Genomic DNA, 144,179 nt, shown 5'->3' on the forward strand with positions numbered 1-144,179 from the left:
TTAAAAGCAGTTTGAAATTGCTACCCCTTTCAGAAATACTAGAAAAGTATCAGATACAGGAATTGTGTGGATCCCATTTTTGAGGGGAGAGGATATTCCATTACATCAGCATCACTGCTGAAAATGCCCTGTCTTGCTCACCATTCTATGTTTTCATACAAGGACAGGACATAAGGTTGGGCCTTTGAAGATGAATGTAAGTGGTGGACTGTTTCATGTGGAAGGGCAGGGTTCCTGAGGTAAGTATGGTCATGTATTTTTTTTCTGAATAGATGCCACCTCCTTCCATATGTGTTGAAAGCTGCAATATTGGGCACAGCAAGGTAATTCAAGAAGGGAAATCAACCTGTTGCTATGACTGCTCTCCGTGCCCAGAATACATGATTTCTAATGAGAAAGGTATGTGGCAGTACACAAATATGTACAGGGAAATTTTCAAAAGAGTTCCATGTTTTATATCTTGTCAAGACCAAAGTGCAGTAGGAAAACTTCTCTTTGTGTGGTGTATTTCGTGTCAAGACCCCAAAGCCACTCCCTCGTTGAGAAATAACACACACAAGGACACGGATATTAGGTTAATGTTATTGGGCAAATTTGGCCAAAACTTTATTGATTACAGCATGTCAGCGGTATTGGCTTAGGCATTGTGTGGCCCCGACTCTATCTGATTTCTGCCCAATGTGCAGGAAGTCCGGTAAGGGTAAACCACCGGAAGGGGGAGCCCTGTTGATGCATACCAACTCAAGCTCCCCCTGGTGTTCCCATCGGGGTTGTGTCATGGCCCTAGCCCCCAACCCGGGCTTCGGACAAGATCAACACCCCCAGATTCCTTTAACGGAATACCCTTAAGCTTGGAGGGGCAGGTGATGTCCACCGTTGCCGCCGGAAGGACCCCAAGGCAAGGGAAAAACAAACACAGCACATGGTTGCTGGAAAGCCTTGTGCATTCAATGCAAAGCTGGCTGAGCTGAGCAGGAGGACTCCAGGTAGGTGCCGCTAACAAAACAGAGCCGACTGGGGCTCCGCGGGCAAGACATTCCCAACCCAATTAGCAAGGCAAAGAAGAAACAATCCGCCCCCCTGGACCTAGTCCGACTTACCCAATCACCAACTTGGGCACTGGAGCACAGGCAGGCGGCAGGGAGCCCAAAAAACCAATCCGCACCCCTCTGCGCTGCTCCTGAGTAATTTGGCAGCCGGCTGTTGATCTGTAGAGGTGAAGCAGCACACATGGCTCAGCAGCAGCAGGCAAGCAGCAAAAATCCCAAAGCACTCTCAGCGGGCAGCCAAAGCCCAAGAGAAAAATGGAGGAGTGGAGACAGCGACATCCGACTGGATTGAGGAAGCAAGCCAAAGAGGAAGCCCTCTGGCTCGCGCCTCTGCTTAAACAGACCCGGCCACGCCCCCCTGGCCAACAGATTGGCTGGCCGGGCTCTGACGTGGCTGGGATCCCCCGGGCAACAGGGGACAAAGTCCCATGCTCCCGGTGGGGAGTGGGTGGCCACGCGGTCCATTGCAACTCCTCCCCACTAGGAAGTGGAGCAGATTTCTTAATCCTAATCAGGTCCTCAAGAAACTGCGGTATGCAGTTTTTTTCCAAGTCAGCGTTTATGTATTTTATGTAGTCATGCAGAGAACTGCAGATTTCCCAATATAGTGAAAATATTCTTAATATAGATCTATAGTATGTAAGGCTACCCAGTGGCAGCAAAACTAGGGTTCCAATTCAGGGCAATCCACCCTGGACCAATATGGGGACCACCAAACCCATCCTTCATTCAGTTACTCAAAGGTTCAGGGAGAGTTATGTTTAATTAACATGCAGCTGGGAGGATTTTTTCTTTATTAATAAATTTATTTTTTACTGACCATTGCTTTGGGTCACCCTGAGGTACTTTGCTGAATATAGCCCTCCTGCAAAGAGTAGTAGTAGTAATAATAATAATAATAATAATAAATAATTCTATCCCAGGTTTGAAGAGAAGAGAATTTCATTAAACATTGTTTTATATTCAATATATATCCAAAATATCTCCATTGAAATAAGTGGATTGAGATGTTTTCATTACCATTAATTATGTATTACAATATTTCAACACTTTCACATAAACAAGAAGTGTATTTCATATGATATATCTTCTTTATCACTTTCAGATGCAGTTCATTGTATCATGTGCCCAGAATATCACTATCCAAATGAGAACCATGACCAGTGTATTCCTAAGGTTATATCTTTCCTATCCTATCAAGAGCCCTTGGGGATTGTTTTGGTTAGTGTTGCTCTTTCCTTTGCTGTGATCACTTGTTTTGTGTTACAAACCTTCGTAAAGAATTGGAACACGCCCATTGTCAAAGCCAACAACCAGAACCTCAGCTGTGTTCTTCTCATTGCCATCCTGTTATGCTATCTTTCTTGTTTGCTCTTCATTGGCAAACCTGGGAAGGTGTCCTGCCTTCTTCGACAAATGACCTTTGGCATCATTTTCTCTGTGGCAGTTTCTTCCGTGTTGGCAAAAACAATCCTTGTGATCCTGGCCTTCTTGGCCACAAAGCCAGGCAACAGGATGAGGACATGGCTGGGCCAAAAAGTGGCTATTTCCATTGTTCTTTCCTGCTCCCTCCAACAAGTGTGTATTTGTATTGCATGGTTGTTGTCCTCTCCACCATTCCCAGATGTTGACATGTACTCACAGGCTGGGAAGATCATACTGGAATGCAATGAAGGTTCCATCACCATGTTCTATTGTGTCTTGGGCTACATTGGCTTCCTGGCCCTCTTCAGCTTCATTGTAGCTTTTTTAGCCAGAAGCTTGCCTGACACCTTCAATGAAGCCAAGTTTATCACCTTCAGCATGTTGGTGTTTTGCAGTGTTTGGATCTCCTTTATTCCTGGTTATCTGAGCACCAAGGGGAAACACATTGTGGCTGTGGAGCTTTTTGCTATCTTGGCCTCCAATACCGGGCTGTTGGCTTGCATTTTCTTCCCCAAGTGTTACGTCATTGTTTTCAGGGCTGATCTCAATACCAAGAAGCTGCTAACCAAGAAAAGGAATAATTGAACATGGGGTGTTTCTTTATTCTATTTTGTTACATGTACATTTCATATACCTTTATACTATTGTTTACTGCAGGAAATTAACTTTGTGGCTTAATATTGGCTACTAATTTTAAGTTTAAGCCAGTTGGACCAGTAAACCATGTCAGAACTGGCTTTTGGCTGTTAGATTTACTGATCACATTATTCTGGAATCAGATCAAGACTCCACTACCATGTTCTGTCCATTCTCAATGTACCAAGTTGTACTTTTACAGCAGCTGTCATAGTTAGATGGCTAGATTCTGGTGTTTTATAGTGTTTGTATGTCTTTTCTAACCAAATTCATGATCACCAAAAAAGGGAATATACTGAGATAGTGGAAGTGTTGGCCATTTTTGCTTCTGACACTGGCCAGTTTTCTTATACCATTCTCATCAAAAATTACATTAGTCTTCTGTGAAGTAAACTGAATTCCAAATAACCAATGTATAAGAGAGAGAGAAAAGCTTTATTCTATAAGGTTAGGAGGGCTTGTGCATACAAATAAATGTAGATCAGTCACAAGAGGCCTGAAACTCTAAAGGGAGAAACTCTGCTGGGTGATTGAAGATCATAATTGTTGGAGAAAATAAATTAAGTAATTGACATTCAACTGTGTGAGAGTCTTCTTCTTACTACCATCTTCTCAGGTATGTTTGACACTGCTTGTAATATTCCAAATGATGGAAGAAAATGTTGAGGATCATTAGGATGAACTTAAATTGAACTGTGAACTGAACTAGTGGGTAAATATAGGTAAATATGTCCGGACAGTAGTTTTGACATACACCACCTCCCTTCATCCAAGTAGGAAGGAACTATTATCCCAGTCCAAAGGCATATTCCAAGCTTGCAAATGTACTAGAGAAGGGTGTGGACCAGGGCTCTCTCTCTGCCCTCATTTTGAAATTATACAAAGGTTCATTATGGATTTATCTCTTATATGCCTCTTCTTACCCTTCTTCCCAGCATCCTTTGTGTTAGGTACTTGGAAAGAGAAAGGCATTTACAGTAAATTGGATGTAAAAGATGTTGACATTCCATCTTTTTAATTGATTGGCTGAAGCCAAAGAAGTAGAAGGATTACTAACATGACCGTGCAGTGGCAGTGTGCCTGAAAAGTTGTGCTAATTAAATGAAGGAAGCAAACTGAACTGGGAAGTTAGGAATATAAGAGTTCCAAAAGGTGCACCAAGAAATTCATTTTTTTTAAAAAAATAATTTTTATTAACCGGCCAATCACATCAAATCAAACCACATCACATAAATTCCGAATTACAAAGCCGAATTTTAAATTTTGTTGAGGGAACCCATATTTCAAGGTCCGAAGGAGGATTCTGATCATCTTCTTGCTACTGTGTTAATGTCCAAATCAGTCCAAACAAAGTTCATAATTCTATCCAGACTTATCTTGCTGTTTCCACATCACATCTTGTTCATATATTTTCTATTTTTTCTTTATAATCTCTTCTGATAGTCCCCTTAAGCCGATAAACACCAATAATAATCCTGTGTGGGTTTTTCCGTTCTTCCAGTCCTCAAATCGAGATGGTTTCCATATATCATCACCTTCATAGATAACAGCGCTCTTTCCATCATTAATTACAGAACTGTCGTTCTTAAGTCCCACTGAGGAGTTTCATCCACAATATAAAAACAGCTCTATTTCTCTATTTCTCCTCTCAGACTTAAGTCCTCCGACAGAACTTCCCAATATGGCGACAGTATTTTTAACTGCGTCATTCCAAAGCCCTTATACATTCCACGCTCTATTTAAAACATGCTCTGGTTCAAAAGTTTATCTCCACACAGCCTTAAATCCACAGCTTAAGTCCTTAAAATGACATTTCTGACTTGTGGGTGGGGGGGGGATTCTTGTTTAATCACATAAAGGAAAGAAAGGATTTTTTCCCCTCCCCCATCAGTCCCTTTGCCATACTGAGTCTTGGCATATCTTCTCATGATCTATACTTGTTCCTCCGACTCGTCTTGTTTTATCAGAGATCTCTTCTGTTAGCAGTCTTTACTCCCCCTTCTTCCTTGAAATATGTGCATTAGCTTCATCCAAATTATTTCTTTTGAAGTTCTTGCAGCTAGTGGCGCGGATCAGAGATGGAGTCCAGGAGTGCCGAAATCCCACTGGAGGGCATTGTGCCTAGTGCCCCCATCCCCACAAATTCGGGGGCGGTATAGGGCACAGCAGGCAAGGGCAGTCCCCCACCATAATCCTGGGGGGGGGGGTAGGGAGGCTATTTACTCCCATCACAGCCTCCAATTTACCTCGTGTGGGTCGGAGAGATGTTATTGTCAGCCATCTTCTGATGCGCCCCTAGTGGTCCCTCAGTGCACCAAGACATTCAATACAATTCACGCTAATTGAATTATCAAGGACTATTAAAGAAATGACCGCTCTGTTGGGTATGATTTACCCATTGGTGACATATTAGTTATAATTGGCCACATCTCTCCTTCATATCCTGCAGTCTTTTTCTTGACCTCTTTTAGAATTTCTATATTGAGAAATCTAGATAAAGATAACAACAAATAAAACATCAAGAGAACAGAACAAAAATAAATAAATAAATAAATAAATAAATAAATAAATAAATAAGTGACCTTTGGTACTTTCCCCCAATCCTAGAAAGCCAAGGTGAAATCTCAAGGTGGCTATGATTTTAATGAGATAAATATTCATTATTCACCTATCTAGATCTCAGATCCCATGGCGTTGTCATGGCCCTCTGTTTTATTCTCTGTAGTGAAGGATCTGTGGGAGCCTAGCAATATAAATCCATAGGGATAATAGAATACAAAAAGTTTTAAGTGACTTCAGGCATTCCCCCCCCCCTTCCTGGTTTAGTTGTGTAAGAACTGTTAGAACACATTTTCATAATTGAGAAGAAATCTCAAAGGAATCTTGTTGGTTTTTTTTAATATCAATTTTAATTATTCAGCTACCTGCATTTCAGTTATAAGCATGTGTTTAAGAGGACACACCTATCCAAGTTTTCCACTGTGTAAGTAGAATGAATAAGAGAAGAAATCCATATATATACCTGTATATAGTAATTGAAAAAGGTAAGTGGTAAAAGTGGGAGAAGAGTATATTTGGATGGGTAGATGGAAATCTTTGTGTATTCAAAGTGGTACTTTGGGCATATTGATACAAACAAATGAAATGGCAAATAGTAAATAACTCTACTTTTTAAACAGTTGTTTTAAATACTGTTTAAATGGCTTAAATTGGTTCTTTTATTGTTGATTTATTGCTCTTTTAATATGAATACTGGAAGTCCCCATGCGATCTTGGAAAGATGAAATGTGGTTTAGAGGAGGAAATGTAAATAAGTAACAAACAAACAAATAAATCAGTAAGGGTGTTGGGCAAGTATCCTATTAGCACCACAACCAAGAAGAGCCTTTTCACAGCAGCAACCCACTTTACTTTAGATGATAAGATCATCCAGATGAGGGCTTCTGCATCTGACCAAAGTGTAGGAAGAGACATATATTGCAATAGGTGATCCTTCAGAAGGTCTCAAGTCATGTAGATCTTTTCTGTCTGCATACTCCTCATCACATCCTTGGTGAATTATCAATGTGTTAATTGGGTGATTTCCCCCCTCCCCAGCAGTTAAACTTATGGAAGAGAAGAATAAAGAAAGAAATGGAACGAATGTGATGGAATTCATTCTTCTTGGCTTCCCGGGATCTCAGTATTTACAGATGTCCATCTTCATGCTCTTTCTTATCATGTATGTGATGGCACTGCTGGGAAATATGGCCATCATCATTCTGGTAATAGCAAATCGTCGTCTCCATACTCCCATGTACTTCTTTCTATGTAATCTCTCCTTCCTAGAAATATGGTATACAACAGCTTCTATCCCTAAGAGTCTTGCCATCTTTCTGGGGAGGGGCAGAAGCATCTCTTTCACAAACTGCATCATTCAGTTTTACTTTGTGTTTGCCTTAGGGTCCACAGAATACTTCCTCTTGTCTGTCATGGCTTATGACCGATATTTGGCCATATGTTACCCTTTGCGTTACAGCAGTATCATGGATAGCCAGCTTTCTTTGCAGCTGGCAGCTGGCTCTTGGCTGTGTGCATTCCTCATTATTCTTATACCAGCCATCTTGATCACAAGGTTGACTTTCTGTGGTCCCAATGTGATCAATCACTTCTATTGCAACATTGATTCATGGATAGCTATTTCATGCACCAGCACCTTTGAGGTTGAGATAGTAGCTTTTGTTATATCCATTGTTGTCATTGTGTGTCCCTGTGTGATCACCTTTCTTTCCTATATATTCATTATCAATACCATCCTGCACATTCCTTCTGCACAAAGAAAGCAAAAGGCTTTCTCCACCTGTTCCTCCCATCTTGCTGTAGTGCTCATTTGGTATGGATCCACTATCTTTCTTTATGTCAAACTATCTAATATGTCTTCAGATATGAACAAAATAGTCAACATCTTGAACACAGTTGTGACTCCATTGCTGAATCCTTTCATCTATACACTAAGAAATAAAGAGGTGAAGGACACAATTAGAAGTTCATTGCACTGGGGTTGAACCCCACCCCACATGAGTCGTGCAATTCAAAAAGGGCATAAAAAGTATATCACAAACCTGTGTAGACCAGTGGTGAGGATCTTTCAAGGGCCACATTAGAACAATGGTACCTTCCAATCTGGCCCATGGTCTCCAAACCTCTGCCCCACCCCACATGAAAATTTGGCTGTAAAATGTGAGTGATTTTCTTAAGTGTTGCAGCTGGGAAGTAAAGGGCTAACTAGGGTGCACTGATATTAGGGGAGATAGTCCAATTCATGTAAATGAGACTTTATTATAAGTTTACTTGCTGAAAAGGGGGGTACCCCTCACCTCAACAAATACCACCATATACAGCAAATGGGCTTTGGAAATTGTCTGATTCATGATGCTGCTGTGGAGGGAAGTTTGGGGTGGGGAAGGTTATTAACGTTTTGCTTTTCAACAGTGCCACTTTCCTGAAAATGATCCTATGGCTATTAGGCTTGCAGAAAATAGTTAAATTACCCAATTGTGCAGATTAGGGGAGGGAATAGGGTATGGAAGAAGATGAAGGGATGAGAGAGAGAAGGGTCAAGTCTGTGTAAAGGATAGTGGTTTAATTGACATGGAAATGAGAATGCCAAAATATGTATTGGTGAAAAAGTTTAAGATGGGGATTTTTTATAGGGCTATATTAAAGCCAAGGAGAGCACCCTGAGCTCTTGCTGAGTTAATGATTGCTGTTTTCTGGAAACTAATATGTGAGTGTTGTAACCTTAGATAATGTGATGAAGGTATTGGGTTGCAAGTCTTCATTTTGAATGTAGTTGCTTTTGTGTCTTTTGTCTCAAGGCTTTGTGAAGTCAGGACATGCAAAAGACCCTCTCTGACTGAGAGAGGGAGAAAACATACCTAGGCTAAAATGGATGTTTTGGGAAGAGACAGACCTTTGTTCCTAGGTCTGCTGCAATTATTTCATATTTCAAAAGCTGCTGAGCCTGTGCTGGAAGCACAAGACATTGTAAGGGTGTTTTGGATGTATAATTTACTGTACTCTGTTTTGTTTCTGAAGAGTTCTGCTAGTAAAATTTGAATAAGATTTTCATGGGTCTGGACAATGTTTCATTTCCAAAAGGAGTCAGTTTTCATGCATCCAGTCACTTCAAGCTGTGCAATATTAATATTTGTAACAGTCTGTTTCTGCCAGCCAAGCAACTCCATGTCTGGGTTGTTGTGGCCAGCTTAGGATGGGGCACATGCCTTTATAGGTATTATCTGTGCCTCTCAGCATAGCATCAAAGCAAACCAAAAATGATATATCAAAGCAAGCAGATAAATATATGCACGTCTAGGAGAAGATAGCTCCATCAGTAGAGCACGAGATTCTTAATGTCAGGGTTGTGGGTTTGAGCCCCATGTTGGGCAAAAGATTCCTGCATTGCAGGGGGGGTTGAACTAGATGACCCTTATGGTCCCTTCCATCTCTACAATTCTATGATTCCCACAGCAGATACCAATTAGTCCCAGGCTTATATTGAGTATAAAAGTGGTGTTTACAGGCCTTCCAGGACATTTTCAACATTTGGTTCTACACAGCTGGAAAGGGTGCAGTAACAACTTTCCTGACTATACACAAAGGGACGTTTGGTCTCAAAGAGGGCTGTCAAAAGTTGTAGTAAGCTTTTATGAGCGCCTCTTCCTTCTTATGTATTTTACCCTTGCCATTCACCCACTATGGTTTCTCCCATTGGTTTATCTTTAAGGGCATGGGAATTAAAGGAAACCTCTGGTTTTGCTGGCATGCCATATATGTACAAAAACAATGGTTAATTTCATTCCAAACGTGAGGAAATTTTCTACACATTTAGAAGAAACCATTCTGTTCCCAGCCTGCATAAATGGGGTGATCTACCCAGGATTTCTCCCTAAATAAGGGATAGACAATATTTTCTCCTGCAGAATAACATTTTCTCCTTCCAACAACCACAGCCAGCATGGCTAGTAACCAGGGATGATGGTAGGTAGGCAGTTGTAGGAGAACAACATCTGGAAGATCACAGGCTCCCTATCCCTGGTCTAAATATTGCAAATGAAAGCAATTGTGCTCAGCCAACCTCACTGTGAAGCAGGTGATATTTTCTCTATTTCCAACGAACAGAGGATATATGACACCAGGGAGGTATTTATCTACTCAGCAATTATGAAAAGCACTATTATTCATTTCCTTAGTCTGCAACAAGAAGAATACTAAGATTTTTTATAATAAGGAGTCTAAATTTTGAGCTCACATGAGAACTGGTTCCAGTGTGACACACAGGGTGGGTGGTCTGTGCAAGAAGGATAGGGATAAATGTACTATCTACTGCTACTGCTGTGTGGTGTGGTGAAACATTATGTTATGCAAGTGTAGCATGGGTAGGCATGCTTTTACATGCAGACACTTGCTGTTGCTACTACTGTGGCAGCTGCAGCTCCCTCGTTTTGCCTGTGCAGAAATGACAGGAAAATGCAGAAATATCCAAGAGCATTTGTATAAGCCTGGAGAAGTAATCATTGGTGGCATTCTTTCTCTAATACAACCTTTGGAGTATTCACTCAATTTTACAGCTGTTCCTGATAGCAATCATGATGGTGCTGTGTAAGATTTGTACAGTATTTACTAGTAATCAGTTTTGCCAGATGGTATTAGATTTATTATCAATTTAAACTTCTGAACTTCAAGAAGTGCTTTTCATATTGTATTACTGAAGTTAATGGGAAAGCTGTAGCATTAAATTTTGTTCTTGTAATAGATTTATTAAAGGTCCAGAAGCTACCAAAGATCTTTGAAGAGCTACCCACTCAAACACCTTAAACTATAGATCAAAAGCCCACCCCTTGTTTTCCTAAAGAAATGGAAGAGGAGCCTGTTCACTGTATTCCTACTACAGTGGATTTTTCGGTGCATGCGCAGAAGCACTACTACATGTGCTTCTGCGCATGCACCGAAACCCAGAAGTAACCCGTTCTGGTACTTCCGGGTTCGGCGAGGTGCACAACCCAAAATCATGCAACCCGGAGCGTCTGTAACCCGAAGTATGACTGCATATGATAAACATAATAAGCATGGGACTGGGGTGGGAGAGAGAAAGCAGTGCAGGGTTCATGAAGAAAGTATCCTGACCAGCCCCACTCCCCCCCATCTCAGTGTGAGAGTTCCACATCTACTGTTACAAATCTTCTGTTACAAATTTTAACTCCAGCTGATCCCAAGGACAGAGTGCTGAATTTTGGTTGCATCTGGCCCAGTTTTAGAATGAAATATTCTCCCCCTTCCCCTCCATTGAACAACTCTACTCACACATGCTGATTCAAAATACATTCCCCTGACTCACACTTATTTTCTGATCTTAACCCTCATTTATCAAGCTAGAGTGTTTTGTTTGGCTTTGCTTTTTGGAGCAGGAGGTCTGACAGCTCTTCTTTTATACCTGTGCTACTAACTGCAATTTATGTTCTCTCTAATTGATGTTTCTAAGTCTCACTCTCAACCTCATTGCAGTGTAAAGTTAAAACATTATCAACATGTCTTTGCCTTGATTTTTGCCATCCATGAGATCAATGACAACCCAGGGCTCCTGCCCAACATCACACTGGGGTTCGATATCTATGACAACCTATTTAACTCCATAAGAACATACAAGGTCATCCTGGATCTACTTTTCAAGCAGAGAAAGAATATGCCCAATTACAAGTGTGACAGAAAAGATGTATTGTCTGTTATTGGGGGATTCAGTTCAGAACACTCTATGCAGATGGCCATCATCTTAAGTAACTACAAGTTTCCACAGGTATATGCATATCAATATATATATGAATGAATTCAGCAGTGTTTAGTTTGCTTTTCATTGTTAGTATGTTAATGTTGTAAATATTGTTTTGTCGATTATAAGTGCTGTAATGCTTTGTGAATGTTATAATATGACTTTTCTTGTGGTTGTTTTATCTGTTCAATCTATTTTTAAAGTGGTTCTGTTAATAGTGTTTTATAGAAGTGCTTATTTTATTTATAATTTGTCAATTGTTTTATATAATTTATGTTGCAATTGTGATGTTCTACTATGTTATTATTTATTGTATGTAAACTGCTTTGTGACTCATGTGAGTGAAAAGCAGCATAGAAATATAATAAATGAAAATGAAATGAATGGTGTCCATTTGCTGTTCAATTATATTCTTTCAATTTTCCCTTTATTATAAATAAAATTGAAGAAAGGAGTAGTTGGTTCTCAAAAGTGCCAATTATTAATACTTATTGAAGCTGAATGTCTTTGAGAACTGCAGTTTCTTCTTCAGGAGCAATCTAGAGATAAATAAATAAAGTAAAAATCAACTATTGACATACGTACAAAATACAAATTTTGTAGAATAGTCAATGCTTAGATTTATCAAATAGAGAAATGCTACATTTATTTATTTATTTATTTATTTATTTATTTATTTATTTATTTAAAATGCAGCCTTTATTTGGGATCAGTATATAGCACTCACCCTGTGGAATGCCCTCCCATCAGATGTCAGGGAGATTAAGAACTACACAACTTTTAGAAGAAATCTTAAGGCAGACGTGTATTGGGAATTTTTTAAATGTTTGATGTTTTATTAAGGTTGTGTGTGTGTGTGTGTGTGTGTGTTGGAAGCCACCCAGAGTGGCTGGCACAACCCAGCCACATTTTTTGGGGGGGAGTATAAAGAAAATTATTCTTACATTTATATATGTTTATATTGGTTAGAGTAGGACTTTCATTATTTCATTTATTTCAATAGATCTACTCTGAGTATGGCTAAAACCCATTCGTTTTACACATGAAGAATAATAAAAAAAAGAAGCTAGTATGTTTATGGGACCCTACAACAAATACCTTCGGCTATTTGTCAAGAAGCATAAGAAATACTAAATATAAGAGATAATCTCCAGATTGTTAGCTTTTGGTGCAGTTTCCTATAATGGCAGAGTGGATTTTTCATTATTATTATTCTTTAGAGTTTTAAAATCATATACCTCTGTTTCTTAGCTCACTTTTGGTTCATTTGAGGCTGCAGTAAGTGGGAAAAGTGATTTCCCTTTTTTGTACTGGATGGCACCAAGGGAAACTACGTACCATATGGGGATCATCCAGCTACTCTGGCATTTCAAATGGACATGGATTGGCCTGGTTGTATCTGATGGTGATGCTGGGGGAAACTTCGTGCAGAAACTGACTCCTTTGTTTTCCCAGAACAACATATGTGTTGCCTTCTTGCAAAAGGTTACAGGAAATGACCTTGCTCTTAAACATAACATTAAAAGAATTATAGTGATGGCACAAACACTTATTTTAACTCATGCCAATGTGATTATTCTTGCAATGGACTCTCTCTTATTCCATATATTAGTGTTGTCCTTAGAAGGCATTGAATTAAAGAAGAAAGTCCTAATAGGGAAGGTCTGGATCATGCCACCGCGGTGGTATTTCAGTACCTCTCCCAATGGAGAATTGATTGGCAGGGACATTTTATTTGGTGCCTTTTCTTTCTCAGTCCACACAAATGTGGTGTCAGGATTCCAGGAATTTCTTCTGAACATAAAGTTTGATAAAACACTAAGGACATTCCTCTGTTTAGTCTGGCAATTTCTAATAAATCAATGTGAAAGCTGTAGAGGAGTGGAGAATCTGGAGGATCTTCATTCAAATGTTTTTGAGATGGATATGTCTGGTGAGAGCCATGGTATCTACAATGCTGTCTATGCTGTGGCACATGCTTTGCATGCTGCATATTTTTCCAGACAAAGAATAATGTTGGATAAAGGCAAAGTAGAACATGTGAATTTTCACCCATGGAAGGTAAATAAATCACTCTGAGGATGGAATTTGGCTATACATCATGGGATAATGGGCATATTTTGAATTTTGAGAATGAGTCTTGGCCACCAGTCACAAAATGGTTTCCATGGGTATTATAGGACATACTTTTGGGTTCAATTGCATCCACAGGTGCAATTTGGGCTCCCTACTCCTGGGAATGTCCTTGTGTGGTTGTCTGAAGCTGCTGAGGGGTATGTGTGTATTTTTTTATGTTTAGCAAATTGCTGTGGGGAAATTCTCTTAAGATGTTAAGTAAAGTATTGGGGGGGGGTAGAATATATTTTTCTCCCTCCTCAACCCAATGAAAGATAAATGGAGAATATGGAATTTGCTAACTATTTTGTGACATTTTAGTTGCCCTTCTATCAATTTTGGATTTGCTTTTGTAGGCCAAGGTGACTACCTTACTTTTATAAATAAAATAAAACCAAATAACTGACACCAATGAATTCAAACTGAGAGGTTGTAAGGTGATAGGGAACTGAGGAAAATATTATTTCCATGTTTATGTTAACAGTAGTTTGTAGATGTCTGAATGGATGAGAGTAAGAAGATTCACTCCAGTTGATAATAATTGTTGTAGTTTCTCCCAGTCAAGTTACACAACTAATTCACATTGCTATTCCCCTTTTTTGTGGAGGTAAAATGATAGAAATCTTCTGAATTTGTTCTTTGGGTCCAGTTTTAAAATGCTTGTACACTGCAGAATTGAACAGGCAGAAACAATGGGTTCCATTTTATAAAATTTATTGCATTGTCTCCAAAACTAGCTCCATCCTTTCCTGGAAAACATCCACTTTAACAATGGAGCTGCCCAAGAAGTCTTGTTTGAGAACAAAGAATTGAGCATTGGATATGATATCATCAACTGGGTCACTTTCCCCAATCAGTCCTACCAAAAAGTCAGGGTTGGAAGAGTTTCATCAGGTCAAATGTTCAGCATTATCAATGATGCCATTGTGTGGAATAGAAGATTAAAGGAGGTAGGAACATGTTCCATATCTTAATAGAATGGTGCTACTCTTGGTTATCTGCATTGCTGATGTGAAACCTTCAGTCCATCATTTGTCTTGAATGATCATAGACTGGTGCACTATATCTAGATAAGTTCAGATAAGGTGTTTCTCCGCAACAGACCATGTTGAATTCTATGCAAGGCAGGTGGCAGGGAATTGTTTTGGACCCTGGCCAGTGGTGCTGGCAGTATTTGAGTCTCTGATGACCCCAGGAGACAATCAGCACCCATGACTGACTCCTAGGGGCAGAGCTGGGGCATAGGCCTGATGGAACACTGTACTTCCTTAGTTTGTACCATGACTGTAAAAGAAGAAGAAGCCTAGACTATGACAGCTTAAGTCCTCCTGTCATTGACTGATTCTCTCTCTCTCTCTCTCTCTCTCTCACACACACACACACACACACTCACACACACCTTTGTCACAGCAAGGCTTTAATTCATAAGCCTGACTCACATATGTCACAACTCAGCCAGGGAGGAAATTGGGCAGAGTCTCCCAAACTGGTATTGTTTGAGGCATAGAGCTGGAAAACAAATGTCACACACTTAAGCTCCTGTGGGATCCATCTGATTCTGTGCTATTAGTCACATACACTTTTGCCTGAAGGGACGCAGGTGGCACTGTGGTCTAAACCACTGAGCCTCTAGGGCTTGCTGATCGGAAGGTCAGCGGTTCAAATCTGTGCAGCGGTGGTGACCTCAGCTTCTGCCAATCTAGTAGTTACAAAACATACCAGTGCAAGTAGATTAATAGGTACCACTGCAGTGGGAAGGTAAACAGCATTTGTGAGCACTCTGGCACTCATCATAGTGCCCTGTTGCACCAGAAGCGGTATAGTCATGCTGGCCACATGGCCCAGAAAGCTGTCTGTGGACAAACAGCGGCCCCCTCAGCCTGAAAAGTGAGATGAGCACCGCACCCCATAATCGCCTTTGACTGGACTTAACTGTCCAGAGGTCCTTTACCTTTTACTTTTTTACCCTTTTGATAGACACACCTTCTTCCTTTCTCAATGAACTGCAGGGTAAATCAGGACAGGTATGCATTTCTTAATGCTTGTTTAACCTGGAGGTAGGCTGTCTGAATTGTGCATTGCTTTGTAACAATTTGTTGGGTCTCTGGACCTTAATAAAGATTGATAATGATATATTTTTATGAACAGATACCACCACGGTCTACATGTGTCAAAAGCTGCCATACTGGACACAGCAAAATAGTTCAAGAAGGAAAACCAGCCTGTTGCTATGACTGCACTCCGTGCTCAGAAAGCATGATTTCTAACAAGAAGGGTATGTAGCAATATAAAGATATGCCCAGGGAAATGTGTTGCAGATTGCTGCATACTTTGTATGGAGCACAGCACAGCAACAAAAGGATTAAAAACTGCTCCTTGTACAGTGTAATCCTAATCCTGATCAGGAGGACCCCAAGAAATTCATGATTTTAAAGGATTGAGGGGTTAGAGCAGACTGCCTCAACCTTGGCTCTCCAGATGTTTTTGGCCTACAACTCCCATGATCCCTAGCTAGCAGGACCAGTGATCAGGGATGATTGGAATTGTAGTCTCAAAACATCTGGAGGGCAGAGGTTGAGGAAGCCTGGGTTAGAGCCATTGCTTTCAAAATAGGCATTGTTCCACCCTGAGACTTCTCTCAATCTGGATATTATAAACAAAACTCCACAAACCTCTAGAGCAGGCATTTTACTGAAGTTCACAAGGCACACGTAGAGATATTTACTCACATTCGAGTGTATGGAGTTCTTTTGCTTTGAATGAATGAAGTTAGGAAACTCTCCATGAAGTTCTTTATGGTGTTTTCTATGGAGTTTTTTTAAGAACAAGTGAATTTGCCTCTCTTCCTGGGCTTGCAAGAACTAAACTGAACTAGGTTGTAAAGGACAGAAGGAGGTTTTCTCCGCTCTGGGCAGAGCGAATAGAAAATAAAATACTCCTGTTCCTTCATTTCCCAGCCTACTTTGGGGAAAGGCACTACCTTTCCTTAAAGGGACAACATTATTCCTTTTACTGATACTAATATACTGATATGCTATCAATAATAATTGAAACGGGGGCGGGGGGACAGAACAGATATTTCTGGGAATAAATGGACTAAAGGGAAATAAATGTGTTGAGACAATTTTGGCCAACACTAATTGCGTGCATATATTGTATATATATTATATTGCAGATGCAGCTTATTGTATCAAGTGCCCAGAAGATCACTATCCAAATGAGAACCATGACCAGTGTATCCCTAAGGTTATATCTTTCCTATCTTATCAAGAGCCCTTGGGTTTTGTTTTGGTTAGTGTTGCTCTTTCCTTTGCTGTGATCACTTGTTTTGTGATACAAACATTCCTAAAGAATTGGAACACGCCCATTGTCAAAGCCAATAACCAGAACCTCAGTTGTGTTCTTCTCATTGCCATCCTGTTGTGCTATCTTTCTTGTTTGCTCTTCATTGGCAAACCTGGGAAGCTGTCCTGCCTTCTTCGACAAATGACTTTTGGTATCATTTTCTCTGTGGCAGTTTCTTGTGTGTTGGCAAAAACAACCCTTGTGGTCCTGGCCTTCTTGGCCACAAAACCAGGCAACAGGATCAGGACATGGCTGGGCCAAAAAGTGGCTATTACCATTGTTCTTTCCTGCTCCCTCAAACAAGTCTGTATTTGTATTGCATGGTTGTTGTCCTCTCCACCATTCCCAGATGTTGACATGTACTCACAGACTGGGAAGATCATACTGGAATGCAATGAAGGTTCCATCACCATGTTCTACTGTGTCTTGGGCTACATTGGCTTTCTGGCCCTCTTCAGCTTCATTGTAGCTTTCTTAGCCAGAAGCTTGCCTGACACCTTCAATGAAGCCAAGTTTATCACCTTCAGCATGTTGGTGTTTTGCAGTGTTTGGATCTCCTTTATTCCTGGTTATCTGAGCACCAAGGGGAAACACATTGTGGCTGTGGAGCTTTTTGCCATCTTGGCCTCCAATACCGGGCTGTTGGCTTGCATCTTCTTCCCCAAGTGTTACACCATTGTTTTCAGGGCTGATCTCAACACAAAGAACCTGTTAACTGGAAAAAGGATTGGCTGATTTTGCATGTTAATATCTCCATTCATTCATCCAAATATGTAATTCCTGCAATTTGCTCACTTTTGTGGTATGTTGCTTTTAATCAGTTTTCTAGTGACACAAGTGTTAATGAAGTATTAATAAAGTAGGGCTGGTAAAATAGTTGACTCTGGGATGTCAGGTTGAATGATGGAACCACACTGGAATAAAATGAAGACTCCATCATCACGTCCTACAGTCAGGTTTCTGGTCATCTGCAGCTTCACTTTTGCTTTTCTAGCTGGGACATCACTTGACATGTTCATTCACACTGAGCCCCTCGTCTTAGGCATGCTGGCTTTTTCTAGTGTTTGGATTTATTTCATACCTGCTCATCTGAGCATGATAATAATATACTAATGCTATTTAAATGAGTTCGTGGAAGAGGGTAATTAGTAATTGTAGAATAGGGTGAACTGTACCAAAGATTGGAAGGATGAGACACACAAGGAAATAAAAATAGAGAGGTTTGTTCTTTCCTTCTCCCATGTAATGGATTATAGGATTGCCACCTTAATTAGTCATATTTAGCTTGAAAAGCCTCACTTATTTAAATGGAAACTGAATGCAACATAATGATTGACCTAACACCACACACTAGGAATGATTGATATAGCCATGTTTCTGAAATATAATTTCTGCACACTGTCCCTTACTCATATTAGCCCTCAAACCTCATCATTAAACTAGTTACAGACTATATTCTCTAGTGCCTTGTTATTAATATTTCTGTCTGTCTCTACAGAAATAATCTCTGGTGAATCTTGCTTTTTAAAAAAAACAGAGAATAAAAGATGTGCAAACTGAATGACAGAATCTAAAAGAATTAAAGGTGTTTAGATAAAACCACCCAGACAATAGGAACAAATATCAGGAGTGTAGGTAGGGTATGAAGGAAGATTCTTAAAAGCCATTTCTGAGATGGAAAGTCATGGCTTGAGTCATATTTGAGTGAGATGGACAAATATGACAAAAGTGTGACTTAAGAATCCCTCACTCCCCCCCCTCCCAAAATCCAGAAGATACCCAGATATAATCATTTGAATGAGACACATCAGAAGAAAAGCCCAAATGTGCAGAAGTCGATTGAGAAAACTAGACAGAAAAGGTAAGGTTTGTTACATATCCCTTATCCACTCTCTTCATTTCAGATGTAATTGTTTCAGTCACAACCCATAATAAAATTTCATACATCATTTCATACAAGGAAACAAGGGAAAATGAATACTTAACAGCAAACACAAAAATGAATTCACACCCCATGATTAACAATTCAGCAAACTATCTTTTGGAGGTTTTTTAAATGGCTGTTTCCAAAAGCGTAGCTGTATTAGTCCCTTGCAGCAAAACTGGCAGTCTTCTGGCATCTTAAATGCCAACAGATTTAAAAAACTTATTCCATAATAAATTTATTGGTATTGAGTGAGGTGCCACAAGACTGTCAAATCTGCATTTTTCACAATGGTGAACAGTCTACTTTGACACATAATTTTGTGATTAAACATTTCTGCATTATTGTTTAAAATACTTCTTTCTCCCATAATTAGGATTACCTGATGGAAATTTTTATGCAGCAAAATAGAACAACAATGAATCTATTAATTCTGCATGGATTTGGGGACCTCCAGGAACTTCAGTTTTTTGTTTTTCCACTGTTTTTAGGAATTTATGGAATAACAATGGTTGGGAATTTTCTTATTTTATTATCTGTGTCAGTTGATAAGAAACTTCACACTCCCATGTATTTCTTTATTGGCAATTTATCATTCTTGGAACTCTGGTATACCTCAAACATTACCCCCAAAATGTTGGTGGATTTACTGAGAAAGGACAAGACCATTTCATTGACAGGCTGCATCATACAGCTATACATCTTCTGTGCCCTGGGAACTGTTGAATGCTTTCTCCTGTTGCTCATGTCATATGATCGTTATCTTGCCATCTGTAATCCACTGCACTATGCCAAATCAATGAATTGGAATTGTTGCCTTAAATTAACTGCTGGAACATGGTTATGGGGCTTCCTGTTAGCTGCTGGGCTGAACATCATTGTATCCACGTCTTTAACACTTTGTGGCCCCAATCAGGTTGATCATTTCTTTTGTGACTTGACACCCTTGTTGAAGTTGTCCTGTTCTGATATCCACCTAGCAGAAGTGGCCATCTTTGTAGCATGCTTTGCTGTGTCATTAGTTCCTTTTCTTCTAACCATCACATCATACGTCTCTATCATACTGACCATTTTCAAAATTCCATCATCATCTGGAAAGAAGAAAGCCTTTTCCACTTGTAGCTCTCATCTAATTGTAGTAAGCTCCTTCTATGGGACTCTAGGCATCACATATGCAGTCTCTATAGGGACACAGTCAGTAGAATTAAACAAAATACTTTCCTTGTTGTATACTGTTCTGACTCCTATGTTTAATCCCATTGTATACAGTCTGAGGAATAAGGAGGTTAAAGAAACACTAAGAATGTTGTTGAGTAAAGCTTTGGCTTTCATAAACTGGTCAAATGCTATGCAGCAATATTGATAATATTTCCCCCAAAAAATGTTGAGGTTGGATTTGCTATAAGTAAACTGCAGCAAAAGGCAGCAATATAGGGCTTGAGACACTGTATGCCAGCACCACAGGACACATTATACTACAGATGTGGTAAAATCTTCCAATTCCTTCTAGTCTACCTAAATACTTTAGCCTTCCTTAAACATTCTTGAGACACACGTTCTGAGAAGGGAACTTGCAAATCTGCTTTGAAAATCCCATTACCTGCAATCTTGTGACCCAAGTCTGGAAGCTCCCTGATAAATTCTCATAGTCCTATTAAAATTCTGCGCTTGTATTTTCATTATTTCAAATTATAATGCACTCATCATGATAAATATTTCTAGGTCAATTTACAAGGTGTTGGCGCAACACTAGCTTTTCAACAGCGGTGCTGCTGCTGCTGCTGCTGCTGCTGCTGACCAGCAGGGTGGAGAGTGAGGTGACAAGGTCTGCAGGGTATGGTTGAAGTGATGTGAGCACAGGGTTGGCCCCACCTGTGTACCAGCACCATGCTAACCTCTTTGCACCCCTTTTGCTCCTGGTAAGTGGCAGCTACAACACTGCTGGAAAGCTAGCATTACAGCTCCACCCTTCTGACTCTTCCTTTCTTTCTCACACGATGTATCTAAAATAGCAAGTTTGAATTTTTATGTATAAACTTTGTAATTTATTTTGACATACCAAGAGAAATGAATAACAAGCTTATATTCCCAATGGATGTGTTTGGGATATGGTATACATTGCAGAGCTCTTGATTTACTGGTTTTTGTTTTAAGTAATTACCACCTTTTGTTTCTTTGACGTATACACTATTGTTTTGACAGCAATAAGATTCTATTTCTTTTTATGTGTTTTAAAATTTAATAAAGCTCCCCTCCTCTCTTCTCCCCCAACCTTATACTGTACACAACATAAATGTCTCACATCAAATGTAACTGATTTGTAGAAAAGACTCTATGACCTGAAAATAGAGATAATACAGTACTTTTGTAACCCAGGAAAATCTTTAATAAAACTTAAATAAATAAATACAAAGAATAAAGGTTAATTTGAGACACAGGAGCCTTTGCATTTAACTCAAAACATCTGTAGGCAGGATAATGTATTGAAAGCCACAGAGAGGTCAGTGACACGCTCCTTCCATTGGCTTGAATAAGCTTCTTCCTTTCCATAACTGTAATTATCATAGGTTTGCAGCCATCATGAGAAGATAAAAGCTGTTTCCATGCATTTGTCCGAACACACAAAGGGTTAAAATAGAGATGGGGCAGGGGTGCACATGCAAGGTCTGTAAAGTATAATTAATTAATTGACACTGGAATAAGAATGGCTCTATGTATTGCCGAAAGGTTTAACATTGGAAAATTCCACTGGAGTATAGCCAGCAAGAAGAGCTCTCTAAGCTGCCTAAATGGGTTGATAATTCGGTATTGTTATTGTTCTCTGGTAGCTCTGTTGTGGTGGTTTTAACCTTAGATCATATGAGAGGTATTGCTCCTCTCCTCAACCTCTTGTCTATCCATCCGGACGGAAGTGCAGCATCCTATCTGTGGAAGGGTTTCTCAGAGGGTTTCAGAATCCCAGTAGTGGCTCCTTAACCGCGAAGGACTCTCCTAATCAGAAGTCAGTAAGGGAAAGGACGCTCGCCTCACCCAACGGGTAGCTAGCCCCACCCCTGGGTCCACACTATATGTGCCACTCTGGGTGCCAGAGCAGCTAGCTCCGCCTCTGGAGTCACACTATGGCATACAGCTAATTGGGATGAACCCAACAGGGCCGCCACTTAGCCCCTGCTTGGTCTCCAGGACAGAGGCACCCCGGCCCAGACCCACCCCCCCTTTTCAGATTATTAGGCAACCAAATGTATCATTCCATAACACCTCATACAGGAATTATTTGTTTATTTATTTATTTATTTATTCATTCCTGGGGAACCTGCCTTTTTCTCCCAGATCAACTATAAGAGCAGGACCACAGCTTTAACAAAATGACAGCCCAAACAGGAAGACACATGGGAGCAATGGTACTGCTTTGAAGTGTTCCAGATCCATTTCCTGTTCTCCCAATGAGCAGGGCAGCTGTGGAAAAAATTGCAAGGAAGTACAATAATGATTTAGTCCTTAGTCCTATAATCTAGTAAGCCTTTAAGCCCAACAGTCGAAATCGCATAATTTCAATGCTTTAACTATATTAGGGAACATGTATAGTTAGTAAACAAATTGCTAGTTTGGTGAGAAATAACACTTCACTGAAGTGGATAACACTTTGGCCAAGAGCTCACCTTTGGCAATCTTCTAGAACATGTTGCATATGTAGCAGTTCTTTCTAGCTAGAGTGAAACTCAAACCTGACATTTACAGTACCAGATAGAAGTGTTCTGGAATGTCCTGGCTGTGTCCGGAATGTCCTGGCTGTGTCTGTAGTACAACAGTTTTGGTAATCTGTAGGAGAGCATCCCACCAATCTCTTGTCATACTAACAATCGTGTTATCAGCTAACAATCAAAGGTGTTAAAATTTTAGCTACATTGGCAACAGGATGTTGGCTAGAAGCGACTGGTTTTCTGAAGCTAAAACTTACAATTTTGTTCTAGGAGTTACTTGATCACAATATAGAACTATTTGTTTATTCCTTATGAGTTTTACACATGATGAAAACGTATACTCAAGCAGATATTTTTATAATCACTGTACTATACTATGATACAGTGCATAATGAACATCCACATTCAGCTAGTCTGTGTGCCAGCCCCCTTCAGATTCAGCACAGAGAGCACCAAGTGACTCAGAAACAAATCAGAAGTTTAAAAGTCTTGATACAAAATGAGTCTTGGGGCCTATGTGCATACCTAACCTTAAAAATAAAATAAAATAGCAAACAAACAAACAAACAAACAAACTGCACCACAGGGTAAGACTCCCAAAATCGGTTAAGACAGACCTTGAGATCTGGATCACGTTTCTGGAACGCTACAATGGAGTCTCCTTATGGCAGGAAATCCTCAAATTTCCAGGTTCACTGATGCCGCTGGGTCCTTGGGCTTCAGTTTATTCTTTAGGGGACGCTGGTGTGCTCAACAATGGCCAGCAGAGGAGCAAGGCGAGGCTATCATGTGGGATCTCACTTTTCTGGAGTTTTTCCCCCCTTAGTTGTGGCTGTTCACATTTGGACTGAGGAGTTCCAGAATCGCTGGGTGTGCTTCAGAACTGATAACCCGGCAGTGGTCAACATACTAGCTAAACAGTCATCGCGTTCCGAGAGGGTGTCGTGCCTACTCCAATCATTCGTCCTCCAGTGCCTCGCTTCCGAGCATTAGCTCCCAGGGCTCAGCCACTGCCAGAACCCGTTCCGGAGCACCTGTGGAACCTTGGAGACGTGAAGTGATTAAGGGAGTATTAGCATCTGTCGCACCCTCTACGCTTAGATCATATAAGAAGGTCTGGTGTGATTTCATGGGGTTCAGGTCCAAAGTATCCTCCCTTTCCACCAATGTTACACCCTCCACAGAAAACGTTCTGCAATACTTAACACACCTTCATGGCCTAGGTTGAGCCTCGAAAACTTTGAGGATACACATAGCCGCTATCACATTCTTTAGTAGACCCATGTTTTCCACAGTCACCTTTGTTGAGACACCAATTCACAAGGGCACTCCGCAAAGCTATTGATGCCTGTGGTTTATCTTCCCAGGATTATGCGGCACACTCACTCAGGATTGGCGCCGCCACAACAGCTGCACGCTTGGGCCTGCCAGCGGATAAGATTAAGGAAATGGGCCGGTGGAAATCCGACGCTTATAAAGGTTACACTCGTTAGAATGCGCTCTGCTCCTTTACCTCTACTTACCCATATTTTTCTTTCCTTTATTCTCAGCCATTCTCAGAAGCGTCTGGATTTGTGGCCGTGGTATAGTCCATTCGGCCCACGTACGGTCAGTTAGCTGTGGCCTCACCCCTAACCTTGGATTGCCACCTGGAGTGCGAGTTTCCTGGTTTTCGAGACGAGGCTTTGCGTATGCCATTGCTGAGAGGGAGAGACGAGGCATTGCTTATGCCACTGCTGAGAGGGAGAGTTGCCACGTTTGGCCCTCCTGACATCCTTATCATTCACTTGGGAGAGAATGACCTTACTAAGATGAGAAGCGTGGACTTGTTGCGGAACATAAAAAGAGACTTGGAGGCGATTGCGGCATTGTGCCCAGGAACAATGGTGTTCTGGTCCTCCTTTTTGAAAAGAATTGTTTGGCGCGGTGCGCAGAACTGTATGGCCATTGAAAAAACCAGGAAACTCCTGAATCGGGCGGTAGCCCGTGGGGTACGCTTTATGAATGGCCGAGTCATTTATCATGACCGTATCCGGATCGGCGACCAAGCCATGTACCGGAATGACGGAGTTCATCTGACAGACATTGGGAACATCTGGTTGGACAGCATCATTAGTAGCATTAGGGATTGGTTGCAGCTGTGAGGGTATTGGCGGCGAGCCCCTTTGCGGCTCGGGTGGCGGTTAGGCATTGGATTCATGTGTTGTGCTGTGTCAAGGGCTAGGTGTGGCCATCGCCTATGCTATCTACCGTGGGTTATTCCGTTAAAGGAATCTGGCGGTCGTGTATTCCGTCCGATGCCTGCTTGGCGGGAGGCCATGGCACGACCCTCGGTGACATCAGGGGGTGAGCCTATAGTTGGATGAGCATCAACAGGCTCCACCTACTGTTGAATAAACCCACCACCTATAGTCATCCAATGCCTAAGCCAATACCTTTTCACTGCTGTAATCAATAAAGTTGTGGCCTTTTCTTGCCCATTAACCTTATATCACGTGTCCTTGTGTATTTATTTCACATAGCGGGGTCGGGCCCTCGATTCACAACTGTAATTATCATAGGTTTGCAGCCATCATGAGAAGATAAAAGCTGTTTCCATGCATTTGTCCGAACACACAAAGGGTTAAAATAGAGATGGGGCAGGGGTGCACATACAAGGTCTGTAAAGTATAATTAATTAATTGACACTGGAATAAGAATGGCTCTATGTATTGCCGAAAGGTTTAACATTGGAAAATTCCACTGGAGTATAGCCAGCAAGAAGAGCTCTCTAAGCTGCCTAAATGGGTTGATAATTCGGTATTGTTATTGTTCTCTGGTAGCTCTGTTGTGGTGGTTTTAACCTTAGATCATATGAGAGGTATTGAATTGTAAATTGGAAGGGTGGTGGCTGAATCTTTGATCTCAGGTTCTGTGGAAGTAAGGGTGTATAAATAACCCCTCCAGTGCGTGAATACAGCTCCAGGAAAAATGGAGACTGTAAGGAGAGACAGACCTCTGATTTTAGATCTGTTTGAAGTATTTCATATTTTATTTCTAAGGTGCTGAGCCTGTGCTGGACTTGCACAATATATTCTATGGAAATATTTGGATGCATCTTTGATGTTTTTGTTGTTTTGAGGCAAGTTCTGCAAGTAAAGCTTTAATTAAACTCATGAACCTTGCCAATGTTTTATTTTCAAAAGGAGTGAGTTTTTATGCACCCTGTCACTTCAAACTGTTCAATATTAATATTTGAAATAAAGCCACCACCCAGAGTACCCTGACTGCTCTTTGGCCCATCAATACTTTATATTGATCTGATATATGCTCAGCTTGTTAATTCCCCCAGGTTTGAAAGCTCTTCACACTGTTCTGCAGCTGTCCCATATGTTGCTTGCAAGAATCTGAAATTGCCAGATGCACAGAATATTCAAATAAAGAATTACCCCACTGGAGGGATCATGAACACTTTTCTTTGACTTTTCTGTGAATCTGTAAGCAGGGGCAGTCTCCTTCCATCTCCTCCATTTCTTTCCATGCCTCTCCCCACCAATGGTAAGTTTTTTGTACTTTCAGTTTCCAACTGCTTAAGAGCAGACATGGTTCCATGCTGTCTGAGACCCAATATTTCCTGAGATGTGGAACAATATTCACTTAGGAATATCCTCATCCAGAGATCCATAATGAATGCACGAGAAAGCACAAAAATCCATGGAATGGACAAAAAGATGCACAATTTCAGGGCTGGGATGTGGGCTGTGTCCACGCTCCACATATTGGCTATCAGTGGGAATGACTAAACTCTGAATACAGCTGATGACACATTCACATCACACTGAAAGTATATGACGCTTCAATGTTTATACCTTATTCACAGATTGGATGTGTGTGTGTGTGTGTGTGTGTGTGTGTAGGTGGTACATATGCACATAAGTATGTTTCAGAAGAATCTGTACATTTTTTATAAAAAAAACCAATATCAGATATGGAAACAATAATTTTTAAATACAAATTTACAGTGATCTGTGCTTCTCCACATTCACATGGTATGCCAACATTCTCTTCACTCAAGTGGCAATATAGGCTTTCTAGTCAAAAGCTTCCTCAATGCATTCTGGACATCCTTGTTCCTCAGACTGTATATAATAGGATTAATCATTGGTGTCCCCACTGTATAGAGCATAGAAAAGACTTTGCTTAAGTTGGGATACCAAGTTGTTGTAGGTACACCATACACCACCATCAGTGTCCCATAGAACACTGTAACCACAATGAGATGTGAGGAGCAGGTGGAAAAGGCTTTCTGTTTGCTTTTGGCAGATGGGATCTTGAGGATGGTGGAGACGATTTTATAGTATGATATAATAGTGAGAAGGAAAGGAGAGAAGGTTACAAGGATGGAGATAAGAAAAGAGGGGAACCTCACTTTTTGTGTGTTTCCACAGGCAAGTTTGATGACAGGGGCCAAATCACAGAAAAAATGATTGATCTCATTAGAAGCACAGAAAGGCAACATAGAAACCATTATTATGGTGAGCACTGGGGTCAGAAACCCACCAATCCACGACCCTATTGCTAGCTGAATGCACACTCTGAAGTTCATTAAGTTTCCATAATGCAGTGGTTGGCATATGGCTACATAGCGATCATAGGACATTGCTGCTAGAAGAAAACACTCAGTAACTGCCAAAGAGCCAAAGGTGTAAAACTGGAGGAGACAAGCTGAGAAGGAAATGGCCTCATGGGCAGTCAGTAATGTTTTCAGCATCTTTGGAACCACACTGGTGGTGTACCATATTTCTAAGAAAGACAGGTTTCCTAGGAAGAAGTACATAGCTGTATGAAGGCTGTGATCAGTCAACACAACTGCCATGATAATTATATTCCCTGTTAATATTACTATATAGACTGCAAGGAATACCACAAACATAGGGATCCTTAGCTCATGAAGGTTTCCTAGTCCCAGCAGAATGAATTCTGTGATCAGTGTATGATTAGGGCTTCCATTTCCATCTGGAAAGAGAAACACACGGGGTATGAAGGAAAGGAAGACCAACAGAACAAGAAATTAGTTCAGCATAATTTGAATAATCTGATTTGCTATAAATCATATAGTGTCTTAGCAAATCCCTTAGATTGTACGATCACATGCAGCCATGGGAAAACTCCTTGCTAGGTGCCAGACTACATCAGCCATGCACATAAATACACACATAGGAAACTCACAACTTCCACCCCATACTGGGCTACCTCCAAATGCAATGCTTTAATTATCTCTTATGAGTGTACGACACTCATTCATTTTCATGGTGACCAGAGCTGAAGGAACATCCATGGTGTGAGGCAAGTGTCTAGGGCTGTCACCTCTGAACTATGTATTGAATTCCCAATCATTAATGATGCTTTTTGGCATAATATAAGCAGCCTTCTAGGTGTGTCAGAAAGGAGAATCAGGGAAATTAGACTAGATGAGCTTCAGCAGGACTTTTTTCAAGGTCTGTCATTTGGTTCACACAGAGTTTTAGCCAATTAAATTCTACAGAGTGGACTCACTGATATACAGTGGTACCTCAGGTTAAGTACTTAATTCGTTCCGGAGGTCCGTTCTTAACCTGAAACTGTTCTTAACCTGAAGCACTACTTTAGCTAATGGAGCCTCTTGCTGCTGCTGGGCCGCCAGAGCACGATTTCTGTTCTCATCCTGAAGCAAAGTTCTTAACCTGAAGCACTATGACATGTTACAGACTGCGCTAACCCAGAAATAGTACCTCGGGTTAAGAACTTCGCTTCAGGATGAGAACAGAAATCGTGCTCCGGCGGTGCGGCAGCAGCAGGAGGGCCCATTAGCTAAAGTGGTGCTTCAGGTTAAGAACAGTTTCAGGTTAAGAACGCACCTCCGGAACGAATTAAGTACATAACCAGAGGTACCACTGTACCATGCTCCCTCATTCAAAGAGGAACTGGACCCTGTGATGGAAATATGGGGAACCTGTAGTTCTGCATAGATTTCTGGACTCCAACTCACATTAACCCAGCCAGCATGGCCAGAGATCAGGGATGATCAGAGTTGCAGTCCAGCAAAATCTGGATGGCTAAATTGTCATTAATTCTACTCAATATTGATCTAAAATATATTGCAATGTATAGTTAGCAGAGTAAAAACTTAAACACGTTGCAGGATTCCACCAAAAATAGACCAGATTAATTAATTAATTAATTAATTAATTAATATTTCATCCAGCAGAGCTTTACTGCTACTGAAGGTAAATGAGCATAATGTTCACAAATCCAATACATTCAGAATTGGCACTGCCCATAAGAAATCCAGTTGCAGCAGACTTAACTTAAACTTACAATAACTTACAAGTGTAAACTTTAATACTAAGCATACTATGTACAGAACACCACACCAGAATGAAAAGCGATAGAAAGAGAAAGTGAAACCCAGGCTTCTTCTGGCCTATTTTTATAGTCAGCATGAGATAACAGAATCAGTTTAAGCCAGCTGTACTCAGCTTCTCTAAAGGAATAACCCAAACATCTTGAACCTTCTGCTTGTTTCTTTCACACAGAGAAGCTTCCAGAACCCTTCAGATCTCTACATATCAGATCAATACTTTGAGTAAATCCATTGAAGGAATGGGGACATAAGTTAGATTTCAGTAGGTCTACTTTAAGCTTAGGTCTGGATGCAATTCAGAGTTACTGTTTAAATGTGCTTTCAAGGAAGGAAGGAAGGAAGGAAGGAAGGAAGGAAGGAAGGATAAATTTTGTTTTACCTTTCAAAATATTGCCTCCAAAATGCATCTTGAATCTCCGTCTTGACAATTATCACAGAGTATTTTATTTCTCTCTCTTCCTGATACTTAGAATATAGTCTTTAGAATATAACCGAAAACCTGTTTTGATGTAAGAAGCGGGAAAAGTAGTTCGCTCAGTATTTTATGTGGAGGAAATGGGAGGAATGATGTGACATCCTGGCAAACCAATAAATGAGGTGCATGCATCACCAATTAAAAGCAAATTATATTTGGCAGTGCTGTACTGACTTGATTGCAGCAACAATAGGGACTACTTTGAATCACCAGTATATATACACTTGGGAATATTTAATTATGAGTCAGCTCAAAGCCTAAGTTACTGAAAAACAAGGGAGGATATAATCAATATTTGATATTGGGGAAACCCAGCCAAATGGGTGGGGTATAAAAATTATTATTATTATTATTATTATTATTATTATTATTATTATTCAGGATATTTTGCCCACTTCTTGGGTTGGATCAGTAAAAAAATAAGTTAATTACTTAAACTTAAGTAATTAAGTAAACATCCAACCATCTGTAGCCACTTGGGAAGAAAAAAATGGCCCTTTGAGCTTTCCCCCTCTGTAATAAATTCTGTGTAAACATGTGGTGAAATACATTAAAAATAATACAGATACAACATGGTGAATGCCACAATGGTTTTAAACCCCTAATTATGAAATTTTAATGTATTCAATATGTCAAAAAGATTGGTGCTTATTTTAACTTTTTATGTGGTTTGTTTCTATGGAGCAGATCCTCAGTGCAGGCTGGCATGGTTTAATATTGAAATTGCCCTATAACCCTAGTACCTTTTCTATCTTGTCCAGGACATAAGAGAACAACTGGCATCCTCTACCTACTTAACACTTAACCAGTTTGCCCTGGCAAATATGAAGGTTATCAACTCCCTTAAGGAGGAACTCAACTTCAAACAATGAAGCTAATTTTGGGGTAAATTTCTGATTTCGGAGCCATAAATAAGAACATAAGAAAAGCCCGTTCTCAGAACTACAGAGAGAAGAACTTCTCCCCCCCCCAACAGTAGTGTCTCAGGAAAGCATGACAGAGTAAGGTGTATGGAACAATTTTGCACCTTCATTTATTATACAGGAATAAGTGAGGCCCCAAAAATATATTTAAATTATAGTTTCTTACAATGGCAAATTAGCAACACACATTTGCTCCAACTCTTTCCTCAGCACTCTCAGTTTCTGTAGATTTATAATGCTAGATACATCCACGCCTTCTGCATATCTCTAAGAGAATTAAGATTTATTTAGAATAGAATATTTGAATGTAACAATGACTGGGCTCTGCCTACATACAATTAATTTGTAACTGGCTAGACAGGTTGTGCATTTAGTTGTGTTTTTCTTTTCCTTGTAATAAATCAAAATTGCTGCTTGTGTGGAAGTATATGAATGTGGAGAACTCCATACTTCGGATTCCCATCTTCAGGTATCCCTACTGAATGAATGGTAATCAAGGTGACAGGAAGACCCAGTCAGCTGCCCATTCTGCCTCAGTACTGGCCAGTGGGGTGTATCCTCAGCCTGCTCAGACTTAGGGAGACAGCATATCTGCTGCTTCTGCATCAATCATACACTTGTGGGTGAGGTGGTGGGTCGTCCTTTTAAGGGTTGGGGGGGATGCCTCCGTCCCGCTTCTTTTCCCAGCAGCACCACCCTCCCCCCCCCATCTCTCAATGTGGCTTATTCGTCGCTTCAGGGCCATGTAGGAATCTTTGGCAGATCCACCTCTGGGTGGGTTGGTTTTTTCACCTACTGCATATTGAATAGCTGGGTCTGTTAGGATTTTTATCTCACCAGCTGCTCAGTGAGCAGCACAATGGTTGTTTATATCATGTGAGTGTCTGGGAGTGTGAGACAGGAAGTCTCAGCACAGTCTCAGTACTGTGAAAAAAAGTTACTTTCACTTCTGAGTGAAGTGTTCTCTTTCTGAGTGAAGGAATCTTTGGCAGATCCACCTCCAGGTGGGTTGGTTTTTTCACCTACTACTTATTGAATAGCTGGTTCATGGGCATTAGATGGTCTGCTGTACTGTAAATTAAGTTAACCTGGTATTTTATTCATTCATTTTTGGCAGGAAGGGGAGTCGTTGTGTTTCAGCCTGGTCACCCCCTTAAGGCAGGTGCCACAGAAAGAATGTAGTTGGTCAAGGGGGCCTTGGAGTCAAAAAGGTTGAAAACTTCTCCCCTAGTGGTTACAATTTGTTCAAGTTTGCTCCTGCTCCTGTGTTTTCCCTCTGCAAGGATTTTTAATAGTGCACCAGGGAATTATATGCAATTCAAACAAATTGGGTGTTCAAGATGCATTAAAAAGTCCACTTCAATGGGATTGAATAATACCTTAAGTGACAGATTGCTTAGAATTGGTCCCAGATGCTCGGTCTGTCCTTCAAATCCCTTGGTGTATTCCTACACTCTCTGTGTTGAAGGGCCTGTGGGAACACAGCACAGCTTAAGTTATCTAAGGGATTTCTTTTTCCTCCATAGTTGTTTAAGACTTGATAGGGCTATATTTTCAAAGCTGAGGTGAAATCTTAAAGGAGACGTGGCTTTTAATAAGATAAATATTTCTTATTCAACTAAATTAATTTGAGTTACAAACAGCTGTGCAGGACAGCATCCTTACCTGAATTTTTAACTGGGTGAGTAGAAAGAATAAGACAGTCAATTAGTTGTTGAAAATAGTAAAAGTGGAAGAATAGTATATATTATAAGTTAATTGATACAAAGAGAGCAGCAAATAGTTGGTAAGTGGCTCTATTTTTGAGTGTGTTTCGGAATATAAACTTTGAGAGAATTCAACTTTTTGTATTCTCCTGAAGCAGTTCCAGCTTCCTGATAAGGCAATGGGCCATGAAAGGGAACAAAGGATGTGGATCTGTACAAGACAGAAAATGGGGTACCTTCTCCATTTAGAAAGACAAAGTATTTGATTAGAAGTGGTGTGAGCTAGAAGTGATTTGAATGTGAATGGCATGAACCCCTGCATTGTAATCTCAAGTAGTGTGTGTGTGTGTGAGAGAGAGAGAGAGAGACTACTGCATTAAAAATAAATTAGTGAAATTGAACATATCATTTTGTGATGGATAAGTAAAGAGTACGTTATGAAAGTCAGTTTGTATATACTGCATAAGCGTTCAACTTCATCATATTATGGCAGGAACACATTTTCCCCTCCCTCCAATACTACTTTACAGTAATTTAAACAACGGGAAATTTTTTATTCTAGAATATCATTCACATGCTTTCTTTATATTTCAAGACCTTTTAAAATTTTGTTTTAAAGTTCCTGTGGCATGGTTGGTGGTTTTATTGTGCACATTTTGGTTCTGTGCTGAGTGTGCTGTTTTGTTTGTGTGTTTGGAGGAGCAGTGATCTCACTTTCATGATACTTTGTGTTTTAAAGCTTATAGGCTTTATTTATTGTTCTATACTAAGTTTTATAGTTTTACTTTGTGGACAACATCATATATGTGATGATGTACCTCATAAAGAGAATTAAAAATGATATTCTTTCCTTCTTTTTAGAAGCATATTCATAATGTTGAAATCATTGTTGACAGAGGCTTTTTAAAAATCAAATTCTAATCTAACTTTATTTAACCTATCAATTGGAAGGAGAAGGCATGTAACCTGAGGTACTCCATGCAGCTCAGGTGGGTTCAGTGGTTTGGCATGACTATGCGCAGGTGCAGCTAGTTTGCTGGCCACCACCATTCCTAGATTGGAATAATCTAGGATCAATCCCTGCCGTAGTAACCTCCCAAGTAGAGTATTGTGACTCACTCCATATGGGACTGCCCTTGAAGATAGTCCAGAAGATGCAACTGGTGCAGCAAGCAGCCACTAGTGTCCTAAGCAACATGAGACCCAAACACCTCAAAAGTACCTTCCCCCTGTATCAATCTTCCAGTGACTAAGGTCCAATGGGAAGGCTATCCTTGTTGCCCCACCAATAGTTTAGGTTCACAATATACAGTAGTAACATGGAACAAAACCTTATCTATAGTGATAGCCCACTTAGGGAATACACACACTATTGGGCTGTTTGATGATACCGACAGAAAAAGGTAGATAAAGTGAGGTTTAAACAGAAGTCAAAAGCAAGTAATAAATAAATCAGTGAGGGTACTGGGTGAGCCTCCATTTGGAAAGTATTTTGTTAGCAGATAGCAACAATGAAGAAGGATCTTTTCACTTTACAAGATAGTGAGAGTCAGTGATATTTTTCTAGAAAAAGAGGTGCTGGAATTCACTATGAATGCCTCCCGTCATCTTTTAGAATGGCTATGGTGATCTTAATACTATTATGTATATAGTACATTAATTGATTTACCCTGTACCATGAAGACTATGCAGTATACAATCATTAGTTTAGAGAAATGGGCAAATCTGTCTCTATATACATATCTCCCAAGGGAAGAACAGAAAGAGGCCCTACAGCGTTCTATTTGCAAATAGAGTTGATATTGCCTCTATCAAATACACAAGTTATTATAAAGAAAAAGACTATTTTGGGAATTTATATGTTTGCTTGTTTATATTCCTCATTATGAAGCAGTTGCCTTTGGTGATATATTTCTGTATGACTTTGCATCTTGCTATTATATCACTACCCTTTCGATTCGTTTGCTGAGGAACTCAGTTCGGGCAAGTTCCAGCTTTAAAAAAGCCCCAGTCAGAGTATTTGGGAGGGGGGGAGTCCTGACAGATAACAGGTTGATGGGAAAGGTGCAGGGGCAGGTTCATGTTGGATACACACACACACACACACACACACACACACCATCACATAATATAATATTGTATCATTTCCTGGTGGATAATGAATCTGTTAATTTGGCTATTTGTTTGAGCAGTTAAAAGAAGATTGATGGGAAATACAAATGAAAGATCGCAAAATGGAACAAAAGTGATGGAATTCATCCTTCTTGGCTTCCCAGGATCTCAGTATTTACAGATGTCCATCTTCATGCTCTTTCTTATCATGTATGTGATGTCAATGCTGGGAAATGTGGCCATCATCATTCTGGTAATAGCAAATCGTCGTCTCCATACTCCCATGTACTTCTTCCTATGTAATCTCTCCTTTCTAGAAATATGGTACACTACAGCTTCTATCCCTAAGACTCTTGCCATCTTTCTGGGGAGGAGCAGAAGCATCTCTTTCACTGGCTGCATCCTTCAGATGTACTTTGTGTTTGCCTTTGGATGCACAGAATACTTCCTGCTGTCTGTCATGGCATATGACCGATATTTGGCCATATGTGATCCCCTGCACTATAGCACCATCATGGACAACGAGCTCTCCAGGAAGCTGGCAGCTGGCTCCTGGCTATGTGGTTTCCTCATTATTTTTATACCGGCCTTTCTAATCACAAGATTGTCTTTCTGTGGCCCCAGTGTGATCAATCACTTTTACTGCAACATTGATTCCTGGATAGTTCTTTCCTGTACCAATACCTATGACATTGAGATGGCAGCTTTTGTAATATCCATCATTGTCATATTGGGCTCCTGTCTGATCACCTTTCTTTCCTACATATGCATTATCACCACTATCCTACGCATCCCTTCTGTGCAAGGTCAACAAAAAGCCTTCTCCACATGCTCGTCCCATCTTGCTGTAGTGCTCATTTGGTATGGCTCCACCATCTTTCTTTTTGTCAAACCTTCTAAGCGGACATCCCTAGAAATGACCAAAATTGTCAACATATTGAACACAATTGTTACTCCATTGCTGAATCCATTCATCTACACACTACGAAATAAAGAAGTGAAGGATGCAATCAGAAGTTCATTGCATTAGGCTTATGGTCCCAACTGCCTTAATGGAGGCATCCCCCACAACAGCTTGTGATCGTCAGTGAACGAAAAACAAGGATGACAGAGGGTAAATCATCCTTGCAAACTCCCCAGAGGGACAGGGGAAATGGGCTTCACTCACAGCTCATATTGGTACCTGGGTTTTGCTTGGAATATGGGAGGCAGGGAGTCACCGAGTGCAAAAGCACTTCACCTGGCGAAACCCCTCCTATGACTCCATTAAGAAGCAGAGGTTCTCCATTTAATTGGATCTTTAATTGGCTTTAAAGTACAGGCGCGTGATGCAAAAGGGTTGCAAAAACATACGGTCAAATATACCAGCTACATGGATCAAAGGTTTGAATTGAGATAAGATTTTCTTCGGCATAAGAGTCAAATGGGGAGAAGGAAGCCACAGTTTGTTTATTCTAAGTTTCTTTTATATATTCATGATTCGGCAATCTGGAATATAAGATAAAAATATATTTACAAGTGAGGAAGGGACATTGGAGTAATGTTGATATTAACAAGCAAAAATAGAAATTGTGTGTGATTTGAAATGAAGAAAGGAAGGGAGGGGTACCTCAAGTATGACTATTGGAAAGACAGAGTAATCCTCCTCACCTCTGCTTAAAAGCAACAGACAAGGAAAAAGAGACTGAGATTTATGTGTGCTACTGATGGAATGTAATCTAAGATAAAGTTTAATTGGGCCATAAATCTCTTGCTGGAAGGAAAAGAATTTGGAGGCTGTGAAAAGAATGCTGCAGAGATTCTGGGAGTTGGAAAGGAGTATTAAATCTTCAGCTTGTTCAAAAATTGCTTTTCCTAGGCTGAGGGGGAAAATGGTGACATGTTTTACTAGGGAGACAGAATGTGTTTTAGCAGACTCAGGGCCGTCTTTACTCAGGGTTGCAAGAGGTGTGGGGCACCTGGGCACCAAATTCTGGGGTTACCTACTGTATATGGTCCCTCTCAATTGGTGACAGTGAAAAGCAATGGAGCGATAGTCCCCCCCCCTCGTCGCTCTGTTACTCCATAGCACCAAATACTCCCAAAGAGTCAGGAAACAAAAGCAATTATTTCTGCTGCATCGTTACAGGTGAGCTATTCCCCCCCCCCCACTTTGAGTTCACCTCTCCCCCAAAAGGTCAACAACTTTGGCTCCCCCCTCCCCAAAAAAGCTCAATAAATGTTAATTTGGGGGTGGCTAAACTAAATTTGGGGCCGCTGGGCAGATTTTTGCACCCCGGCGGCGCATATGTTAAAGACGGCCCTGAGCAGACTGTTCCCTGTTCTGAGACATCGAAGCAAGGGATGGAGAGATAAGACCTCTGAGAAACTTCAAGATTCAGTTCTGCCCCAAGCCATGATGGGAGAAAACAACAGCTGGGAAGTGAAGAGACAACATACTATATGGACAGAAGGAATCTCCATGGATATAACAGTTTTCACATGCAGAGCAGAATAAAGATAATAGTTTGAGTTCCTCACTTGAAGCTTTATAAATTTATATATTGTAACATCACAAATGTAAATCATTAATTATGTAGCTGTTGACTAAAAGATTATTATTGTAATTGAAATGTAGCTGACATTAATTAAGATTATGAAACACAGTGATATAAGATCGGAAACTCACCCAAACTATCACATGGGGAGCCACTTTAACTGGAGATTGATTGGGACTTTGATAAGTGTATAATTGGGGAATTAATTGTTATTGTTATAATTTGGCTATTATTGAGAGTGTATTGGAAAACTAATAAAAATATTTTTTTTTAAGAAAGAAGTTCATTGCATTGAGGTTCAAGAGAAACATTCATTATATGATAATAAAGGGTATAGAAATAATGCCACAAATAAACTCATGGTGAAGAACCTCTGGACAGAGGGGCATATGAGGCCTTCAGTAGCTTGGATCTGGTTGTATGGAAAGGATATTCCCCCTCCTAGACCTAGTTTCTGCAATGGTCATAGGGTTAGTTGCCATACGTCCAGGAAATTCCAGACATGTCCTTTGGGGCGCCTACATGCTCATCTGGGCAATTTTTTTTACAATTTTAAGCAAATGTCCGGGTTGGGGGAGGGTAAAAAAAAGTGTGTGCACGACTGGCTCTGGCTCTGTTTCGAACTCTGTTTTGGGTGCCTCAAGCTCTGTTTTGGGCTCTGGCACGTGTGGCTCTAGGTCTGTTTTGGATTCTGGCATGGGCGGGTGAGCTAGAATAGGCTCAAGTACAGTACAGGTGTTGATGACTTATTGATTAAGCACTGAAGCAGCCCTTGAGTACTTTAGAGACAGAAACATAAGGGAATGGGAAGCTGAGTGTGTTGAGTTGTATGTGATGGAGTGGACCACCTAACACAGCATTAGTTACTATGGCTAGGATTTGAAACTGAGGCTCCATGACTTCATTTTGTCTAGAGGTCCTGGAGGGCAAAACAAGGATTTTCCCCATACAAAAACATGCTTTGTACTCTACTTTTTCTTAATTTGTGAGTTGAGTAACAATGCAAGAAGCATTATCAGAACGTTGACTGTGTGAAGGAGAGAAGACCATTGTGTGGAGAGGGATCATATACTATTTCTGGTGGTTGATTGGTTTGTTGGTTTCCCTTGTCTTGGGTAATTCCAAACTCTACTCTCCCTTGCTGAGCTGTAGAACAGCAGATTTGTCATCATCTCCCAGGGCACAAGATGCTCCTTGCTTTCGGAAGTTGATGAAGCAGTAACTAAGCTTCCAAATTTTACTGTTGTTTGATATTAGAATAGTGGAATTCAACAAAGCTTACTCCCAAGTAATTATTGTGCATAGATTGTAGTCATGACACATGGCTGATCAGGGATATAGATCCAGGTCTCCTCAGACAATTTCCAAGATGCTAACTACATTTTGGAGTCCCAACTGGCTACAGGGTTTGTTATGATGAGCTCCTAACTTCAAAATTCACCACTACACCACTGGTCCCTTATTATCTAACCAAAGGGAATTAAAAAGTGACAGTTCTGAATATGTGACAAACACATTTTCTCCAGCATTTCCACTGGGAATACATAGCACTTAATGAATAACTACTTTCCTGTTTGATTATTAAGAGGACTATAATGAAAGCTGCTGCTTCTCAAAAATCCTTGTGGATGTTCAGTGATAACTGTCAAAGGATACTATAAATCAAATCAGAATAGATAGAGTCTGGGATCCAGAAGTCTGAGTTTGGATGTACCCAAATTGAAGCCTCTGAGGAAACTAAATTACCATTCAAAGTAGACAATTTTCATCTTGGAGATGCTGCTCATAGGATTGCCAGAAAAATAGTGATCTCTGTGTAGAATGAAGATTGTATTGTATTAAGGATGGTTATTTTAGTGATCTTTCTGCTGGAACTATTTCCTTACATGTGTGAGGCTCACATAGCAAAATGCAGGCTCCAAGGTCCTCATCGTCCACTTCACATCTATCATCAGCCAGGAGATTTCATCATCGGTGGCATTGTTTCCCATGGTGGCTTCTTATCCACTTCAGCAACATTCATGGAGGAACCTCCACCAGTACTGCCTGAAGAACTTGTGTAAGAACTCAGCCTCTCATGATCAGTCCCAGAGCAGCAGCTTCAGAACAATGGCTGATGCTGCAAATGTCAACTCAGTTATCTTTGATTTAAATATAACATACTGATCTGAAAACTCACATGAATCAACTGTGAATAAAGGGAGTAACACAAACTCCAATTTATGGGATATATACTAAGAAATATTGAATACAGTGAAAATATACTGATCCCACAATGGAAAGTAAGCTCCATGGTGCTCTTTTAGGTTTAGTTCTTGGTCGGGATGTATAGATTAACAGTCTAGTAACTTAGCAGTAAACCCAGCTGAACTCAATATGATTAACTTCTGAATAGATATTTAAATGTCCCAAGTGCTGAAGGTGCTTCTGAAACAATCTGCAACTCTCATTCTAGGGTGGTGCCCAAGGCTTACCAGCACATCCTGGCATTGACATTTGCAGTCAAGGAGATCAATGGATGCTCCCACATTTTACCCAATATCACCTTGGGCTTCCATATCTATGACAGCTATATTAATGCAAGGAGGACGTATCTTGCCACACTGATACTTTTATCCAAACTGGAGAAATGTGTCCCCAACTATGTATGTGATACTGAAAATAATCTAACAGGGGTTATTGGGGGACTCGACTCTGAAATCTCCTTTTATGTGGCAACCATTTTGGATATCTATAAGATTCCACAGGTAAGACACTTATGAGCAATACCTCTATTAGATTGCAAAGTGGAAAAGAAGAGGCTAGGTCCACAGCACCAATTCAGGGTGTAGGTCCCCCACTCCAGAAAAGATCCTGTTATCACAAGCATTCCTTGTAGGAGAGGGAGCTTTCTAGTATCCAGCCTTTCATTTCTACTATGCACTTTAATGACAACATTGCTTTGCAGTAAATTTGCATGGGAGGGGAGAATAATTCATTCTCTATCTCAACCCCCTCCCCTTTCCAGGAGACTGATATCCCAAAGTCCACTGGTGGGATAATGGACTTCTCCCTTACCACCTATGTTTGGGTATGCAGCATTTTCTACTTAGCGAAGATGGCATGTGCATTCAGTGTGTTTGTGGGGGGGGGGGGTCAGGATTCAAATACACAGGTAACTGGCACTAAAATCCTTCTCCCTTCTCACCACACCACCCCCAAAAGAAATGGGTTTGGGGAAGATTAAACACATAATGAAGTTATGTTAAGTAGCAGAAACAATCAATAATTGCTTGAAAGGAGTAATAGTAGTGAACAGCTGGTTCACAATTGAAATATGGTTTCATAAAAGAAGTGGGAGGTATCGTGGAAAAATGAGGCGGAAATCTCAGTTTTCCTCTGGGCTGGGTTCTGTGCATCATGAATAAGAAAGAAGAAGCTCTAGAAAAATAAATTCGGAACTTACAGTTCTGACAAAGCTAAATAATATCTAATGTACAGGTAGCTGATCCTCTTATTGGGGTGAGATATGTCCCTCCCATCAATTCTATTCAACCTACAAGACCTACCAAAGTCAGCAATGACACACACAAAATCTAAATAAATAAATAAATAAATAAATGACACAGTGCCTGTCCCCACTCATCAGATCAAATGTTTAACAAGCAGAAATGGGAAATTATCCCAGTTTTCAGCTCATATGAATGTGTCTATTTTGAATAAATGAAAGACAGCATGAGGCCAACAGAATTCATCATATAATGTACATAAATAGTTTGAAATAACTCTGGAAATTATATTTTGTCTCGTCCCTTCCTCCATTCCCTCTTTAGCTCATTTATGGCTCTGCTCCAGTGATGAATGATAAAATCCCAGGGCTTTCCTTCTACCAGTTGACAGCCCAGGAAGACCTTCAATATGAGGGAATTATCTCTTTGCTTCTGCATTTCAAGTGGACATGGATTGGGGTCACTGCAATGGACAATGGCAATGGGGAAAGATTTGTGCATACAGTACTTCAATTGTTTTCTCAAAATGGCATCTGTTTTGCCTTCATAGAAAGAATTCCCAATTTTAGTTTCATCTCTGAAATTAAAGATATGCTACAACAGGGGGCAAAAATACATGATAAAATAATGAGCAGCAAGGCTAATGTAGTGGTGGCCAATGGAGACTTTTATTCTATGGCACTTTTTAAATGGCTTCCATACCTATCAGAACACGATATGACAAATAATGTAAAAAGTAAAGTTTGGATAACAACAGCTGAGATTGAATTCACTTCATTTGTCTATCAAAGAAACTGGGATTCGGGACTATTCAATGGTGCTATAGCCTTTGAAATTCACTTCAGTGACCCACCAGGATTTCCTCAGTATGTTGAGCACAGAAACCCTTCCAACACAGATGGGGATGGTTTTATCAGGGACTTCTGGCAACAGGCTTTTGATTGTGTATTCCCAGATATCACTGCAGACCAGGTGGATGGGAACATTTGCACAGGAGAAGAGAAGCTAGAGAACCTTCCAGGATCATTTTTTGAAATGAGTATGACAGGGCACAGTTACAGTATCCACAGTGCTGTCTATGCCATCGCCCATGCGTTACATGCTATGTCCACATCCAGACCCAGACACATAGGAATGGCATATGGAGGGAGAGTGAAGAATCAGAATCAACTGTTTTGGCAGGTAACGGGTTGAACATCCTCAACATGGAAGAGCACTTTTATTCCTTCACAATGTATGGGTTTCCAAAATACTGTCAACTTGCTCTTTCCTCTCAGGGTTCAGGCATATGGAATATGAGGAGGAACTGAATCTATAATTTTGTGGACAGATGATGGCTGTGTCTTTGTTTCTCTGAGGAAAGAGCAATGATGGCTGTCTCCTTGTTTGAACAGAAACCCCTCAGTACATGATAAGCATTTCCTTGGAGATGTTTTGTGGCCCATTGAGATACCATTTCACTAACAGTCAGGAAGCAGTGGTAACAGTCAACAGAGATGAGCAGCATTCTTGCTATTCCAATTGTTACAGCAAACCTGCAAATAGCTGTGTAGCTGTGTAGCTACTATATATGTATAGGCATCCAGAGGAGTAGAAGCAAATGTGATATTCTTGACAATAAATAATTATCTGTCATGTGCATTCCTTTGGCTGTGAAACACCCTTGACAGCCTGCAAATTTTTCCTCAGAGCGGGGGGTCACACACCACTGTTCTGCCTGAGGGATGTAACAGGGAGAGAGAGGCCTGACAGAAAGAATGAGAGAAAAACATTTATGTGGGAGAAAATGGGTTGGCTCTCTACATGCTTGTCCCTGACTCCACTCACTGTAGGTTCTGGCCTCAGAGGAGAAAGGATTGCTGAGCCCTGTATTAGAGTGCAGCCTTTTCTAAACACTTGTCTTTTCTGTTTACAATTTAGCTCCACCACATTCTGAGACGTATCTCATTTAATAACACTGCAGGAGATGTGGTATCCTTCAACAAGAATGGGGAGGTAGCATCTAGCTTGGATATTATCAATTGGATTATATTCTCCAATCAATCCCTTCATAGAGTCAGAGTCGGAAGGATAGATCCTGGAGCGCCTTCAGATCAAGCATTCACCATTGATAAAGAAGTAATTACTTGGCACAGCTGGTTTAACCAGGTAGAATCCAAGTCACAGGCATTTAGCAAAAGGTCTAATAATAAAGGAGCCCTGTTGTTCTAACCTGATCTTTAAAACTGATTTCATTTGATGATGAACACTTGTGAAATACTTGTTTTATTTTGAAAGGAGGATATAGTGTGGACCAAAAAAGGATAAAAAATGAAGATAGGATAAAATGTGACTGAAAGGCGGGGGGGGGGGAGGACATGGGTGAATGGGTGGAGGTGTGTCCTGAACCACCCACATAACTGGAAGTACACTGCACTGGTGCAAACAGTCCCCAGAGCAATGCTAGATAGTCCAAAAGGTCAAATACTGGTCCCAGTCCAATACAACAAGCAAAGTCCAGACTCAAACAGTAAGGCCAGGTTCCCACGTCTGCAAATGATCCAGGGTCAGAAAGCCTAGAGTCATCTGAGTGCCCACAAAATTCCTCCCAGATCTAACAAGCCTCATGGTACCACCTGGTCAATTAGTGAGCTGGGCTGTGTTCCCTTGCCTGCCTCACTCTTCTAGAGTATGTTTCCCACTACTCCTGATGCCTCACAGCCTGCTGTGCCCATAGAGATGGAGGCACCTCTGGTTCTAATGATGTGTCAGCTGCCCCTTGAACATCCCCTACTACTGTCCTATGAGTACCTCCAAAGTCCCCAACCACTCCTGCCCTATCTTCAATTTGTACCAGTTGTGACTAACATTCCTTTCTGGTATCCTTTCCCCCTTCCTCAGTGTCCTGATTTTTCATGAGAAGAAGGCAACAGGGGATGAAATGAGGCCAGAGGGAGAAACTGAGAGTTGACAGCAGGAAGTATAGAGGAGACAACTAAAGTTATTAGGGGAGCTGTAGAAGAGAAAAGGGGAGGGGTGGTAGTGAAGTTGGAGATAGTGGAAGAAGGGAAGGACAGGGATGAGGTGAAGAACCTGGTGTAGGAGTCATGGCACACACTGGTATTTACTGCCATTCTCCTTATTAATTTACATATTACTTTTGTATACTCTCTGTACAACTAAGCTATCTTCCCACTGTTATTGATGCATATTTTTATGAATAGCTCAGTTCAGTTCCTTTTAAAAAACAAAACTGGTTCAATGAACATGTTTACTTAATATGCATATTTTCTCTCAGAACACATATTTAATTACATATTTTGATCAAAGAAACCAATGTGTTGGATAGTTAACTTCACATTCTGATGGTATGGATCAAGACGTTTTTGTCATGTGACAAAGACACATGAGAGCAGAAGCAGCAAAGCAGGCTGGGAAGTGCTGGGACTGCACAATCATTAGGGCCTACTAAAGTTATTCAGGCCTAACTGCTAGCTGTTGAGTCACCCTGACATGTGACTTAGCAGCCAGTTTTTCTTTGTGATCTCTGTAACTTTTCAGAGTCAGTCTGCCTCAGTTGTGAGCAGAGTCAGTAAGTAATCTTAGTCAAACTGTTTGGAACCATGTTGTTTATGAAGAAGTTTATTTTAACTCGGTAAAGCTTTTATTCTTTAAAACTCTGCATTATTAATTTATGCTGCGCGTCAGGTTATGGGGCCCAGTCTTTTATGGATGGTGAATTGCTAAAGCTGGAAAATTAAGGTGCTGTTGGTGAGGACCTTGAAGGGACTGAAGGTCCAGTGGTAAGGCCGCTACTGAAGAAGCAGACCCGGTGCAGCAAGGAGCAGAAGCCATGTCAGCTCAGCAACCTGCAGAATTATTTATCTTGGCAACACTGCCTAGATGGAACGTCTGAATGGTAAGAACTACCTGACTTGGGCTCTCAAGCATGAACTGGTTCTAAAATGTGATAGACTTTGGCACTGTGTGGAAACTGGTTTGAATCCACAACCCTCTGAGCAGGAATGTGAAGAGGATGATAGAGCCAGAGCACACATTTTGTTGGCTCTAGAGGAACCACATGTCCTGCACATTGCAGATTTGGACTCTGCCAAACAATACTGGGATCATCTACATCAGATACACCTGTCTGACAGTGCTGGTTCAATAATTGTACTAACTAGGAGACTGTATAGAACTGTGCTACTTGAAGGTGGATGTTTAACTACACATCTCCAGACTTTGCACATGTTATTCCTCCAGTTGCAAAGGAGAGGAAAAAGATTTCCAGACCTGGATCAAGTCTATAACCTGCTATACAGTCTCCCACCAAGCTTTAATATTGTGATAGCCTCTCTTGAAAGCATGAGGCAAGAAGATTTATCGATGGTGTACGCAACAACCCGTCTATAGGAGGAATCTGAAAAACGCGTGGAAAAGCTGAGAAGGCAGACCAGAAGAGTTTGAGTCGCCCTGCTAACCAGAAACCCAGATTCTCAGGAGGAGATGGGACCGAAGAACGCTCAACGGATCGTGCCATGTTGGCAAAGAAATGTTATCAGTGTGGCAAGCTCGGGCACATGAAGAAAGATTGCCGTGTGAAAAACCAAGGAAAAGCGAGCGATCCACATGAGACAGGAAAACGGACGCATTTCGTCTTGGCCGCCGCAAGAAAAGAAAATTTCTCCAGACAGCTACATTTTGGACTCTGGCTCTGCCAGAATCATAATGAACAGCCCTGACTGCTTTACAACACTCAGCAAATTGCCAAAAGGCAAGGACAGCATTTGTCTTGCTGAGGGGCGGCATTGCCCAATATCAGGTATAGGTACGTGTTATTTGCCATGCCTAGATGCAGAATTGAGGGATGTATTGTTTGTTGAAGAACTAGAATTTTCTTTATTGTCAATTTCATGCCTTACCAATGTTGGTTTCGAATTTATGTTTGAAGGTGATGAATGTTTTATTAAGAAGCAGGGCAAGGTAATTGCTTCTACTAAAATGGTGGATGGCTTGTACCCTTTACAGCATTCTCCGCCAAGTGATGGGGTCACAGAGAGACCTAAAGCTGGAAAAAATGATGTGTTATTCTTTTATTCTTTAAAACTCTGCATTATTAATTTACGCTGCACGTCAGTTTTGTATTAGAATATTGAGAGACTGAATTCATCAAATGTCCCCAAATGATTTCCTCCACCTCACATAGTAGCTGTTGAGACTAGGGTTGGTAATTGCTTCTACAGTGTCCGGTGCCCTCAAGGGAGCCAATTCATACCCTACTGAAATGCTGTGTCATTTTAGTAACACAAAGCTGGGTCTAGCACCTGAGGGATTCCAAACACCTTATTTTCTGTTCATCATTCTGCTCTTTAATTTATGAATTAGGCCTGTCCTCTTTCGGCCTGCACTAAAAGTTGCCAACCAGGATCTAGCAAGAAAGTGAAAGAAGGGAAGCCATTTTGCTGTTATGACTGCATCCTATGTCCAGAAGGCAAGATTTCAAACCAGAAAGGTAAGAGACATAAATGATTGCACAGTCAATTGAAATTAGTTTCCTCACACAATGGGGATCTAAATCTAGCCATGGCTAACAAGCTACCATATTTTTTGCTCTATAAGATGCACCAGACCATAAGACGCACCTAGTTTTTGGAGGAAATCGAGAGAGAAAATATTCTGAATCCCAGAAGCCAGAACAGCAAGAGGGATCTGGCTTCTGGGACAACCTCTTGCTGTTCTGGCTTCTGGGATAGCCATGCATAGCCTCTCCCGGGCAGCGGAATGAAGGCTTCCCCTGCCCGGAAGAGGCTGTGTGTGGCTAACCTGCCCTCTGTCCCTTCCCCCACCTCCTCCAAAAGCCAGCCAAGAGTGGTGAACTGTTTAAAGGGAGCACTGCTCTTGTGGGCTTTTGCAGGAGGTGGGGGAAGGGACAGAGCCACGCTCTGTCCCTTCCCCCCATCTCCCGCAAAAGCTGTGTGCTCTTTAAAAGGAAAACAGGAAGACACAATGAGAGATAAAGGAGGTGCTGTGGGATTGGTGGAAGTCAATGTCTTCTCGTTGTTTTAGTGTTTATAATATTAACTTGTAAGATATGGATTTGTTTGTTTGTTTTTGTTTTGGGTTTTTTTGTTTTGTTTTCAAATGTTGATTTTTGTGTGTTGTGTATTGTTATTTTTTGATATCTTTCGTGTTGTTGTTGTGTGGAAAATACTAATAAAATTCATTAAAAAAAAGAAAAAAAAGAAAGGGAGCGCGGCTCTTGGGGGCTTTTCTGGGAAGCGGGGGAAGGGACAGAGCTGCGCGCCCTGTCTCTTCCCCCACCTCCTGCAAAAGCCAGGGATAGTCGCATGAAGCCAGAAGCTAGAACAGCAAGAGGGAGCACTGCACAGGGCTCCCTCTCCCTGTTCTGGCTTCTGGGATAGCCGCGTAGCCTGCATTTGCTCCATAAGATGCACACACATTTTCCCTTACTTCTTAGGTGGGGAAAAGTGCATCTTATAGAGCGAAAAATAAGGTATTTTCAAAGGGGCTGTTATGGATAAGAGTCTGATGCTGTGCTAACCAGAGCCAATAATCACACCAGGATGTGGGGGTATTTTATTGAGACTGCAGTAATATGATACTGGGAAATGGATTCCAAAGCCTATATATCTCATGGGTGCCCAGGAAATATTTTTATGCATGATGCTTAGATTAAGCCATCAGGAGGATATATCATGTTACATGCTGATTGGTTACAAAGCATTTTCGTAGAATCAAGGTATTTGCACACTATTCAGCTTTTCTGCTTGTTTTTCAGATTCATGGTAATACCATCTATCTTCTTCTACTGCTTCCTTATTCTAAAATCTAAGGGCAGGTATCTCTCTCCTCTTTCTCACAAAACTGAGAATATGGTCAATTTTTATTCACCACAGTCATGGGATGCTTTTTCATACCTCACCTGGCTTACCACATCCTTGCCATTATAGCCCAAAATCATATTATAGCACCACATAGCTCCAAAGCAATTAAACAAGTCCCCACAACATTTCTTAGTATTTGCCAATTTGAATAGATACATTTCTTTTTCTGAGTTTGAGGGAAAGGCATGGGATGTTTCTGGGACTGATAGTATATATGTGAGCTAAGGTTAATACTTTTCTTTTCCCAGATATGAATGACTGCACTAAATGCTCAGATGAAAACTATCCAAACAAGGAACGAGATATATGCATTCCCAAAGGCATCAGCTTCTTGTCGTATGAAGAACCTTTAGGCATCAGTTTAGCTATAGTTGCTCTTTCTTTTGCTTTCATCACAAGTCTGGTACTGGGAACATTTCTGAAGAACCACAAGACTCCCATTGTCAAAGCCAACAACCAGAATATCACCTATACTCTCCTTGTCACCCTCTTGCTATGCTTTCTTTGTGCTTTACTGTTCATTGGCCAACCGAAAAAGATGACATGTCTCCTGCAACAAGCTGCTTTTGGCATCATCTTTTCAGTGGCTGTTTCCTGTGTACTGGCAAAAACTGTCACTGTGATTCTGGCTTTCACGGCCACAAAACCAGGATCCAGGATGAGAATGTGGGTGGGGAGAAGGCTGGCCAACTCCATTGTCATTTCCTGCTCCCTTATTCAAGCAGGCATCTGTATACTGTGGTTGGCAATCTCTCCCCCATTCCCAGATGTTGACAAGCATTCAATGCCTGAGGAAATTATACTAGAATGTAATGTGGGGACTGTGATTATGTTTTACTGTGTCCTTAGTTACATGGGCCTTCTAGCAATAATTAGTTTCACAGTGGCTTTCCTTGCCAGGAAATTGCCAGACATTTTCAATGAAGCAAAGTTTATCACTTTCAGCATGTTGGTATTTTGCAGTGTTTGGTTGTCCTTTGTTCCATCCTACCTGAGTACCAAGGGGAAATATACAGTAGCTGTGGAGATCTTCTCTATCTTAGCCTCCAGTGCTGGTCTATTAGGTTGCATCTTTTCCCCCAAATGTTATATTATTTTGTTGAGGCCTGAGCTGAATATTAGGGAACAGATAATAAGCATTAACAAAATGAAGAATTAAATATCTGTGTTTTGCTATATGCTATGAGGGGAAAACACCTCACTTTATTACCAGCTTTTGTTTACCACTGTTGATTCAACTTCTAACCACTACCACCATAAATATGAAGGATGAAGGCCCTGCCCTTTGAATATGTTGATAGTTACACAGATACATGTGTGAGAGAAAAATCACTGCTTTATTAGGGTTGCCATATTCCCAAAAGTGAAAATCCAGACAAAGTTGTTCAGCCCTCGCTCTATTTCTCATTTTAAATAAATGAAGCAGTAGTTCTAGTGGAATAATCATGTGTGTTTGTTTGGTAATTGTCAGGGGACTCCCATCGGAACAGGGAAGGGAAGGAGAGGGGCAGTTGGGTTACAGGGAACCTCCCAAAATCTTGCGAAGCAGTTCCTCTTTGTGATGGCCTGGGATTCCGAGTCGGATGCTGAACCTGAGGAATTCCAGCCTGCACAGGATTCCCCGCTTCCAGAGCCATCTGAGCCAGGGCTGGGGCATGAGCCTGAAGGGTCCTCACCTGTGCTGGATCCTCAGGTGCAGGCACCAGGTGAGCCTGCTCTGGCTCCTGAGGTGATGGAGGACCCATTGCCTGCAGGTGCTCCACTCTCAGCCCCGTAAGAGGAAGCTGAGGTTGCCTCTGGGTCAGATAACCCTCCAGCCTCTCCGGGGTTGTAGAGGCTTAGGGCAGAGAGGCGGAGGGAACTAAGTTCCCACAGGAGGAGTGCTCACCTCCGGGCCAGGAGAGGTGAGTCACCTGAGGATCGGGGCCACCCTATGCCTCAGGGCAGATAAATGCCAGCCAGCCAGCCCCACTCCCAAGTTGCGGAAGCAACATTGTTGGTCGCCAGTTCCTGCCTGAACCCTGCCCTGATCCCGGCCTCAGCTTTTACAGACTGCCTCCCTATTGCTCCTTCGACCTCGGACTGGACTTGGACCTCGCCTCTTGATCTACCCATGGGACCAGCACACTCTTCCTGTGGTGGGGAAAGTGGGGAAGAGGGAAAGGGACCAGAGGATGCTGCTGGGAGCCTTAGCACCACTCCTGGTCAAGCCAGCCAGGAGGGAAGCACGCCTCTTCCGTCGCCCACCCTGCGCAGAGGTGTAAAACGCACATAAGGAAGGAAAAGGCTGGGGGTGACTAAGCTATTATGTTGGGGGAGGACCCGGAAACGACCACTCCCAGATTCTGCTAGCGATTGAGGCAGACATGAACTTGTGGTTCTGCACTGTAAATAGTCTTGCACCAAAATAAAACCAGTAAAAGAGTCCTGACTGGTTACTCACAAGCAACCACCATTGCCATCTGACAGTAACTGAAGCATTTTAAGCTTCCTTTTTCATCAACAAGGCTCCTAGAGTAGCTAGCAAAGATCAACAGTAATAAAGTTCTTGTCCTTAGGTTTACAGTATGTACATTATATTTTAAAAACACTCTCGAAGCTTCACTTGAACCTTGTGTATTCATGGCTATGTGTGCTCTTGATTTTATTGGGATAGTCATACTTGATCCTCAAAGCTTCACTTGAACTTTGTGTATTCATATATATATATATAGAGAGAGAGAGAGAGAGATAAAGATAAAGGGACCCCTGACCATTAGGTCCAGTTGTGGCTGACTCCGGGGTTGTGGCGCTCATCTCGCTTTATTGGCCGAGGGAGCCAGCGTACAGCTTCCAGGTCATGTGGTCAGCATGACTAAGCCGCTTCTGGCGAACCTGAGCAGCGCACGGAAACACTGTTTGCCTTCCCGCTGGAGCGGTACCTATTTATCTGCTTGCACTTTGACATTCTTTCGAACTGCTAGGTTGGCAGGAGCAGGGACTGAGCAACGGGAGCTCACCCCATCGTGGGGATTCGAACCACCAACATTCTGATCGGCAAGTCCTAGGCTCTGTGGTTTAACCCACAGCGCCACCCGAGTCCCATATCTATATATCTATATCTACAGTATATCTTCATGGTTATGTGTGCTCTTGATTTTATTGGGACAGTCACACTTGATCCTGTTTATACTGTTTCAGAATTTAACCCCTACAATATTTTGTTGCTGATCCATACTTGTCCTCTTATTATTTCTGGATTTCTTTTCTTGGTCTTGATCATCCCATCCCCAAATATCCTTTGCCATGGGAAATGGGTTCAGGAACCAACAGAGTGTTGGGTGAGATACTCTCAATAGGGAGAGTGGTTTGTTAGCAGAGAATCACAATGAAGAAAGCTCTTTCCACAGCAGCTACCTGCCTTAAAAGGTAGTGAGTATATTTTGGCCAAAAGGCCTTGCACATAGCACATTGATGGGACAGTGTAGGGACAGGTTTACACTCAATATACAGAGTTGGAAGGGACCTTGTGGGTGGAATTAACTATCCATAAACCAGTGGGCAGTCTGTTTGATTAGTAGATACATATCCTATGCCCAAACCTGCAAAAAATCATCAATAAAGTTGTGGCCTTATTTGATCCCAGCACAGTCCTTGGACGTATTTTATGTATCCACTGTGTGTTCACCAAACCCCTCATGGCTTCATTGTGCCTGGACTCACAATTTAAATGCAGATTGATTTCCCTTCTTTGTATATATCAACAGGGAGGGCCTCTTCATAGCTAGTTTCTCATTCTCATTATTTGTTATGGCAGGGGTATCTGAATGCCATTTGCTACTCAGGAAAGCAAGTTTGTAATATGATGCTATTATTTTATTCTCCAACTCTATCATTACTTTCCCCCTGTTACTAGCTTTTCATGTCTACATGTTCTTGTATAACAACAACAACAACAACAACAGATTAGTATTGTGAATCAGGTTAATATAAAGCTGATGAAGACGAGAGAAATTTTAAAAATCTACTTAACACACAAATACAAAACACACACACTTGCAAACCTCTCGATTAAAATGTATAGCAAAGAACTTAAATTCAGTGCTTTATTCTTTTCTTCTTGTTAGCATTTCCCTGTTGTTCAAGTCAGGTCTTAACACAACAATATAACAAATTGGGGAAAAAATGCAACCTAACAATCCAGCACTAGAGGCTAAGATACAAAAGATCTCCACTGCTACCATATATTTGCCTTTAGTGCTCAAGTAACTTGGAACAAAAGATAACCAAACACTACAAAAGACCAACATGCTGAAAGTTATAAACTTGGCTTCATTGAAACTGTCAGGTAACTTCCTGGCAAGAAAAGCCACTGTGAAACTGACAGCTGCCAGGAAGCCCATGTAGCCAACAGCAGAGTAAAACATAGTCACAGAGCCCTCGTTACACTCTAATATAATTTCTTCAGTCAGGGAATGCATGTCAGCATCCGGGAAGGGAGGAAATGTTGCCAGCCACACAGCACATATGCCTGCTTGAATAAGGGGGCAGGAAAGAACAATTGAGTTGCTCAGTCTTTTCCCCACATACTTCCTCAACCTGGAACCTGGTTTGGTGGCCATGAAAGCCAGAACCACAGTAATGGTCTTTGCCAGCACACAAGAAACAGCCACTGAAAAGATGATGCCAAAAGTAGTTTGTCGGAGGAGACATGTCACCATCTTAGGTTGGCCAATGAACAATAAAGCACAAAGGAAACAGAGCAGGAGGGAGATGAGTAGCGTATAGGTGAGGTTTCGGTTGTTGGCTTTGACGATGGGAGTGTTCCGGTTCTTCAGAATTATTCCCAGCACCAGTGCTGTGATCAAACCAAAGGAAAGAGCAAGGAAGGCTAAACTAATGCCCAAAGGCTCTCCAAAAGACAAGAAGCTTATATTCTTGGGAATGCATGTATCTTGCCTCTTGCTAGGATAGTTTTCATCTAAGCATTTATTACAGTCACTCATATCTGAAAAAAGAAAGATGTATTCTGAGTTCACATAGTTGCCATCTATATCAACAGCACGATGTAACAGCTACCCTTGGACAGAGCAGTTCAAATAACATAATAGAGGAAGTGTTGATATGATAAAAAGTGTTCAGGGGTGAGTATCACTGTTTAAGGTCTACATGGATCTAAAGAAGCATCATAGTGTGGGACGATGCAGGGATAAAAATGATGGTAAACTATTTGGGATCATGTGTGCTAAATCTCAGAGTGATGTCATAACTCAGTAGCATTTACGTCTGATGCAGACTGACTTAAATACACACAGGCCATAATATCAACCTGCTTGTTACCTTCCGAATCATATATGCAAATATAAAGAGTAATTCCTAAAGCTTGCAATATACTCCTCAGATTCATATATCTGAATAGCCAGAGCCTTATTGTGCTTTGCTAGTCAGTGGCCACCATTTTGGGGCATGAACCATGCAGAGAGGAAAGGGGAGCTAGATTGAACAAATCAGAGAGCAGGAGAGATCAGACAAAATCAGTTTTTCCTTTGTCTCTCTTTATCTGGTTGGCTGTAGCCATCATAACAGCAAACCATTGTGGAAGGCAGAAAGAGATCACTGATTCCTGTAAGTATCAATGGAAATCGGACTCATTGGTCAAATGCTTTCCCAATGTATGATTTCCAGGGAACGCTTGTGGGTGTTAAGTAGGACCAGCATTTACACTAAAATTTCTTACATTTACTGTATTTCAATGGAAACTAAGTGCAAATAACTGAGTGGATCCAGCTTTCTATGTTTATCTCTTACCCTCCTTGTTTGTCATCTTCCCCTCTGGACATGGGATGCAATCATAGCAGCAAAATGGCTCCCCTTCCTTCACTTTCTTGTAAGAACCAGGTTTGCAACTCTCAGTACATACAGAAAGAGGCTGAGCCTAATCCATAAATGAAAGAGCAGAATGATAATGAATAGAACAGTGTCTGGTGAATCCTTCAGGTTCTGGGTCCACTTGTTTGAGGAGAGATAGAAAATACCTAGTATGATATACAATATATAGATAAAGCAGTTTTAGGGCTACACCCATTCCCAGTTCCAGCAGCTGCTACCATAGGAGGATGGTCACGTTTAGGAATGTTTGATAAATTCAGTCTTTGTAAATCCCAGTACAATATGTTTGATCAGCATCTAGTGGACCAATCCATATGTTTTGAGCTTCCTCAAACATTGCAGCACAGTTAAAACAGATTAAAACAGGAATTTAAATATGCTTTCTGAATATTTATCTTAATTTATATTAAAATGTTTTTTATTTTAAAAAATCAGATTTATGAGGAAATGAACCTATGGCTTAAAATATGCATATGTGACAAAAACTGGCAAGAGAAATTAGTTCCATGGGTAGTATACAAATGTAGTTAATAACTGAAAAATAAAAAACAATACAATTAAAAGCAGAAAGAGTGGCTGGTGGGGAGGGCTATCAAATATCAGTCATTCTGGCAATGCTTTCACTGTTGCTTATTGGAAGGGAGAGTGGGATATGGTGGAAAAGTTGCCCCAACCAACACAGACCCTTTGCCAGTGCACTTACAGTGCATTGACCTTTCTGCTGTATTTCCCCTCCTCCTATCCCACCCAGTAATGCAGTTGCATTGCTGTTGGGAGGCCAGGTATGCTGTGTCACCCTTCCCTGACAACCACTCCTGTAAGAATGATATATTCCATATCTCCTGCTCAAGCCCCTTCACCACTTCTCTTTTTTGCTCCTCTTCTATTGCTGCTCTAAAAACAACCTGATCATGTCTCCTCTCAGCTGGTCTTTTTATTCTTCACCCCTTTATTGCACATCAACCTGGATAGAATTCATAAATAGTAATCTTCTTTCAATCAAAAATCTTTTTTGTGGGTATGCATGATTGCCACAATGAAAGCAGTTTTCACCATAAGGAGAGATCATCAGTGCTCAATCAATCCCAGAAAACTTTTGAAGTAGCTGACAGTTGGGCTGTACCTGGTTAAATAAGCTGGGCCACATTATGACATCCTCATAAATGGTAAATGATTGATCTGGAGAACCCTGTGGATCCATCCTTCCAACTCTCACTCTCTGAAAGGATTGATTGGATAATATAACATAGTTGATAATATCCAAGCCAAATAGCACCTCCCCATTTTGGTTGAAGGAAATCTCATCCTCTGCAGTGTTGTTAAATGAGACACTTCTCAGAAATTGGTGGAGCTAGATTGGAAAAAGAAAATCAGTAGTTTCAGAAAAAAGGTAGAGACGGTGAAACTTGTTTCCAGGAAAGCGTTTTGATACATAGGAAAACTCTTAAACCTCATCAAATGGTGAATGCAGATCGCAGTGCCAATGGAGCATGGTAATTATGCCAGATGGGAGTCATAGCCCAAAATGGACAGAATCAACTGATTTTCTCACACAACATCTTTTCCTGTTCTTTTACAACCACCACCTTCCTTCTCGGGAGTGATGTGGGAACACTTTATCTGAGGAAGGATTTGGAGGATGGGGGCTGCTAAGGGAATGGGGCAGGTGCCTCCAGCCATTAGCGTCTCCTGGTTGTTATTAGTTTGGCATCTCAGCTGGCTTTGTGGGATCTTCCATGCAAACACTTTGTCATGAAAAACAGGATGCTTTCTGCATGAATGATCCCATGACCATATTCTTTTTGTCTCCGGAAAGTGCCACCTTTGTACAGCCAGAATTTGCAGGCATCACAATATGCCACAAATCAATCAGACTACCATAACTATAATTCCCCCCCCCCCTTTGTGTGGGATGTCATGATTCAGCACTGGTTTTCTCATCCTCTTTGTAAAACTAAGCTGCAAAGAGCAGGCTAGAAACATGGAGGAAGACCAGATGTCAGGAGAAAGTGCTCTGCCACTTGAGGATCTTCAACTCCTTACCTTCCAGAACTTGTGGTTCTGATTCTTCTGCCTCATTTGGTGCACCATTGCTCTCTGTTCATGCTTGACTGTAGACATCTCATGTAAAGCATGGGCCACAGCATAAACAGCGTTGTAAATACAGTAACTATGGCCTGTCATGCTGTTTTCAAAAAAATCTGCAGGAAGGCTCTCCAGCTTCTCTTCCCCAGTGCAAGCATTCCCTTCCACCTTGCCAGCCATGTAATCTGGGAATTTACAGCCAAAGGCCTGTTCCCAGAAGTGCTTAATAAAACCATCTCCATCTGTAATGAATGGATTTCTGCTCTTAACATATAGATGAAATCCTTCTGGGTCATTCAAGTGAATTGTGAAAGCAATAGAGCCATGGAACATTTCTGAATTCCAATTCCGCTGAAATGCAAATGAAGTGAATTCAATCTGGGCTGTTGTTATCCATACTTTGCCATTCATGTTCAGTGTCATCTGCTCATGCTCTGATAGAAAGGGAAGCCATCTAAACAATACCATGGAATAAGATTCTCCATAGACCACCACTACATTAGCTTTACTGCCCATAATGTTATCATGTATTTTTGCTCCCTGTTGTACCATGCCATAACTTTCACTGTCATAACTATATTTGGGGAATCTTTCTAGAAAGGCAAAGCAAACACCACTCTTTGTAAATATTGGAAGCACAGTTTGCACAAATCTTTCTCCATTGTCATTATCAACCACAATGACCCCAATCCATGTCCACCTGAAATGTAGAAGCAAAGAGAGAATTCCTGCAAACTGGTGGTGTTCCTGGGGGGCCACCTGGTAGAAGAAAAGTCCTGAGGTCTTATCATTCACCACTGGAGCAGGGCCATAGGTGAGCTAAAGAGAGATTGGAGAAAATGTGAAAGCTATTATAAATTACACCACAGATTAAACTAGTTATAGCCATTCACATATGTTACTATAGGGATTTTTAGAAGAACCCTGAAAGGCATTTGAACTTTACAATTGCATGGAAAACAGGCTCTGGAATTTGGGATTGGGTGAGGATGTACACTCTTGTATTTATTTATTTCAGGATCTTGGAGAAAGACTATATTTTAAATGGGCTTGAGAAAATGGTCTAGGTCATCAGCTTTCAGAGAGCATTTGTTATCACATATGCCATGACATTATGCATGGTCTTCATGCGCTGAGCATCCTTTGTCTTTTGTACCTGGGGTCTGCCAGGGCCTTGCCCTCTTAGGAGAGATGGAAGAGGCTGCCTGCCAGGCAGGGGACCCAAACTGAAGTATGTCAAGAAAATTGGTTTCATCCAAGAGTCAGACATGAATCTCATTTATATTGCTAGAGCATTGTTTTCCAATTATGTCTTCCCTCTTTCATGAATGAATTGTAAGAAGGGTTTTTATTAGCCTGGGTATAAGAGAGGGAGAGAAAGAATAATTGTTGATCTGATTATTTCTAATGTGTCTAATTCTCCTTCCAACACACAAAATAAAATCTGGAAAGAGCACAAAAGTATGAAAATGGCATTGGATTCTCATACTCCAAATGAAAACAGACAAGAGTTTCCTACCTGTGGAATCTTATGAATATGCAAAATAGATGCCACATGAAGGGAGATTTCAGAGTCAAGCCCACCAATGACAGCTGTCAGATTATTCTGGATGTCACATATATAATTGGGGACAAATTTCTCCAGGGTTGATAAAAGTAGCATTGTGGCATGATACGTCTTCTTTGCATTGTCATTGCTGTCATAGATGTGGAAGCCCAAGGTGTGGTTGGGTAAGATATGAGGGTTTTCATTGATCTCCTTTATTGCAAATACCAAGGCCAGGATGTGCTGGTAAGCCTTAGGCACCACCCTAGAACAAGAGTTGCAATCTGTGTCAAAATACTTCATACTGGTAAGCCCCTTATATTTCAACTCAGAAGTTAATCAGTTTGCATTCAGTGGGATTTATTCCAATGAAAGTGATTGTGGGTTAAGTGCTGCAACTTCTGGAGGCTCTGGAGAAGAATCCTCCAAGTAAAGCAATGTCGTCAATGATTAACTCTCGTGACTGATTATGCATATGAGATGGATAATGTGGGTACAGCACACTGAATTTAACAATATGCGGTTCAGTAGGGTTTATTCCCTGAGAAATGGGAATAAGATTTTCAGGAAGTTAAAATGACCATAAATGGTCTGGGGTTTTTTTTAAAAAAAATGTTTTACTTAAAAAAACCCAACCAACTATTTAAAGGTGGTATTTCAGATACGCAAAATAGATATTCCTTTCAATGAAGCATTATTTATTCGCCTGTGGAGAAATGGGAGATTATTTTCTTCATTATTACTTTAAAAACATTAATTTAAAAACACACACCTCTCCATTTTCTGTCAGAAATGGATCATATCATTCAAAGGGAGCTGTTTCCAAATAAGCGTGCATATGTTTGCAGCCTCAGCGGGTGTTTTGAGGCTGATAATTCAAGTGACATGAGAAATATAACTAAAAACCCAAACAATAAATATGTTCTTACACAAGCTCTTCAGGCAACGCGGGTGGTGGATCTTCAGTGAAGGTTGTTTGACTGGAGTAGAAACCACCATGAGTAACTATGCCACCAATAATAAAATCTCCTGACTGATGATATATGTGAACTGGATGGTGTGGATCCTGCACCCTGCATTTTGCCACATGGGAATTGCATATCTTGTTAGGAAACATTGCCAGCAGCAACACTACCAAATCCGCCATCCTTAGAACAAGAGGAAATCTTCCTTATGCACAAATATTTCCCTATTCTCTTCTGCAACACTCTCATTACTTTTACACTGTCTCTCTTGAGTCTAGGAGCATCCAATATCAGACTAGTGGATACCATACCTTTTAAATGGTACTGGGTATGCTTATATCATCTTCCACAGGTTTTGCTGTGAGTTTTGCCAGTGTTCACTTCAAGTCCATAGGGGCTTTGGGAAGCAGCAGAATTAATTACAGTACTTTTGATCATGAAACAGGAAGATAATTATTAAGTCAGAATGGGAGATTCCCTGTAGAACTGCTGCTACATTTCCAGTAGTATCATTTTGAATTCTCTTCTTTTAGATAATGTGGTAACAAGGGTGTAGTAGTGAATTCTGATGTTAGGCACTGATTTTAACAGCTGCTGTAGCCAAAAGGGACTCCCTAATGGAGAGTGGTATACATATAATGTTCAAATTAGGCTGTGGAGACCTGGGTTCACATCACCAATAAGCCATAAGGCATTACTAAAATACTGTTCATAATAGTTGTCTGGGAGTAAGGTCCACTGAATCCGGTGGCTCTTATCTCATCATAGTTTTACAAATTTCAACATGTAAAGCATAATTATTATTTTTAAAAAGATATTTAGTGAGATAAAATGTGACCTTAAGGTTTTATTTGAAAATACAAACTAGTTGTTATTTTTTAAAAAACGTTATCCCACAAACTGCTAGTATAAAGGAGAAATACAATCAAAGGAAATGACACATTCATTGCTTGATTGTTATCCTTATGTTTTGACGTCCACTTTGCTGCTCCCTCACAAGGAACAGTAAAAGCTGAAAGGCTCATTATATTCTCATTATCAGAGAGACTCTGCTGCTACCTGTAGCAGATGATGATATCATTTGTGTTCTGAAACACACCCACCCAGAGCTGACCTCTGTTCGTTCCTAAACCTATTCCCCATGACTAAGGATATCTGGGGATGGGATGATCAAGACTAAAATGAAAACCAGAAATAATAAGAGGACAAGTGTGGATCAGCAACAAAATATTGTAGGGCTTAAATTGTGAAACAGTATGAACAGGATCAAGTGTGACTGTCCCAATAAAATCAAGAGACACATGACCATGAATACACAAGGTTCAAGTGAAGCTTTGAGAGTGTTTTTAAAATATAATGTACATACTGTAAACCTAAGGGCAAGGACTTTCTGACTTCTGATCTTTGCTAGCTACTCTGGGAACCTTGTTGATGAAAAAGTGAGCTTAAAATGCTCCAGTTACTAAACACACGTGATTATTCCACTAGAACTAATGCTTCATGTATTTAAAACAAGAAATAAAGCTAGGGCTCAACAACTTTGTCTGGATTTTCACTTTGGGGAATATGGCAACCCTAATAAAGCAGTGATTTTTCTCTCACACATGCATCTGTGCAACTATCAATATATTCAAAGGGCAGGGCCTTCATCCTTCATATTTATGGTGGTAGTGGTTAGAAGTTGAATCAGCAGTGGTAAACAAAAGCTGGTAATAAAGTGAGGTGTTTTCCCCTCATAGCATATAGCAAAACACAGATATTTAATTCTTCATTTTGTTAATGCTTATTATCTGTTCCCTAATATTCAGCTCAGGCCTCAACAAAATAATATAACATTTAGGGGAAAAGATGCAACCTAATAGACCAGCACTGGAGGCTAAGATAGAGAAGATCTCCACAGCTACTGTATATTTCCCCTTGGTACTCAGGTAGGATGGAACAAAGGACAACCAAACACTGCAAAATACCAACATGCTGAAAGTGATAAACTTTGCTTCATTGAAAATGTCTGGCAATTTCCTGGCAAGGAAAGCCACTGTGAAACTAATTATTGCTAGAAGGCCCATGTAACTAAGGACACAGTAAAACATAATCACAGTCCCCACATTACATTCTAGTATAATTTCCTCAGGCATTGAATGCTTGTCAACATCTGGGAATGGAGGAGAGATTGCCAACCACAGTATACAGATGCCTGCTTGAATAAGGGAGCAGGAAATGACAATGGAGTTGGCCAGCCTTCTCCCCACCCACATTCTCATCCTGGATCCTGGTTTTGTGGCCGTGAAAGCCAGAATCACAGTGACAGTTTTTGCCAGTACACAGGAAACAGCCACTGAAAAGATGATGCCAAAAGCAGCTTGTTGCAGGAGACATGTCATCATTTTCGGTTGGCCAATGAACAGTAAAGCACAAAGAAAGCATAGCAAGAGGGTGACAAGGAGAGTATAGGTGATATTCTGGTTGTTGGCTTTGACAATGGGAGTCTTGTGGTTCTTCAGAAATGTTCCCAGTACCAGAGTTGTGATGAAAGCAAAAGAAAGAGCAACTATAGCTAAACTGATGCCTAAAGGTTCTTCATACGACAAGAAGCTGATGCTTTTGGGAATGCATATATTTCGTTCCTTGCTTGGATAGTTTTCATCTGAGCATTTAGTGCAGTCATTCATATCTGGGAAAAGAAAAGTATTAACCTTAGCTCACATATATGCTATCAGTCTCAGAAACATTTCATGCCTTTCCCTCAAACTCAGAAAAAGAAATGGATCTATTCAAATTGGAAAATACTTTGAATTGTTGTGGGGACTTGTTTATTTGCTTTGGAGCTTTGTGGTGCTATAATATGATATTGGGCTACAATGGCAAGGATGTGGTAAGCCAGGTGAGGTATGCATGACTGTGATGTGGGAGTAGTGGCTGGTGCAAAATTGACCATATTCTAAGTTTTGTGAGAAAGAGGGAGCGGGAAACCTGCCCTTAGATTTCAGAATAGGGAAGCAGCAGCAGAAGATAGATGATATTACCATGGAACTGAAGAACAAGTAGAAAAAGCTGAATAGTGTGCAAATACCTTGATTCAATGACAATGTATACATCAATGCTTTGTAACCAATCAGCATGTAACATGATATACCTTCCTGATGGCTTGATGTAAGCAACATGCATAAAAATCATTCCTGGGCACCCATGAAGCATATAGGCTTTGGAATCCATTCCCCAGTACCATATTACTGCAGTCTGAATACAATATCCCCCCCCCCCCACTGGTGTGATTATTGGCTCTGGTCAGCCCAGCATCAGACTCTTATCAATAACAGCCCCTTTGTTTTTGTTTTTTTGTTGTTTTTTTATTTATTTATACAACAAGAAAAAAACACACACAAAAACACAAATACCAAATTACACACAAATTACAAAAATAACTGTAGACACATAATTTTCTTGGCAAACAATAAAACATCTATTGGTCTTAACACTAAAGACCCAACTTCCCGTCTATTCCATATTTCAAATTCATATTACGTATTGCCAATACACATTTTTTTTCATAATTAAACTTATTCTCAATAAATCTAATTTCTTCTATCTACCTAGCAACTATCACTGAAGTTCCTCGAATGCTGCAACAGAATTTAAACTACTATATTTATTTTTCAGATATTCTTTGAAAACCTCCCATTTAGAAACAAATTCCTGTTTTGATTTATTCTTTATTTTTTCTGATAAACCATCTAATTCGGCATATTGTGTCAGCTTTTGGATCCAATCTTGTATAGAGGGGATTTCATTACTCTTCCATTTTGCTGCGATCAAAACTCTTGCTGCCGCCGTCGCATATAAAAAGATACCCTTCCTCTTTTGTGGAATATCCAAATCTGTTATTCCCAGGAGGTAGGCCTCTGGTTTTTTATTGAAAGAGATCTTTAGCATTTTTTGCAGTTCTGCATGTATACTCTCCCAGAATACCTGTATTTTCCTACATATCCACCACATATGGTAGAATGTTCCTGAGTCTCCGCATCTCCAACAATTACTTGACACATTTTTATACATTTTTGAAAGTTTCCATGGTGTTAGATACCATCGATGTTGCATTTTTTGAAAGTTCTCTCTAATTGTGTAACAGTTTGTGAATTCCCAATTGATCTTCCATAAATTTTCCCATTGGGCCATGGTTATTGGATGGCCAAAATCCTGGGACCACCTCACCATTGCCACTGTTACCTCCTCCTCCTTGACTGTCCAGTCAAGGAGGAGTCGGTAAGTTTTGGAAAGAGTTTTTCTTTTAGAGTTTACAAGATCAGATTTGAATCGGGAAATTTCTGCTGAGAACCCCTTTTGTTTGTCAGATTTAAATTTTTCAAATAACTGAAGGTATTGGAATCAGTCTGAAATGTGTTCTCTTATCTCCTCAAAGTTTTTTAATTTTATTTGGTTATCCTCATTTTTTAGAAGTATTTTATATGTTGGCCAGCTTTCCTGAGTATTTTTCCGTTTTACTGCTATGGCTTCTACTGGAGAAGTCCACCACGGGACTTTAGGCTCCATCAGGTCTTTATATTTTTCCCATACAGCAAAGAGTGACCTTCTTATTATATGGTTGGTAATTTTTTTATGAATTTTCACGTTTCCATATATTAGGTAGGCGTGCCATCCCCAACGGCTGTCAAAACCTTCCAGGTCCAGGAGGTCCAGGTCCTGCAACGTGCACCAATCTTTTAGCCAGGTGAAACAGGCAGCCTCGTAGTAAAGTTTTAGATCGGGTAGGGAAAAGCCTCCCCTCTCTTTTATGTCTATTAAGATCAGGTGTTTAATCCTAGGTTTCTTCCCTTCCCACAAGAATTTGGAAATTTCTCTTTGCCATATCTTGAGACAACCTGCTTCACCCAGTATCGGAATCATTTGAAATAAAAAGATTAATTTTGGAAGCACATTCATCTTTATAACGGAAATCCTACCCAGAAATGTTAATTTTAGTTTACTCCAGATTACCAAGTTTTTTCTAATCTCTAACCAAGCTTTCGTGTAATTATCCTGAAATAAGTTTATGTTCTTGGGGGTGATCCAAATACCCAAGTATTTCGCTTTTGAAGAGATTTTCAGGCCCAATATTTTTTCTAAGTCGTCCTTTTCTTCTGTGGTTACATTTTTAACAAGCATTTTTGTTTTTGTTATATTCAGTTTAAAGCCTGCCACATCTCCAAATTCTTTAATCAATTCCAGCACTCTTTTCAGACTTTCTTTAGGGTTTTCAGTCATAACAAGTAAATCGTCCGCAAAAGCTTTAATTTTATATGTTTTGTTTCCCAGAGTGATGCCTTTAACAAGCTCATCCTTTCTTATCTGATTGTTCAAGACTTCCATCACCAAGATAAATATCAGTGGTGACAGTGGGCAGCCCTGTCTTGTTCCCTTGTTTATTTTGCACTCCTCAGTAATTCTTCCGTTGATGATCAATTTTGCATATTGTTCCGAATAGATGGCATTTATTCCTTTACAAATATTTTCTCCCAGTCCGATTTCTTCCATTAATTTTTTCATAAACTTCCAGGACAAGTTATCAAAAGCTTTTTCAGCGTCCACCAACATAATAGCTGCTGGTTTATCAATTTTAATATCCAAATATTCTAATACATCAATCACACATCTAATATTGGATTGCATAAATCGTCCGGAAAGAAATCCGGTTTGATCTTTATGAATTATCTCGTTCAGCACCATTTTTAATCTATTTGCAGGAATGTCTGTGAATATCTTGTAATTGTTATTTAGCAGTGCAATGGGTCTGTAATTGGCCATGTTTGAGGCATCTGTTCCCTGTTTATGGATAAGAGTAATAAAGCTGTCCTTCCAGGTTTTCGGAAGCTTTCCATTTGCCAGAATATTATTCATTAGGTCTTTCATGGGAAGAAATAATGCTTGTTCTAACTTTTTATAGTAATTAGCTGGAAGACCATCTGGGCCCGGTGTCTTTCCTAATTTTGATCTCTGTATAGCTTATTGCACCTCCATAGCTGTTATTGGTGAGTTCAAGTTTTTTCCTTAGGTATTATTGGTAGTTTATTTTTGCCGAAATAATCAATTATTTTTTCTAGAGTCTCTGGACCTTCTTTATATAGTTTTCCGAAAAAACTATTAAAAATTTTACTAATTTCCTTCGTTTCTTGAATCCATTTGTCTTCAATTTTAATTTTATTGATAATTCTATCTTCCTTTTTCTTCTTTAATTGCCAGGCCAGAAGTTTGCCAGGTTTATTTGCAAACTCAAAATTTCTATGTCTCAACCATTTTATCTTCCATTCTATCTCTTCATTTATTATCATGGAGAATTGCGTCTGTAAAATTTTTATACTTTGCTTAATTAGTTCATCATCTGGTTTTTGGAAAAGGATCCTTTCCTTTTTTCTAATTTCCTCCCAGATCTCCATTTTCTTCTTCTCCTTTGTTTTCCTTTGGAATGCGTTTTGTTGTATAAAGAAACCTCTTATGACGGCTTTACCCACGTCCCAAACCGTCTCTAGTTCTACTCCTTGATTTAAATTAAACTTAAAATATTCTTCTAAGATTTGCTTGGCCTTCTGTACAATTTTTTCATCGTTTAGCATACTCTCATTAAGTTGCCACCTTTTAACCTTTTCTTCTTTCTCTTTAAAGTTAACCCAGACCGCACTGTGATCTGAAATTGTCCTTGGATGGATTCCTGCTTTTGTAATATTATTTAATAAATCCTTTGTTGTCCAATCGCGTCGATTCGTCCCGCCAATTTATGTGGCTCTGAATAATGTGTAAATTCTTTATCTGTTGGATTCTTAAACCTCCAAGCGTCGAACAAATTCAGGAGTTCTATTAATTGGAAAAATGTAGTTGGGAGTTTGTTCTGCCTCTTTTCTTTCTTCTTTATTGTTCTGTCCATGTTTGGATTGACTAGTCCATTAAAATCTCCTAATAATATAATTTCCCCCCTAAGTATTCTATGACTTTTTCTTCCAGGAATTGATAGAATTCGGATTTTCTTTCATTTGGTGCATAAATTCCAATAACTATCACTTTTTCATTATTGATCTTAACCTCTATAATCACTGTTCGGCCTTTTTCATCATTGTAAAGCAGTTTTGGCTCCAGCTGAGGTTTTACATAGATTACCACCCCTCTGTTTTTTTCTTTACTTGATGCAATAAAGTCAAGCCCCAATCTCTTATTTATTAATACCCTTTTATGTTTTTCCGCTACATGAGTTTCTTGCAGACAAATTAGATCATATTTTTGCTTAACCAGAATATGTTCCACCTTGTGCCTTTTTTATTTTTCATTTAAACCATTAACGTTCCAAGTAATAGATTTATAATCCATACTTTATTTCTTATGATACGTCAACGGGTTAAAAAAAAAATTACACATTCAAGGTCTCAGTATACATTTAATAAATTCCCTTCTTAGAGCTGTCTCCTAACTCTCATCTGTTTGTTCAATTTCCTCTGATTCTCCCAACAATTGCCTTTTTCCTCCAAGGTCTTTCCGGTACTTTCTCCAGAACTTGTCCACATCTAATGCCGACAAGCACTTTCTACGTTTCCCTTTAAAGAAAAAGGAGATGCCTCCAGGGTACTCCCACCTATAGTACACTGCCTTTGCTTTTAGTGCCTTGGCCAGAGGTCTATAAGCTTCTCTCTTTTTTATCAACCGATTTGGGATAATCTTGTGGACAATAATATCATTTCCTTCCGATTGGAATTTCTTCTTGTTACTAGTGTGTAAAATTCTATTTCTGAAATCCATAGAGTTAAAAGAGACTAAACAATCAGCCGGCCAGTTGTTTGCTTTTGCTACATTAGATTTGACTCTGAATGCTTTTTCTATTTTTTGTGCTATTTCTGCTTCTTCTAGGTCTAACCAAGCTGCTAGCTCTTTTGAGATTTTTTTCTCAATTATTTCATCTGCGTCCTCTGTTAGTCCTGTGAATCTTAGGGTATTCTCCCTTCTCTGCATTTGCAACATCGCAATAGAGTCCAAAGTTGAATCCTGCTGTGCTTTCAGATCTGCTGTTTCTTTCCTTATGTTATCGCATTCCCTTTTCAACTCTCTATTTTCATTTTGTAATTTTTTCTGAGCTTCCTCTAGGTTCTGTGTTTTACCTTTAAGGTCTAGCACTATTTTCGTCAGTTCTGAATTTTTTTGTACTAAATTATTGACCTGAGTTGATAACTCAGCTGCTATTTTCACATTTTCATCTATTTTGACTCCCACTGAAATAAGTTTTTCTTCTGTTGCTTTTGCCTTTTCATTTACATTATTTTTTAAATCTTGGATATCTTTCTTCAAACTTAAAATTAATTCTCTCATATCTAGTGATTGATCCATGTCAGTTACAGAAGTTCTCCTGATTTGTGAGGCTGAAACTGCCGCAGAACCTGACACAGTTGTTTTTTTTTACCATACATCACTAAGAAATTCAATTAGCTCACTAGGTAGTTTGTTCTCTTTCCTTCTGTCTTACAGATTGGATATAAATTAAATTCAATCTTTCTTAATACAATCGTGTCAATATTTCCAGTGTGATAATTAATGAATGTCAATTAATTTCAATCTTTCTTAATACAATCACAACAATTTTACCAGTCTGATAGTCATCTCCGGCCTATGTATCCACTAATTCTTTATATTCCCAGTTTCACTAAATATATTTTAAATTGATTATGAATAATTATCTAATTAGTTACAGCCAAGCATCAATACAGCAATATCACAAATTCATCAGATCAAATAAATATAATAAATGATTGCAATCCTTGCATTCACTTACTCATTCAGGGTAATAGATCATATATATAAATCTTTAAACAGGTTAGCAGTTCAGTTAATCAGCACCTTGCAACAAAGCTAATGACACCTGATGCTAATATCAGCTGCATTAGCTACCAATAGATAGTGAAAGGCAAAGCAAACAAAAACAGAAAAAAACAGCAACGAAAAACAGAAACAAAAAAACCAAGACGAAACCACACAAATTGAAAACCACACAAAAACAACCAGAAAAACAACAAAAATGAAACAGAGAAACAAAACAAAACAAAAACACAAAAAAAATTACAAAAGAAAGAAACAAAGAAAAGATGGGAGGGTAAGAGAAAAATAAAGCAGAAGAAGTAATAATAATAATGCAATTTATAATTTGTAAAGAAATAAAGAGGGGAAAGAAAATACGAAAAGTATATTTAAATAATAAGAAAAGAGCTGGGGAGTATTTTCAATTAATAATGTACAATGCAATAATGTTATGTGCTAGTAAATTCTCCCTAGATGTTACTTTTCCAGAGGTAACAGGAATGCTGTTCCAGTAATGGGGTATAGGGTCTATAAAAAATTATGAAACCTTGTCTCTTTCAGCAGATTGTGATGCAGCGTTTTGGGATCTTCACTAGTTGCAGATCTTGCAAAAATCCCTGTAATTGCTCTTATAAGTCTTATTAGAGGAACGTCTTTTTCAAAAGAGTGCAAAGTTTTCTTTCACCAGCTGATGTCACTGTTTGAGTCACTCCCTCTCTGCGATTTTCGACCCCCTTCTCAATCAATGTCAGTCTATGTCAGTCTTATACAATTCATTTCCAATCCTCAAACCAGGAAAATGTCGGTCTAAGAAAATGTTGGAGCGTGTGAGTCAGCAGAAGTACTCTTAGCTGTTGCTAAATTGATTTATACTCCGTAGCAGTCCACAGCCGAAGACAGAAATCCCCAGAAAGGGAGGATAGCCACACTTCTTGGGAGAGGGGAGGTGATGTTTATCAGTCTTGTGACAGTTTTATAACTTTGTAATCAATCACCCTCTCTTTCACCACCGTTCTCTGGGAGTCTCTTGCTCTTATATTCCTTTTGCCAGTGTAAACAGACAGTTGAAAACTAACTTGTGAACAACAGTTAATTTTATACTGAAGAGTCTGGAAACCCCTTTATATATTTAACCACTTGGGAAGGGTCTTTTTTTTTATTTCTTCTTCATGACTTCTTTGTTTATTTCTGTCGCAACACTAATGAAGCCACAGGTAATCTTTTTGTTCATAACTCCAGCAGGAAAAGATGGCTAAAACGTCTTAGGTATTAATGGAATAGATGTCTTTTTTGAAAAAAACCAGTCTGATATAGCTTGTAGGTAAATCTTGGTCAGTTGCGAAAAGCCATTTAGGTTCAAACACTTTGTTTTAAGATCAAACGCTTTGTTTTAATCATAAATTAGCAGGTTCAGTAAGTAAATAGGCTAATCGTTTAGGTTTGTTAGAAGTGTAGCCATAGACATACCCACGGGACTCGGGCTTCTCGTCAGCGGAGGGTTGCAGGAACTAGCACCGAAGAAGTTCTCCCCCTTCTTGCTCAGCTTTTCGGAGCTTGAAAATGGTCTGGGGGTCCTCTTCTTCGTGCTGCAGCAATGCCATATCACCCTGGAATCTCCTTCCAAGGCTTCGGGGTCAGCTTAGCCTTAGCTCCCCCTTCTAGCTCCGCTAACGAACGCATACCTCTCGACCTTGGCAAAGTGGGAGAGACGCATCTGTCCGTGAGCAAAGACTACCAATAACAGCCCCTTTGAAAGTAGCTTGTTAGCCATAGCTACATTTAGATCCCCATCATGTATGAGGAAACTAAGTGCAATTGACTGTGCAATCATCTATGTCTCTTACCTTCCTGGTTTGAAATCTTGCCCTCTGGACATAGGATGCAATCATAACAGCAAAATGGCTTCCCTTCTTTCACTTTCTTGCTAGATCCTGGTTGGCAACTTTCAGTGCAGGCCGAAAGAGGAGAGGCCTAATTCATAAATGATAAACAGAATAAGCAGAATGATAAACAGAAAATAAGGTGTTTGGAATCCCTCAGGTACTGGACCCAGCTTTGTGTTACTAAAGTGACACAGCATTTCAGTAGGGTATGAATTGGCTCCCTTGAGGGCACTGGACACTGTAGAAGTAATTGCCAACCCTAGTCTCAACAGCTACTATCTGAGGTGGAGGAAGTCATTTGGGGACATTTGATGAATTCAGTCCCTATATATTCTAATAAAAAACGTCCTGATCCATACCAACACATTGTGTTTCTTTGATCAAAATATGTAATTAAATATGTATTCTGAGGGAAAATATGCATATTAAGTAAACATGTTCATCGAACCAGTTTTGTTTTTTAAAAGGAACTGAACTGAGCTATTCATAAAAATATGCATCAATAACAGTGGGAAGATAGTTGTACAGACAATATACAAAAGTAATATGTAAATAAATAAGGAGAATGGCAGTAAATACTATGACTTCTGCACCAGGCTCTTGACCTCATCCCTGTCCTTCCCTTCCGTCACTATCTCCACCTTCACTACCACGCTTCCCTTTTTCTCTTCTACAACTCCCATATCAACTTTAGTTGTCTCCTCTATACTTCCTGCTGTCAACTCTCAGTTTCTCCCTCTGGCCTCATTTCATCCCCTGTTGCCTTCTTGTCATGATATATCATGACACCGAGGAAGGGGAAGAGGATCCTGGCAAGGAGTGTTAGCCACAACTGGTACAAATTGATGATTGGGCAGGAGAGGTTGGGGACTTAGGAGGTACTCACAGGACAGTAGTAGGGGATGTTCAAGGGGCAGCTGACAGTCCATGGGAGCCAGGGGAAAAGGACACATCATTAGAACCAGAGGTACGGTACTTCCATCTCTATGGACACAGCGGGCTGTGAGGCGTCAGGAACAGTGGGAAACACACTCTAGAAGACTGAGGCAGGCAAGGGAACACAGCCCAGCTCACTAATTGACCAGGTGGACACCATGAGGCTTGTTCTGGGAGGTGGTTTGTGGGCACTCAGATGACTCTAGGCTTTCCTACCCTGGTTCTTTTGCCGAGGTGGGAACCTGGATTTACTGTTTGACTCTGGACTTTGCTTGTTGTATTGGACTGGGACCAGTATTTGACGTTTTGGACTATCTAGCATTGCTCTGGAGATTGTTTGCACCAGTGCAATGTACTTCCAGTTATGTGGACACTCCTCACCCATTCACCCATGTCCATTTTCCTCCCCCTTTCAGTCACATTTTATCCTATCTTCATTTTTTATCCTTTCTTGGTCCACACTATATCCTCCTTGGTCCACTTGTACTTCACAAGTGTTCATCGTTGTCAAATGAAATCAGTTTTAAATTTCAGGATAGAACATCAGGGCTCCTTTATTATTAGACCTTTTGCTAAATGCCTGTGACTTGGATTCTACCTGGTTAAACCAGCTGTGCCAAGTTATTACTTCTTTATCAATGGTGAATGCTTGATCTGAAGGCGCTCCAGGATCTATCCTTCCGACTCTGACTCTATGAAGGGATTGATTGGAGAATATAATCCAATTGATAATATCCAAGCTAGATGCTACCTCCCCATTCTTGTTGAAGGATACCACATCTCCTGCAGTGTTATTAAATGAGATACTTCTCAGAATGTGGTGGAGCTAAATTGAAAACAGAAAAGACAAGTATTTAGAAAAGGCTGCACTCTAATACAGGGCTGAGCAATCCTTTTTCCTCTGAGGTCAGAACCTACAGTGAGTGGAGTCAGGGACAAGCATGTAGAGAGCCAACCCATTTTCTCCCACATAAATGTTTTTCTCTCATTCTTTCTGTCAGGCCTCTCTCTCCCTGTTACATCCCTCAGGCAGAACAGTGGTGTGTGACCCCCTGCTCTGACGAAAAATTTGCAGGCTGTCAAGGGTGTTTCACAGCCAAAGGAATGCACATGACAGATAATTATTTATTGTCAAGAATACCACATTTGCTTCTACTCCTCTGGATGCCTATACATATATAGCAGCTACACAGCTACACAGCTATTCACAGGTTTGCTGTAACAACTGGAATAGCAAGAATGCTGCTCATCTCTGTTGACTGTTTTCACTGCATCCTGGTGTCTCAATGGGCCACAAAACATCTCCAAGGAAATGCTTATCATGTACAGGGGGGTTTCTGCTCAAACAAGGAGACAGCCATCATTGCTCTTTCCTCAGAGAAACAAAGACACAGCCATCATCTGTCCACAAAATTATAGATTCAGTTCCTCATCATATTCCATATGCCTGAACCCTGAGAGGAAAGAGCAAGTTGACAGTATTTTGGAAACCCATACATTGTGAAGGAATAAAAGTGCTCTTCCATGTTGAGGATGTTCAACCCGTTACCTGCCAAAACAGTTGATTCTGATTCTTTCCTCTCCCTCCATATGCCATTCCTATGTGTCTGGATCTGGATGTGGACATAGCATGTAACGCATGGGCGATGGCATAGACAGCATTGTGGATACTGTAACTGTGCCCTGTCATACTCATTTCAAAAAATGATCCTGGAAGGTTCTCTAGCTTCTCTTCTCCTGTGCAAATGTTCCCCTCCACCTGGTCTGCAGTGATATCTGGGAATACACAATCAAAAGCCTGTTGCCAGAAGTCCCTGATAAAACCATCCCCATCTGTGTTGGAAGGGTTTCTGTGCTCAACATACTGATGAAATCCTGGTGGGTCACTGAAGTGAATTTCAAAGGCTATAGCACCATTGAATAGTCCCGAATCCCAGTTTCTTTGATAGACAAATGAAGTGAATTCAATCTCAGCTGTTGTTATCCAAACTTTACTTTTTACATTATTTGTCATATCGTGTTCTGATAGGTATGGAAGCCATTTTAAAAATGCCATGGCGTAAGATTCTCCATAATTCACCACTACATTAGCCTTGCTGCTCATTATTTTATCATGTATTTTTGCCCCCTGTTGTAACATGTCATTAATTTCAGGGATAAAACTAAAATTGGGAATTCTTTCTATGAAGGCAAAACAGATGCCATTTTGAGAAAACAATTGAAGTACTGTATGCACAAATCTTTCCCCATTGTCACTGTCCACTGCAATGACCCCAATCCATGTCCACTTGAAATGCAGAAGCAAAGAGATAATTCCCTCATATTGAAGGTCTTCCTGGGCTGTCAACTGGTAGAAGGAAAGCCCTGGGGTTTTATCATTCATCACTGGAGCAGAGCCATAAATGAGCTAAAGAGGGAATGGAGGAAGGGACGAGACAAATATAATTTCCAGAGTTATTTCAAACTATTTATGTACATTATATGATGAATTCTGTTGGCTGCATGCTGTCCTTCATTTAGACAAAATAGACACATTCATATGAGCTGAAAACTGGGATAATTTCCCATTCCTGCTTGTTAAATATTTGATCTGATGAGTGGGGGCAGGCACTGTGTCTATTATTTATTTATTTATTTTTAAAGATTTTTGTGTGTGTGTCATTGCTGACTTTGGTAGGTCTTGTGGGTTGAATAAAATTGATGGGAGGGGCACATCATGCCCCAATAAGAGGATTAGCTACCTGTGCATTAGATAATATTTAGCTATGTCATAACTGTAAGTTCCGAATTTATTTTTCTAGAGCTTTTTCCCCCCTTATTCATGATGCACAGACCCCATCCCAGAGCAAAACTGAGATTTCTGCCTCCTTTTTACATGATTCCTCGCACTTCTTTTATGAAACCACATTTCAATTGTGAACCAGCTGTTCACTGCTATCACTCCTTTCCAGCAAAGCTTGATTGTTTCTGCTACTTAACATAACTTCATTATGTGTTTAATCTTCCCCAAACCCATTACTTTTGGGGGGTGGTGTGGTGAGGAGGGAGAAGGATTTTAGTGCCAGTTACCTGAAAGTTTCCCCCTCCCACTGAATGCACATTCCTTCTTCACTAAGTAGAAAATGCTGCATACCCAAACATAGCTGGTCCATTATCCCACCAGTGGACCTTGGAATATCAGTCTCCTGGAAAGGGGAGGGGGCTGAAATAGAGAATGAATTATTCTCCCCTCCCGTGCAAATTTACTGCAAAGCACTGTTGTCATTAAAGTGCATAGTAGAAATGAAGAGGTGGATACTTAGATTGCAAAGAGGTATTGCCCATAAGTGCCATACCTGTGGAATCTTATAGATATCCAAAATGGTTGCCACATAAAAGGAGATTTCAGAGTCGAGTCCCCCAATAACCCCTGTTAGATTATTTTCAGTATCACATACATAGTTGGGGACACATTTCTCCAGTTTGGATAAAAGTATCAATGTGGCAAGATACGTCTTTCTTGCATTAGTATAGCTGTCATAGATGTGGAAGCCCAAGGTGATATTGGGTAAAATGTGGGAGCATCCATTAATCTCCTTGACTGCAAATGCCAATGCCAGGATGTGCTGGTAAGCCTTCGGCACCACCCTAGAATGAGAGTTGCAGATTGTTTCAGAAGCATCTTCAACACTTGGAACATTTAAATATGTACTCAGAAGTTAATCATATTGAATTCAGTTAAGTCTACTACTGCGCTACTAGACTGCTAGTATGCTAAAAATTCTACAAGGAAGGCTCAAGTAGTATGTGGACCGAGAACTCCCAGAAGTGCAAGCTGGATTTCGAAGGGGCAGAGGAACCAGAGACCAAATTGCAAACATGCACTGGATTATGGAGAAAGCTAGAGAGTTCCAGAAAGACATCTACTTCTGCTTCATTGACTACGCAAAAGCCTTTGACTGTGTCGACTACAGCAAACTATGGCAAGTTCTTAAAGAAATGGGAGTGCCTGAACACCTCATCTGTCTCCTGAGAAATCTCTATGTGGGACAAGAAGCTACAGTTAGAACTGGATATGGAACAACTGATTGGTTCAACATTGGGAAAGGAGTACAACAAGGTTGTATATTGTCTCCCTGCTTATTTAACTTATATGCAGAATTCATCATGCGAAAGGCTGGGCTGGATGAATGCCTAGCCGGAATTAAGATTGCCGGAAGAAATATCAACAACCTCAGATATGCAGATGACACAACCTTGATGGCAGAAAGTGAGGAGGAATTAAACAACCTTTTATTGAGGGTGAAAGAGGAGAGCGCAAAATATGGTCTGAAACTCAACATCAAAAAAACGAAGATCATGGCCACTGGTCCCATCACCTCCTGGCAAATAGAAGGGGAAGAAATGGAGGCAGTGAGAGATTTTACTTTCTTGGGCTCCATGATCACTGCAGATGGTGACAGCAGTCACAAAATTAAAAGACGCCTGCTCCTTGGGAGGATGGCGATGGCAAACATAGACAGTGTCTTAAAAAGCAGAGACATCACCTTGCCAACAAAGGTCCGTATAGTAAAAGCTATGGTTTTCCCAGTAGTGATGTATGGAAGTGAAAGCTGGACCATAAAGAAGGCTGATCGCCAAAGAATTGATGCTTTTGAATTATGGTGCTGGAGGAGACTCTTGAGAGTCCCATGGACTGCAAGAAGATCAAACCTATCCATTCTGAAGGAAATCAGCCCTGAGTGCTCACTGGAAGGACAGATCCTGAAGCTGAGACTCCAATACTTTGGCCACCTCATGAGAAGAGAAGATTCCCTGGAAATGACCCTGATGTTGGGAAAGATGGAGGGCACAAGGAGAAGGGGACGACAGAGGACGAGATGGTTGGATAGTGTTCTCGAAGCTACCAGCATGAGTTTGACTAAACTGCGGGAGGCAGTGGAAGACAGAAGTGCCTGGCGTGCTCTGGTCCATGGGGTCACGAAGAGTCGGACACGACTAAATGACTAAACAACAACAACAACAACTAGACTGCTATACACCCCTACCAAGAACTAAACTATTTCTTTTTTTCACAGCTGATTCATGTGAGTGTCCAGATCAGTATGTTATATTTAAATCAAAGATAACTGAGTTGACATTTGCAGCATCAGCCATTGTTCTGAAGCTGCTGCTCTGGGATTGATCATGAGAGGCTGAGTTCTTACACAAGTTCTTCAGGCAGTACCGGTGGAGGTTCCTCCATGAATGTTGCTGAAGTGGATAAGAAGCCACCATGGGAAACAATGCCACCGATGATGAAATCTCCTGGCTGATGATAGATGTGAAGTGGACGATGAGGACCTTGGAGCCTGCATTTTGCTATGTGAGCCTCACATATGTAAGGAAATAGTTCCAGCAGAAAGATTACTAAAACAACCATCCTTAATACAATACAATCTTCATTCTACACAGAAACCACTATTTTTCTGGCAATACTATGAGCAGCATCTCCAAGATGAAAATTGTCTAATTTGAATGGTAATTTAGTTTCCTGAGAGGTTGCAATTTGGGCATCTCAAACTCAGACATTTGGATACCAGACCCTATCTATTCTGATTAGATTTATAGTATTCTTTGACAGTTATCACTGAACATCCACAAGGATTTTTGAGAAGCAGCAGCTTTAATTATAGTCCTCTTAATAATCAAACAGGAAAGTAGTTATTCATTAAGTGCTAGGTATTCCCAGTGGAAATGCTGGAGAAAATGTGTTTGTCACATATTCAGAACTGTCACTTTTTAATTCCCTTGGGTTAGATAATAATGGACCAATGGTGTAGTGGTGCATTTTGAACTTAGGAGCTCATCATAACAAACCCTGTAGCCAATTGGGACTCCAAAATGTAGTGTGGTGTAGTTAGCATCTTGGAAATTGTTGGATGAGACCTGGATCTATATCCCTGATCAGCCATGTGTCATGACTACAATCTATGCACAATACTTACTTGGGAGTAAGCTCTGTTGAAGTCCAAGAGCTTATCTATGATAGCATAGTTGTACAAGACTCGTAAAACATATAAAGGAGGAAATACCATTAAAGGAAAACAAAATGCCGTCTCTACTTTATTATCATCCCACATCTTCAAATTCCACTATAATATACTAATGACAAACAACAGTAAAACTTGGAAGCTTAGTTACTGCTTCTTCACCTTCCAAAAGCAAGGAGCATCTTGTGCCCTGGAAGATGATGACAAATCTGCTGTTGTACAGCACTGCAAGGGAGAATAGAGTTTGAAATTATCCAAGACAAGGGAAACCAACAAAGAAACCACAAGAAATAGTATATGACAATTTTTTTATTAAAAAAATATTTAAAGATCCCTCTCCACACAATGCTCTTCTCTCCCTCAAAAAGCCAACATTCTGATAATACTTCTTGCATTCTTGTTCAACCCACAGATTAATAAAAAGTGGATACTTCTAGACTGAGAGTAAAATACATGTGCTTTGTAGGGTGAAGATCCTTGTTTTGATTTCCAGTACCTGTCTTCAAAATGAAGTCAGGAAACCTCAGTTTCAAATCCTTGCTATAGTAACTAATGCTGGGTTAGGTGGTCCACTCCATCACATACAACTCATCACACTCAAGTTGCATGAAGGGCTGCCTATAAGCATCACTTATGAGCATTATAGATTACCATTGGCTGTAAAACAAGTGAAATGAGATAACTAAACCTTTCAAAAAGTAGATTTTGTAAAGAAATATATGGTGCTTATATAAGTATGTTGAAAATATCCTACATACCTATATCTGCCAAATATGGTAGACATCATTTTAAAATACAAATTAGCAGATACTTTGTTGTTCCCCACATTCAAAGGGTGTGTCAAAGTTTTCATTCACATGCCAGTGCAGGATTTCTAGTCAACAGTTTCCTCAATGCATTCTGGACATCCTTGTTCCTCAGGCTGTATATAATAGGATTGACCATTGGTGTCCCAACTATATAGAGCACAGAAAAGACTTTGCTTAAGTTGGGATACCAAGTTGTTGTAGGTACACCATACACCACCATCAGTGTCCCATAGAACACTGTAACCACAATGAGATGTGAGGAGCAGGTGGAAAAGGCTTTTTGTTTGCTTTTGGCAGATGGGATCTTGAGGATGGTGGAGATGATTTTACAGTATGACAGAATGGTAAGAAGGAATGGAGAGAAGGATACAAGAGAAGCAATAAGGAAAGAAAGAATTCTCACCAGTCGTGTGTCTCCACAGGCAAGTTTAACCACAGGTGCCAAATCACAGAAGAAATGATCGATCTTATTAGAGGCACAGAAAGGCAGCACAGAAACCATTGGCATGGTGACAAATAAGGAAATAAACCCACCAACCCATGACCCTATCGCTAGCTGAACGCACACTCTGAAGTTCATTAAGTTTCCATAATGCAGTGGTTGGCATATGGCTACATAGCGATCATAGGACATTGCTGCTAGAAGAAAACACTCGGTAACTGCCAGTGAGCCAAAGATGTAAAATTGGAGGAGACAAGCTGAGAAGGAAATGGCCTCATGGGCAGTCAGTAATGTTTTCAGCATCTTTGGAACCACACTAGTGGTGTACCATATTTCCAAGAAAGAGAGGTTTCCCAGGAAGAAGTACATGGGGGTATGAAGGCTGTGGTCAGTTAACACAACCGCTGTGATCATTATATTCCCCATTAATGTTACTATGTAGACCACAAGAAATATTACAAATGTAGGCATTCTTAGCTCATGAAGGTTCCCAAATCCCAGGAGAATAAATTCTGTGATCACTGTTTGATTAGGGCTTGCATTTCCACCTGAAAAACAGACACACGGTTGATGAGGAAGAGGAAGACAAGCAGAGCAGGGTACCTGTTTAACAGAATCTGAATAATTTGACTCCCTATAATCAAATGGAATGTACAATCATATTGAGCAATACGAAAACTTCTTTCCAGTTAACTCTCTTCATAAGCCATTTGCACATTTAGTTATGTAGGAAACTCACCTCCATTGTTCTTCGGGTGAGTGGCAGCTGGGCTGCTTCCAAGAAGTATTTCCTAGTATAAATTTTGCACATTTGTACGTTCTGCAAAATTTAAATATTTGAATACGTAGAGCAGGGGTAGCCAACATGGTGCTTTCTGCTGTTGTTGGATCACAACTCCCATCATCCTGACCACTGACCATCCTGGCAGAGGGTGATAGGAAAATAGCTACCCCTAATATAGAGGCTTGTAATCTTTGATTCCTCAAACTTTCCCAGAACCTTTGGACAAAATTCATAGACTTATAGAACTGTAGAGCTGGATAGTATCCCAAGGGCCATGTAATCCAGCCCCTCACAATGCAGGAATCTCAACTAAAGCATCCATGACAGATGGTCACCCAACCTCTGCTTAAAAATCTCAAATGAAAGAAAGTCTACCACTTTCCGAGAGAGTCTGTTCCTGTATCAAACAGCTCTTGCCATTAGAAAGTTATTCCTTATATTTAGTCGGAATCTCCTTTTTTGTGACTTGAAGCCATTGGTTCTGGTCCTACTCTGTGGAGCAGGAGAAAATGAGCTTCTCCACCTTCCATGTGGCAACCTTTGAGATATATGAGGATGGCTATCATATCTCCTCTCTGTCTCCTCTTTTCCAGGTTAAACATATCCAACTCCCTCAACCATTCCTCATAAGGCTTGGTTTCCAGACCCTTGATCTTCTTAGTTCCCCTCCTCTGCACATGTTCTAATTGTTATATTTCTAAAACCAAGTCTCTGGTGCTCTGTCATACAAAGGGAAACTAGACCTGATTGTGCAGGGAACCTGCTGCTCTCCTGATGTTGTGGATCCACTCACAGTGACCCCTTCCCACGGAGCAAGAGCTAACCTCTGAAGGTGAACAAAGCAGGCAAGATTTCAATGGCTCTACTTAGCATGACTAATGGAACAATCCTATGCACAGGAAGCTTGTGTGAAGCAAGCCCAGTGTAAACTGAACTGGCAAAAAGTACATCAGATCCAAACTCTGTTCAGGGTTAGGCTACTTCTGGCTGAGCCAGCCTAAATATGACAGGAGGGAAAGACGCCTTTAAAATGTGTTTTGAGTTATACCCCCCCATCTTGTTGGCTTAATGTACACCAGGTCTCCAGGACACATGACTGAGCTGAAAGGGTTTGAAATCCAACCTAAGTCTCCCTTCCCTCTGTTCCCCCCCTCATCTGTTTTAGAGCTTATGCCAATTTAAGATTCTCCAGGTTCAACTCAGATGACTGGATCCCAGCTCAGATGAGATAAGGATGGGGAGATAAGCTGGTGTAGTCTGGGTGTTCCGGGAACCTCCCAGCTCAATCAGAGATCTGCTGGATCCTAACTCCACTCATGCTGGTGGATCTTGCTGTAGAATTGAGTCTGGATCCAACTCAAAGTTTGTCTTTTTAAAATATTTAAAGGAAAGGCAGCTAAATAAATGAATTTTATTTTACCTTTCAACACACTGTCTTCTAAATGCATCTTGCAGGTCTTGGCTATGTATCTATCATAGGTTATAGGTTATTTTATATATCCCCGTTGGGGAAAACTAGTTCTCGTGGTGCTTTATTCTGAGAGAGTAGCTAAAATGATGCGTCCTTGGCAAACCAATAAATAAGCAAATTGTTGAACTAATTAGTAGCAAAATATTTATATTTAGCAGTGCCATAATAATTTGATTGCATGAACAATAGGGATTAATTTGTATCACTAGCCTATTTCCAGTTGGGAATATTTATTTATGAGTCAGGTCAAAGTTCTGGTAGCTAAAAAATAAGGGAGAACAAAATGGCACAGTCAACATTGTGACAATCAGAGAGCATAATTGCCTTTAAATCTGTAGCTATGCATTTTTAACGAATGGTATTTGTATATAAGCATGAAGAAGACATATTGGAATGTTGTTATTATATCTGCATTTGATAAAAGCAGACACACACATCAACAACCTAGAATTCACTAGAAGATTTATTTATATTAGTAGTTTAATATTAAATAATTTAAACTTATTTATTATAGTAACAGGGCACAGCTGTTGCACTACTTCACAGCAGCCTTGGCAGACATATAAAATATGTGAGAATGGTATGATTTTTGTAGAGTTATATTAATATTTTAAATGCACCCCCATTTTAGCTTCTTTTCAGCTTATATCCTATGTTTGTAGTTCTTCTGTGAAGTATAAGATACAGTAGTCACTTATATTATTTACGTCTACTATCCATCAACATGTGATCCATACAACATGTATTTTTAATCTTTTGTTGGCAGCTGCCCAGAGTGGCTGGGAAAACCCAGCCAGATGGGTGGGTTAGAAATAAATTATTATTATTATTATTATTATTATTATTATTATTATTATTATTATTGCCAACTCCTAGAGGCCATGGGGGCTTCAGCCCCCACAATAAATATTTAAGGGGCCAGGGCCCCACAAAGTTGATGGGCATTCCCATTCAAATGGTGTGTCTGTACTGTGTCATGTGATCAATTTTGCAGGGCAGGGCTTACCTGGGCCCCCACAATATTTCATTCAAGTCAGCACACCTGATGTGATCTGCTATTTCTATGCTGTCATGTTTGCTTTATTGATTTATAAACTAAGTGCGAAATTACTAAAGCACATTTTAAAGGGGACAAGATTGAATTTTTGGGCTCCTTTAGGAGGAAGGGTAGTATATACATTTAATACACAAATAAATAAATTCCTCTGTTTCCAGACTGAGGCATAGCTGTCAACCTTCCCTTTTTTTTGCGGGAAATTCCCTTATTCCAGTGCCATTTCCCGCTGCTTCCCGCTGCTACCCTGGATTGTTAGATATATTGTAGACTGTCCCCAGGACAGGTGAGGCTGCTGATCCCTTATTTTCAAATCTGAAAGTTGACAGCTATAGACTGAGGCCTTGTTTTTCTGGTGTCTGATCCTTCCTGTAAGTCCCCAGAAACATTTACATTCTATAATTTCCTGTCAAACTAGGTGAGGAAACACCCTTTTCAGATGTGGCAAACATGTTTTCTTGTGCAATTTCTCAGGGAATTTCCAGTTTTGAATTCTTGATGCCATTCATTATCATGAGCAGTGCAATTAGTTGCTGCATGTCAAAAATAAAAAGCAGCGAACAAGCCAAAATGTCATCTGTGTAGTTGTAGTTACATTTATTATCATGATGAGTATTATAATTAACTGCTGCTTGCCGAAACAAAAACAAAAAAAGGAACTTAGTTGTGGTTTCTGTTAATTAAATTAACAATATATACCATGAAGGATGCCATAAGTATATCCTCTAGCACTTAGAGGGAGGGCTAGCAACTAAAATGAGGCATTTATTCATCAGAATGATCCTCAGGTCTTTCTATTTGCAGTTGCAGACTTAAGGACTGTTTGAACATTCAGATTAGGCCATTGTAATCTTGCAGGCTGTTGGGACTGTTTTATAGACTTCAACAGGAGAATCTGCATGTAGATGGAAAAATTGAACTTGTGCTGGGGATAATGGTTCTCTTGGTGTTATGGATGCTCATTCTGCTCCCTCACATAGCATGCAAGGCTCACACTGTTAAATGCAGGGTCTGGTATCCACACCCTCCATTCCACAAGTATCATCAATCAGGAGACCTCCTCATTGGTGCTGTTGTTTCCCATGGTGGCTTCATCTCCTTCTCACCAGATTTCACGATAGAACCTCCACAGCCACTGATGGAAGATTTTTTGTAAGGGTTTAATTTTTTTACTTAATATTGGCTTCATTTATCTTAGAAGTAGAATGATTGGTGGTAAGCAAGCCTTGGGCTGATTGTCATCTGATGCCTTTTTAAAATGTCTTGTGGGAGGGGGGATTATTAGGTTGTCTTTGGTTTTGGTTTTATTATGTGTTCTGTGTGTTTTGTTTTGTTTTTAATATGGTGATTATATGTGCATATTGATGATGATAAATTGTAGAATATCCTTCTGATACAAAATGTAACTCTCATTCTAGAGTATTGCCTAAGAATTACCAGCATATTGTGGCCTTGGTCTTTGCAGTGAAGGAGATTAATGAAAACTCTCAGATCTTACCCAATGTTACCTTGGGCTTCCACATCTATGACAACTATTACAATTCTATGTGGACCTACCATTCTACAATGCTGCTCATGTACAGTTTGGAGAGATTTTCCCCAAACTACAACTGTGATCTACGTAATAAGCTAACTGCAGTAATTGGTGGTCTGGATTCCCAAATTTCTTCTAATATGGCCATTTTCTTGGATATGCACAAGATTCCACAGGTAAGATATGCAAATAAGAGTATGACAAGTTTACAATTCCTTCACAACTCCTTAGTCATAGTTGGGTGCAATGGATGCTTTTGAAGGCAACAAATGAATCTTATCTTACATGTTAGTGTCATCTGTGGGAGAGGGGTGTTATTGTTTTATTTTGTTTTTCTTCTCATTTTTATTGTGCATTTTATGTTTTGTACATTTTTATGCAGTGAACCACCCTGAGAGCTTCAGATGAAGGGTGGTACACAAATTTAAATCAACATCATCCTCATCATTTTTAGGTGCTAGCCCTATTCTTTGGATGAGAGCAAGTTTGCTACTCTCTTTCTCTTTTATTAAGGAAATCATGGGAGTCTTCCTTCTGGAAGAAGTGACTAAGCAGGATTTCACATGGTACAAGGGGTCAATCAGATTGGGAAGTGCATCCTCATTTTAATGGCAGTGCCACCCGCAACCTCTTATTTTTTAAATCTTCATGCCATCTACCTTTCCAATGTTTGGCAATATGGGACTAGGCATTTGACTATACAGGGTGTAAACTGGAATTTCTGGGATATTTTTAAATCAATGTTAGGTTTTTGTTTGCTTCTTTTTGCCTACTCCACATTACCCTGTACTGATACAGATTAGCTTTATGAATTTCTCTGTTTAATTTCCTAAACTGGTAAGTGGATTTGATCATCATCAAGCATCCACTGTTTCTATGCTTAGGTATGAGCACTCCTTTCACTGCCAACCAACTTAGAAGGCTGTTTGGTATGGTGCCCTGTCTGGCCTTCTGGATGCCCCCTGTGTAACATGTACCAACAGCGGTGGGGTACACCAGTCAAGTCACAAACTCCCAGGGATCCCATTTAATGAGAGATGGGAAACTGCTTCATCCCATGCGATTAAACTGATGGAGTTCAGCTGGGGTAGTTTTGCAGAGTTTGGTGTTTTCACCAGTCTGCAAAGATTCAACCTGACTGTACTTAATTATGTTTGGTTATATTTAATAAATATAACCAAAACTGGCCTCCTGATTCTCGCTTCTGGTCTGCAGGAAAACACAGTCTGTATGGCCCGTTCATAACCTATAAATGCCACATTCTCATTGACTTTTAGTTCAAAGTACTTAATTACTTTGTTTTCCCCTCAGAATATTTACTGTGAATTGATTCATGAATCTCAAGGAGATTCTTCAGGACTACATATTATCATAATGCACCCCACTCTGTAAATAGCCCTAGGAAAAAGGTAATTTAGGAAGCTTCCAAACCAGCTGTTTCTTGAGCAGTGATTATTGTAAATTTGCAGAAAACCTGCATGGAGCTTATATAGCATTGCCTCTTTATTAAAAATATTTACATCTCATCCTTCTTAATTTCACTGAATAAAACTCTGATAATTATTCTAAAAATGCATCACTTGCAGACAGATCATAAAACAACTTTAAATTTGAGACACCTTCATACAGTTCACTAACTTTGCAAGTAAAATGGCTGTCAGAGTAGAAATGACTTGTGCCAATAGTGCCAATTTCTCTAGCACTAATGGGTAATGAATGGGAGTTTAAATCACCAAAAGTGATTTTTTTATCTTCAACCTCATCTTTACATGTATCCTTAGCTAACATACAGCCCTGCTCTGGAGACGAACTATAAAACCCCAGGCCTTTTCTTCTACCAGATGGTCCCTAAGGAAGACCTTCAGTATGATGGGATTCTCCATCTGCTTCTGCACTTCAGGTGGACGTGGATTGGGACCGTTGTTATGGATACTGACAATGGAGAAAGATTTGTGCAAACTGTGCTTCCAACGTTTCCCCAGAAAGGTGTCTGTCTTGCCTTCATAGAAAGAATCCCCATTCCAACTTTTATCCCAGAGGTTAACAGCATGGTGGATCGTGGGAAAGAAATAAATGATAAAATAAGAAACAGCAAAGCCAATGTAATTGTGGCTTGTGGGGAATCTTATTCCTTGCCATTTTTTAGATGGTTGTCATTTCTGTCAGGTGTAGACCACATGGCAAAGAAACCCAATGGCAAAGTGTGGATAACAACAGCCCAGATAGAGCTCAATTCATTCTCCTATCAAAGGAATTGGGATATGGAAACTTTCAATGGTGCAATAGCCTTCTCATATCAGTACAATGATGTGCCAGGATTTCACCAGTTCGCTGAGGGCAGAAACCCTTTCAGCACTTCTAGAGATGGTTTCATCAGGGACTTCTGGCAACATGCTTTTGACTGTGCATTTCCAAATACAACAGTGGGTGAGGTGCCTGAGAATATTTGCACAGGAGAGGAGAAGCTGGCGGACCTTCCGTCCATCTATTTTGAAATGAGCATGACTGGCCATAGCTACAGTGTCTACAATGCGGTTTATGTTATAGCTCATGCATTACATGCCATGTCTTCTTCAAGACTGAAAAACAAAGCAATGCTGGATGAAGGGGATCTGAAGCTTCAGAATCAACCATATTGGAAGGTAGTTAGCTAAACATCCTCATGGGGTGTAGTTAAATTAATTTGAGAAGTAAGCTGTCTCCCTATACTCTTTCAGTACTTATGGTTATATCTTCCTTAGTCTTTCTGAAAGCTAGAACCATCATATTTAATTCAGCCATCCAGCAATCTCTACTTTCTTATTCGTTGTGTATGTGCTGAACCCTAAAAGCTTTGTAACCAGTACAGAAATCCACATTTTGAAGCTACGTCTTTTATAATCTTAGGAAAGTTTGCTCCTGCATCTGGCTGCAAAAGTGGTCCAAACAGGATTGCTTTTGTGCGGGGATGGAAAGACTGGCATGCAGCCACTCCAGTTTCTGATGCTAGAAAATTTTAGCAAGGGGAGGGGGGGCAGAGGTATTTAAGGTGATACTTTCTGCCTATTTGTCCTCTTTCTTTCTGAGCACAGGATCCAACCTGCCCTCCCAGTGTGAGTTTAACTGGTTGCCTTATTTGGGGGCAAGGAGGATTTTTTGTCCTTTTCTGTGATTGGCTTACAGAGGCATCCCCCCCCCCATTCCATACTGTCATGCCAAGCTGCCACAGTTAGTGGTGCATAGTGGATCTTTATGTTGATAGGTTATGTTGATGATGGGTGGGAAAGGCAGAGACTTAAACATGCGGTGAGTAGGGTCTGGAACCTGTGTCACTCACTCTTGAGGGGGCATGAATGGGTTTCTAAAAAAGCTCAATAACTTTGCAAAACAAATTAACAAATGCCCAAATTATGAGACAAATGCAATTTCATGACCTACCTGCATCATTTTCTAAACCTTTATATTTTCAATCTAGCTCCATCACTTTCTGAGACATATCTCATTTAACAACAGTGCTGGTCAGAAGATTTCCTTTGACCAAGATGGGAAGTTAGTAGCTGGATTTGATATCATCAACTATTTATGTGGTTCAAATATATCTAAAGTAAAGATTGGAAAGGTTGATCCTAGGGCCTCTTCAGAACAAGTATTAACCATCAATGAGAATGCCATCACATGGGACAACTGGTTTAACCAGGTAGGATCCAGTTAATAGCAGTTACCAGCTACTACTTGTTCCTTGAAGTACTGGATGTCAGTAATGATACACAAAATTAATTTCCTGAGGTATTACTCAAATGAATATACTTTATATAAATTTGTAAAAGTTTATATACTTCATAACATTATGCTTGGCATGGAGAAAATGGATAAAGGTAAAGGGACCCCTGACCATTAGGTCCAGTCACGGACGACTCTGGGGTTGTGGCACTCATCTCGCTTTAATTGGCCAAGGGAGCTGGTGTTTGTCCGCAGACAGTTTTTCCGGGTCATGTGGCCAGCATGACTAAGCTGCTTCTGGCGAACCAGAGCAGTGCACGGAAACGCCGTTTACCTTCCCGCCGGAGCGGTGCCTATTTATCTACTTGCACTTTGACGTGCTTTCGAACTGCTAGGTTGGCAGGAGCAGGGACGGAGCAACAGGAGCTCGCCCCGCCGTGGGGATTCGAACCGCCGACCTTCTGATCGGCAAGTCCTAGGCTCTGTGGTTTAACCCACAGCGCCACCCGTGTCCCAGAGCAGTTTTTCCGCCTCTCACATAACACTAGAACCTGTGGATGAAACTGAAGACAGATAAAAGAAAGTAATTCACACAGTGCATACTTAGACTATGGAACTTATTCCCACAGGATGGCCACCAACTTGGATGGTTTCAAAGTGGATTGGACAAATTCTTGGAGGTTCAGGCTAAGAATGGCTATTAGTTATGATGACTATGTTCTGCCTCCACAGTCTGAGGCATCTGAATAGTATGGGGTGGAGCAAAAAGTGTTCCTGTTCTCAGATCCCCTTGCAGGTTTCCTACAGGTCATTGTGAGAACAGATGCTAGACTAGATGGGCCATTAGCCTGATCCAGCATATGTTAGAATTAAACCGATTTCAACTCATATTTTCATTATTTATCTTAACAATTCTATCAGGTAATATTCAATAATCCAAACATGAAGCAAAACTCATTTAACTCTGAACTGATACATTAAGCACTAGATGGCATTATAACCAATATATATATATTCCTCTAATATACATGAAATCTCCTCTACACCCACATTCCTGGTACTTTTTACAACTTTTTACTACTTTCCAGCATATTTCCAGCATATTCCAGTCCATTGGTGTAGAAGGACACCACTAGTGGTAATGGTTGAAAGACTGGACAGAGATGGGTAGAACAAGATGAATTCCAAATGCTAATCCTAATTTTCCAGTTTGATAGTGATAATTGGGCATGCATTTGTGGGACTGGAGTCCCAAGACTTCAAAAGCATGTTAGCATATGATGGAACCATGCATTACCAGCAGCCATTCTGCTTGTTAAAGATAAATCTGAAAATGAAAAGCCCACCTCGAAGCTTTAAAGGTCACCAAAGGAAAGATTATTGGTTTTTGTCCTATCTGCTTTATGAATTAGACACAACCTATTTCTGAATGTGTGGAAAGATGCCATCCAGGTTCTAGCAAGAAAGTGAAGGAAGGGAAGCCATTTTGCTGCTATGATTGCATCTCATGTCCAGAAGGAAAGATTTCACATGAGGAGGGTAAGGCTTATATTGTATAGGTTTATTAATAAAATGAATGCAGTCTAGAGGGATAGGTTTGTAAAGACCACTTTAAATAGAGATAGATAGATTTTCTATGTTGCACTTCACCATATGGCTACAGGGCCATGTAGAATATAATGAAATATGTCAATACACACCTCTAGGAATCAGTTAAAATATTAATGCAAAATAAACTCACAATAAACTAAAATAACAGTGGATAACCTAAGATAATTAAGGGTATGACAAATTTAACTAAATCTCCCCCCCCCCCCAAAAGGAAAACACCTAGAAGAATAGTCATAAACTCATTCTATTTTTTAAAAAAAATGTTTGAATGAAAAGGTATGAATCAATATATGTTATTTAAATATATGTGCAATAAGGTCTGGTGAGACCTGCTGCCACCACAAGATTCTGTTAGGGTTGGTGCTGCCGCGAGGCCCGGCAAAACCACTGGCATACTTCTGGAAGCCTGTGCCACACTGGAAGTGTGGCATGGTTCCTGAAGCATGTCGGTGGCTACAGCATGCTTCTAGGCCTTGGCAGAGGCCCTGTAGATGTGGTGGTGGAGGAAGCAGGAAATCACAGATTGACATAAGAAGCCGGGGCAGCTTCATGTTGGTCTCCTACTAAAAGTGAACCAGAAAATATCACCCTTGGGTCTGGAAAAAAACATACTTTCTTCTGCTGTTTTTCTTGAACATGATAACATCATAATCTAGTTTGTTTGTTTACACAAAGTAACTTGAAACAACTTACAACAGAATGCCACTTCTACACTTGAGTGGAGGCAAATTTGCCACACTCCATTTCCCCCAGGAAAGGAGATTTAAGTGGTCTCTTCCTGGAGAGGAATTGTGGGTGGCCAACCTTAATGTGTGGAGCAATCATAGAGAGGGGGAGCAGGCTTTTAAGCTTTGATCCTCCCTGAATGCTATAGACTTCTCTTTGGAGAGCCCCACCCCCCACTCCTTCCCAATGCAATGTAGGCTGGGGTTAGGTGGTCATTTCGGAGCTGAATAGGAATTTGGGAGTGAGCCCATAATTCACCTTGATATTTCTCTATTATGCCTACTTCGTACTCTTTAGTTTAGTTAAATTGTCTGTTAGTCCAGACAGAAAATACAAGCCAAGAGAGGTGGGATAAATAACTGAGGAAGTATTGGGTTAAGGACACTCTTGAGTCACTTTATGCTGCCTTGATTGAGGTCATTGGGTGTGCCCTTTAGGCTGGCATGCACACTGGGGTGAATGCTAACCTGATGGGGCCAGTGTGTGCTTCTCGGGTCACCTACCAAAGGTTATTAGAATTTTCTTTCCAATCTTTTGCTCCAAGGTGACAGGTGTCTCCTGTAAACATACCCAGGAGTAGGAAGTGACATGTTTCCTTCTGTCTTAGGAAACTTTTCCGTTCAAACTATATTTTGGTTTTGCTAGCTTTAATTTGGTTTTTAGATATATAATCTCAGATAATTCTGTGTCCCGAGTCTTCCTTTGGGTATATAGACAAATACATAACACCCCCCTTAAAATCAGCATTAAACTATGAGTAAAATCTAAAATGTAGGCACCATGACTATGGAGCTGGCTAAGTAGATCACTGTCCTTAGTCATGAACAATATTTGGTGCTTTGTTCCAGATGTATGCAACTATCACAGAGAAATCATTACTTGAAGAGTGATGTACATTTAATACCTCTGAGAGGAACAGATATAGATATGTTTATGGGATGAATATAAGATTGACAGAGACTCATTTCTTTTTCAGACATGGGTGACTGCTTTAAGTGCCCAGGTGAACATTATCCAAACAAAAACCAGGATGCATGTATCCCCAAGGAAATAAATTTCTTGTCTTATGAAGAACTATTGGGGGTCAGTTTAGCCTCTTTTTCTCTCTTCTCTTCAATTATCACAGCTCTCGTACTAGGAATCTTTATAAAGCACCATGACACTCCCATTGTCAAAGCCAACAACCGGGACTTGACCTACACTCTCCTCCTCTCCCTCCTGCTCTGCTTTCTTTCTGCCTTGCTATTCATTGGTGAACCTCAGAAGGTGACATGTCTCCTTCGGCAAACTGCTTTTGGCATCATCTTCTCAGTGGCTGTTTCTTCAGTGTTGGCAAAGACTATCACTGTGGTTCTGGCTTTTATGGCCACCAGACCAGGATCAATAATGAGAAAATGGGTGGGAAAAGGACTGGCCTACTCTGTTGTCTTTTTCTGCTCCTTTATTCAAGCAGGCATCTGTACGGTGTGGCTGGCAACTTATCCCCCATTCCCAGATGTTGACATGCACTCAATGACAGAAGAAATCATACTAGAATGCAATGAGGGGTCTGTGGCAATGTTCTACTCAGTCATTGGCTACATGGGCTTCCTGGCCATGGTCAGTTTCACAGTAGCTTTCTTTGCCAGGAAGTTACCTAACAGTTTCAATGAAGCCAAGTTCATCACTTTTAGCATGTTGGTCTTCTGCAGTGTTTGGTTATCCTTCATTCCTTCTTATATGAGCACCAAAGGAAAATACATGGTGGCTGTGGAGGTTTTCTGTATCTTAGCATCCAGTGCTGGGTTGCTGGGCTGTATCTTTTCCCCAAAATGTTATCTAATTTTGTTGAGGCCAGAGCTGAACAATAGGGAACAGCTAATAAGACAAAATATTTGTTGAATGTGTCCGTGAATTCTTCTGTAATCTGCAGTGCCCAGCACAATATGTGTATGTTCTAGAATAGCTCTAGATTTTTTCCTTGCAGCATTTGTTGTATGTAAATTTTCTTTGCAGCTCTCCAAACACACTCTAGCAGTTTGTTACTAGATCTTGTCATATGTACATCCATGCCCATGAACCCATATCTGATATGCATAAGATCTTTATTCTTTTTAGTGTGTTGTTGTTGTTGTTTCCTTTATTGTGGGTTATGGCTTGTTCCAGTAGTTGTATAGAAGGCATGGGTGTTGAACCTCTCTCCTCCTGAGAGTCATATTTCATTCTGGACAACCTTCTGAGAGGCATGTATCAGTCCCTCTCTGTCCATCCAAGGAATGAAGAAGCACTGTCAAACTTCAAGGAAATATTTCAGACAGGTAAAACCACCCAAGGAATGTGTAAAGCAGCACTGGTATATGATCTGGCGGCCAAGGGAAAGCCTTAATAGAGAGATGTGGAAGGATCACCCTTAGCCCTCAGGTCTGAGGTGCATTACCCCTGTTCTAAGCAGTCATCCATAATTTGTAACAGCCAGGTGAACTTTGCTTGCCTTTTGTGCTCATTGTCACATGCTTTTTGGTAACCTCTTCCTAATCTGAAACCAAGGTAGCAAGATGCAGCCATCAGTCAATAGTGGTGTATTTCCCCTTCCTATTCCCTGGCTAAGTTTCACCACCAGATATAGCCAAAGCATCTACAGTTCTAAAACTGAACTATAGGCAGTTTGAAATAAATCTAAATATTTTCATCCAGGAATACCTGTGCCTGTATGTGCATGGTTACACTGCTGGTATACTGTAATTGAGAGAATGAGTATGTGTACCCTCTACTTCTTCAGTTACCTTTTTGCTTGTCTATAAAACAATAGACAGGGTGATGATACAATGACTACTGCAACTGAAACAAGAGAATAGCACCAGCAATAGTGCAGTAAATAAAGAGTTCACTTGTAATTGTTCAAGATAAAATCTATTTTGGAAAGAGAAGAAATGAACTCTGAACCACTGATATATTACGAGTACAAGTGAACTCTTTATTTACTGTGTTTGTTATTGTTTAAGATAAAACCAATTTGGGAAACAAACTACTTTTGTCATTTTTATGGATGTTTATGGTTTGTTTACAGATTATTGTCTAACTAGCATGTTTTATTTATGTATGGAAGTGATTTTACCTTATGCTGGTCTAGGACTGTAATAAAGATTTGGAATTTGCAATATACAGTTTGTGTATGTTACTTTAAGTATATATACATTTAAGTGTATATATATATATATATATATATATATATATATATATGGAGAAATGTGAAATGTGAATTTAAAATGGTGGCTATGTTTTAATTTGTGCATTGTTTTCGAAAGTGCAAATTTTGCAAATTTGCCTTAAAATGTGATGTAAAGATCTTCTCCAGTTAGGCATTTAAAAGCTCAAATGCATATTCCTAGTCTGATAAGTGGAAAAGAAAACTTCTATTCAGATGTGATAAACATGTTTTCTTTTGCAATTCCATAAGGAATTCCCACATTTGAGTTCATATCACAGTCCCCTTTATGTATAAAAGCTATAATTAATTTCTAAAATCCACTGCACAATTACAGTTTCCCCTTAGAGAGCTAATAACACAAACTGAGGATGGCACAAAAATGCCCTCTAGCAATCACAGGTATGATGAGGGACTAGGAACAAGCATGCATACACCACTCTTATCACTTTACTTATACTTTATATCTTGGACAAATTCAAGCATATCATCAGCCTGACTGAGGATCCAAGTCAAGTCACCGTAACCACAGAGAATATCATGATAATGATGCAGGTGGAAATATAGGAGAATCTGGACGCAGAGTGAAAGGTGGTGATCAATATGATAGTATTAGTTGTCTTCCTGCTAATACTGCTTTCTCATATTGCATCTGAGGATCACTATGGTAAATGCTGGATCCATACTCCACACCCTCCACTTCAAAAATATCATCAGTTAGGCAACATCATAATTGGTGGGATTGTTTCTCATAGTTTCATCATTGTTAATTCAGTAGCCTTCACAACAGAACCCCCAGCACCTTCATTTGAAGATCTTTTGTAAGGAGCTAATCCTTTTTAACTTGTTTTGTTTTGTTTTGTTACTTGGTCTTAGTCTTAGAAGCTGCAGTCGCATAAAAAAATGTTTTCTTGGACTGTTGAAAAAGCTAATGCATTTAACAGAAAGCTGCAGAAAGAAGCAAATTCCACATCGCAAAGCAAAAAATTGTCTACCCCCAAGAGAGTTCAGAGCCTCCACATTGAAGGAAAGGAGTTAGCATTTCCCAGATTGAATCAGCTCTATTCATTTTGCCCACATGGAGGAAGATGTACTGGTAACATAGTCCACCCACCATTGTAACAGGATTGGTCCAAATATGCCTCTTCAAATATGACTACTACTGTTACTACTATTGTTAAAATTTGATGGTGGGAGATTCTATCATTTCTTACATTTCTTTTGAAGTTAAGGTGGAAAAAGAGAGAGAGAGAGTGAGAGAGAGAGCAGGAAGAATTTTAGCTCTTCTTTCTTTTACATACACCTGCATCTCATCCTTCTCTATCCCATGGTTCCTTTCTTACCATCATATACATACTGTGTCCACTTGCACTTTTGTTGTGTTTTCCATTCCTTCTGATATTTCTGTTATTTGGCTTCAAAAACAGCAGTGTTTCTATGTTTCATTTTACTTACATTTCCTGACTCTTTCCAATCATGAGAGTTACCATAACTATCTCAGTGCATATTAAAATAGACTGATTTCTTCTTCTATTTTTTCCTTCCAAGAATGTATTTTTTGAAGGAATATTTATATGACATTGAGGTGGCTATCATGCTATCATTATGAATGTCTATACTGCAGGGTTACAAGATCAATAGAAAAAGTAAATATAAATGTGAGTGTGCTTTGAATCATAGTAACATACCTTAACAATACTAACATTTTGAAGATACTGTAAATACTCATATTGCTGATTGTTTAATTTTTCCCACCTGAAAAGGCATATGAATAATAGTGGTGAATCTGATACAGAACAAAATGGCAATAATTTATTAAGGGAGGAATATATGACTCATTGTAGTTTTTAATCTTGTCCTAGTATGGTGCCTAAAAATTACCAGCACATCCTGGCCTTGGCATCTGCAGTACAGGAGATAAATGAAAATCCTCAACTATTACCAAATGTCACCTTGGGTGTCTGCATCTATGACAGCTATTTCAGTGCGCAGAGGACTTATCATGCTACTATGCTTCTTACATCCACATTGGAGATATTTGTCCCTAACTATTTATGTGACACCCAGAATCATTTGGTAGCAGTCATTGGAGGACTGGATTCAGATATTTCTCTCTATATGGCCACTGTATTGGATATCTACAAAATTCCACAGGTAAGGTATATGTGTATATGAATATTATAAATAATAGTGGTAAAATGAACAGCTTGTGAGGACAAATGCCTTTTTCACATTCAATGAGAATGTGCACATAATATTTCCAAGAAGATGAAATTAATCCTATTTGACGGTAAGCATTTATCTATCTATCTATCATCTATCTATCTATCTATCTACATCTATCTATCATCTATCTATCTATCTATCTATCTATATCTATCTATCTATCGATCTATCTATCTATCTATCATCTATCTATATCTATCTATATCTATCTATCTATCTATCTATCATCTATCTATCTATCATCTATCTATCTATCATCTATCTACTCTATCATCTATTTTATTAGATTTGTATCTCAAAACTTCTCCTATGGAAGACGAAGTTGGCAAACATCAAACAGTGAAGCCATACAAGTTCAAATAAAATAGAAACATAGTCAAAACACTTTTAAACCTTCTAAAAACATGCTCCCCTACCCACCTTGGGGAACATGTGTATCTGAATATCATTTTGGGCATTATCCATCCAGTATATGTGATCTCTAAAAGGCCTTCGAGAATCTATATATCTTGAAAGAGTTTTGTACTTGACTTATCTCCAAGATAGAAAAAAAAATTCACATCTTCCTCCCAAGTTTGAGCCCCATGTTACCTGTCCTTGAACTCAAAGATTACTAAGATCTTGTTTGATGAAAGGAGTGCTGAAAGACAATGCATTCAATGGCTCTCCAACAGGTACATGGTGTTAGGCTTTTCATTGGTCATTGCATTCAATGGCTCTCCAACAGGTACATGGTGCTAGGCTTTTTCATTGGGTCAGTCATGGTGATAGTACACAGGGGTCAGGAAACTGGCTGGCGAAAGAACAATGTAGATATAAAAGTTGCACTTGAGATTGAGTTACCATTACTGGGACTTCAGTTATAGAAGTCAAGGGAAGATAGTCCACTAAAGAATAGCATGTTGTTACTGAATAGATTCATAGATGTTGTAGTCTAGAAATAAGAGAATAATGTAGTAATATAATTTAAAATAAGTATAAAGGTAAAGGGACCCCTGACCATTAGGTCCAGTCGTGGCTGACTCTGGGGTTGCGGCGCTCATCTCGCTTTATTGGCCAAGGGAGCCAGTGTACAGCTTCCGGGTCATGTGGCCAGCATGACTAAGCTTCTGGCGAACCAGAGCAGCGCACGGAAACACCGTTTACCTTCCCGCCGGAGCGGTACCTATTTATCTACTTGCACTTTGACGTGCTTTTGAACTGCTAGGTTGGCAGGAGCAGGGAACGGGAAATGGGAGCTCACCCCATCACTGGGATTCAAACCGCCAACCTTCTGATCAGGAAGTTCTAGGCTCTGTGGTTTAACCCCCAGTGCCACCCGTGTCCTGAAAATAAGTAAAGCATTTATTAAAAACCAAGTAAAAGAATCCCCCTTAAAAACCCATCCCAGCAGAATATCTGTGAAACAAAGCAGAAGAGCTGCACCTCATGAAACTGTCAAATTTTACCTATTAAAGGACAGGGTAAGGCTGTGCATCTTTAGAATAAGCCAGAAGCTAAGCAACAAAGATGCTAGATGCATCTGTGGGTGTTACATAATTTAGAAGTTGCCAAAGAAAAATCGCTCTCCCAGGTAATCATTCCCAACACTCCAGGAACATAATAAGTATTATTATCATAATTTTCACTCATATCTCCTCTTTCATCTTCAGCTAACATTCAGTCCTGCACCAGTGATGAATGATAAAACCCCAGGACTTTCCTTCTACCAGATGGTCCCCCAGGAAACTCTTCAGTATGAGGGCATTCTCTCTCTGCTTCTGCATTTTGGGTGGACGTGGATTGGGGTCATTGTTATGGATAATGATAATGGAGAAAGATTTGTGCAAACTGTGCTTCCAGTCTTTTCCCAGAAGGGTGTTTGTTTTGCCTTCATAGAGAGAATCCCCACCCTTTCTTTTGTTACTGAATTTATGGACATCATAGAAGAAGGGGTCAAAATAAATGAAAGTATGATGGGCAGCAAAGCAAATGCAGTAGTGATCTATGGAGAATCTTATTCCATGTCATTTTTTAGATGGCTTCCGGTTTTATCTGTTGAAAATAAATTAATGGGGAAAGTTTGGATAGCTACAGCCCAGCTGGAGCTCAGTGCATTTCACTATCAAAGGCATTGGGATGCAGAACAATTCCATGGTGCTATACTCTTCAGATATCAGTTCAGTTATTTACAGAGATTTCACAAGTTTCTTAAGAAAAGAAATCCTTTAAATACAATAAAAGATGATTTTATAAAGAATTTCTGGGAGCATGTATTCAGCTGTGTCTTCTTAAATACCACTGGGGACCCTGTGGATGGAGGTATTTGTACAGGAGAAGAGAAGTTGGAGAGCCTCCCTCTCCCTTTTTTTGAAATGAGTATGACTGGGCACAGCTACAGCATCTATAACGCAGTCTATGTAGTGGCCCATGCTTTAGAAGCCATGTTCTCATCCAGAAGGACATATGGCACAGTGTTAGTCAGAGGAGGAGCTGAACTTCAGAATCAACCATTTTGGCAGGTAATGGGCATTCTCATGCGGTAGCATACTGTATTTTGAAGGTAACAAAAGATACTAATTTGTCTTAAAACTGTACCTTTTTTTTTTTTTTTTGCATATAAACCTACTGTAAATACAGTGTATTATGGGTTATGGATATTCATTTTCTGATTTGTGTAGTATGATGGATGACTATTTTTTTTCTACCAATTTTTGTTCATCCCCAATAGAGTATTTTTTTTATGCTATTGTCTTCAGAATGAAGTTAGGAAAATGCAGGTCAGGAGTTTTATAAATTCTTCTAAAGTGCCCATTTTAAGTTCAAAATTTTGCACACTACAGTGGTACCTCGGGTTAAGTACTTAATTCGTTACGAAGGTCCGTTCTTAACCTGAAACTGTTCTTAACCTGAAGCATCACTTTAGCTAATGGGGCCTCCTGCTGCCACAGCGCCATCAGAGTACGATTTCTGTTCTCATCCTGAAGCAAAGTACTTAACCCGAGGTACTATTTCTGGGTTAGCGGAGTCTGTAACCTGATGCATATGTAACCTGAGGTACCACTGTACTATATAAATGCTGTTATTTATTTATCTTAGAATCATAGAATCATAGAGTTGGAATAGACCACAAGGGCCATCGAGTCCAACCCCCTGCCAAGCAGGAAACACCATCAAAGCACTCCTGACATATGGTTGTCAAGCCTCTGCTTAAAGACCTCCAAAGAAGGAGACTCCACCACACTCCTTGGCAGCAAATTCCACTGTCGAACAGCTCTTACTGTCAGGAAGTTCTTCCTAATGTTTAGGTGGAATCTTCTTTCTTGTAGTTTGGATCCATTGCTCCGTGTCCGCTTCTCTGGAGCAGCAGAAAACAACCTTTCTCCCTCCTCTATATGACATTCTTTTATATATTTGAACATGGCTATCATATCACCCCTTAACCTCCTCTTCTCCAGGCTAAACATGTCCAGCTCCCTTAGCCGTTCCTCATAAGGCATCGTTTCCAGGCCTTTGACCATTTTGGTTGCCCTCCTCTGGACATGTTCCAGTTTGTCAGTGTCCTTCTTGAACTGTGGTGCCCAGAACTGGACACAGTACTCCAGGTGAGGTCTGACCAGAGCAGAATACAGTGGCACTATTACTTCCCTTGATCTAGATGCTATACTCCTATTGATGCAGCCCAGAATTGCATTGGCTTTTTTAGCTACCGCGTCACACTGTTGGCTCATGTCAAGTTTGTGGTCAACCAAGACTCCTAGATCCTTTTCACATGTACTGCTCTCAAGCCAGGTGTCACCCATCTTGTATTTGTGCCTCTCATTTTCTTTACATCTAGCTCCATCACTTTCTCAGAAGTGTTTCGTTTAATAACAGTGCTGGGGACCAGATTTCTTTCGATCAAAGTGTGAAAATAATAGCTGGATTTGATGTTATAAACTTGATTGTTTCCTCCAACCAATCCTTTCATAAAGTGAAAGTTGGTAGGCTTGATCCTCAGGCTCCTCCAGACAGAGTGTTAACCATCAATGAGAAGGTCATAAGATGGCACAGCTTGTTTAACCAGGTAAGAACTGACTGTCAGCACCTTGCAAACTGTTTAATAGTTCAGTGAGTTTTAAGTCACTATTCTGACATGTCTAAATGGAATAAAATAAAATTTTAGCTGTAAACTACCTTAAATCCCTTTTGGATTCTTTTGTGAGCTCTAGGACACTATTCTGACATGCAATATTTTTTAAAGAAATTAAATTAAATTAATTAAAATTTAATGAAGTAGAATTAAAAAACTGGTGTATGCAAATATAAACAGAACATTAAGTATATGCAAACAAACATAAACATATATATGTTTAAAGTTTTTGATGGTAACATCAAATCAAATCCAGCTGATCTATATTACAGTTCAGTCCTATAAATCACAGATTTCAGGAGCAGTTCTATAGCATGATGCACCACAATGAGCAGAGTTAGAATCCAGTGGATCTCTAGCTGAACTGGAAGTTTCCTGGCCTGGTAATTTATCCCAATTGCTCCCTTCCTTTCAAAATAACAATTATGTTGTACCCACATGTGCAATAACTTTTTGTAAACAGCTTTGAGGTGTTTTTCAATCAAGCAGTGAATACATTTTATGAAATAGATAAATATGCTCCAGCTATTTATAATTCTTCTGTACGTAATGGCTAGATGATTCTCTAAGAAACAACTAAAAGTCCCCAAAATCTTAAGGATACCAAGTTCATTTTTCTTGTCCTTTTTCATTTCTGGATTAGGCACAACCTTTATCTGTATGCACTGAGAGTTGTTATCCTGGTTATAGCAAGAAAGTGAAGGAGGGGGAGCCATTTTGCTGCTATGATTGTATCCCATGTCCTGAAATGAAGATTTCAGCTCAAAAGGGTAATACACAAACACACACACTTTACAGGTTTCCAATATTGGATTAGAAAAGTATAGTTCTGAGGGACAGACAGTGTGGTTTGTTTTACTCAATGTTTGAAACATGATAGAACCATTTGACAGTAAGAAGATATTTCAGATTACTCTGATCTTTATTGTTATCATTTTTATTTGACCAGAATTCTGAATGTTTCATCGGTGGTTTTTAACTCCCTTAATCTCTAATATCATTTTCCTTCAGTCCATAGTCCAAATTAACCAGAGGAACAGAGCTTTTCAATGGCATTCTAACTAACCAGTTGAGAGGGGCTTTCAATTAATTTGCTAAAATGAACTGAGTCTGTTGGATCAACTGAGTTTGGGCCACATAATCACCTATAGTTAATGTTACTCTTTGTTTATATGTGGTGTTTTGGCCACAAAGGCCCCAGGTTGATCAAATGGGTTGGCTCGGATAATACAAAAAAAAAAAAAAAGAAAGAAAAGAAAAGAAAAGAAAAGAAAAGAACATCTTGACATTTTAAAAAATGTAAGAGCAACCAAATGTCATCAAGTCTCATCTGTCTTGTTGCTGTTGTTGTTTAGACGTGTCCTACTCTTTGTGACCCCATGGAGCAGAGCACGTCAGGCACTCCTGTCTTCCACTGCCTCCCGCAGTTTGGTCAAACACATGCTGGTAGCTTCGAGAACACTATCCAACCATCTCGTCCTCTGTCGTCCCCTTCTCCTTGTGCCCTCAATCTTTCCCAACATTAGGGTCTTTTCCAGGGGGTCTTCTCTTCTCATGAGGTGGCCAAAGTATTGGAGCCTCAGCTTAACGATCTGTCCTTCCAGTGAGCACTCAGGTATTATTTCCTTAAGAATGGAGAGGTTTGATCTTCTTGCAGTCCATGGGACTCTCAAGAGTCTCCCCCAGCACCATAATTCAAAAGCATCAATTCTTCGGTGATCAGCCTTCTTTATGGTCCAGCTCTCACTTCCATACATCACTACTGGGATAACCATAGCTTTAACTATACAGACCTTTGTTGGCAAGGTGATGTCTCTGCTATTTAAGATGCTGTTTAGGTTTGTCATTGCTTTCCTCACAAGAAGCAGGCGTCTTTTAATTTTGGGACTGCTGTCACCATCTGCAGTGATCATGGAGCCCAAGAAAGTAAAATCTCTCACTGCCTCCATTTCTTCCCCTTCTATTTGCCAGGAGGTGATGGGACCAGTGGCCATGATCTTCGTTTTTTTGATGTTGAGCTTCAGACCATATTTTGCACTCTCCTCTTTCACCCTCAATAAAAGGTTCTTTAATTCCTCCTCACTTTCTGCCATCAAGGTTGTGTCATCTGCATATCTGAGGTTGTTGATATTTCTTCCGGCAATCTTAATTCCGGCTAGGGATTCATCCAGCCCAGCCTTTCGCATAATGAATTCTGCATATAAGTTAAATAAGCAGGGAGACAATATACAGCCTTGTCGTACTCCTTTCCCAATGTTGAACCAATCAGGTGTTCCATATCGAGTTCTAACTGTAGCTTCTTGGCCCACATAGAGATTTCTCAGGAGACAGATGAGGTGATCAGGCACTCCCATTTCTTTAAGAACTTGCCATAGTTTGCTGTGGTCGACACAGTCAAAGGCTTTTGCATAATCAATGAAGCAGAAGTAGATGTCTTTCTGGAACTCTCTAGCTTTCTCCATAATCCAGCGCATGTTTGCAATTTGGTCTCTGGTTCCTCTGCCTCTTCTAAATCCAGCTTGCACTTCTGGGAGTTCTCAGTCCACATACTGCTTGAGCCTTCCTTGTAGAATTTTAAGCATAACCTTGCTAGCGTGTGAAATCAGTGCAATTGTGCGGTAGTTGGAGCATTCTTTGGCACTGCCCTTCTTTGGGATTGGGATGTAGACTGATCTTCTCCAATCCTCTGGCCACTGCTGAGTTTTCCAAACTTGCTGGCATATTGAGTGTAGCACCTTAACAGCATCATCTTTTAAAATTTTAAATAGTTCAGCACGAAAATCATCACTTCCACTGGCCTTGCTATTAGCAGTGCTTTCTAAGGCCCATTTGACTTCACTCTCCAGGATGTCTGGCTCAAGGTCAGCAACCACACTACCTGGGGTGTACAAGCCATCCATATCTTTCTGGTATAATTCCTCTGTGTATTCTTGCCACCACATCTTGATGTCTTCTGCTTCTGTTAGGTCCTTTATTATGGTAATCTTTGTACGAAATGTTCCTTTCATATCTGCAATTTTCTTGAACAGATCTCTGGTTCTTCCGATTCTGCTGTTTTCCTCTATTTCTTTGCATTGCTCGTTTAATTGCTCATCTGTCTAATCCCCCCCCCGACCCCACTGGTGGGGGATTGCAAGGATTTATTCCTCATGAATCCTCTCTTTCCCCTTCCTGAACTTCCTCACAGCCCCCAGAAGGCTATGAAGAATAACCACCATTGATCATGGGTGTGGCCGAAAACTTTAAAATATGCCCTTCTAAGTGAATTCCAGAATTAGCCTCTTCCCCTAACATTATAAAAAGAATGAAGCTTTCATATGTTGTTTTTTTATGTTTCCATACAAACTCTCCAAAGGTCAGATTCATATTCTTCAGAAAAGTTACATAGGCAGTAAAACATAGCTTAGTTACAAAATGGTGAAAGTTCCTCAATTATTGGTATATTAATGCAAGAATGTCTGATGACAGCATGCAGTTAAGCAGCAACAACCAACTCAAACATCTTCACACATGGGGCTTCTTGGTTAGACTTGGTGGGGAGGGGGAAAGACTTGATTACCACTTTTTTCCTCCAAGAGGAAATGATCTAGCTAAGCGTGGTAGGACAGCTTAATCTATGATATTAACCCCTCCATGTGTTACTTAGACTTAAGCATATTGGTTACAGGAGGCTGATTATCTCATAGTGCCTTCATAACATATCTTTAGGTGCCAGGTGAAAACATTCCTCTTCAATTAGGCTTTTCTCTGATTAAGCAATCTGAGGCTGGCATTTCTGTTGTCATTATGTTGTGTATTATTATGTTGTTTTTATGTTGTACCCCAGCGTATAATCTTTTGATCAAGGGCAGTATATAAATTAAATAAATAATAACAATATGTTACCTTTGCTTTTCAGATATGCATGACTGTTTTGACTGCATGGACACAACCTATCCAAACATCAAGCATGATTTTTGCATACCCAAAGCTAGAACATTCTTATCTTATAAAGAACCTCTAGGGATCAGCTTAAGCCTCGTCACACTTTCCTTAGTGTTAATAACAGCTCTGGTGCTGGGAATAATTCTGAAGCACCACAACACTCCCATAGTCATAGCCAACAACCGGAACCTCACATACATTCTCCTGATTTCCCTTCTGCTTTGCTTCATTTCTGCATTGCTTTTCATTGGCCATCCTGAACCGGTGAAATGTCTTCTCCGACAAACTGCTTTCAGCATCATCTTCTCAGTGGCTGTTTCTTCTGTGCTGGCAAAAACTATCATGGTGGTTCTGGCATTTATGGCCACAAAGCCAGGAAGCAGGATGAGGAAATGGGTGGGGAAAAGCCTGGCCAACTCCATTGTTGCATCCTGTTCCCTCATGCAAGCAGGCATTTGCAGTGTGTGGCTGGCATCCTCTGCCCCATTTCCAGATGTGGACATGCACTCAGTGACTACAGAAATTATATTAGAATGTAATGAGGGATCTGTCATTTTGTTTACTTGTGTCTTGGGCTATCTTGGCTTCTTGGCTATTGTCAGTTTCATTGTGGCTTTCTTTGCTCGGAAGTTACCGGACAGTTTCAATGAAGCCAAGTTTATCACTTTCAGCATGTTGGTCTTCTGCAGTGTGTGGCTATCCTTCATTCCAGCTTATCTGAGCTCCAAGGGCAAGTACATGGTGGCTGTGGAGGTCTTTTCTATTTTAGCTTCCAGTGCTGGGTTGCTGGGTTGCATCTTTGCACCCAAATGTTATATCATTTTGTTGAGGCCTGAGCTGAACAACAGGGGACAGCTAGTAAGAAGATAAGACTGAATAGCATGCTTTTTGTTACAGTCTGTGGTCTGGATGCATTTGTGCATGTATGCACACACCTTTCTGATATGTTTCCCTTTCTGGTGCTGTTCAATGTACATTTTGCTCAAAATTCTCCAATCACTACTAGTTTGAAATACATGTGAAACTCAGAATCAACTTTTAAAAATGTATGTACAGAAGGTAAGTCATACAGACTTACGTATGTACAGAAAGTACATAAGTCAGACACATTCAAGAAATGGGATCATCTTAATAGATGGTCCTGGTTACGGCCAGGCTCTCAACCTGGTTCCCCCCACCCTGGTGTGGGTGGAGCTATCACACACACGCAGGGGTGGCACCACAATTACCCAGGGCTATTGCCCAATCATGTCAAAGGGTGATAGTGGGGGAAAGTATAAAAGCAGCGAAGTGTGCCAGGCTCTTGCTTCGCGTTGCTGAACACCTGCCCACCCTCCCTTTAATTTAGATCTGTTGGTCTTGCTTTGGGCTTTGGTTGGTTGCCTGGCTTGATTTGGGGGCCGGGTAGGAAATTTTCCATTTGGCAAATTGGCACGGGCCACTTGGTTTTTGCCTACCTCTTAGCAATCGTCACAACTTTGTAAGGTTTGGCGGTTAGGTATTGGCTTATTGTGAATGGGGGAGGGGTGGACTGCCATCGCCTGCCCCTCCAGTGTCAAGGGTATTCCGTTAAAGGAAGCCGGGGCCTTGTTCCTGTCCGAAGTCCGCTTGAAGGGTGAGGGCCATGCCAGGCCGCTGGGAACACCAGAGGAGATGCAGGCGGGTTCCCCCAAAGCAATTTCCCTTTGGGTGATTTACCCTTACAGACTTCCTGCAAAGAGGACAGGAGTCAGATATAGTCTTGCCAATGCCTAAGCCAATACCGCTCTCATTCCTGTCAATCAATAAAGTTGTGGCCAATTTTTTGCCCAAAAACCTTAAACAAAATATCCATGTCCGTGTGAATTTATTTATCTTAATGGGGAGTCTGCTTGAGGGTCTTGCCATGCAACTATAGAGCAACACAGAAATGAGGATCACAGTAGGTTTAAATGGAGGTATAATGAATGCTTTTAAAACATGGTGAGGATTAAAGTAAGTTTGCATTCTGGCTCCCACTCTTTTTAATTTTATAGTACAGTGGTGCCTCGCAAGACGAAATTAATTCGTTCCGCAAGTTTTTTCTTCTTGCGAGTTTTTCGTCTTGCGATGCAAAGTTTCCCATAGGAATGCATTGAAAATCAATTAATGCGTTCCTAGGGAAACCGCTTGCCAGGCTGGCGGTGCGGAGAAGGGCTTTTCTCCCCACCGCAAGCCTTCAGGACAGGTACGGGAACAGAGGGGAAGGCGCGCAGCGCTTTCCCTCTGTTCCCGGGGCTTGCGTGGGAGGAGGGTTTTTCCTCCCCACCGCCAACATTCAGAACAGCATTCTGAATGTTGGCGGTGGGAAGGAAAACCCTCCTCCCACCCCAAGTCTTCAGGAAAGCCATCCGATGCCGGGCGGGGGAGAAGGTGTCCCCGCCCCCCCGCCCGGCATCGGAGCTTCGTTCCGATGCCGGGCGGCGGGAGGAGGCGTTTCCCCCCCCCCCCCGCATCGGAGCTTCGTTCCGATGCCGGGCGGGGGGGGAGGAAGCGTTCCCCCCCCGCCCGGCATCGGAGCTTCGTTCCGATGCCGGGCGGCGGGAGGAGGCATTTCCCCCCCCCCGCCCAGCATCGGAGCTTCGTTCCGATGCCGGGCGGGGGGGGGAGGAAGCGTTCCCCCCCCGCCCGGCATCGGAGCTTCGTTCCGATGCCGGACGGGGGGGAGGAGGCGTTCTCCCCCCCCCGCCCGGCATCGGAGCTTCGTTCCGATGCCGGGCGGCGGGAGGAGGCATTTCCCCCCCCCCCCCGCCCGGCATCGGAGCTCCGTTCCGATGCCGGGCGGCGGGAGGAGGCATTTCCCCCCCCCCCGCCCGGCATCGGAGCTTCGTTCCGATGCCGGACGGGGGGGGAGGAGGCGTTCTCCCCCCCCCGCCCGGCATCGGAGCTTCGTTCCGATGCCGGGCGGCGGGAGGAGGCATTTCCCCCCCTGTTATGTACTGAGTTGAATAGGATCCAAACTGTAGCAGTCTGATTGGTCCTAGAACAATAGGATCCAAAAGGCAGCAGTCTGATTGGTCCTAGAACAATAGGATTCAGAATGCAGCAGTCTGATTGGCCCTAGAACAATGCAGCAGTATGATTGGTTGGCAGGAACCACCCAATCCTGCTCCAGATAGAAGTGAATCCACAACCTGATTGGCTTACAGTAGAATTCCAGAATTAGCCAATCATGTGCAGCCCATTGTGTAAATAATGTATATAAAGCAGATACTGTGAGGGGACATTTATTCATTCCTCCTCACTACTATGAGCTGAATAAAGAGCATGAAATCACTTTGCGACTCTGAGTATATTTCACTGGCGACGAAGGTGGGATCCCGCTGAGCTGACTGCCACACACAGCACCGCAGCACCGCCAACTGCCGCACCGCTGCCTCGCACCGTGTATCCAGGCTTCAGCTCCGGGGCACAAGGAACTCAGAATGGCAGCCAACAGCAGCTTCTCGCCATTCAACCCAGCATCTGGAGACTGGGAAGCGTACGCCTCCCGTTTCACCTTCCTCCTAGAAGCCAAAGGGGTCACCGACGAAGAAGACGCCAAGAAGAGGGCGATATTCTTCAGCGTCTGCGGAGAGGAGACGTTTGAAATCGCCCGGGCTCTCCTTGCGCCTGAAGACGTCGCTACTGTTCCATACAAAACAATAATGGAACAGCTGAAGGGGCACTTTTCGCCACAGCCCTCAGTGGTGGCTCGTCGAAATGCCTTCTACGCAAAGCGGCAAGCCCCTGGGGAAACCATAACTGGGTTTGTGACCTCTCTCCGCCAAGCCGCCCGGTTCTGCAACTTCTCAGAGCTGGAGAACATGCTTCGTGACCGCCTCGTCGGTGGCCTGAAGGATGAGAAGCTGCAACGACGCCTCTACGCTAAGAAGGACCTAACGTTCCAGGTCGCTCTGGAGGAGGCCCTGGCAACAGAAGCTGCCGAGAGGTCGACCCAAGAGGCACGGCCGAGCCTGCCATCCCAACCGAGGGTCCACCATGAAGACCTCACCGACGACTCAGGATCCGACAGGGAGGAGGTGCACCGAGTACAGCAGCGCACTCAAGCAGCGCACAGACCACAGCTGCCTCGACGAGAAGGAGGGAACTGCGCAAGCTGCGGGGAGAGTCACGAGAGGAGGACCTGCCGTTTCCGCAACGCAGAGTGCAGGCAGTGCAGAAAATCGGGACACATCGCCCGGGTGTGTCGGGCTCGGCCCACCCGACACCAGGCATCAGATGACCAATCCAAGAGCCCCAGGTCCCGGGGCCCAACGCACCAAGGCAACTCGACGGAGCTCACGGACTTCCAGGTATACCAGTTGCCCCACCCCAACGTAGAGAAAATTTATGTAGAGGTACAGATAGAGGGGGCCCCATGCCGCATGGAGCTTGACACGGGTTCAACTCTATCCATAATCTCGGCAAGGACCTTAAGGAAACTGTGTCCCACTGGGGGTCCCAAACTCAGGCCGGCCCCATTCACCCTCCGGGACTTCCAGAAACGTAAGGTCCCCACAATGGGGGTGGGGACCTTCAGGGTGCAATACCGAGGGCGGACGCGGCAACTGGACTTGCTTGTGGTCAAGGGCCCCTACATTAGCTTACTGGGATTGGCATGGTTTGGACCACTAGGGCTAGCTGTCACCGGGGTGAACCACACTAGCTTACAAGTGGACGTGGACGCCATATGCAAGGAATTTCCAGGGGTTTTCGATGGGAAATTGGGACAGTATACGGGCCCCCCCATTGCGCTACAGCTTGACCCCGCAGTACGACCGGTCAGGCTCAAGGCCCGCCGGGTCCCGTTCGCCTTGAAACTCCGTATAGACGAGGAATTGGACCGACTCGTAGAGCAAGGAGTGCTGGAGCCGGTGCCTAATGCTCCCTGGGAAACCCCAATCGTCACACCCGTCAAGCCTAATGGTTCGGTCCGCATCTGCGCAGACTACAAATGTACCATAAACAAGGCCCTCACGGCCCACGCATACCCAGTGCCAGTGGTCAGCCATGTCCTTGCCACCCTGGCTGGGTCGAAAATTTTTGGCAAGCTGGACTTGGCCCAAGCATATCAACAGCTGCCAGTAGATGAGGCCACAGCAGAGGCACAGACGATTGTGACGCACAGAGGAGCGTTCAGGGTAAAGCGGCTGCAATTCGGTGTCAGCGTGGCACCAGGCATATTCCAGAATATAATGGACTCTCTCCTTAAAGGGATTCCTGGCGTCACCCCCTTCTTCGATGATGTGTTGATTGCCGGCCCCACACCAGAGGAGTTTGAGGACCGCCTCCGCACCGTTCTGCACCGTTTCCAGACGGCGGGTCTCAAGGTGAAGCGGGAAAAATGTCTACTAGGAGTGCCTCAGGTGGACTTTCTGGGATTTATGGTGGACGCAGAAGGGGTCCACCCGACTGGGGACAAGGTACGGGCCATTTGTGATGCCCCAGCGCCCAAGAGCAAGACTGAACTTCAGGCCTTCTTGGGACTATTGAACTTTTACCATTCCTTCCTTCCCCACAAGGCGGCGGTAGCGGAGCCCCTACACAGACTCCTGGACAAGCGGGCCCCTTGGGTGTGGGGCCAGCGCCAGGAGGCCGCATTCCAGGCAGTCAAGGACTTGCTTGTCTCAAACTCGGTCTTGGCACACTTCGACGAGAGGCTGCCGGTGATGCTAGCATGCGACGCCTCACCCTATGGCATTGGAGCTGTCCTGGGGCACCAACTCCCGGATGGAAGAGAGGTACCGGTGGCGTACTTTTCCCAGACACTCAACACAACCGAGCGGAACTACTCGCAAATCGACAAGGAGGGTCTGGCAATCGTAAAGGGAGTAAAAAAATTCCATGATTTCTTGTACGGGCGGCCCTTCACCGTGGTGACTGACCACAAGCCGTTGCTTGGCTTGTTTGCCCCCGAAAAGCAGACCCCCCAAGTGCTGTCTCCTCGCGTCCTCAGGTGGTCAATTTTCCTTGCCAGCTACCAGTATGCACTGATTCACCGACCTGGGAAGGCGATGGGCCATGCGGACGCCCTCAGCAGGCTACCACTACCGGAAACAGGCCCTGACCCAGCACCTGCACAAGAGGTTATGAGCCTGGAGCTGCTTCCCGACCGCCCCATTCAGGCACAAGAAGTTGCACACCATTCCAAGAAAGATAGGGTCATCTCCCGGGTCCTGGACTGGGTGTGGAGGGGATGGCCCAGCAGCAGCCCCGGGCCAGAATTTGCCGGCTACACAACCCGCAAACATGAACTGTCGGCCCACAAGGGGTGCCTGTTATGGGGAAGCAGAGTCGTTGTTCCCCAGCCCCTCTGCAAAAGGGTCCTCACAGCCCTACACGAGACACATCCAGGGGTAGTAAGAATGAAGGCCCTTGCCAGGAGTTATGTGTGGTGGCCGGGGATCGATGGAGAGATAGAGGCCTGGGTCAAACACTGCCAGGCCTGCCAAGAATCCCGCCCAGATCCCCCAAGGGCCCCAGTCCAGTCCTGGGAGTCCGCCCGAGCACCATGGTCACGCCTGCATGTGGATTTCGCTGGCCCCTTTCAGGGGAAAACATTCTTCATAGTGGTGGACTCCTACACCAAATGGCTGGAAGTCGCACTGGTACCGTCCACTTCCACGTCCGCAGCCATCCGGGTACTACGCAGGCTGTTTGCAACCCACGGGCTCCCTGACACTCTCGTCTCAGACAACGGGACTGCATTTACGTCAGGAGAATTCCAAACCTTCACAGCGCAGAACGCCATCCGCCACATCCGTTCGGCGCCGTTCCACCCTGCCACCAAGGGCCAAGCAGAACGCATGGTGCGGACCACCAAGGACACCCTTCGCCGCATGACGCAAGGGGACTGGGAGTACCGCCTTGCCACATTCCTTCTAGCACAGCACAGCACCCCCAGCTCAACGACTGGCCGGAGCCCCGCTGAACTACTAATGGGTCGGCGCCTTGCAATCAGATTGGACCGCCTTCACCCCGATAGAGCTCAGGATGAGGTAGTGGTGGGGGAAGGCAGGAACCCCCGGACCTTCGAGGCCCAGGACCCAGTGTACGCAAAGAATTTTGGGGCAGGCCCAGCATGGGTACCCGCCACAATCACCAGGGTCACTGGCCCCGTGTCGTACGAGGTGCTAACGGATGGGGGGCAATGCTGGCGCCGCCACTGCGACCAGATACGGCGACGATTCCCGGGAGAAAACCAGGAGGAGGACAGGTCAGAGGAGTCCCAAGGGAACAGCGGGGCAGTGAGGCCCATAGAGCAGGAGGGGCCAGCAGGAGAGGCAGAATCAGTAAATACAGAGAGGACCCGTGAGGCCGAAAGGACACCGGAACCAGAACCACGACTGAGCGAGCCGGTTGCACCAGACCAAACAGCCGCATCACAGCCAGCATCCTTGGAACACGAGCCAGAACCCGGAGCCCGGACCAGGGAACACCCCAGGCCACAACGCACACGTAGGCCGCCGGCATACCTTGAGGACTATGAATGCGACCTCCCGGGCAGGACTGGAACTTAGAGGGGAGGGGTGTTATGTACTGAGTTGAATAGGATCCAAACTGTAGCAGTCTGATTGGTCCTAGAACAATAGGATCCAAAAGGCAGCAGTCTGATTGGTCCTAGAACAATAGGATTCAGAATGCAGCAGTCTGATTGGCCCTAGAACAATGCAGCAGTATGATTGGTTGGCAGGAACCACCCAATCCTGCTCCAGATAGAAGTGAATCCACAACCTGATTGGCTTACAGTAGAATTCCAGAATTAGCCAATCATGTGCAGCCCATTGTGTAAATAATGTATATAAAGCAGATACTGTGAGGGGACATTTATTCATTCCTCCTCACTACTATGAGCTGAATAAAGAGCATGAAATCACTTTGCGACTCTGAGTATATTTCACCCCCCCCGCCCGGCATCGGAGCTTCGTTCCGATGCCGGGCGGCGGGAGGAGGCATTTCCCCCCCCGCCCGGCATCGGAGCTTCGTTCCGATGCCGGGCGGGGGGGGAGGAAGCGTCCCCCCCCCCGCCCGGCATCGGAGCTTCGTTCCGATGCCGGGCGGCGGGAGGAGGCATTTTCCCCCCCCGCCCGGCATCGGAGCTTCGTTCCGATGCCGGGCGGCGGGAGGAGGCATTTCCCCCCCCCGCCCAGCATCGGAGCTTTGTTCCGATGCCGGGCGGGGGGGAGGAGGCCTTCTCCCCCCCCGCCCGGCATCGGAGCTTCGTTCCGATGCCGGGCGGCGGGAGGAGGCATTCCCCCCCCCCGCCCGGCATCGGAGCTTCGTTCCGATGCCGGGCGGGGGGGGAGGAAGCGTTCCCCCCCGGCATCGGAGCTTCGTTCCGATGCCGGGCGGGGGGAGGAGGTCCGAGGACAGTGGGGAAGACGCGCTGCGCTTCCCCGCTGTCCCGGAGATTTCCCTATGGGCTTTCGTCTTGCGAAGCAAGCCCATAGGGAAATTCGTTTTGCGAAGCGCCTCCAAAACGGAAAACCCTTTCATCTAGCGGGTTTTCCGTCTTGCGAGGCGTTCGTCTTGCGGGGCTCCACTGTAATAGGTTTTTTTAGCCAATGCAAACTTGGTATAGAAATTGCTTGGATCAGCACACTACAGAGAGAACAAATCACTAGGCAACTGCTTCTAATGAATTCTGAATTCTAGACAAAATAAGTTTTGCTTTCCCAATGCAAGTCAATGTAAAGACCAAAGATTATGATTTCTGAATTTTAATTCCGAGTTGAGGTCTTACGCTGCGTGCACACAATGAAGTACTTTGGACTCTGAAGCATCCAAGAGAAATTGCAAGCAGCAACAATAGGAACAAAAACAAAACAAAACAAAACAAAACACCCTAGAAAAACATGATCTACAGTTTGGTTAGAATAAGATGATGTAAGGCAGCTTCCTATGTAACCTGATAAAATGGATTCCAGTATGTTGTTTTCATGAATAAATGACTTTTCTCACACACTTCCCTTTAATATATGCATGTTTGCACAAGTTATATGGTTGGAGAACTATACCTCATGCAGATTTCCAAGGATGACAGCATTTCAGTTCACATATTGCTGTGAACTGCAAATTAGGTTGGCTTATATTAAAATGCCTCCCCCAACCCTGTTTCTCACAGTAATAGTCTACAGATAATTTTCAGGTATCATGTGTGTGCATTTTCTCACCCCTCTCATATATATTTTTCAAATATACATTTCCACAATTATATATCCTCCATTGTAATGATACATTCATCAACTTTCTTTCTTCCCCTTCCATGATTGTTTTAATTTTCCCATAATTTCTGCATATTCTAATAGAACCATTTAGTTCAATTTTCCCCCATTAATATCTCTTTATTGTAGTTCATACTGTTTAATTTACCTTAATTCCTGCTAGCCTTTTCACTTGTTTACAGTTAATATCCAAATATTCCACACAAAAATCCACTCCTCTATATGTACGCTTGATCTTCTTGCTCTCTTCTGCTGGTGAGGCCTGCTTACTCTGCATATTCTATCATTTTAAGTAGCCATTCCTCCATCTTAGGGGCCTCTCTCACCCGCCATTTTTGGGCTAACAAAATCCAAGCTGCTGTAGTTGGGCATCTGTGTATCTATGTCTGCACCATTCCCTCTGTTCTTTGGGGGGGGGGGTATTTTTTTTAAAATATATTTTTTCCATCACATTATATATCATTTCCCAGTACTCTTTAACTATTTTGAATACCCAGCATATATGAAAAAAAGTTCCTTTTACTTCTTTGCATTTCCAACACACATGAGATTCAGATTCAGATTCAACACACATCTTTTATTTTTCTCCTTTATTTTTATTTTTATCAGTTTGATCAGTGTTTCAGGTAAAAAGCAAAAGGCTGTTTAAGGCCCTACTTTCCACATGGAAGTTCAATATTAATTACTATAATCCCTAAAATCACCTCACACCACATTCCCCATGATCAATGATTAATTCTTCCCCAATTTGAATTGTAAAATTGGCTGCTCTTTAGATTGATGACATGTTTGTGAAATTAGACCACATATTTTCCTTATCAGATACATGTACGAGTGACTGTTCTACACAATGAGATCAAACCTATCCAAATAAAAACCACAATTTATGTATTCCAAAGGATATAATCTTCTTGTCTTTTGAAGAACCTGGGTGCTCAATTGAGCCCTTTCTGCTCTTTCCTGTTCTTTGGTCACAGTTCTAGTCCTCTTAACATTTGTGAAGAACCAAAACACTCGCATTGTCAAAGCCAACAACTGGCAGCTCATCTACACTCTCCTCCTCTCTCTCCTGCTCTGCTTCCTTTCTGTATTGCTATTCATAGGACAGCCTCAGAAGGTGACTTGTATCCTCCGACAAACTGCTTTTGGCATCGCCTTCTCAGTGGCTGTTTCTTGTGTGCTAGCAAAAACCCTCACTGTGGTTTTTGCTTTCATGGCCACCAAGCCAGGATCCAGAATGAGGAAATGGGTGGGAAAGAGGCTGGCCAATTCCATTGTACTTTCTTGCTCCATTATACAAGGAGGCATTTGCATTGTGTGGCTGGAAATTTATCCTCCGTTGCCAGAGGCTGACGTACACTCAGTAGCTGAAGAAATTATGCTGGGATGTAATGAGGGGTCTGACACTCTGTTTTACTGCGTCCTTGGCTATATCGGCCTCGGGGCCATTGCAAGCTTCACTTTGGACCTTCCTCGCTAGGAAGTTACCAGACACTTTCAATACAGCCAAGTTTATCACCTTTAGCAGTATTTTGCAGTGTCTCCTGCCAACCTAGCAGTTCAAAAGCACGTCAAAGTGCAAGCAGCTAAATAGGTACCGCTCCGGCAGGAAGGTAAACAGCGTTTCCGTGCACTGCTCTGGTTCGCTAAAGCGGCTTAGTCATGCTGGCCACATGACCCAGAAGTTGTACGCCGGCTCCCTTGGCCAATAAAGCGAGATGAGCGCCGCAACCCCAGAGTCGGTCATGACTGGACCTAATGGTCAGGGGTCCCTTTACCTTTACTTATTTTGCAGTGTTGTGGTTATCCTTTGTCCCAAATATAGGGAAATTTATGGCAGCTGTGGAAATCTTTTCTATCTTAGCCTCCAGTGCTGGGTTATTGTCCTGTATATTTTCTCCTAAATGCTACATTATTTTGTTGAAACCTGAATTGAACAAAAGGGAACAGTTAATACGAAGAACCGACTGAATAATTAAATGATTCTGTCTTCCTTTCTAGTTAGTAAAGTACAATTATGCTAATTATAATCTGACTTCATTTCATAAAAGTTGAGGGTTGCTTTTCATTCTACAATACACACTTCTAAGATTTTAGCTCTCACGTGGTTAAGAGCAGAATGGTGCCATAACATTATTATTTACACACACACACCCAAACTCTGAAGTCACTGCTGATATGCGAATCCATCATCTGGGAGTAAGTCTTATTCCATTCATTGGGATACTTACATGTGAGTAGACATGGTAACAAATCAATTCTGAGAATGAGCCTGGCCTATCAGATTTTAATATGCCTATATTTAGGTTTTTTGTTTTGCTCATAATTCTGTTTTCCTTTGTAAAATATGCAGTGTAGTAGAGAAAATTGAAGATGTGAAGGTTCAAAGGTAACTTTTACACATTCTGCTTCAACATGTTTAATATCCTCCGCTGAATAGGGAATCCTGCCTGATCCAAGTTCCCAATTTTGATTGTAGATTTAGCAGAATGCACATAGAAATCCTTTGAAGAAGGCCAACATATTGACATTGTGCAAGAGTGCCACCTAGAACATCTAGGATTCTCACCTCCTGTATTAATCTCTGAATGGGTAGGTGTCTACTGGATTTGTCTTTGAATACACATCTCAAATTAAGGTGTTCTACACAATGGGTCAACTGTTCTGAACAGGTACAGCCTTTAGTCATGAAATGTCAGGGCTGTTAGGGATGTGGAAATTTCCTCTCAGGCAAAGAGCCCATTGGCATTACATATGGACTGCATTTCTTGATAGGGCCATGTCTAAGTCTTTCTTAGTGTGATTGCCTTTTTCTACTGGTCTTGAATGCCTATACATTGCAAGGAACTCGACTCAAGTAGATAACAAGTAGTTCAATAAGACTGACTTTATTGATCTTATTGGTTGTGTAATCATAGCCTTCTGTTTCCCTATCATTTTCGTCATGTTTTCTTAATAGAAGATGCCAAGTTTTACCTGTCAATTTTTATAGTCCTGTCTTCTCTGTATGCCAATAAAGGTTGATTGGTTGATTGAATGAAAGTATTTATACATTGATGTTTGGTATCCCTAGTTTTGAAAGGCAATTCAGCTGAATTTCTCACTACTACCCTTTTGGTTCTATGATTGTATAGCAAAGTGATGGGGTTCTATAAGATAATGGTTTTGAGTTTGAGGGTAGTATATTCAGAACTTCTCTCATGGTTTATATTGCCCAACTCAACTATGTTAGGCTTCGGGTAGGGAGTCCTGAAAATGGGGTGAAAATATTCATACAGCTGGACAGATTTATGTGAGGTCCTGACTGATAGCAACTTATCAATACTCTAGGGGGTGTGAATCCTTATACTAAAAAATATTCTCTACTCAGGCATTTAAAAGCTCAGATAAGTGGAAAATAAAACTTCTATTCAGTTGTGATAAACATGTTGTTGTTGTTTTTTGCAGTTCCACAGGCAATTCCCATATTTGAATTCATATCACACACCCCTGGCTGTGTTTTAATTTTGTGTATTGTTTTGGAAAGTGCAAATTTTGCAAATTTTCCTTAAAATGTGATGTAAAGATCTTCTCCAGTCAGGTATTTAAAAGCTCAAATGCATATTCCTAGTCTGATAAGTGGAAAAGAAAACTTCTATTCAGATGTGATAAACATGTTGTTGTTTTTTGCAATTCTACAGGGAATTCCCACATTTCAGTTCATATCACACTCCCCTTTATGTATAAAAGCTATAATTAATTTCTAAAATCCACTGCACCATTACAGTTTCCCCTTAGAGAGCTAATAACACAAACTGAGGATGGCACAAAAATGCCCTCTAGCAATCACAGGTATGATGAGGGACTAGGAACAAGCATGCATACACCAGTCTTATCACTTTACTTGTACTTTATATCTTGGACTAATTCAAGGATACCATCAGCCTGACTGAGCATCCAAGTCAAGTCATCGTAACCACAGAGAATATCATGATAATGATGCAGGTGGAAATATAGGAGAATCTGGATGCAGAGTGAAAGGTGGTGATCAATATGATAGTATTAGTTGTCTTCCTGCTAATACTGCTTTCTCATATTGCATCTGAGGATCACTATGTTAAATGCCGGATCCATACTCCACACCCTCCACTTCAAAAATATCATCAGTCAGGCAACATCATAATTGGTGGGATTGTTTCTCATAGTTTCATCATTGTTAATTCAGTAGCCTTCACAACAGAACTCCCAGCACCTTCATTTGAAGATCTTTTGTAAGGAGCTAATCCTTTTTAACTTGTTTTGTTTTGTTTTGTTTTGTTTTGTTTTGTTACTTGGTCTTAGTCTTAGAAGCTGCAGTCGCATAAAAAAATGTTTTCTTGGACTGTAGAAAAAGCTAATGCATTTAACGGAAAGCTGCAGAAAGAAGCAAATTCCACATGGCAAAGCAAAAAATTGTCTACCCCCAAGAGAGTTCAGAGCCTCCACATTGAAGGAAAGGAGTTAGCATTTCCAAGATTGAATCATCTCTATTCATTTTGCCCACCTGGAAGAAGATGTACTGGTAACATAGTCCACCCACCATTGTAACAGTATTGGTCCAAATATGCCTCTTCAAATATGACTACTACTGTTACTACTATTGTTAAATTTGATGATGGGAATTTGATGATGGGAATAAAGAATTTTAGCTCTTCTTTCTTTTACATACGCCTGCATCTCATCCTTCTCTATCCCATGGTTCCTTTCATCATATACATACTGTGTCCACTTGCACTTTTGTTGTGTTTTCCATTCCTTCTGATATTTCTGTTATTTGGCTTCAAAAACAGCAGTGTTTCTATGTTTCATTTTACTTACATTTCCTGACTCTTTCCAATCATGAGAGTTACCATAACTATCGCAGTGTTTCCCATATGCATATTAAAATAGACTGATTTCTTCTTCTATTTTTTCCTTCCAAGAATGTATTTTTTGAAGGAATATTTATATGACTTTGAGGTGGCTATCATGCTATCATTATGAATGCCTATACTGCAGGGTTACAACATCAATAGAAAGAGTAAATATAAATGTGAGTGTGCTTTGAATCATAGTAACATACCTTATCAATACTAACATTTTGAAGATACTGTAAATACTCATATTGCTGATTGTTTAATTTTTCCCACCTGAAAAAGCATATATATAATAGTGATGAATCTGATGCAGAACAAAATGGCAATAATTTATTAAGGGAAGAATATATGACTCATTGTAGTTTTTAATCTTGTCCTAGTATGGTGCCTAAAAATTACCAGCACATCCTGGCCTTGGCATTTGCCGTACTGGAGATAAATGAAAATCCTCAGCTATTATCAAATGTCACCTTGGGTGTCTGCATCTATGACAGCTATTTCAGTGCACAGAGGACTTATCATGCTACTATGCTTCTTACATCCACATTGGAGATATTTGTCCCTAACTATATATGTGACACCCAGAATCATTTGGCAGCAGTCATTGGAGGACTGGATTCAGATATTTCTCTCTATATGGCCACTGTATTGGATATCTACAAAATTCCACAGGTAAGGTATATGTGTATATGAATATTATAAATAATAGTGGTAAAATGAACAGCTTGTGAGGACAAACGCTTTTTTCACATTCAATGAGAATGTGCACATAATATTTCTAAGAAGAAGAAAATAATCCTCTTTGACGGTAAGCATTTATCTATCTATCATCTATCTATCTACATCTATCTATCTATCTATCATCTATTTTATTAGATTTGTATCTCAACACTTCTCCCATGGAAGATGAAGGTGGCAAACATTAAACAGTGAAGCCATACAAGTTCAAATAAAATAGAAACATAGTCAAAACATTTTTAAACCTTGTAAAAACATGCTCCCTTACCCACCTTGGGGAACATGTGTATCTGAATATCATTTTGGGCATTATCCATCCAATATATGTGATCTCTAAAAGGCCTTTGAGAATCTGTATATCTTGAAAGAGTTTTGGACTTGGCTTATCTCCAAGATAGACAAAAAAATTCACATCTTCCTCCCAAGTTTGAGCTCCATTTTATCTGACCTTGAACTCAAAGATTACTAAGATCTTGTTTGATTAAAGGAGTGCTGAAAGACAATGCATTCAATGGCTCTCCAACAGATACATGGTGTTAGGCTTTTCATTGGTCATTTGACTGACTTGTTGGGTCAGTCATGGTGATAGTACACAGGGGTCAGGAAACTGGCTGGTGAAAGAACATTGTAGATATAAATGTCGCACTTGAGATTGAGTTAACATTACTGGGACTTCAGTTATAGAAGTCAAGGGAAGATAGACCACTAAAGAATAGAAAAGTTGTTACTGAATAGATAAGTAGATGTTGTGGTCAGGAAATAAGAGAATATTGAAGTAATATAATTTAAAATTATAGGTAAAGGTATAGGGACCCCTGACCATTAGGTCCAGTCGTGGCTGACTCTGGGGTTGTGGCGCTCATCTCACTTTATAGGCCAAGGGAGCTGGCTAGCATGACTAAGCTTCTGGCAAACCAGAGCAGTGCACGGAAACGCCGTTTACCTTCCCGCCGGAGTGGTACCTATTTATCTACTTGCACTTTGACGTGCTTTCAAACTGCTAGATTGGCAGGAGCAGGGACCGAGAAACGGGAGCTCACCCCGTCACTGGGATTCAAACCGCCAACCTTCTGATTGGGAAGTCCTAGGCTCTGTGGTTTATTTTCTTTTTCTTTTTTTAAATGATATTTATTAAAGTTTCAAAAAAAGGTTACATAGACAAGAAAAAAAATAAAAAAGAAAAAAAATAGAGAAAATACAAAATACAAAATACAAAAAAATAAGAGACACTTAAAAACAAATCAATCTTTCCATGCCTTACATTTCATTTCCTTGTTTCCCTGACCTCCTCACACCTCCCTTTTTTGTATTCCAATTCAGTTAGTTAATTCAGCAATTTCTTTCCCTCTTTGTTTTTATCTTAATCCTTTAACTTAATATATTATAACTTTGGATTCTCACCTGTTAACAATCCATTTTTACATACACCTTTATAACATTGCTGCTAAAACCACTTAACTTCATTCTGACATCATTAATTTTGCAATATTTCTGTAAATAGTCTTTAAATTTCTTCCAATCTTCTTCCACCGACTCTTCTCCCTGGTATCGGATTCTGCCAGTAATTTCAGCCAGTTCCATGTAGTCCATCACCTTCATCTGCCATTCTTCCAGAGTGGGTAGATCTTGTGTCTTCCAATACTTTGCAGTAAGTATTCTTGCTGCTGTTGTGGCATACATAAAGAAAGTTCTGTCCTTCTTTGGCACCAATTGGCCGACCATGCCCAGGAGAAAGGCCTCTGGTTTCTTCAGGAAGGTATATTTATATACCTTTTTCATTTCGTTATAGATCATCTCCCAGAAAGCCTTAATCCTTGGGCATGTCCACCAAAGGTGAAAGAATGTACCTTCAGTCTCTACATTTCCAACATTTATTATCGGGCAAATGATAGATTTTTGCAAGCTTGACTGGTGTCATGTACCACCTGTATATCATTTTCATAATATTCTCTCTTAAGGCATTACATGCCGTGAACTTCATACCTGTGGTCCATAACTGTTCCCAGTCAGCCATCATTATGTTATGTCCAACATCTTGTGCCCATTTAATCATAGCAGATTTCACCGTTTCATCCTGAGTATTCCATTTCAACAGCAAGTTATACATCTTTGATAAAATCTTAGTTTTGGGTTCTAACAGTTCTGTTTCTAATTTTGATTTTTCCACCTGGAAGCCAATTTTCTTGTCCAAATTGTATGCCTCCATTATCTGGTAGTACTAGGCTCTGTGGTTTAACCCACAGTGCCACTCATGTCCCTAAAATAAGTAAAGCATTTATTAAAAACCAAGCAAAAGAATCCCCCTTAAGAACCCATCCCAGCAGAATATCTGTGAAACAAAGCAGAAGTGCACCTCATGAAACTGTCAAATTTTACCTATTAACGGACAGGGTAAGGCTGTGCATCTTTAAAATAAGCCAGAAGCTAAGCAACATAGGTTCTAGATGCATCTATGGGTGTTACATAATTTAGAAGTTGCCAAAGAAAAATCGCTCTCCCAGGTAATCATTCCCAACACTCCAGGAACATAATAAGTATTATTATCATAACTTTCACGCACATTTCCTCTTTCATCTTCAGCTAACATTCAGTCCTGCACCAGTGATGAATGATAAAACCCCAGGACTTTCCTTCTACCAGATGGTCCCCCAGGAAACTTTTCAGTATGAGGGCATTCTCTCTCTGCTTCTGCATTTCGGGTGGACGTGGATTGGGGTCATTGTTATGGATAATGATAATGGAGAAAGATTTGTGCAAACTGTGCTTCCAGTCTTTTCCCAGAAGGGTGTTTGTTTTGCCTTCATAGAGAGAATTCCCACACTTTCTTTTGTCACTGAATTTATGGACATCATAGAAGATGGGGTCAAAATACATGATAGTATGATGGGCAGCAAAGCAAATGTGGTAGCGATCTTTGGAGAATCTTATTCCATGTCATTTTTCAGATGGCTTCCAGTTTTATCTGTTAAAAATAAATTAATGGGGAAAGTTTGGATAGCTACAGCCCAGGTGGAGATCAGTGCATTTCATTATCAAAGGCATTGGAATGCAGAACTATTCCATGGTGCTATAGCCTTCAGATATCAGTTCAGTTATTTACAGACATTTCACAATTTCCTTGAGAAGAGAAATCCTTTAAACACAATAGAAGATGATTTTATAAAGAAATTCTGGGAGACCGTATTCAGCTGTGTTTTCTTAAATACCATTGGCAACCATGTGGATGGAGATATTTGCACAGGAGAAGAGAAGCTGGAGAGCCTCCCTATACCTTTTTTTGAAATGAGTATGACTGGTCACAGCTACAGCATCTATAATGCAGTCTATGTAGTGGCCCATGCTTTAGAAGCCATGTTCTCATCCAGAAGGACATATGGAACAGTTTTAGTCAGAGGAAGACCTGAACTTCAGAATCAACCATTTTGGCAGGTAATGGGCATTCTCATGCGGCAGCATACTGTATTTTGAAGGTAACAAAAGATACTAATTTGTCTTAAAACTGTACCTATGCTGATATTTTCAGCTTTCTTTCTCTGCCCACTGCATAGAAATGAAAGAATAGTGCATGCTTCAGTCAGCTTTCCTTTCCTTTCCTTTCCTTTCCTTTCCTTTCCTTTCCTTTCCTTTCCTTTTTTCTCTCTCCCTCATATAAACCTACTGTAAATACAGTGTATTATGGGTTATGGGTATTCATTTTCTGATTTATGCATTATGATGGATGACAATTTTTTTCCCTACCAATTTTTGTTCATCCCCAATAGGTTAACATTTTTTTATGCTATTGTCTTCAGAATGAAGTTGGGAAAATGCAGGTCAGGAGTTTTATAAATTCTTCTAAAGTGTCCATTTTAAATTCAACATTTTGCACACTACAGTGGTACCTGGGGTTAAGTACTCAATTCGTTCTGGAGGTCCGTTCTTAACCTGAAACTGTTCTTAACCTGAGGCATCACTTTAGCTAATGGGACCTCCCGCTGCCACCGCGCCATCGGAGTACAATTTCTGTTCTCATCCTGAAGCAAAGTACTTAGCCCGAGGTACTATTTCTGGGTTAGCAGAGTCTGTAACCTGATGCATATGTAACCTGAGGTACCACTGTATTATATAAATGCTGTTATTTATTTATCTTCTTTATGTCTAGCTCCATCACTTTCTCAGAAGTGTTTCGTTTAATAACAGTGCTGGGGACCAGATTTCTTTCGATCAAAGTGTGAAAATAATAGCTGGATTTGATGTTATAAACTTGATTGTTTCCTCCAACCAATCCTTTCATAAAGTGAAAGTTGGTAGGCTTGATCCTCAGGCTCCTCCAGACAGAGTGTTAACCATCAATGAGAAGGTCATAAGATGGCACAGCTTGTTTAACCAGGTAAGAACTGACTGTCAGCACCTTGCAAACTGTTTAATAGTTCAGTGAGTTTTAAGTCACTATTCTGACATGTCTAAATGGAATAAAATAAAATTTTAGCTGTAAACTACCTTAAATCCCTTTTGGATTCTTTTGTGAGCTCTAGGTCACTATTCTGACATGCAATATGTTTAAAAGAAATACATGATTTAATGAAGTAGAAATAAAAAACTAGTATATGCAATTATAAATAAAATATTAAGTATATGCAAACAAGCATAAACACATTTATGTTTAAAGTTTTTGAAGGTAACACCAAATCAAATCCAGCTTATCCATATCACAGCTCAGTCTTATAAATGTCTAATCACAGATTTCAGGAGCAGTTCTATAGCATGATGCACCCCAATCAGCAGAGTTAGGATCCAGTCGATCTCTAGCTGAATTGGAAGGTTCCTGGTGTGGTAATTTATCCCAGTTGTTCCCTTGCTTTCAAAATAACAATTATGTTGTACCCACATGTGCAATAACTTTTTGTAAACAGCTTTGAGGTATTTTACAATTAAGCAGTGAATACATTTTATGAAATAGATAAATATGCTCCAGCTATTTATAATTTCTCAGAACATAATGGCTTAATGATTCTCTAAGAAACAACTAAAAGTCCCCAAAATCTTAAGGATTTTTTCTTGACCTTTTTCATTTCTGGATTAGGCACAACCTTTATCTGTATGCACTGAGAGTTGTTATCCTGGTTATAGCAAGAAAGTGAAGGAGGGGGAGCCATTTTGCTGCTATGATTGCATTCCATGTCCTGAAATGAAGATTTCAGCTCAAAAGGGTAATATATCACAAAGGTTTCCAATATCAGTTTTGAAAAGTATTGTTCTGAGGGACAGACCTCTAAAATCAGTCTGGTATGTTTTTCTTCAGTGTTTGAAATGTAATTTTTAAAAATTGATAGAAGTTATTTCAGATTTCTCTGATCTTTATTGTTATCATTTTTATTTGACCAGCATTCTGAATGTATCATCGGTGGTTTTTAACTCCCTTAATCTCTAATATAATTTTCCTTCAGTCCATAGTCCAAATTAACCAGAGGAACAGAGCTGTTCAATGGCATTCTCACTAACCATTTGAGAGGGGTTTTCAATTAATTTGCTAAAATGAACTGAGCATATTGGATCAGCTGAGTTTTGGCCACATAATCACCTATAATTAATGTTACTCTTTGTTTATATGTGGTGTTTTGGCCACAAAGGCCCCAGATTGCTCAAATGGGTTGGCTCGAATAATACAATTAAAAATAAATTAAGAAAAGAACATCTTGACATTTTTTAAAATGTGAGAGCAACCAAATGTCATCAAGTCTCATCTGTCTTGTTGTTGTTGTTGTTTAGTGGTGTCTGACTCTTTGTGACCCCCCCCCCATGGACCAGAGCACTCCTGTCTTCCACTGCCTCCCACAGTTTGGTCAAACTCAAGCTGGTAGCTTCTAGAACACTATCCGACCATGTCGTCCTCTGTCATCCCCTTCTCCTTGCGCCCTCCATCTTTCCCAACATCAGGGTCTTTTCCAGGGGGTCTTCTCTTCTCATGAGGTGGCCAAAGTATTGGAGCCTCAGCTTCACAGTTTCTCCTTCCAGTGAGCACTCAGGGCTGATTTCCTGAAGAATGGATAGGTTTGATCTTCTTGCAGTCCATGGGACTCTCAAGAGTCTCCTCCAGCACCATAATACAAAAGCATCAATTCTTCGGAGATCAGCCTTCTTTATGGTCCAGCTCTCACTTCCATACATCACTACTGGGAAAACCATGGCTTTAACTATATGGACCTTTGTTGGCTAGGTGATGTCTCTGCTTTTTAAGATGCGGTTTAGGTTTGTCATTGCTTTCCTTCCAGGAAGCAGGTGTCTTTTAATTTCGTGACTGCTGTCACCATCTGCAGTGATCATGGAGCCCAAAAAAAGTAAAATCTCTCACTGCTTCCATTTCTTCCCCTTCTATTTGCCAGGAGGTGATGGGACCAGTGGCCATGATCTTCGTTTTTTTGATGTTGAGCTTCAGACCATATTTTGCACTCTCCTCTTTCACCCTCATTAAAAGGTTCTTTAATTCCTCCTCACTTTCTTCCACCACGGTTGTGTCATCTGCATATCTGAGGTTGTTGATATTTCTTCCGGCAATCTTAATTCCGGCTAGGGATTCATCCAGCCCAGCCTTTTGCATAATGAATTCTGCATATAAGTTAAATAAGCAGGGAGACAATATACAGCCTTGTCGTACTCCTTTCCCAATTTTGAACCAATCAGTTGTTCCATATCGAGTTCTAACTGTAGCTTCTTGGCCCACATAGAGATTTCTCAGGAGACAGATGAGGTGATCAGGCACTCCCATTTCTTTAAGAACTTGCCATAGTTTGCTGTGGTCGACACAGTCAAAGGCTTTTGCATAATCAATGAAGCAGAAGTAGATGTCTTTCTTGAACTCTCTAGCTTTCTCCATAATCCAGCGCATGTTTGCAATTTGGTCTCTGGTTCCTCTGCCTCTTCTAAATCCAGCTTGCACTTCTGGGAGTTCTCGGTCCACATACTGCTTGAGCCTTCCTTGCAGAATTTTAAGCATAACCTTGCTAGCGTGTGAAATGAGTGCAATTGCGCGGTAGTTGGAGCATTCCTTGGCACTGCCCTTCTTTGGGATTGGGATGTAGACTGATCTTCTCCAATCCTCTGGTCACTGCTGAGTTTTCCAAACTTGCTGGCATATTGAGTGTAGCACCTTAACAGCATCATCTTTTAAAATTTTTAATAGTTCAGCTGGAATACCATCACTTCCACTGGCCTTCTTATTAGCAATGCTTTCTAAGGCCAATTTGACTTCACTCTCCAGGATGTCTAGCTCAAGGTCAGCAACCACACTACCTGGGGTGTACGAGCCATCCATATCTTTCTGGTATAATTCTTCTGTGTATTCTTGCCACCTCTTCTTGATGTCTTCTGCTTCTGTTAGGTCCTTACCGCTTTTCTCCTTTATTATGGTAATCTTTGTATGAAATGTTCCTTTCATATCTCCAACAGATCTCTGGTTCTTCACATTCTGTTGTTTTCCTCTATTTCTTTGCATTGCTCATTTAATTGCTCATCGGTCTAATTTTCCTCAAACCCCCCCCCCAGACCCTACTGGTGGGGCATTGCAAGGATTTATTCCTCATGAATCCTCTCTTTCCCCTTCCTGAACTTCCTCACAGCTCCCAGAAGGCTATGAAGAATAACCACCATTGATCATGGGTGCGGCCGGAAACTTTAAAATATGCCCATCTAAGTGAATTCCAGAATTAGCCTCTTCCCCTAGCATTATAAAAAGATTGAAGCCTTCATACGTTGTTTTTTATGCTTCCATACAAACTCTCCAAAGGTCAGATTCATATGCTTCAGAAAAGTTACATAGGCAGTAAAACATAGCTTAGTTACAAAATGGTGAAAGTTCCTCAATTATTGGTATATTAATGCAAGCATGTCTGGTGAGAGCATGCAGTTAAGCAGCAACAACCAACTCAAACATCTTCACACGTTGAGCTTCTTGGTTAGACTTGGTGGGAAGGGGGAAAGACTTGATTATCATTTTTCCCCAAGGTAAGAGGAAATGACCTAGCTAAGCCTGGTAGGACAGCTTAATCTATGATATTAACCCCTCCATGTGTTACTTAGACTTAAACATATTGGTTACAGGAGGCTGGTTATCTCATAGTGCCTTCATAACATCTCTTTAGGTGCCAGGTGAAAACATCCCTCTTCAAATAGGCTTTTCTCTGATTAAGCAATCTCAGGCTGACATTTCTGTTGTTATTATGTTGTGTACTATGTGTTTTTATGTTGTACCCCACCGTATAATCTTTAGATGAAGGGCAGTATATAAATTAAATAAATAATAACAATATGTTACCTTTGCTTTGCAGATATGCATGACTGTTTTGACTGCATGGACACAACCTATCCAAACATCAAGCATGATTTTTGCATACCCAAAGCTAGAACATTCTTATCTTATAAAGAACCTCTGGGGATCAGCTTAAGCCTCTTCGCACTTTCCTTAGCGTTAATAACAGCTCTGGTGCTGGGAATAATTCTGAAGCACCACAACACTCCCATCGTCAAAGCCAACAACCGGAACCTCACATACATTCTCCTGATTTCCCTTCTGCTTTGCTTCATTTCTGCATTGCTTTTCATTGGCCATCCTGAACCGGTGACATGTCTTCTCCGACAAACTGCTTTCAGCATCATCTTCTCAGTGGCTGTTTCTTCTGTGCTGGCAAAAACTATCATGGTGGTTCTGGCATTTATGGCCACAAAGCCAGGAAGCAGGATGAGGAAATGGGTGGGGAAAAGCCTGGCCAACTCCATTGTTGCATCCTGTTCCCTCATGCAAGCAGGCATTTGCAGTGTGTGGCTGGCAACCTCTGCCCCATTCCCAGATGTGGACATGCACTCAGTGACTACAGAAATTATATTAGAATGTAATGAGGGATCTGTCATTTTGTTTTCTTGTGTCTTGGGCTATCTTGCCTTCTTGGCTATTGTCAGTTTTGTTGTGGCTTTCTTTGCTAGGAAGTTACCGGACAGTTTCAATGAAGCCAAGTTTATCACTTTCAGCATGTTGGTCTTCTGCAGTGTGTGGCTATCCTTCATTCCAGCTTATCTGAGCTCCAAGGGCAAATACATGGTGGCTGTGGAGGTCTTTTCTATTTTAGCTTCCAGTGCTGGGTTGCTTGTGTGCATCTTTGCACCCAAATGTTACATCATTTTGTTGAGGCCTGAGCTGAACAACAGGGGACAGCTAGTAAGAAGATAAGACTGAATAGCATGCTTTTTGTTACAGTCTGTGGTCTGGATGCATTTGTGCATGTATGCACACACCTTTCTGATATGTTTCCCTTTCTGGTGCTGTTCAATGTACATTTTGCTCAAAATATTCCAATCACTACTAGTTTGAAATACCTGTGAAACTCAGAATCAACTTTTAAATGTGCATGTACAGAAGGTAAGTCATACAGACTTACATATGTACAGAAAGTACATAAGTCAGACACATTCAAGAAATGGGATCATCTGAATAGATGGTCCTGGTTGCGGGCAGGCTCTCAATCTGGTTCCCCCCATCCTGGCGTGGGTGGAGCTATCGCACACACTCCAGGGTCGCACCACAAATACCCAGGGTTATTGCCAAATCATGTCAAAGGGTGATAGTGGGGGAATGTACAAAAGCAGCCGCGCGACATCTGCCAGGCTCCTGCTTTGCGTTGCTGAATACCTGCCCACCCTCCCTTTAATTTAGATCCTTTGGCCTTCCTTTGAGCTTTGGTTGGTTGCCCGGCTTGAGTCAGGGGCCAGATAGAAATTATTCCATTTGGTAAATTGGCACGGGCCACTTGGTTTTTGCCTACCTCTTAGCAATTGTCACAATTTTGTAAGGTTTGGCTGTTAGGCATTGGCTTATTGTGAATGGGGGAGGGGAGGTCGGCCATCACCTGCCCCTCCAGTGTCAAGGGTATTCCATTAAAGGAAGCCGGGGCCTGGTTCCTGTCTGAAGTCCGCTTGAAGGGTAAGGGCCATGCCAGGCTGCTGGGAACACCAGGGGAGATGCAGGCGGGCCAAATTTTTGCCCAAAAACCTTAAACAAAACATCTGTGTCCGTGTGAATTTATTTATCTTAATGGGGGGGGGTCTGCTTGACGGTCTTGCCATGCTACTATACAGCAACACAGAAATGAGGATCAGCGTAGGTTTAAATGGAGGTATGATGAATGCTTTTAAAACATTGTGAGGATTAAAGTAAGTTTGCATTCTGGCTCCCATTCTCTTTAATTTTATAGTAATAGGGTTTTTTAGCCAATGCAAACTTGGTATAGAAATTGTTTGGATCAGCACACTAAAGAGAGAACAAATCACTAGGCAACTGCTTCTAGTGAATTCTGAATTCTAGACAAAATAAATGTTGCTTTTTCAATGCAAGTCAATGTGAAGACCAAAGATTATGATTTCTGAATTTTAATTCCGAGATGAGGTCTTAGGCTGCATGCACACAACAAAGTGCTTTGGACTCTGAAGCATGCAAGAGAAATTGCAAGCAGCAACAATAGGGACAAAAACAAAACAAAACAAAACAAAACAAAACACCCTAGAAAAACATGATCTACAGTTTGGTAAAAATAAGATGATGTAAGGCAGCTTCCTATGTTACCTGATAACCTCTGGGTACTTGGTTTCCAAATGAGATGCAAAAGCTGCTCTCATCAGAAAAGAGATTTGGGGAGCCATGTCATCAGCTGGTGTTGGTCCACTGTGCTTCATTAAGTCCAGGGTCAATGCAGCCATCTACCAGGAGATTTTGGAGCACTTCATGCTTCCTTCTGCAGACAAGCTTTATGGGGATGCTTATTTCATTTTCCAGCAGGACTTTGTCACCTGCCCACACTGCCAAAAGTACCAAAACTTGGTTCAATGCCCATGGGATTACTGTGCTTGATTGGCCAGCAAACTCGCCTGACCTGAACCCCATAGAGAATCTATGGGGCATTGCCAAGAGAAAGATGAGAGACATGAGACCAAGCAATGCAGAAGAGCTGAAGGCTGCTATTGAAGCTTCCTGGTCTTCCATAACACCTCAGCAGTGCCACAGGCTGATAGCATCCATGCCACGCCGCATTGAGGCAGTAATTGATGCAAAAGGGGCCCAAACCAAGTATTGAGTACATGTGCATGCTTCTACTTCTCAGAGGTCCAATATTGCTCTATTTGCAGTCCTTGTTTTGCGGATTTCATTTAATATTCTAATTTTCTGAGACTGTTAATTTGGGGTTTTCATCAGCTGTATGCCATAAACATCACAATTATAACAAATAAAGGCTTGACATATATCGCTTTGCATGTCATGAATCTATCTCATATATTAGTTTCACCTTTTAAGTTGAATTACTGAAATAAATGAACTTTTCCACAATATTCTAATTTTCCGAGTTTCACCTGTATACATTTCCACAATTAAATATCCTCCATTGTAATGATACATTCATCAACTTTCCTTCTTCCCCTTCCATGGTTCTTTTAATTTTCCCATAATTTCTGCATATTCTAATAAAACCATTTAGTTCAATTCCCCCCATTCATATTTCTTTATTGTAGTTCATACTGTTGAATTTACCCAAATTCCTGCTAGCCTTTTCACTTGTTTACAGTTATTATTCAAATATTCCACACAAAAATCTACTCCTCTATATGTACGCTTGATCTTCTTGCCCTCTTCTGCTGGTGAGGCCTGCTAACTCTGCATATTCTATCATTTTAAGTAGCCATTCCTCCTTCTTAGGGGCCTCTCTCACCCGCCATTTTTGGGCTAACAAAATCCAAGCTGCTGTAGCTGGGCATCTGGGTATCTATGTCTGCACCATTCCCAAAAGTAATACCTCTGTTCTTGGGGGGGAAATGTTTTGTTTTTTTTTAAATATATTTTTTCCATCACATTATATATCATTTCCCAGTACTCTTTAACTATTTTGCATACCCAGTGCATATGGAAAAAAAGTTCCTTTTACTTCTTTGCATTTCCAACACACATGAGATTCAGATTCAGATTCAACACATATCTTTTATTTTTCTCCTTTATTTTTATTTTTATCAGTTTGATCAGTGTTTCAGGTAAAAAGCAAAAGGCTGTTTAAGCCCTACTTTCCACATGATGGAAGTTCAATATTAATTACTATAATCCCTAAAATCACCCCACACCACATTCCCCACAATCAATGATTAATTCTTCCCCAATTTGAATTGTAAAATAGGCTGCTCTTTAGATTGATGACATGTTTGTGAAATTAGACCACATACTTTCCTTATCAGATACATGTATGAGTGACTGTTCTACACGTTGAGATCAAACCTATCCAAATAAAAACCATTATTTATGTATTCCCAAGGATATAATTTCCTTGTCTTTTGAAGAACCTGGGAGCTCAATTGAGCCCTTTCTGCTCTTTCCTGTTCTTTGGTCACAGTTCTAGTCCTCTTAACATTTGTGATGAACCACAACACTCCCATTGTCAAAGCCAACAACTGACAACTCACCTACACTCTCCTCCTCTCCCTCCTGCTCTGCCTCCTTTCTGTACTGCTATTCATTGGACAGCCTCAGAAGGTGACTTGTCTCCTCCGACAAACTGCTTTTGGCATCGCCTTCTCAGTGGCTATTTCTTGTGTGCTGGCAAAACCCTCACTGTGGTTCTTGCTTTCATGGCCACCAAGCCAGGATCCAGAATTGGGAAATGGGCAGGAAAGAGGCTGGCCAATTCAACTGTACTTTGTGGCTCCCTTATACAAGGAGGCATTTGCATTGTGTGGCTGGCAATCTCTCCTCCGTTGCCAGTAGCTGAAGAAATTATGCTAGAATGTAATGAGGGATCTGTCACTCTGTTTTACTGCGTCCTTGGCTATATTGGCCTCCTGGACATTGCCAGCTTCACTTTGGATCTTCCTGGCTAGGAAGTTACCAGAGACTTTCAATGAAGCCAGGTTTATCACCTTTAGCATGTTAGTATTTTGCAGTGTCTCCTGCCAACCTAGCAGTTCAAAAGCACGTCAAAGTGCAAGTAGATAAATAGGTACCGCTCCGGCGGGAAGGTAAACAGTGTTTCCGTGCACTGCTCTGGTTCGGTAAAGCGGCTTAGTCATGCTGGCCACATGACCCAGAAATTGTACGCCGGCTCCCTTGGCCAATAAAGTGAGATGAGCGCCGTAACCCCAGAGTCGGTCATGACTGGACCTAATGGTCAGGGGTCCCTTTACCTTTACTTATTTTGCAGTGTTGTGGTTATCCTTTGTCCCAAATATAGGGAAATTTATGGCAGCTGTGGAAATCTTTTCTATCTTAGCCTCCAGTGCTGGGTTATTGTCCTGTATATTTTCTCCTAAATGCTACATTATTTTGTTGAAACCTGAATTGAACAAAAGGGAACAGCTAATACGAAGAACTGACTGAAGAATTATGTGATTGTGTCTTCCTTTCTAGTTAGTAAAGTACAGTTATGCTAATTATAAACTGACTCTTCATTTCATAAAAGTTGAGGGTTGCTTTTCATTCTACAATACACACTTCTAAGATTTTAGCTCTCAGGTGGTTAAGAGCAGAATGGTGCCATAACATTATTATTTACACACACACCCCCAAACTCTGAAGTCACTGCTGATATGTGAATCCATCATCTGGGAGTAAGTCTTATTCCATTCATTGGGATACTTACATGTGAGTAGACATGGTAACAAATCAATTCTGAGAATGAACCTGGCCTATCAGATTTTAATATGCCTATATTTAGGTTTTTTGTTTTGCTCATAATTCTGTTTTCCTTTGTAAAATATGCAGTGTAGTAGAGAAAATTGAAGATGTGAAGGTTCAAAGGTAACTGCCCAGGAAGACTCCCCTGTGGTGAGTGCCTGAGGGCCCTGCTCTTGCCACTTACCATCTGGCCTGGGGCGGGGCCTGAAGCCTCACAAGGACTGCTCTGCTGCCCAGGAAGACTCCCCTGTGTGAGTGCCTGAGGGCCCTGCTCCTTCTTGCCACTTACCACCTGGCCCAGGGCGGGGCCTGGCAGGCCTCACAAGGACTGCTCCTGCCACTTACTATCTGGCCCAGGGTGGGGCTTCACAAGGATGGTTGTTGCCACTGATGCTGCTACTGCCCAGGAGGACCCGGAGGGGTGCAGAGTTCTTCTTAACATGTTTATTATTATTATTATTATTATTATTATTATTATTAAATATTTTCCTTTCCCTTTAGATTTTTTATATATGGGGGTGGGATGGATGTTTGGGTGGGCTTGGGAATTTGTTAGATTTTGATGAATTTGTAATTTTTGCAGTTTTTATTTGTATTGTTTTATTGTTTTCTGGGTTGTTTTGTTTTTTGTTTTTATTGTTTTAAGGTTTTATTGTTTTAGGCTGCGAAAGAATAACATTAATTGCCATCAATGGAGGCTACCATGAGGCCTGGGATTGCTACCGTGGAGGGGCGAGGGAGGTATGGCGGTGGGGGCAGATGTTATAGGCGAAGGGGATCGAGATATGGATACGCTCGTACCCCTTCCAATCTGCGCCCCATCCCGAGGGACGAGGGTAGGGTGAGCAAGGATTACTCACCTCCGTCACTGGTGCTGTGCAATGCCAGGTCTATAGGCAATAAAACCGCCACCCTGCGAGATTTCTTTATCTCGCAGGGGGTCGACCTGGCTTGTGTGACGGAGACCTGGGTGCGCGAAGGGGCAACAGTTACCTTACGAGAGATGGCGCCCCCAGGTTTCTCTGTCCTCCACCAGTCGCGGACTGTGGGCCGGGGGGGAGGGGTGGCATTATTAATCCGGGAAGGTTGTCCTTTCAGGGCTCTACCATCGCCATCGATCCCTGGCATTGAATGTGTTGGCCTAGTGTGGGGCTCCGAGGAGAGCTTGGCTGTCTGGCTGGTGTACCGGCCACCTAGCGCACCAGCAGCCACCCTGTCACGCCTATTGGAGGCGGTGGCCGGCTGGGCCTTGGAGTTCCCTAACCTATTGGTATTGGGGGACTTTAACATCCATGCTGATGCCACTCCCTCCTCACAGGCTCTGGACCTGGTGTCTTCCATGGCGACACTAGGGCTCTCCCAGTTTGTTTCGGGCACCACACATCAAGCAGGCCACACGCTGGATTTGATCTTTGGCGTAGGTATAGATGTGATCATGTCTCCTTCGATGAAGGTGCCATGGTCTGATCACTACGCTCTGAAAGCCAGGATTGACTTTCCGCCCCCACCCTGCTTAGGTGGCGAGCCGATTGGGCTCACCCGCAGAGGCTGATGGACCCTGATAGATTCCGCCAAGCCTTGCGGGACCTTGCTCCCCCTGGCGACTCATTGACTGAGCTTGTTGAGGGCTGGAATACCCAGCTCCTGGCAGCCATCGATGAGATCGCACCTAAGCGCCCTCTGCGACCCCGCAGAAACCGGGCTCCCTGGTTTACCGAGGAGCTCCGGAAAATGAAGCGGGACCTCAGACGGCTAGAGCGAGTATGGCGGGGTGCCCGTGACGGAGCCTCAAGAACATCTTATAGGGCTTTTATGAAAACCTACGAGATGGCGGTGAAGGCTGCTAAGAAGTCATACTTCTCGGCCTCCATTGCATCCGCTAGCTCTCGCCCGGCGCAATTATTTAGTATAATCAGGTCTTTAACGTCCCTTGAGGGACAGCCAAATTTAAATAACAATTTGACACACAGCTGTGAGGCATTTGCGAGCTTTTTTGCGGAGAAGGTCTTGTTGCTCCGCCATGACCTCCCGGCCAATTTGGATACAATAAAGGAACTGGAGGCCCCTCGACTGTCCTCGGGTCCAGTATTGGACCACTTTGACCGGATATCCCCAGCCGATGTGGACAGACTCCTCCGAGCTGGAAAGCCCACCACCTGTCCTCTCGACCTGTGCCCGTCTTGGCTGATTAGAGCGTGTCCAGACGAGGTGCGGGCCCTCCTGGGGGATATCATCAATTTGTCCCTTGGCACGGGGACATTCCCAGGGGAACTGAAGGAGGCAGTGGTGCGCCCGCTCTTAAAGAAAACATCATTAGATCCTTTAGATCTATCCAATTACCGCCCGGTTTCGAATCTTCCGTTCCTGGGTAAGGTGATTGAGAGAGCGGTTGCTGAACAGCTTGGTGGTTTTCTGGATGAAACATCGGCTCTGGATCCATTCCAGTCCGGCTTCCGCACTGGTTATGGGACCGAGACGGCTCTGGTTGCCCTAACAGATGATCTTCGTAGACAGCTGGATCGAGGCGGGTCGGGGCTGCTGATTCTTCTAGATCTGTCAGCAGCTTTCGACATGGTCGATCATGAACTTCTAGACCACCGCCTTGCCGACGTGGGGATCCAGGGCACAGTCCTTCAATGGCTGCGCTCGTTTCTCTCTGGTCGGGGACAGAGGGTGGCGCTTGGGGGGGAATTGTCATCGCGCCACTCCTTGGTGTGTGGAGTACCTCAGGGTGCGATACTCCCCCCGATGCTTTTCAACATCTTTATGCGCCCCCTCGCCCAGCTTGTTCGGAGTTTTGGGCTGGGTTGCCATCAGTATGCCGATGACACCCAACTCTATCTGTTGATGGATGGCCATCCTGACTCGGCCCCAGACACACTGACCAGATGTTTGGAAGCTGTGGCTGGATGGTTTCGTGGGAGCCGGTTGAAGCTAAATCCTTCGAAGACAGAGGTCCTGTGGCTGGGACGGGGCGATATGGGATTGGGGAGGCAACTCCCATCTCTTGCGGGGGCGCAATTAGTGCCAGCACCGTCCGTTAAGAGTTTGGGTGTAATCTTCGACACCTCCCTTTCCATGGAGGCGCAGATTGCAGCTATAACAAAGGCGGCATTTTTCCATCTCCGCCAAGCTAAGCAGTTGGCTCCTTACCTCTCTCGCCCTGACCTAGCCACTGTGATCCATGCGACGGTCACCTCCAGACTGGATTATTATAACTCGCTCTACGTGGGGCTGCCCTTGAGACTGACCCAGAAACTCCAGCGGGTGCAGAATGCTGCAGCGAGACTCCTTACGAGGTCTTCGCTGCGAGATCACATTCACCCGGTGCTATACCAGCTGCACTGGCTCCCGGTGGAGTACAGGATCAGGTTTAAGGTGCTGGTTTTAACCTTTAAAGGCCTATACGGCCTAGGACCCTCGTACCTACGGGACCGCCTCTCCTGGTATGCCCCACAGAGAAACTTACGGTCTTCGAATAAAAACATCTTGAAGGTCCCAGGCCCCAGAGAAGTTAGGCTGGCCTCAACTAGAGCCAGGGCTTTTTCGGCTGTGGCTCCGATCTGGTGGAACACTCTGTCACAAGAGACCAGGGCCCTGCGGGACTTGATATCTTTCCGCAGGGCCTGCAAGACAGAGCTGTTCCACCAGGCCTTTGGCCAGGGCACAGCCTGACTCCCTCCCTCGGCAATCTTCACGGAGCTCTGGCCCAATGGTTGCCAGTGGCTTGAATTAATTAATTTTATAACGAATGATTTTAGACTGTTGTTTATGCTGTACTTTTGTACTGTTTTATTGTTGTTAGCCGCCCTGAGCCCGGCTTCGGCTGGGGAGGGCGGGATATAAATAAAATTTATTATTATTATTATTATTATTATTAATGATATTTATTGAGATTTCAAAAACAAAAAATTACATAAATGAAAAATATAGAAAAAAATGAAAAAACATAAAAAATGCAAAGTATAGAAAAAATATATAGAAAAAACACTTAGAAACAAATTTATCCTTCCATATCTTACATTTCATTTCCTTGCTTTCCTGACCTCCTCTCACCTCCCTTTTTTGTATTCCGGTTCAATTGGTTAATTCAGCAATTCCTTTCCCTCTTTGTTTTTGTCTTAGTCCTTTAACTTAATATATTATAGCTTTAAATTCTCACCTATTAATCAGCCATTTTTTCATACACCTTTATGACATTGCTGCTAGAACCACTTAATTTCATTCTGACATCATTCTAACATTCATTAATTTTATAATATTTCTGTAAATAGTCTTTAAATTTCTTCCAATCTTCTTCCACCGACTCTTCACCCTGGTCTCGGATTCTGCCAGTCATTTCCGCCAATCCATGTAGTCCATCACCTTCATCTGCCATTCTTCCAGAGTGGGTAGATCTTGTGTCTTCCAATACTTTGCAATAAGTATTCTTGCTGCTGTTGTAGCATACATAAAGAAAGTTCTGTCCTTCTTTGGCACCATTTGGCCGACCATGCCCAGGAGAAAGGCCTCTGGTTTCTTCAGAAAGGTATATTTAAATACCCTTTTCATTTCATTATAAATCATCTCCCAGAAAGCCTTAATCCTTGGGCATGTCCACCAAAGGTGAAAGAATGTACCTTCAGTTTCTTTACATTTCCAACATTTATTGTCGGGCAAATGATAGATTTTTGCAAGCTTGACTGGTGTCATGTACCACCTGTATATCATTTTCATAATATTCTCTCTTAGGGCATTACATGCTGTCAGGGGTCAGCTCTGACACATGCCGTGAACTTCATACCTGTGGTCCATAACTGTTCCCAGTCAGCCATCATTATGTTATGTCCAACATCTTGTGCCCATTTAATCATAGCAGATTTCACCATTTCATCCTGTGTATTCCATTTCAACAGCAAGTTATACATCTTTGACAAAATCTTAGTTTTGGGTTCTAACAGTTCTGTTTCTAATTTTGATTTTTCCACCTGGAAGCCAATTTTCTTGTCCAAATTGTATGCCTCCATTATCTGATAATAATGAAGCCAGTCTCGCACTTTGTTTTTTAATTTCTCAAAACTCTGCAATTTCAGTCTATTTCCCTCTTGTTCCAAAATTTCCCAATATTTCGGCCATTTGGCCTCCATATTGAGCTTTTTCTGAGCCTTGGCTTCCATCGGTGACAGCTACCTTGGGGTTTTATTTTCCAATAGTTCCTTATATCTTATCCAAACATTAAATAATGCTTTCCTGACAATATGGTTTTTAAATGCTTTATGTGCTTTGCCCTTATCATACCACAAGTATGCATGCCATCCAAATACATTATTAAAACCTTCTAAATCCAAAATGTCTGCGTTTTCCAGAAGTAGCCATTCTTTCAAGCAGCAAAAAGCTGCTGATTCATAATAAAGTTTAAGATCTGGCAGGGCAAATCCACCTCTTTCCTTTGCATCTGTTAGTATTTTAAATTTTATTCTAGGCTTCTTGCCCTGCCAGACAAATCTAGAGATATCTCTCTGCCACTTCTTGAAACAGTCCATTTTGTCCAAAATTTGCAATGTTTGAAACAGAGACAGCATTCTAGGCAATACATTCATTATTATAGCAGCGATACAGCCTAGCAGTGAAAGCTTTAAATTTGACCAGATTTCTAAGTCTTTTTTCACTTCAGTCCAGCATTTTTCATAATTGTCTTTGAATAGATTCCCATTTTTTGCTGTCATGTTAATCCCCAGGTATTTCACTTTCTAAACCACTGTTAAACCTGTCTCATTCTGAAACCTCTCTCAATCGGTGTTAAGTTTTTCTCTAAAACCTTAGTTTTTAACTTATTCAGTTTAAATCCTGCAACCTGACCAAATTCTTGAATCAGTTCCAAAACCCTTTTAGTACTAGATTCTGGCTCCTGTAACGTCAATACTAAGTCATCTGCAAATACTCTCAACTTGTACTGTTTAGCTCCGACTTGTATACCTTTAACCAACTGGTCCCTTCTAATCATATTCAGCAGAACCTCCAGGACCGATATAAAAAGCAATGGGGAGATTGGGCAACCTTGTCGTGTCCCTTTTTCTATCTTAAATTCTTCCATCACCATGTCATTTACAATTAATTTAGCCTTTTGTTCTGAATAAATTGCACTTATACTGTTTTCAAAACCTTGGCCTACCCCCATCCCCTGTAGGTTCTTCTTCATAAAACTCCAAGAAATGTTGTCAAAAGCTTTCTCCGCGTCCACAAATATCAAAACTGCCTTAGTATTTATGTTCACTTGTAATTTTTCTAAAATATTGATTATGTTTCTCACATTATCAGGCAGATGTCTACCCGGGAGAAAGCCTGCTTGGTCTTTATGTATCTCTTCCACTAGCACTCTTTTTAGTCTTTTAGCCAAAATGTCTGCAAAGTTTTTGTAATCCACATTGAGCAATGATATGGGGCGGTAGTTCTTAAGCTGAGTCTTTTCAGTCTCTGTTTTCGGTACAAGTGTAATATACGCTTCTTTCCACGACTCTGGTGCCCTTTTTCCTCCCATTATTTCGTTACAGACTTCTTTTAAAGGTTGTACTAGCCATTCTTTTAAAGATCTGTAGTATCTAGAAGTCAATCCATCCGGTCCTGGAGATTTACCTAGTTGCATATTCTGAATGGCACCTTCTACCTCCTGTTCAGTTATTTTATAGTTCAACATTAATTTATTTTCTTGAGAATTTTTTTGTAATCCATTTGTTTTCAAAAATCGGTCTACGTCAATTTCTTTCTGTGGCCCTTGTGTATATAATTGTTTAAAGTACCTCTGGAAACAGTTTCTAATCTCAACTGGGTTCTGTATATTCCTTCCTTCCACTTCTAAGTTTGTAACAGTATTTAATTTTTGTCTTTTTTTCATTTGCCAAGCTAATAATTTCCCACATTTATTAGCCGACTCAAATGTCTTTTGTCTCATTTATTTAATTTTCCATTCTATCTCCTGATTCATCATTTTCATGTATTGTACTTGATATAATTTTATTTCTCTCAATATCTCTTGCGACTTTGGTTTTGCTCTCAATTTCTTTTCACTTTCCTTTATTTTCGCTAATGTTTTATCCTTTTTTTCATTTTGGATTCTCTTCTTTAATGCATTCTGTTGTATCAAGAACCCTCTCATAACAGCTTTGCTTGTATCCCAGATTACTCTTTTTTCAACATTGGTGTTCATATTTATCTCAAAATAGTCTCTCAAGGTTTTTTGGGCCTTCTTAATCACTTCTTCATCTCTAAATAAGGTGTCATTCATCCTCCATCTGAAGGAACCAGTTGGTGTTAGTTTCATTTCCATCTTAACAGCATTATGGTCGGAGCAAGTTTTTGGGCAGATTTCCACTTTTCTTGTCTTTGGTGCCATTCCTCTAGTTACCCATTTTTGGTCAATTCTTGTCCATGTCTGTTTGGCTTCAGAGAAGAAGGTTCCCTCTCTAGCCAAGGGGTTCTTTGTTCTCCAAATATCGACTAAGTCCAAGTTGTCTGTCATCTCAAAAAAGGTTTTTGGTAGTCTACCATCCTTAGTGACTACCTGTCTTTGTGCCTTGTCCATGTGTGTAGATACCACTCCATTCATATCTCCCATCAAAATCACATTATAGTCCAAGTAGTCCATCAAGGTCTCATGCAGCTTTTTAAAGAATTCAGATTTCCCCTCATTTGGTGCATAAACTCCTACTATTAAAAATTTCTCTCCTTGTATTCGAATTTCAATTGCCACAAAGCCATTTCCGCCTTCGGAGGAGAGGGGGTTGCGGGCGACCCCCTCCCCCACGCAGGGGGCTGGCCTTATGCCCCCGCGAGACTCAGGGAATCCCCGGGCGTGCCTCCAACCTGACCCGCCAATCGGCGGGCCGGGGAGGCGTGGCCTGACCTATTTAAGGCCAGGTACGCCCGGGGACCGCCCTCTTTGCCCCTCGCCACCTGAGCGGATTTTTTCGGATATTTTGCAGAGCGGTTCGTGTATTTTGGAAGCTTACCTTCGTCCTGTAATTTTGCGGTGTCACACGGAGGATCGCGGATAGCCTCAGCCGGTGCGTGGTAGGAATAGGCCAACACGAGCGTTCTGCAATTGCTGTGGTTTCTCTGGCTGGCGCGGCAGCTTTGGAGCTCGGCTCGCAGCGTCGGTGACGCGGTTCTCCTGCGGCTTGGGATTGATATTTCTATTCGGCGCTTCCCTATTAACGTTGCTTTCGGCGATTCCCTGTTCACGTGATTTCCCTCGGAGGATTTGGTGCTGCGCGCCCCCGTTGCTGAAGGAGGAACCTCGGAGTCCCAGGCTTCAGAGTGCGGACAGCCGGAGATTTGAGGTTTGGCCGTGGGGTTCTTTCTGCCTTTATTCGCGGGCGCCCCTGTCCTTGCTGCTTGGGGAAGTCCCTTTATTTTAAGTGGGTATCGTTGTTCCCTTACTGTGTTCCGGGAATATAGCAAGCTCGTTTGCTTAGCCGGTAGATTGTTTATGTGTTGTCGGGGGCAACCACAGCTTCCGAAGCTGTTGCGGTCGATCACGTGGTGCGGTCTCAGGGCGTACGCCATTTTAAGTGAGGCATCTAGCGTTCAGCTCAATAGCGGGCGCCATCTTGTTTGGTCCACGTGGTCAGGCCCGAGCGGCCATTTTGGTGAGGGCAGGCGCCATCTTGGGAGGGCAGATTTACCCTTCGTTTACCCGCGATCCTCAACAGCCAATACAGCATCAGCGCTTAACAGCCTTTAACATCGCTTATCCACTTTACTTATTTTAATTCTTTTCGGCCCTTTGCTGTGTGTTTGGGGCTGGCGTTTGGGTGCTAGAACTCATAGGGTTTGTGATTTATTCTGCTGGTTTTACGTTCCCCCCTGCCCTGCTTTTTCTAGCGCTTTTCTGACCCTTATTGGGAGGCTTCCTTGGGTCACTGGTAAAAGGCAATTGTAATTTCCTGGGCTGCTTATCAACCATAACTGTGTCTGTTTGAAGGCAGAGCAAGCATATCGGGGTACGTCTGCTCACACTATTAATACAGGATTACATTTCCAATACTAAAAATAAGCAAAGCAATAAACAGTAAAAATCCTGATAAGGTTTTATTTGGAAATATGGCATTAGCTTGATAAATACAATACGCCAGGCATTGTATTTTACAATTCATTCGATCCTCCCCCGAACAAACGATTAAATAAATAAATTAAAAAATAAATAAATAAATAAATACAAATATTTCAAGGGGGAAAATTGTCATTAATACTTGGTATTGATAAACAGGTAAATACAATTGGTATATTGGGAACAGACTTGCAATTAAGCTGAGCCTTGGCAGCAACTTGAGTACAGGAGGTAAATAAATAAATAAATACATAAATAAATAAAATTTAAATTCATAAATAAATAAATAAACAATAAAGAAAGAAATTAATTAAACAAATAAATATATATTAGAAATAAATAGATAAATACATAAATATTACATATTAAGGCGGGCAACTAGAAAAAGAATTTATTTACTCCGTGGTTCCTGCATAGAGCCTAAAGGTTGTAGACAATACTGAGCTAGTCGGACTACTGGGCCGTGTGTAATTGCAAGGCAGTGCCATTTTGCTTTGTAAACCACTTTGAGTTCCCTCAGGTTCTGTATATACTTTGTCATGGCTTCAGGAGGAGAACAGCAGGCAACCACTTCGGGCAATCAGCAGGCACCTTGCGCAAGTAATGGTAGCGCGCAAGCAGCGGCCATGCCCTGTGACCCGCAGGCCTTCGCTCAATTTTTCCGGGCGTTTGAAACATTCTATAGGCAATGTAGGCCTGGGAATTTAGCTCCCCTCGTCCCCGACCCATCACAGGATGTTATTCCGGATACACCGCCCAGCAATCAAGGGCAGCTAGGAATGCCAGGACCAGCAGGGGCCAGTGCCCAAGCCGAAACGTCTGGTACGGGTCGGCCAAATACCCGTGCCCAAGCGGCCAGTTCTAGGAAGGCCAATCAAGGCACGGGAAAAGGTAAGGCACCGTCAAAAGTTCCTGGCAAGGGTAAGGTCACTTCCAAGGGTGCGAGCTCCAATACTTTCTCACAGGCGGTAGACATACCTAGTGTGTTTCAGGAGCGGCAGCCCCAGCATAGCTCTACCGAGGACAGTGAGAATTCCGGCTTGGAGGAAGAGCGCAGGGAACACCAAGTGGTTCTGCCGGTGGCCGAGGCGAATCCGACCACAATCGAGGTCCAGGGCGGCAAACGGAAGTCTAAGAGGAAGCACACGTCCGCCAAGAAGAAGAGGAGCAGGCAATCCGAGACAGAAGATGAGACAGGTACGTCATCTTCTGATTCGGACAGCGACTGTCCCATGGATGGTTACTGGGGTTTGGGAGAAGGGAATCATGGGATTCCACTGTGGGCTCACGAGAGGAGGGCCAACTCTCACCGTAAAACATTTAATGGAGTATTGGACTGGAAGGATGGGGCCCTGGTTGAGGATGTAAAGGTGGCCACCAATCAGTCCACCGATTTTATATTGGGGAATCATTTGTCCCAGAAGAAGAGGAATAAGATCCTCAATGGCGATTACGTGGACATGTTTACCCTGCTCCCTCCAACAAAGCTGTTAGGTAAAGGTGAAAAGAGGCGATCTTCTGGTAAAGGAAGATACCGGACCCCCAGGGCGGAGCGCACATTCGAAAACTGGCTAGACGGGTACCAAGTTTTCATGGGAGTTGTTTGCGCGGCGTATCCTCGGAGATCCATGGATTTGGTGGCCTATTTAGCTCATGTTAGGCGGGCTCACTCTCTCGCGGGGGAGCATGCCGCGTTAATGTATGACGAGAATTTTCGTAGAAATGCTTCTCTCCTCCCTACCACCCGATGGGACCTAACGGACCCTAACTACTGGGGCGAGGACGTTAACCCGTATATTGAAAAGAAAAACCCGGGATCGACATCGACCAAGGCTGGTAAGACAGAGGTGAAGCGGCGTCGCCTCTGCTGGGAGTTCAACAGAGGTGTATGCTCCAGACCCGCCTGTAAGTATTTACACGAATGTGACAGGTGCTGGGGAAATCACCCCGCCTCTTCGTGCTTTAAGAACAAACAGCAGCCCTTTCGGGGGGGCAGGGGGTACTTCCACAACAACAATAGAGGTGCCCCCGGACCTTCATGTTGGGAAAAAGCACCAAGGCAAAAGCCAGCTCCAGATGGCTGGAATGCAAAACAGGATGTTATGTTTTGCAGATGTACTGTTGGAGAAAAGGTGGAGCCTATTCTCTGTACTGAGCACCGGATGTTAGCTCAGTGTGTCATCTGACCTGTGCTGGAAGTACAGGGGAGGAGGTGTGACTCTTCTAATGGAGTCTGAAGGGAACAGTCACATTTCTATGTACTGTTGAGTGACAGGAATAAAACATGTAGAAAGGACTCCTGTCTGTCTCATTTCTCCTCCCTGGGAGAATGCAGGGAGGGAGAGAGAAGCAGAGAAACAGAGGGTGTGTTCTATCTCACATCTAATGAGAAGAATCGCCGGGTTTGTTTACCTAGCCTGCCGGAGGTCGCAGACGGACGGTAAACACAGTATCTCGCTCAATTGCCTCGGGGGAGGCCAGGTACCTCTGCCTGTGAGCTGAAGATACTAACACTTCAAACCAGGGACCCGGCAATCGCCAATAACCCGCATCTTGGCCTGGCCTTCTCCCCCGTTCGTCTCCAGCCCCTCAAAACCCTTCTCGATCAATATACTAACCGCAAAGCCGCGCAATACCTGTGGGAAGGGTTTTCAGAGGGCTTCAGAATCCCAGTGGCTTTTCCCCCTAACACCGGGGATCCACAAAACCAAAAATCTGTTAGGGAAAGGCCCGATATTGTCAGGAAAAAGATTGACAAAGAAATTAGGGCAGGTCGGGTGGCTGGCCCTTTCGCCAAACCCCCGTTGGATGGTCTTCACTTATCCCTCCTGGGTATTGTACTGAAAAAGTCCCCGGGGGAGTTCTGCATGATACATAATCTCTCGTATCCTAGGGGAGGCTCAGTTAATGACGCGATTCCCCCTGAGCTTTGTACAGTCAAATATGCCTCCTTTGACCAAGCCGTAAAAATGATTCGTAGATTCGGTAAGGGTGCGCTCCTGGCCAAATGCGACATCGAGTCGGCATTCCGCCTCTTGCCTGTCCATCCAGCGGACTTCCGTTGGCTGGGCTTCAGATTCGAGGGGGCATATTTCATTGACAAGGCAATGCCTATGGGCTGCTCCGTGGCTTGCTCAGCCTTCGAGTCTTTCAGTACGTTCCTTGATTGGGCCTTGCGCTTTAGGACAGGTTCGTCGGGCGTGTCGCATTATTTGGATGATTTCATTTTAGTGGCAGAGGACGTGCAGCGATGCTCCGCCCTACTGGCGGCGTTCACAGCCCTGGCCGGGGAGCTGGGAGTTCCTCTAGCTGCAGATAAAACGGAGGGTCCAGCCACGTCCCTGGTCTATCTAGGCATTGAGTTAGACACCGTCACCCAGACATTCAGACTGCCCAGGGAAAAACTGGACGCACTGAGAGCTCTAATACAACAGCTAATGCCACTTAGGAAAGTTACCTTAAGGCAAATTCAATCCCTACTGGGGCACCTAAATTTCGCCTGCAGGGTTGTGTCCCCGGGTCGCCCCTTTTGCGGTCGCCTAGCCAGATTGTCTGCGGGGCTCAGGGCCCCACAGCATAGGGTGCGCCTCTCCAAAGAAGTCAAGGCGGACCTGGGCATGTGGCTTCAATTCCTCGACAAATACAACGGAATATCCTTATGGCAGGATTCCATGGCTCTCGGTGCCGATTTCCAAGTCCACTCGGACGCAGCAGGATCACTGGGTTTCGGAGTTTATTTCAGGGGTCAGTGGTGTGCCCAAAAGTGGCCTGCAGACTGGCAGGGACAGCCCATTACTCGGGACCTTACCTTCCTGGAGTTTTTCCCCATCGTGGTAGCCGTGCATCTTTGGGCTGAGCAGTTCCGCAATCGCAGGGTTTGTTTTAACACAGATAACCAGGCCGTAGTAGGGGTCCTTGCTAGGCAGTCAGCGCGTTCCACCAGGGTAGGAAATTTGTTGAGGTCCTTTGTCCTCCTTTGCCTGGAAAAGAATATATATTTTTCGGCCAAATTTGTGCCCGGCACCAATAATGATATAGCAGATGCTCTGTCTCGTTTCCAGATGGAGCGCTTTCGCTCACTAGCCCCGGACGCGGAGCAATCATCGATGTCTTTCCCGGAGCATCTCTGGAGCCTTGGGAACAGGAAGTGATGAAGGGAGTATTCGGTGCAGTTGCCCCCTCCACAATGAGATCCTACACCAAGGCTTGGGCAGTTTTTTTAAAGTTTCGTGGCAAAATGCACAGTTCCAGGCAGAATTCAATTCCTTCAACTAGGGAGGTCCTCCACTACCTAACCCATTTGAAGGAGTTGGGCCGGGCACCAAAGACTCTCAATATTCAGTCCGCGGGAATTTCTTATTTCTGTAAAGCATTTTTTGCCACGGACCCGTGCGCACAGTTTATCGTACGCAAGACTTTGGAGGGTTGGCGTCGACAACACCCCCCCGGAGCCGACAAGAGGTGGCCCATAACTTTCGACATTTTGGTCCGGATACATAGGAAATTGCGGGAAATATGCTGGTCTAAGTATGAAGCCCGCCTATTTTCCGCCACCTACTCCATAGCCTTCTTTGGTGCCCTGCGCATCGGCGAGGTAGTCTGTGAAAGTGGAGTCGCCCGCGACCAGAGAGGCATCCTTTTAAGTGATTTGACCCTTTCCGAGGCCGAATTAATAATTCAAATACGCAACTCTAAGACAGACCAACGGGGTAGGGGGGCCCTTTTGAGGTTGCCAGCCGCAGGCGCTAGTGGCCCCTGTCTGGTTAGGGATATGAGGCGTTTTCTCTACCTAAGACCCAATGGCCCCGGCCCCCTGTTTATTCACGCGGACGGATCGCTTTTGGCCAGGCATCAGTTTACACGGGTGATGCGCTTGGCGTTGGCAGCATGCGGGCTGCCTGCTGCCGAGTTCGTGGCTCACTCTTTCCGGATCGGGGCGGCAACCACGGCTATGCACATGGGGCTCTCGGCAGAGAGGATAAAGGACTTAGGGCGCTGGAAGTCGGATGCATACAAAGCCTACCTGAGAAAGAACCTTTGACTAGCGATCGTTCTCCTGACCCCGGTTTCTATGTCTATTTACTTTACAGATTACAAGCGGGTGCGCATTTGGTTGGTGGGCCACAGCATCGTGTACTGGGCCAAGAACCGTGCCATGGCTACCGGGTTGGGTCCAAACTTGAGCTTACCGGAGAATGTGGAGCTGGTGTGGATAGCGCGAAGGGGCATGCGCTGGAGTGAATTCAAGCAAGCTGTATTGGCAAGAGCCGCCCTGGATGGCCCCCCTGATGCTCTGGTCATTCAGTTGGGGGAAAACGACCTGGCCTACCGCAAAGCTATTGACTTGAGATGGAACATTTTTGACGACTTTGCTGAGCTGAGGGCAGCTTACCCTAATATTGCTATCTTGTGGTCCTCGTTGCTTGAGAGAAGGACCTGGAGAGATTGTGTGAGCCCGGTTGGAATCAATAAGGCAAGAAAGGTCTTGGAACGGGCCGTGGAGCGTAGAGTGGTAGCTCTGGGTGGGTGTGTCATCAGACACCCTGGCATCCAGTTCAGCAACGAGGCCCTCTACAGATGGGATGGCGTGCACTTGTCAGACTCTGGGAACGACATTTGGCTTAGGGACATCATAGCAGGGATTAGGAGTTGGTTGCAGGCTTGAAGGTATTGGCGGCGAGCTTCGCTCGAGTGGCGGTTAGGCATTGGCAGGGGTTTATTGTTATGCAAATGTCTGGGGGGGGAAGGAAGCGCCATCACCTTCCCCCATGGAAAGGGTAGTCCGGTAGAGGACTCCGGGGGGCGTTGCCTTGTCCGAAACCTAGGGAGGTAAGGGCCCCCGGCACGCCCCCGAACGGTGACACCCGTGGGATCCTAGTTGGCG

At 41.8% G+C, this 144,179-nt stretch overlaps 8 protein-coding genes and 1 long non-coding RNA gene across 10 annotated transcripts; 6 read left to right on the plus strand and 3 right to left on the minus strand.

The window, feature by feature from the left end:
• Positions 1–6,718: 6,718 nt before the first annotated feature.
• LOC308460787 (olfactory receptor 6F1-like) lies at positions 6,719–7,654 on the plus strand (the record flags this gene model as incomplete). The annotated part of the gene is made up of 1 exon (XM_080977322.1): positions 6,719–7,654. The coding sequence occupies one exon, from the start codon at positions 6,719–6,721 to the stop codon at positions 7,652–7,654; it is 936 nt and encodes a 311-aa protein (XP_080833448.1).
• A 16,149-nt stretch (positions 7,655–23,803) lies between these two features.
• LOC308461580 lies at positions 23,804–24,992 on the plus strand. Its single transcript, XR_013978912.1, has 2 exons — positions 23,804–24,185; positions 24,222–24,992. It is a non-coding gene; the product is annotated as an uncharacterized lncRNA (long non-coding RNA).
• A 1,550-nt stretch (positions 24,993–26,542) lies between these two features.
• LOC308461564 (olfactory receptor 10R2-like) lies at positions 26,543–28,046 on the minus strand. Its single transcript, XM_080978573.1, has one exon. It carries the CDS (start codon positions 27,413–27,415, stop codon positions 26,549–26,551), a length of 867 nt encoding a protein of 288 aa, XP_080834699.1. The 5' UTR covers positions 27,416–28,046; the 3' UTR covers positions 26,543–26,548.
• A 5,680-nt stretch (positions 28,047–33,726) lies between these two features.
• LOC308461534 (olfactory receptor 6F1-like) lies at positions 33,727–36,845 on the plus strand. The gene has a single exon (XM_080978531.1). It carries the CDS (start codon positions 34,196–34,198, stop codon positions 35,129–35,131), a length of 936 nt encoding a protein of 311 aa, XP_080834657.1. The 5' UTR covers positions 33,727–34,195; the 3' UTR covers positions 35,132–36,845.
• Positions 36,846–40,456: 3,611 nt separating this feature from the next.
• On the plus strand, positions 40,457–48,396 carry LOC308461573 (vomeronasal type-2 receptor 26-like). Its single transcript, XM_080978585.1, has 4 exons — positions 40,457–41,308; positions 42,047–42,274; positions 45,491–45,617; positions 47,259–48,396. Exons 1-4 carry the CDS (start codon positions 40,475–40,477, stop codon positions 48,167–48,169), a joined length of 2,100 nt encoding a protein of 699 aa, XP_080834711.1. The 5' UTR covers positions 40,457–40,474; the 3' UTR covers positions 48,170–48,396.
• Positions 48,397–52,785: 4,389 nt separating this feature from the next.
• On the minus strand, positions 52,786–71,514 carry LOC308461467 (vomeronasal type-2 receptor 26-like). Of its 2 annotated transcripts, XM_080978431.1 has the most exons (4): positions 70,666–71,514; positions 69,715–69,942; positions 68,142–68,268; positions 58,966–60,145 (listed from the first exon to the last, which is right to left on the minus strand). In XM_080978431.1, exons 1-4 carry the CDS (start codon positions 71,497–71,499, stop codon positions 59,235–59,237), a joined length of 2,100 nt encoding a protein of 699 aa, XP_080834557.1. In that variant the 5' UTR covers positions 71,500–71,514; the 3' UTR covers positions 58,966–59,234. The 2 variants fall into 2 exon arrangements, 1 of the variants encoding a protein (XP_080834557.1); XR_013978901.1 differs by lacking the exons at positions 58,966–60,145; positions 69,715–69,942; positions 70,666–71,514 and adding exons at positions 52,786–52,924; positions 69,067–69,151.
• A 4,462-nt stretch (positions 71,515–75,976) lies between these two features.
• On the minus strand, positions 75,977–76,849 carry LOC308460788 (olfactory receptor 6F1-like; the record flags this gene model as incomplete). Its single annotated transcript, XM_080977323.1, has 1 exon — positions 75,977–76,849. One exon carries the CDS (start codon positions 76,847–76,849, stop codon positions 75,977–75,979), a length of 873 nt encoding a protein of 290 aa, XP_080833449.1.
• Positions 76,850–80,621: 3,772 nt separating this feature from the next.
• LOC308460789 (vomeronasal type-2 receptor 26-like) lies at positions 80,622–91,008 on the plus strand (the record flags this gene model as incomplete). The annotated part of the gene is made up of 7 exons (XM_080977324.1): positions 80,622–80,839; positions 81,106–81,397; positions 83,003–83,863; positions 84,676–84,897; positions 86,333–86,459; positions 88,234–88,856; positions 90,925–91,008. 7 exons carry the CDS (start codon positions 80,622–80,624, stop codon positions 91,006–91,008), a joined length of 2,427 nt encoding a protein of 808 aa, XP_080833450.1.
• A 3,710-nt stretch (positions 91,009–94,718) lies between these two features.
• On the plus strand, positions 94,719–101,572 carry LOC308460790 (vomeronasal type-2 receptor 26-like; the record flags this gene model as incomplete). The annotated part of the gene is made up of 4 exons (XM_080977325.1): positions 94,719–95,168; positions 96,485–96,712; positions 97,422–97,548; positions 100,677–101,572. The coding sequence occupies 4 exons, from the start codon at positions 94,719–94,721 to the stop codon at positions 101,570–101,572; spliced, it is 1,701 nt and encodes a 566-aa protein (XP_080833451.1).
• Positions 101,573–144,179: the final 42,607 nt, after the last annotated feature.

This window comes from Podarcis pityusensis (assembly GCF_964106645.2).
Source record: "Podarcis pityusensis genome assembly, chromosome: 13".
In the NCBI taxonomy this organism is placed as follows: domain Eukaryota; kingdom Metazoa; phylum Chordata; class Lepidosauria; order Squamata; family Lacertidae; genus Podarcis; species Podarcis pityusensis.

Excerpts from the sequence above, each read along its gene's own strand:
- LOC308461564 (XM_080978573.1), bottom strand. The coding sequence starts at position 27,415 with ATGTTTGTGGTATTCCTTGCAGTCTATATAGTAATATTAACAGGGAAT.
- LOC308461534 (XM_080978531.1), top strand. The coding sequence starts at position 34,196 with ATGGGAAATACAAATGAAAGATCGCAAAATGGAACAAAAGTGATGGAA.
- LOC308461573 (XM_080978585.1), top strand. The coding sequence starts at position 40,475 with ATGAATGATAAAATCCCAGGGCTTTCCTTCTACCAGTTGACAGCCCAG. Across the intron at positions 41,309-42,046 it reads AGAATCAACTGTTTTGGCAG|CTCCACCACATTCTGAGACG; the intron begins GTAACGGGTTGA and ends TTTACAATTTAG. Across the intron at positions 45,618-47,258 it reads CAAGATTTCAAACCAGAAAG|ATATGAATGACTGCACTAAA; the intron begins GTAAGAGACATA and ends TTCTTTTCCCAG.
- LOC308461467 (XM_080978431.1), bottom strand. The coding sequence starts at position 71,499 with ATGAATGATAAAACCCCAGGGCTTTCCTTCTACCAGTTGACAGCCCAG. Across the intron at positions 69,943-70,665 it reads AGAATCAACTGTTTTGGCAG|CTCCACCACATTCTGAGAAG; the intron begins GTAACGGGTTGA and ends TTTTCAATTTAG. Across the intron at positions 60,146-68,141 it reads CAAGATTTCAAACCAGGAAG|ATATGAATGACTGCACTAAA; the intron begins GTAAGAGACATA and ends TTCTTTTCCCAG.